Source organism: Oncorhynchus masou, chromosome 31, assembly GCF_036934945.1.
Source record: "Oncorhynchus masou masou isolate Uvic2021 chromosome 31, UVic_Omas_1.1, whole genome shotgun sequence".
Taxonomy (NCBI): domain Eukaryota; kingdom Metazoa; phylum Chordata; class Actinopteri; order Salmoniformes; family Salmonidae; genus Oncorhynchus; species Oncorhynchus masou.
In genome coordinates this window covers 81,152,720-81,296,898 of record NC_088242.1, presented here as the reverse complement: position 1 = coordinate 81,296,898, position 144,179 = coordinate 81,152,720, and the positions used below count along the sequence as shown (strand labels likewise).

Below are 144,179 nucleotides of genomic sequence, written 5' to 3'. Positions count from 1 at the left end.
TCAAACAGAAAAGCGTTTACCCTTCATACAATGTACTTTTACATTGAATGAACCAACCCCCAATCAGTTTCTTATTGACTGAAGTTGTATGTGCACCATTGTTTTGCCCTTTGAATTAAGAAACAAACTACATTTTGCTATATGTTTTTTGGAGAACTGACTTGGGTGCTGGATTTAAGTCAAAGGTTACTACATTCCTCTTTGTAACGACAGAGGTAAAGATCCAGTAGTTAACCTGCTAGACAGATTCTAACAGCCTTTTCTCATTCGATCATACATAATCAGCAAGTTTCAGTGATTTGGTTTTTTAATTTTTAAGGATTTTTTTTATTCTAAGTGAATTCAATGTTTTTGTACAATTCACAGTAGACAAGTGAAATATATAGATTTGCAGATCATGTAAAACCCTGAACAAAACATGAACTGATGAGAAAATAAAGATGTTTAGGTGCTACCACTGTAATACAAAATGGCTGTTATGTGGTGGGCCGTAGCAAGCTATATCTGGTTTAGTTTTTGAGATGATTGAGAGCTCTGAGGAGGCACTTCTGAACACACTTTTTTTCAAATGCCGCCGAGTACTAAACTGTAATCCAATCAAAACTCATGTACTATCACCTCTATTTTCTAGCTCACAAATGACATTCCTTTGCTGTGATTTATTTATTTGATTAATTGTCTGTCAATTGTCTCACATGATCAATTAGCTCTCCTGTGTCCTACTCCCAGAGAAAATGAATAATAGAATACACAAGGTGCAATTTCAGAATGGTTGTGGGTATGCAGACCCACCAGCCACTGTCCCCTCATGATGAGTTCCATTTTTTTGTGGCTCATGAAGTTGCCCATCCCTGGCATAGATGGTAAAGCTTTCATTTCTGGACTGTAAGATTGTGCCCTCAATAGCACTTGATTGGTAGGTTATACTATATTTACAGTGGCTTGAGAAAGTATTCACTCCCTTGGCATTTTTCCTATTTTGTTTGCCTTACAACCTGGAATTACAATATATTTTGGGGGTTTTGTATCATTTGATTTACACAACATGCCTACCATTTTGAAGATGCAAAATTAATTTTTGTGAAACAAACAAATAATACCAAAAAAAAACAACTTAAGCGTGCATAACTCTTCACCCCCCGAAGTCAATACTTTGTAGAGCCACCTTTTGCAGCAATTACAGCTGCACGTCTTTTGGAGTATGTCTCTAAGCTTGGCACATCTAGTCACTGGGATTTTTGCCCATTCTTCAAGGCAAAACTGCTCCAGCTCCTTCAAGTTGGTTGGGTTCTGCTGGTGTACAGAAATCTTTAAGTCCTACTACAGATTTTCAATTTGATTGAGGTCTGGGATTTGACTAGGCCATTCCAAGACGTTTAAATGTTTCCCCTTAAACCACTCAAGTGTTGCTTTAGCAGTATGCTTATGGTCATTGTCCTGCTGGAAAGTGAACCTCCATCGAAGTCTCAAATCTCTGGAAGACTGAAAAAGGTTTCCCTCAAGAATTTCCCTGTATTTTGCTCCATCCATCATTCCTTCAATTATGACCAGCTTCCCAGTCCCTGCCGATGGTGTTCTTGGGGTGATGGGAGGTGCTGGGTTTGCACCATACATAATGTTTTTCTTGATGGCCAAAAAGCTTAATTTTAGTCTCATCTGACCAGAGTGACTTCTTCCATATGTTTGGGGAGTCTCCCACATGCCTTTTGGCAAACTTTTTTTTTTCTCTTATTTTCTGGCCACTCTTCCGTAAGCCCAACTCTCTAAGGAGTGTACGGCTTAAAGTAGTCCTATAGACAAATACTCTAATCTCCGCTTTGCAGCTCCTTCAGGGTTATCTTTGGTCTCTGTTGCCTCTCTGATTAATGCCCTCCTTGCCTGGTCTATGAGTTTTGGTGGGTGGTCCTCTCTTGGCAGGTTTGTTGTGGTGCCATATTCTTTCCATTTTTTTTTTAATTAATAGATTTAATGGTGCTCTGTGGGAAGTGTCTGATATTTTTTTATAACCCCACCCTGATCTGTACGTCTCCACAACTTTGTTCCTGACCTGTTTGGAAAGCTCATTGGTCTTCATGATGCTGCTTGCTTAGTGGTGTTGCAGACTTTGGGGCCTTTTAGAACAGGTGTGTATATATACTGAGATCATACGACACTTAGATTGCACACAGGTGGACTTTATTTAACTAACTATGTGACGTCTGAAGGTAATTGGTTGCACCAGATCTTATTTAGGGGCTTCATAGCAAAGGGGGTGAATACACATGCAAGCACCACTTTTCCGTTTTTTATTTTTTTAGACTTTCTTGAAACAAGTTATTTTTTTTGTATTTCACTTCACCAATTTGGACTATTTTTGTGTTACATGAAATCCAAATAAAAATCCATTTAAATTTCAGTTTGTAATGCAACAAAATAGGAAAAATGCCAAGGGGGAGGAATACTTTTGCAAGGCACTATAGTGTTAGGAAAGTTTCTGTGATTTTATTTTCAATTTTGTCATTTTAGTAGAGCGACTTGCTGTGATGAGTGGATGTTTTTTTTTCCTCCTTCCTCCTGTACTGGTCCCCTGTGGGAATCAAACCCACAACCTTGGAGTTGCAAATGCCATGCTCTACCAACTGAGGCACAGGGGATGGATCCTTTTTGGATGTCTAAGCCTTGACATTACCCCATTTGAAGTTGGCATTTCAAATATGATTAGGTATGGTTTAGGATAGGGACGTCCCAACGATTCTGGATTGCACTAAGCTTTTACTTATGGATGTTATTCTCATACAATGGCAGACAACCATGTTGTTTCCTCTTTTTGTGGGCATGCGATGTTCCTTGATTATGGAAGCTGTAGAGGAAAGCTGGTGAATTATTGGCAATGCCCCTATATACTACATTGCATTGGAGAAAGTAACAGCTTGAGATTGTTTTTGTTGATGTTATGATCAAAATACAATTGTGGCAAGAAATTAAGGATTTCTGATCCTCGGCGTTGGAAAAAGTACTCAATAGTTTAAGAGTAAAGATACCTTAATAAAAAAGTACTCCAGTGAAAGGGACCCAGTAAAGTACTACTTGAGTAAAAGTGAAAAGGTATTTGGTTTTAAATATACGTAAGTATCAAAAGTAAAAATATAAATCATTTCAACTTCCTTATATTAAGCAAACCAGACGGAACAAGATATATATATATATATTTTTTTTATGGATAGCCAGGGGCACACTCCAACATAATTTATTATTATAATTTATAAATGAAGCATTTGTGTTTAGTGAATCCGCCAAATCAGAGGCAGTAGGGATGACCAGGGATGTTCTCTTTAATAAGTGTGAATTGAACCATTTTCCTGTCAAAATGTAACGAGCACTTTTGGGTGTCAGGGGAAAAGTATGGAGTAAAAAGTAAATTATTTTCTTTAGGAATGTTGTGAAGTAAAAGTTGTCAAAAATATGAATACTAAAGTACAGATACCCCAAAAAACTACTTAAGTAGTACTTTAAAGTATTTTTACTTAATTACTTTACACCACTGCTGATCTTCTACTTACTCTTGCAAATGTACTGATCCTGTGTTTTATACCCAGCCCAATTATACAGACCTTTAAACATTAAAATAGATTAGCTGAAAATGATTTATGGAATTATGTGACCTCGTTCATTATTTTGTAAGTTGCAGCTCACAAAAAAAAACAAGTACCACCATTGGATTGATCAAAAGTAGGAATAGCTCGTGAAGCTTATCAATTACAAATCAATATGTCTATTTGACCCTAACATGCTGCAAGCTTTGGATTTGTAGTTGAATGTTTTTTCCAAGACATGCCCTTCGGTTGACCTCACAAGAAAAAATATATATAAAAAATAACTGCACAACAATTATTATCCCGTATTCAAACACCTTGCCAAATTCAGGTGTACAGTTTCCAGTGTTGTTGATCATTAATGAGTTCATTGTTTTTCCCTCTGGTGAGTTTACAATTTGTCCTCAGGGTAGCAAATTAGATGCCACTGTTCTAAATAGGATAGTATGGGAGACACAAGGATTGTCAATTACATTCCTTTAAAACAATAGTTAATACCATTATGCAACAAGGCTTTGTTTTATATTAGGTGACAACACTGCCTACAATTTGGAACTGTATTGAATGGTTGTCTCGTGGAGTAATATGTTTGTTTTTACATGCAAAAGTGATTGCTTTTGATAAGCCCTCATCTGCCTAGATTTGTATTATTATGGAAAATAGATGTTTCTGAACGAAACTGTTCTGCGCCTGAGAAAGGCAGTTAACCCACTGTTCCTCGGGCGCTGAAGACGTGGATGTCGATTAAGGCAGCCCCCCATACCTCTCTGATTCAGAGGCAGTGGCGGACTGACCGTCGGGAGCACCGGGACATTTCCAGGTGGCCTGAGGGTTGTTTTGGCCTGCGGTGAATAGTCAACTTGACCAGCGATAATATAGCAAGCAGGAATGAGTTGACGGAGAATCCACGCATCAGGCGTGACTCTCACTCTCGCTGCAGTGTCCCCGTGCCAAAAATGACATCAGCTCTCTCCGTGACGCACATAGCAACCGTCCACCTGCTTCTCTACTGATAACATTTTAGACAAGTCGCACGGCGAAATGGGCGGTCAGAATAGGAACGGTGGAGCAGAGAGGGAAAGAATAGAAAAGAGAAAGGCCCTTGCCACAGATGCAGCTAAATGCTGCAAAATAAGCGTCATCAGTAAGGGACCAGGTCAGTCAAAAACACTAGCTAAAACACACACACACACACACACTACACCCAGCATGGCTAATAATAGTGACACAACGGCCAATAGGCTAAACAGTTTGCACGCTTTAGGTCTTCGTGGAGGAATTCCATCATAGCAATGAGTGCAACATAGCGATCATAATATGACATTGAAGGCAACATCAATTAGTAAAAAGTAGTAAACCTAGACTGGACTTGCTTGCATGACTCATGCCATATAAACTGGGAAAATGCACATACATTGTACAGCAAAACAGGCATAACATAATACATCCATGAACGTAACACAGCAGCCTGTGTGACACAGCACAGGCAATGACAAAGATCATTAGTACCAGCATTACAAGTTACTACAATAAAATACAGCTCTGGGGGAAAATTAAGAGACCACTCTCAATTTTTTCCAGAGCTGTATTAATGTAGCCTACTGGTACACTAATAATAGTGATGTATGATAATATTATTTTCTTTGCAAAGGTGGAGAAGGAAGCAGCAGCAGTGCTAGAGCTTCAGGTGCTCCTGCAGAACTGGAGGTGGTGGTCAGTTCAGATTCAGACTCAGAGCAGGAACCTTCAGCTACAACGTAAGAGCACAAACCTAAACATGGAGGCTATGATTTTAGATTATAATGTGCTTTATTTATGAGATTATCAGTAGGACTGTAATTGGGGGGCATACAATCGATGACTGCACAAGTAATACAAGTTTAAGTTTAGGTTATTTACAATGCTAATGTCATTCTGCAGAGCAACCAGATCTGCAGAAATTGAGAGAGAGGTTCAGGGGCCAGTACAAGGAAAATAGAAAGGGACAGGGAAAGCACTGAAAACCCATTTGATTATTTTGCCCATCCTTAGGTCAAGGATTTTGACTTGTTTTTTCAGTACCACCCAAAACAAACCCTTCAAAAAGTAATTTCCAATGTATTCCACTCCAAAGATGGCACAAACAGAAAATGGCTGACATACAATGAAGTAACTCACTCCTTGTTCTGCTTAGTATGTCTTGCATTCGCAAAACCTTCAGCCAGTGATAGTGAATTTGTCAAAGGAGGCATACAGGCCTGGAAACATGCCCATCAGAGAGTATAGGAACATGAGAGCAGCAAGACCCATAAAGAAAGTGCAGAAGCCTTTTTCTTCAGAGCCAGCAAAGCAGACATCCATATGTAACCTCCTGAGTGATAAGTAAATGTCAGTTCCAAGAGACCAGGTCAGAAAGAGGAGGTAGGTCATGGAACGTGTGATTGATGTAGTTAAAGTTATTGGTAAAAGTGGACTTAGGTACAGAGGACACAGACACGAAGCTGCATATAACTTGGAAAACATGGCCATCAATCATGGCAAGTTTCTTGAGCTAAAATTGTTGCTAAGCAAATGTGATGTCTGCCTACAAGAGCATGTTAGTGATTGCATTGAGAAGAGCAAGAAGCAGATGGGAAGTAAAGGAAGAGGGTCCTTGGTAACTATGATGTCCAAAACATCAGCATATAAAGTAAGTGAAGTCATCAGAATGTTGATTCATCAGACAATTGCTGTTGAAGTGAGAAAGGCAGAGATGTTCTCAATACAAATGGGCACAACACAGGATTTAAGATCCAAAGACCAGTGTGCAGAGAGTTCTGCGATTATGTCACTGATGTTGTCCACGAGAGACTCATTGCGGTCATTGACTTTGAGTTATCGACTGGACAGTACTTTGTGGACCTTGTGAAACAGACCCTTGAGAAGATGGACATAGGTATCAAACAGTGTGTAGGTAATGCAACAGACGGAGCAGCTAATATGCAGGGACAATACAGGGGCAATACAGGGGCTTCTCTGCATCATTTATGTGACCATAAAACCTGCCATCCGAAGCAAGGCCCAAGGGTACAAGGATGCTCTCCTAAAGTATGAAACCATACTTACAGCTGAGGTTTTTCTCAGAATTTTTGAGTAGATGTCCCCTCTCTCTAAATACTTTCAAACAAGTGGCATGGATATTGTAACAGCACAGCATTTGGTGATGGGAACGGAGGATAACCTGAGAAAGTGTGCCCGAGACTTTGAGGGTGTGAAGAGGGCAGCAGATGACTTTGTTGAGTGGGCCAATGGCATTCTAGAGGAGCAGCAGGACTGTGATGCCGAAGCTCAGACAGCTCTCCCAGAGAAGAGAACAAAAAAAAGAAGAGAACCAGGTGAGTTGGCAGAAGACGACAATGTGGTACTGGACACTGTTGTTGAAAGTATTCACCGCTATTAATGCAGCAAATGCAGTGCTGTGTGCAATGTCTCCTGCCCAAAGACAGCCATGAAGGAGCTCAGCAAATGCTTACTGGAATTTGATGAACATTCCACTGTTGAGGCATTGCAGGCTGAACTGATCAGCCTTGCGCAACAGTGGGAAAGACTGAAACAGTCAACATTGGAGGAGTACAACACCAGGGCCGCCGCTGCCAGTGATGAATCGGGGGAAGGCTTTGAGGATCCTGATGAAAGTGGAGTTGGTGAGCAGAAGTTGTTCCACAAGTAAAAACTGCCCGACATGCTGCTATCTTCTCCTGTCTCAGTACAATCTGCTCACAGATGCGTATCACATCATTGGTTGGGCTACAAGTTCCTCCTCACCCTATCCATCACTCAGGTGGCTTGTGAGATGACCTTCTCCACCCTGAAATTTGAGAAGAACTGCCTAAGAACCTCCCTCAACTCAAGAGAACCTTGAAGCGTTTCTTTTGATGGCAACAGTGAATGAGATTCTTACGGGACTTGACAAAGATGACGTCATTGACAAGATGGCAGATACCTATGTGAGAATGCTGTTCATCGACTACAGCTCGGCATTCAACACCATAGTACCCTCCAAGCTCGTCATCAAGCTCGAGACCCTGGGTCTCGACCCCGCCCTGTGCAACTGGGTACTGGACTTCCTGACGGGCCGCCCCCAGGTGGTGAGGGTAGGTAACAACATCTCCTCCCCGCTGATCCTCAACACTGGGGCCCCACAAGGGTGCGTTCTGAGCCCTCTCCTGTACTCCCTGTTCACCCACGACTGCGTGGCCACGCACGCCTCCAACTCAATCATCAAGTTTGCGGACGACACAACAGTGGTAGGCTTGATTACCAACAATGACGAGACGGCCTACAGGGAGGAGGTGAGGGCCCTCGGAGTGTGGTGTCAGGAAAATAACCTCACACTCAACGTCAACAAAACTAAGGAGATGATTGTGGACTTCAGGAAACAGCAGAGGGAACACCCCCTATCCACATCGATGGAACAGTAGTGGAGAGAGTAGCAAGTTTTAAGTTCCTCGGCATACACATCACAGACAAACTGAATTGGTCCACTCACACAGACAGCATCGTGAAGAAGGCGCAGCAGCGCCTCTTCAACCTCAGGAGGCTGAAGAAATTCGGCTTGTCACCAAAAGCACTCACAAACTTCTACAGATGCACAATCGAGAGCATCCTGGCGGGCTGTATCACCGCCTGGTACGGCAACTGCTCCGCCCTCAACCGTAAGGCTCTCCAGAGGGTAGTGAGGTCTGCACAACGCATCACCGGGGGAAAACTACCTGCCCTCCAGGACACCTACACCACCCGATGTTACAGGAAGGCCATAAAGATCATCAAGGACATCAACCACCCGAGTCACTGCCTGTTCACCCCGCTATCATCCAGAAGGCGAGGTCAGTACAGGTGCATCAAAGCTGGGACCGAGAGACTGAAAAACAGCTTCTATCTCAAGGCCATCAGACTGTTAAACAGCCACCACTAACATTGAGTGGCTGCTGCCAACACACTGACACTGACTCAACTCCAGCCACTTTAATAATGGGAATTGATGGGAAATGATGTAAATATATCACTAGCCACTTTAAACAATGCTACCTTATATAATGTTACTTACCCTACATTATTAATCTCATATGCATACGTATATACTGTACTCTATATCATCGACTGCATCCTTATGTAATACATGTATCACTAGCCACTTTAACTATGCCACTTTGTTTACATACTCATCTCATATGTATATACTGTACTCGATACCATCTACTGTATATTGCCTATGCTGCTCTGTACCATCACTCATTCATATATCCTTATGTACATATTCTTTATCCCCTTACACTGTGTATAAGACAGTAGTTTAGGAATTGTTAGTTAGATTACTTGTTGGTTATTACTGCATTGTCGGAACTAGAAGCACAAGCATTTCGCTACACTCGCATTAACATCTGCTAACCATGTGTATGTGACAAATAAAATTTGATTTGAGAGAGCAGTGAGTTATTGCGCCCCCTACTGGTTTACTAGTGGTAATTACTTACTGGTTACTCTGGAGTAGCTATGCTATGACTCTTCCTTAACAGGCTGACAAGAGTGAAAGACAATTTGCTGTGAGTTAAAGCTTTTGTGCAAAGGCATGTTTTTTGGACTTTCGTATTATACTTGCAGTTATGTAGCCAATGTTCAATTTCATTGACTCCGTGTATAGATGTGTTTATTTTTGTGCTGTTTGCTTTATGGACACCAGTGAGTGAACGGTGTAATATACATTTTTTTAAGAGAAGTGTATTATACTTACTTACATTGTTGTAGCTTATGTTCAAGTTCAGTGAATGTGTGCGTGAAGTTTTTATACCTTTGATATGCTTGATGCTTGAATATAAGGATAATAATTTGAACATTTGAGCTATCTTTAAAAAAAATGTAGGCTAATTGTTTTGTGTCGAGCCTTGTACATTTGTATGTGCTATGATTGGTGTATTCCTAGTGAGTTGTTAAGCGTGCACCCAAAGCATACTCAGTGTTCAGATAGGCTACTTGTTTGTCAGTCCCAAATGTTTGTGTTTTGTAATGTGGATAACTTTCTTCTCAGATGAACATAGTTGCCAAATGTATAACTAGTTTGGTACCCGTTACATCAACACATAGGGTTAGCCAACAAAATTAGCGGTCTGTTGGTTTGGGTGGCCTGGGATGGAGTCAAATTTCCGGCTTGAATTATTGTTTCAGTTCGCCGGTGTTCAGAGGGCTTGGATTAATGCCGAAAACACAATTTCAGTTAAAGGAGTTCAGTTGTACAACTGACTAGGTATCTCCCTTTCTGCTTTTGCCTGTTCACGTCGAACTGAGTTTTTTTTTTTTTCGCACAGAGCGTGACTTGCAAGGACCTGCTAGTTCACGACGTGAGGAACAACAAGAGGACGACGACTAACTCGTCGATGGTGTAGCAAGGGAGTCGAGATAAGATCAAATATTTGAAAAATAGTGTAATTGACAGTATATCTGTGACAGACTAAAAAAAATGAAAGTGCTGTGGGGTTTAAGTGCCTTCCTATTGTGCTTGAACCAAGCCAATGCCCAGACAGGTAAGATATTTAACGTTAGCTAGGTAACGTTAACGTTACTGTATAGAGGGTGCGAACTGGCTAACGTTAGCGGTTTTCAATTGTTGATTTAACGTTAACAGTTCAACGCCATGTGTTTTCCAGACAGTCTACCTAAAACAAAATCAATCGCTATCACGTTAAATGTAGAAAAAAAGCAAAGTAGCTAACGTTAGGTACCTAGGAAGCATAAGAGTAAGAGGGGGTCACAACGTTCCAGGCACAGAACATGATTGATTGATCATTTTACTTGTTTTAGCCTGGCAACGTTAACTATGTAAATAAGATATAGTTCTAACAAATATGTGATGCTTTGCATCAATATTCATACTATATTAGTTGTACAAAGTAGCTAGTGAATATATACACATGTAACGTTAGTGATACCTAAAAACCAGTGACTTGTAGGTAACGCTAGCTAACTGAAATAGTTGGATAACGTTTCATTTTGCAAGTAGCTAACTGTTAAGTATTATTAGATGTCTATTTGTCTCGTTTGTCAGAACTAAAATCAGTGACGTGTAGGTCTCATTTTAAAAAGGCAAGTGTCAATATTTAGTTACTACTAGTATTTACCAGCTAGCGTGCACATTTTTGACTAGATCCCCCACCATGACCACCACCAGCCAATGGAGTTGCCTTTAAGTTTTTCATAAACCAGCCAATGTTTTGTTGAGTGTGTAAATGAGCAGACTAACCAGTTGTCTACCAAGGCTGTCATCTTTCATGTTTGAAGTCTCAGCTAGTTTTTTGCGAGTCAAAGTTCTGCCTGTGCTTCTGGATTGTTAGCTGCGATCTTTTAATTAAACTGTTGTAGACCAGTTTGCCAACTTGAGTCATTGGAGGTCAGCTGCTCTGTCATAGATGTCCAGTTTAGAGGATGGAAGAAAGTAAGATGATGTTTTACCTCCATATGTCAACCTTTCAATGGAGATAAATAACACATTTATTTAAATGTGGTACAACATAGTGGTGTAATAATGTTATGATGTACTGTTTTATATTTAGTTTTATATGTAATTTTTTTTAATGTGTTTGGACCCCAGGAAGATGGGGATCCCTAATAAATACAAATACCACATACCACATATCTCAATTAAATTCACAACAAATATTAGGTTTGTATGGTTACAATATCAATGTATTTACATGTATTATATAAAACGTTTCAATCAAGCAAGAACCCTTGTGTTTGCAAGCCTATTTTTAGCAAAGACTGCAAGAAAATTAAATTGCCTTAACACAATGAGTCCCACTGTAATGAGTCCCACTTTTTGGACTTCTTTAAACATTGTGTGTTTGCTACAGACTTTTGAGTTGTACCATTGTATTTGTCTAGTTCTTCTGCATCTGTAGAATACGGTAGATTAGTCTGTGTGATTCACAGGGGCTGGGCAAGAGCAACATTTGTGACAACGGGACGGAATAGTTTGAGCTACAAACTCTGTTCACAAGCTACAGAAGTTGTTAGAAGTTAACCCTCATTTAGCTATTTGAGTTTGGATTTTAAGATCCTTTCAGGTATAAAAATATATATATTTTTAAAAAACTATTTGATTGAACATTGAAATAGCCTTAATGCTAATAGCCTTATTGCTATTAGCCCATTGAAACACATTCAATAACAGATTCATACATGGAAAACAGTCCCCCCCCCCCCACAAAAAAAAAATTAAAAAAAATCTATAGGAAGTTTGTTTTGATGTGTTTCTCATATCTGAGAGATATAAGAAATCACAGAACTTTTTATTTTCTACACATTTTACCCAATTGTTTTGGCACTAATCTACTTACATATTTCCTTTTTTTTATTTTATTTTTTTTTAAACTTTTTTTTTACTGGTACCGGACTACCTTCAGGAGAGTTTTGTGGGCGTCGTAGAGCAAAACAACCAACGTACACATTTATTTGGACATTCCTTCAAATGACTGGATTTGGCTATTTCAGCCACACCTGTTGCTGACAGGTATATAAATTTGAGCACACAGCCATGCAATCAACATAAACAAACATTGATCGTGGAATGGCCTTACTTAAGAGCTCATTGGCTTTCAACGTGGCACCGTCATAGGATGCCACCTTTCTTTCATATTTCTGCCCTGCTAGAGCTACCCCGGCCAACTGTAAGTGCTGTTATTTTGAAGTAAAAATGTCTAGGAGCAACAATGGCTCAGCTGCAAAGTGGTACGCCACAAGCGCACACGACTGGACCGCCGAGTGCTGAAGTTTATAAAAATCGTATGTCCTCGGCTGCAACACTCACCACGGAGTTCCGAAATGCCTTTGAAAGCAACGTCAGCACAATAACTGTTTGTAGGGAACTTCATGAGTGGGTTTTCATAGCCGAGGAGCCGCACACAAGCCTAAGATCACCATGTGCAATGCCAAGCGTCGGATGGAGTGGTGTAAAGCTCACCACCATTGGACTCTGGAGCAGTGGAAACGCCTTCTCTGGGGTGATGAATCATACTTCACCATCTGGCTGTCCGATGGACGAATCTGGGTTTGGCGGATGCCAGAAGAGCACTACCTGCCCGAATGCATTGTGCCAACTGTAAAGTTTGTTGGAGGAGGAATAATGGTCTGGGGCTATTTTTCATGGTTCAGGCTAGACCCTTTAGTTCCAGTGAAGGGAAATCTTAACGCTACAGCATACAATGACATTCTAGATGAATTCTGTGCTTCCAACTTTGTGGCAACAGTTTGGGGAAGGACCTTTCCTGTTTCAGCATGACAATGCCCCCATGCACAAAGCGAGGTCCATACAGAAATGGTTTGTCGAGATCGTTGTGGAAGAACTTGATTGCACAGAGCCCTGACCTCAACTCCATCAAACACCTTTGGGATGAATTGGAACGCAGACTGTGAGCCGGGCCTAATCACCCAAAACATCAGTGCCCGACCTCACTAATGCTCTTGTGGCTGAATGGAAGCAAGTCCCCGCAGCAATGTTCCAACTTCTAGTGGAAAACCTTCCCAGAAGAGTGGAGGCTGTTATAGCAGCAAGGGGGGGGACCAACTCCATATTAATTCCCATGATTTTGGAATGAGATGTTCGACAAGCAGGTGTTCACATAACTTTTGGTAATGTAGTGTACGTGAGATACTCACCTTTCCGTAGGGGAGGTTATATTAGTGTTTAGCCCAAACTGTTCAGACGCTACATACAGAAATTGGCAGATCGGCGGTACCGAAGACAGACGAGTCGTGTGACGATGGTGGGGGACGTAGAGCAAAATCACCGACATGTTCGTGTGAGTCTCACGTTTCCATAGAGTGGACATATTTTGTTCGGACACTACAAACGTTTTCATAAGCAGACCGATTGCATTCTGGAGAGCTGAGCGCTTGCATTCTGGAGAGAGATGTGCCTACAGGTTATCTTCGCAACACATCCCTTCCCTTGTCTCTTTTTTAAAATTATACTCATTATCTTCACACATTATAGCTGCTTTTCCACAGGCAGCTGCAACTCAATAATCAGCTAGGCCTTTTTCCACACGCACTGCCTATGAAAGACTTCCTCATATGCCATTTCTCTCCTCTTCTATTGGTTTTCATATCAACTTTATTTCATTGTCCAGAAGCCAAAGGCACAACACTTCATATTAGCAACCCATCCTAGTTGTTGTCTTTAGTTTCCCCCTCTAAGTTTGTAACTGAGATTTTCCTCTCTGTCATATACCGTTCGCATCAGTTGCTCTGTTTAGAATGGTGTTTTCTTGCTAATTGCATTTTGGCAAGTGTTTGAAAATTACATTTTATTGACTTCTTCATTACAGGAGTTGCATGTTCTGTTAAAGCGGCATATGTAATATTTTGGGCAACCTGACCAAAATCACATAGAAATTTCAGTTATACACTTAACAAAAATATAAACTCAACATGTAAAGTGTTGGTCCCATATTTCATGTGCTGAAATAAAATATTCCAGAAGTGTTTCGAAGCACAAAAAGTTGCTCTCAATTTGTGCACCAGTTTGTTTGCATCAATTTGGCATGAAATCATTTGGTTAAAATGATGATGCTCAAACTCTTCCTTCTCTTATTCATGTGTCTTATTAACCTCTTCTTTCTTTCTGCCTTACTATCATCTCGTTGAATTGACTGATGTGCTCACACCATTCCCAACCTAATCCATCATTATAATACTCAAATCAATCCACCCCTCCCCCATAATGGCCTGTTCAGCCGGCTTTATCAAGTCGTCCCTGTTCTAGATGAAGCGGATAGAGGACAGTGCAGAGCTGCTCTGTGAGGTGACGGGGAACCCGATCCCCGAGGTGCAGTGGTGGTTCATAGAGGGCGAGGAGCACGAGACCATGACCTAGCTGTTTTATGGGGTGCGGGAGGACTGTGTCGGCCTCAACGCCACCTACATTCAGCTCCATTCACCTCTTAAACCTCACGCTCAATGACTGGCACGTAAGAGTGCCGCGCTAACAACGATCCTGACCGCAACGAGCTGAAGAAGGCACCAAAAGTCAAGTGGATACCCTCACAGGCTAACGTTGTAGTGTTTGAATGTGAGTGCTAGTGGTGGGAGGCCCTGTGTACAGCCAGGCAGCGTCTCCCTGTAGAGAGAACAGAGAGTGGTCCACCTCCTGTCCCACACCCTCTCCTGCCCTCTGCCCTGTCTCACCCCTACTCCCCTCACTGAGCTCCTGTCATGCATGGCCGAGCCGCTCTCCTTAGACGCGTCCTACCTGCCGTAGCACTACCCTCAATCTGATGCCTCTTTCCGAGGCCAATGTCAAAACTTAGGGAATTGTTTAAATTAATGAATTAGTAAAATATTTTTCATATGAATAATACTGATTAGAAGGTCTGAAACCTGCAAATGGCTGCATCATAAAAAAAAAACATTTTTTTTAAGGGGTCAGTTTATGGAGTGTTTAGATTCTTGTTGGCTTTCATTCTCTATTTTGCTGTTCTGTCCAAGGATTAGAATGTGTAATAATTTATACAAACATTGGTACTCTCCTGTGTTGTTTACACTCTTTAGACCTGTTTAGGCTCTTTAGAAGTACTAAATTATCTACAGAAGACCCCAACCCATCTTTGTAATGCTTCTCAGCCATAGGCCATCTTTCTGCCTTGTGGTCCAGTATTATTTGACACAAGTTGTTCATTTCACTACCCTAAACCAAACCAAAATATCCTCTTATTTGTTCCTCTTCTCTGTCAGTGGAACACCAACCTGCCATACCTCACCTTGCTGGTTGCTTCTTCTGCTTGTGTTGATTTACAAGCATGGTCTCCTAGATTAACTTCCCAGTCTAACTCCTCTTCTCTCCCATCTTGAACTCTTGGTTCAGACCGAGCTCTCCATTTAGGTGTCTTCCCATGTGTGATCTGCCCCCTTCTTGGAAAGCTCTGCGCTGCCATTTTATATTGTGTTGTTTTTGGCATGAAATGTGATAGTTGATGAAAGTAATACAATTTGATCAGCTAGGCTAGACCTTATCAGTTTTTTCTATGAAGTTCAGGGTAAAAGATAGTAAAGCAATGTCGAGCCCTGGACAGTGTCTCCTTGAGGTTTGTGGCTCCTCGACATGTTGGTATCAAGACAATCTCCAATAGATTGCCATTTGTCTAGTAAACCCTATAAATTCCGCTAGCCTAAATAACCACAGATGTATCTAGGTGCCTTTTTAGCAATGTCCTGTACTAGAAAAGACACAATAATTTGTTACACTTGGCCTTTCCTCATGGTACTATGGTAAACTATAATGGTCAGTGTATAGGCCTACTTGATGTGTTTATATCAAAGGATGGCTTTTTTAATATATTCAATTTATGTGCGTCTACAGATCCCTTAATTGAAGCTGAACCTATGGAGGTATACAACCAGACCTCTGCTGTCCTCTCATGCAAACTGACCGACCCCCCGTCCACAGTCAAAGGCCACTACTGGATGAGGAACGGCAAAGTGATCGAGTCATCCAAGCATAACTTGCCAACTCTCTACACCGAGCACACGTAAGTTCCAGGAAGGCAGGGTGTGTTGGCATGTTTAATCTATATTATATATATATTATATTTATCTTTATTTATACGCAGACGACACCATTCTGTATACTTCTGGCCCTTCTTTGGACACTGTGTTAACAACCCTCCAGGCAAGCTTCAATGCCATACAACTCTCCTTCCGTGGCCTCCAATTGCTCTAAAATACAAGTAAAACTAAATGCAAGCTCTTCAACCAATCGCAACCTGCACCTACCCGCCTGTCCAACATCACTACTCTGGACGGCTCTGACTTAGAATATCTGGACAACTACAAATACTTAGGTGTCTGGTTAGACTGTAAACTCTCCTTCCAGACCCATATCAAACATCTCCAATCCAAAGTTAAATCTAGAATTGGCTTCCTATTTCGCAACAAAGCATCCTTCACTCATGCTGCCAAACATACCCTTGTAAAACTGACCATCCTACCAATCCTCGACTTTGGCGATGTCATTTACAAAATAGCCTCCAATACCCTACTCAACAAATTGGATGCAGTCTATCACAGTGCAATCCGTTTTGTCACCAAAGCCCCATATACTACCCACCATTGCGACCTGTACGCTCTCGTTGGCTGGCCTTCGCTTCATACTCGTCGCCAAACCCACTGGCTCCATGTCATCTACTAGACCCTGCTCGGTAAAGTCCCCCCTTATCTCAGCTCGCTGGTCACCATAGCATCTCCCACCTGTAGCACATACTCCAGCAGGTATATCTCTCTAGTCACCCCCAAAACCAATTCTTTCTTTGGCTGCCTCTCCTTCCAGTTCTCTGCTGCCAATGACTGGAACGAACTACAAAAATCTCTGAAACTGGAAACACTTATCTCCCTCACTAACTTTAAGCACCAACTGTCAGAGCAGATTACTGCACCTGTACATAGCCCACCTATAATTTAGCCCAAACAACTACCTCTTTCCCTACTGTATTTAATTTATTTCTGTATTTTGCTCCTTTGCACCCCATTATTTTTTATTTCTACTTTGCACATTCTTCCATTGCAAATCTACCATTCCAGTGTTTTACTTGCTATATTGTATTTCCTTCGCCACCATGGCCTTTTTTTGCCTTTACCTCCCTTATCTCACCTCATTTGCTCACATCGTATATAGACTTGTTTATACTGTATTATTGACTGTATGTTTGTTTTACTCCATGTGTAACTCTGTGTCGTTGTATGTGTCGAACTGCTTTGCTTTATCTTGGCCAGGTCGCAATTGTAAATGAGAACTTGTTCTCAACTTGCCTACCTGGTTAAGTAAAGGTGAAATAAAAGAAATTAAAAAATAAAATCTGCATGTTTGATCCACCAGATGGACTTGACTCGATTTACCTGCCACTGAAGCTCAGCATGTTGGGGCAGCATCTTTTGCAAAGTGACTTCATGACTGTGATGTGTTAGAAGCCATTGTTTAAGCGAAGTATGTCTGTGTTTCTCATCTTTAGGGGTTACCTTTAGTTTTTGTTTTTTTCCATTAGCTTGGCTAAAATCGATTCCCATTCCGGTGGATTGTATGAGTGCGTCTTCCTTTCTGAGCCCGAGGTGAAAACAACCATTGAAGTCAAAAGTAAGTAATCCTTTTAAGTTTCTTCTACTGACATCCTCTGCCAGTTAATTTTAGCGCACTTTGAGTATCTGAAGGCTGCAATAGGCCTATATAACCAATTGGTTTAGAAAACTGCAGATGCTGGTGTTTTGGATAAATAGTGCATATCGGCTATCATCCCATAAATACCTGCCTCCCTGTGTTTGTCACTAGCTGCTCCACTTGTCTCTGCCTACAAACGCTCTGAGCATGGTAACGAGAAGGACAAGGGTGTGCTGGTGTGTATTAGTTATGGATACCCACTGCCCACTGACTGGAAGTGGTACAAACTGGAGGGAGAAGATAAGACGGTATGCTTTAGCAAACTTTACATCATTGATACACATTATGCTTTGCAAAATTGGTTTCACTGAGCTGGAATAAACCCTGCTGCTGGACTAAACTGAGTGATTGAACTCAGTTTCAACCATGCTGCAGTTATTTTCCAATTTTAGGAATCATTGACTTAAATCAGTATCTTGATTGAAGCCACAGTAATTCCACACGTAGTAGTACTTGCCAAAGGGGTCTGCCCTAGAAAATAGAAACATTTTGAAATTGGTGTTGAATGAGTTTACTCCCTGTCTGGCATTCTCAGGCCATCAACAACGGTACCGACAGGTATGAGATCAAAAGCACCCCCAACAGGACCACCCTGACCATTGACAACCTGGACATCGCCATGGACATAGGCGACTACATTTGCGATGGCACGAGCAAGTTCGGCTCGACCTCCGACAAGGTCCACCTGCATGTCCGCAGCCGGCTGGCCGCCCTCTGGCCCTTCCTGGGCATAGTGGCTGAGGTCATCATCCTGGTCAGCATCATCTTCATATATGAGAAGAGGAGAAAGCCTGATGAGATCAACGACGGTAAGTCGACACACCCGCAGAGAAAGGCAGAAAGGAAGTACTCTTGTTTTGCCATTCATCTATGTTTTCTGAAGGACTAAAGTAGCATACCTGGTCATGTCCATATGATTTGACTGTGAGTGTCTGCTGCCCCCGAGTGGCAGAACAGTCTCTCAGTTGCAGATGCACTGTCATTCAACAAATATTTCTGTGCATTCGTTACCTGCCATTTTAATGATATCTCCATAGTTACCATTTTCGTAATGGTTTGGATACAGGAGGTTTACTATTATGGATGTGGTCTTGATTTAGTTTACAAAAATGTTTTCCACTCTTGATTTTAGTAGTTCTATTCGATCTAAAGCAATCGGTTTTTTATTAGAACTATTTTTTGTTTGTTTTTTATTTCTCTGTTCGCTGCTGCTTTTACGTTTTGATAAGTGATCAAAACCGCATGTCAGATTGAAGTGATTGACCTGAGATGACAGTAACTGAGAAGCTATGGGAGTCAGAATCCACTGCTTTCATAGTCGCCACTTGTATAAGAATGTATCTAATAAGGAACTCTTTCACTGGCCTTGCTTTCCTACATTGGACCAACCTGGGCTAAATTTGAATGACATTTTCAGACTGCAAAAATGTTGCCCAATTTTTATGTCCACAAATCAATGTTTGTTTTATCATGCCAGCGCAATGGACAAATAAGTAATGTGAGGGAGGAATAAGGTCTAATGTCATGGTTTGATATGTTGGAAATGCCTCAGGAATTGGGGTTTTAATGGTACATACAGAAGTATGACATCATACACAGGGCAGCAACGTCCTGCTTACATACATCAACAACAAATATTGGTCAGGGAGCAGAAAGCAGCCGGGCTAGTTATGTCATATTGCTGTGTATACCTTTAATATTTGGTCTTGCATGCATCTTGATCTCCATGCATGATGAGTAATTTCAGCTATTTATAATAGGGATATCATGTTATCATTGATCTCATTCGTTGCCCGAGGGCACCTACTCTTTCCTGAGAGTACCGTTTGATCTGCAGTATGCCTGTATGCTTTTGTCTATAACCATTTTCAGCGTTAGGATACAGTGAAGGTAGATTTGTCATAACTCTTGCTATTTTATCTTTTTAAAATTTGATTGGGATTAAGTTTATTTGATTATTGTAGATCTATGGCAGTGGGCGCTTGTTTTTTTTCATTGAGTTGTTGCATTCACTTGAAAGGCCTACTTAAAGAAATGCTTAGAACTTTGTCACCCTTACTTTCATTGTCTGTCGAAAAGCATACATTTTTCACGCCTTGCTCTCATTGGGAGAATATTTCTCACACCAACTGTCTCAAACAAATTCAGCTATTCACTGCTCTTCATCTTTTCTCTTGTCCCTGTGTTGCTGTATGGATGATGACTCAGGATCTGCTCCCCTGTAAGTATACATTTCACACTGACATAAACAAATATATATTTAATTTCTCGCCCAAGAAAATTGTTATTTTCTTAATGTGCTATAATGTTCGGAGTGGAAAATGTCTTTCAGGAAGAGCAATGCTAACACAGACCACAAGAACAAGGACGTCAGGCAAAGGAACTCCAACTGAGAGAAGATGAGAGGTGCGTATGACAGCTTTTGAATCAATCCACTCAACAGAATGAGCCCATTTCAAATGAATTTATTCTGTTTGCAAAATCAAAGCAGTAAAACTCCTGTAGAGGTTAGCTTTCATCAATCTAATTGTTAATCCTATCTTTGTCTCCTGACAGATATCCTGATGATGACCTTCCAAGATCTATGAGGGGCATTGGGTTGTTGAATGTTACGTAATATGAATTTTAAAACAACTTTTCAGTATTAATGTCTTGAGAAATTGACTGATTTTCCTTTAGATTTTGTTCTATATTTCTCTCTGTATTGTGCTGCCAGGGAACATGTTTCAGTTTAAGACCATGGGATTAAAATGGCATGGTTTTTATTGCCGTTCTAGAAGTGAAATCCATTGTAAACGTTTACATGAGAATGATTGGTGTTTTTTTCTGTTTGTTCTTATGACTTTGTATGTATGTATGTGTGTGTGTGTGTGTGTGTGTGTGTACGTACATACATACATACATACATACATACATACATACATACATACATACATACATACATACATACATACATACATACATACATACATACATACATACATACATACATACATACATACATACATACATACACACACACACACACACACACACATACATACACACATATACACACATACCTATATGTATGTATTTGTTTGTGTGTGTGTAAATTATTGTCTAGGACACTGTCAACTGTACCAAATTGCAGAATCTTAATAAAGTTATTTGATTTTAAGAGATGTGGTCTATTGTGTTAACTGTCGAATAAGATTAAATGTTTCATATTTCCACAAGGCCACATAATGCTAAAGGCCATTCCACAAGTAAAGCTATAAAGATATTTTCCAAAGTGCCCTGCATGGTCTTAGGCAATTGGTTTGTACCACAGGAGGTTGGTTTCACCTTAATTGGGGAGGATGGGCTTGTGGTAATGGCTGGAGCATAATTAGTGGAATGGTATCAAACACTTGGTTTCCATGTGTTTGATGCAATTCCAATCACTCCGTTCCAGCCATTATTATGAGCTGTCCTCCCCTCAGTAGCCTCCGCTGATTTGTACATCAAGGTGTCAGTCCTCTTAGGTGAATGGCATGACTTGAAGCTAAGCAAAAGGGGGTATGTGTGATGGGGCTGCACTCAAAAAGATGTGGCATAAAGCTTGCTTCATTTTTTGGATTGTAACAAAATTATTTTCACTGCATCAGATATGGCATACACAGATGTTTCAGCTTTGCAGACTTCTTCAGTGTGGGACAACTTCAGGCCCACTGGCTAGAACCCTCAAACTCAACTCTGGACCTAGAAGCCAGTTCCACGGCATCATTGTTACCCTCTAATCAGTGACTAATTTAGACCTGGGACACCAGATGTGTGTGCAATTATCAGGTAAAACAGAAAAACAGCAGGCTCCGGATCTAAGGAACTTATCGTCTGCAGTAGAGGTAACTGGGTCTTTTCCTGTGGTGGTCCTCATGAGAGCCAGTTTCATCAGCGCGTTTTGCGACTGCACTTGAAGGAACTTTCAAAGTTCTTGAAATGTTCCACATTGACTGACCTTCATGTCTTAAAGTAATGGACTGTTGTTTCTCTTTGTTTATTTGAGTTGTTCTTGCCATAATATGGACTTGGTCTTTTACCAAATAGGGCTATTTTCTGTATACCACCCCGAACTTGTCACAACACAACTGATTGGCTCAAATACATTAAGAAGGAAAGAAATTCCACAAATGAACTTTTAACAAGGCACACCTGTTATTTGAAATGCATTCCAGGTGACTACCTCATGAAGCTGGTTGAGAGAATGCCAAGTATGTGTAAAGCTGTTATCGAGGGAAATGGTGGCTACTTTGTAGAATCTCAAATATAAAATATATTTAGATTTTTTTAACAGTTTTTGGTTACTACATGATTCCATGTGTTTTGATGTCTTCACTATTATTCTACCATAGAAAATGGTACAAATAAAGAAATACCCTGGAATGAGTAGGTGTCCAAACGTTTGACTGGTACTGTATATCATTGAGTTAATAACGCTGCATATAAACATGGTCTCTTTTTTTGTTTTCTTGAGTAAGGCAGCTCAAAAATGCAGCTGTTTCAGCTTAGCTCATTGCTTTCTGTGGTGGTGGGGCAAGCCAGCAGTAAATACGGAGCGTTGTGCCATGATTGGCTCAATGTTCTCTCACTCATGGGGACACTACGTCACCACCAAGTCTAAGGGTAGATGTAGATAATTCTAGCCCCTTGGGTGCTGCCATAGAGTTACATTAGAAGTCTCCATCCAAGAAGGCTCAAGGTAATTAATTGGCCACAGATAAAATGACGTCAAATCCTCATTTACAGTGCCTTGCGAAAGTATTCGGCCCCCTTGAACTTTGCGACCTTTTGCCACATTTCAGGCTTCAAACATAAAGATATGAAACTGTATTTTTTGTGAAGAATCAACAACAAAATCTGACTTTAGTAAGTTCAAGACAACTGGGAACTCTGGAAAAACGAGCTACGACTGGGAAAAAATATTTTGAACGGTCATCCAACTCGGAATTGTAAATCGGGAACTCAGGCCTCTTTCTAGAGCTACGACATGAAAATCACTGACGTCATCATGATTCAATTTTTTTTCTTCTTCGATTTCCCAGTTGTTTTGAAAGCACCATTAATCCAGAGAATGCCAGACTTTGATGACAAAGTTTGATGACAAAAGAAATTACCATTACAACACCTTCCTGTTCAAGTGAGAACAGCACAACATGGTGAGTCCAAAAATGTATTGTATGCCGCTGCATAAATGATGCAATATACCAGAGAGATATGCATACTGTAGCTAATAAAGAAATGCTAAGTATATGTTGTGTAGTAAGCTGTTCGTAGCGTGATATCAACCCAGAGCGTATCGGACTGCTTCTCTCTACCATATCACCGGATTCCTGCCGCTCAGGATCATTACACCGGATCATTACTCCGGATCATCGTGGCTACTGTTAACTAACGCCTCTGTCCCGAAGCAAGCACCAGCTAGCCTTGAGCTATGCCCATATACCAGCTAATTCTAGGGCTACAATACCTCCTTTGCCAATTGGCCTGGACCCTTTATTGTCGACACAGAGTCCAACCATCACGACTGGACTGCCGACGTGATCGCCCGATGTGGTCTCAACAGGCTATTCTGTTACGATGTCACCAAAGAACCAGCTACTAGCCCCGGCCCGCTAACTTTTCTGTACGCTGTGTCCCCTGCTCGCCTAGAGTAGTAGTGACTATCAAACGGCACCCTGACTCACCCATTGCTGCTCTATTACCCTATGATCACTCGGCTACACAGCTGATGCCCCCTGGACTGTTTCAATTACACGGTAAACATTTTGTTTACCTGTCGACCCCAGCCTCAAACTCAGGTCCTGTATGTACCTAACTGACCCGCTCTGCCCATTCATTGCCATTTACCCATTGTGTCTTAGCTCTCCTGATCAACAACTGTGATTGCTTTATGCCTCTCTCTAATGTCAATATGCCTCTCTGTCTTGGCTAGTACGTATTGTTTTATTTCACTATAGAGCCCTGAGTCCCGCTCAAAATGCCTTTGATAGCTCTTTTGTCCCACCCCACACACATGCGGAGACCTCACCTGGCTTAACTGGTGCTACCAGAGAGGAAACCTCTCTCATCGTCACTCAACACCTAGGTTTACCTCCACTGTACTCACATTCTACCATACCCTTCTCTCTACATTATGCCTTGAATCTATTATTCCACTCCTAGAAATCTGCTCCTTTTATTCTCTGTCCCCAATGCACTAGACGACCAGTTCTTATAGCCTTTAGCCGTACCCTTATCCTACTCCTCCTCTGTTCCTCTGGTGATATAAAGGTTAACCCAGGCCCTATAGCCCCCAGTTCTACTCCTATTCCCCAGGCGCTATCATTTGTCATTTGTTGACTTCTGAAAAGTGTAAATGTCTTGGTTTCATGCATGTTAACATCAGAAGCCTCTTCCTAAGTTTGTTTTATTCTCTGCTTTAGCACACTCCGCCAACCCTGATGTCCTAGCCGTGTCTGAATCCTAGCTTAGGAAGGCCACCAAAAAATCTGAAATTTCCATCCCCAACAACATGGTTAAATAAAGGTTAAATATATATATATATATATTTTTTTTTTTTAAGTAGCCCCTGTGCCTTACCCTAATAATTTAGTCTATTTTCCCCTCTTAATTTCCGCTACTGTTCTGACTTTGTGGTTCACATGTAGCCTATAACCTGTTAATGAGAAATGTAATCATTTGAATATTGTAATTTATTGCTTGCCTACATTGTACTCCCTCCTCGATTTTTAGCCTGCCAAAATCCCCACTTCTAATATCCTTAATTTTGTGTCTCCAGTCAAATACTTTCTATTGAACAAACTTCACTTCAGGATAGGCAACCGAAATTAATAATTAATGTATGTGTGTTATATTAAACAGAGGAGGGAGTAAAATGTAGAAAAGCAATAAACATTTCAGAACAACTACTATTCGAATAAGACATGGGAGAGATGACGAAGTTTGGCAAATATATTTATTTATAGACTAATACACTTGAAACAAATAGCCAAACCGAAAACTGCAGACATTACTAGTGCCCCCCGCGATCAAACCGATATAAAAAAAATGTAATGAAACGCAGCCTAACGAGATCAGAAATATCAATTAGCATGCAAATCGAAGCAATGAAGAATTGAGTGTGTGTGCGTTCACGCGAAGTGGGGAGGGGGGATTCTGGCAGGGGGGAAATTTTCGGCACAACACCGGCTCCTTTGGTGGTGGAGGTGATAGGAACCGTGGAAGTATGAAGATTAAGAAATTTACACCAGGAGGGGGAGCCGCGTTAACAAGAACTGCAAGAACTCGAATAACAATGAGCTGTGGCTCATGCAAGGCGAGGAGTCCGCACCTAGTGTTCCTACACGCGCCACAAACTGTGCTCTGTTATGCCAGGGAGATGCTGCTGGCGGTGGCGCCTCAGACTACAGGGATGAACAGGACTCAGCCACAGGAACAGCGCTAACAGGGTTGGCTACTGGTTGGACAGGTGAAGGCATTACCGGTATGATATGCAACAAAAGCGGAGATTGCAGAAGGGACCCCAACATTTTTGGGAGCCTGTCCTCCATAATATTTTAGGCAGGAGAAGCAGACAGCAGGAATAGTTGAACCCGACGACGGGAAAAGGCAGTCTAGATGTAATTCAAGAGTCGCCAGCATGGACGGTTCTATTACCTCAGCGGGGTCCTTAGCACAGGGGCAAGGGACCGAGGTGGCCAGGGCAACAACTACTGCCACTGTGAAAAAGGACCCCCGAGTTTCCTTCTCAAATGTCCCTAGTAGAAAAGCATCGTCCTCTGTGCAGAACCAACAGAAGATGAATTCTGTCTCATGTTTTAAATCTGAGGATATATCCCAGGTTGTGACAGATTATGGGGAACCAAATGACAATCGGACATACATGCAGCGGCAATTTAGTTCCATGCTTCAGCCTGGAGTTAATAAATTTTCACTGCGTATGTTTGGGAGCCAAAAAGCTGTTGAAAAGGAACAACAGCGCGTCAAATCGGCCGGTAATTGGATTATTCATCCATACAGCGATTTCAGGTAAGTGTAAAGTGGCACTGAGGTTGGGCGCAAATTGGTCATCCATGGGCTGAACAAGTATAATCATTTAACCAAGACACATAACTTTAATTTAAATCACAATTAACCAAATTGATATTACGCATTGGAAATAAACTATGGAGGAATGTTAAATGTGCAGATTTGTTGACATCCATCTTTTGCTGTCAGTGAGGTTTGCAGCTTTTCATCAGTAATGTATCGCCACTAAATGCAAATCTGAAATTATAGACCAAAAAATATTGTCAAAACACCAAATCTAAAACCCGAAAAAATCGTTTACACATTCTCCTCATCATTGCGCAGTTTTGATAGATTTGTGTCTCATGACCTTTTCCATGATGGAACAGAGTTGGTTTAGGGACGCGTGTTGTGTACTGCTCAAAACTTAGTAGTTAACATACAAAGGAAAGGCCTATTTATAGTAATGTCTCACGTTTGTAATGAATAGTCTGGGACTTGCAGTGATGCCTCCTGCATAAATCAGCTGACCAGAAATTACTTGTTGGTGGTGAAGTTACTTGGTAAACATAATATTACATTATTATTTAGGCAGGCTAGCCTAGTGGTTAGAGCGTTGGGCCAGTAACAGAAAGGTTGCTACATCGAATCCCCGAGCTAACAAGGTAAAATAAAATAAAAACTGTCATTCTGCCCAGTTAACCCACTGTTCCTAGGCGGTCATTGTAAATACAAATTGGTTCTTAACTGATTTGCCTAGTTAAATAAAATATTAAAGCTGCAATATGGAACTTTTTGGGGACTAGATCAAATTCACATAGAAAAGTGAGTTATAGATCTGTCATTCTCATTGAAAGCAAGATTAAGAAGCAGTAGATCTATTCCATGTGAGCTATTTCCATGCTTCCCGTTCTTAAGTTTCATTTTTTAGTCTTTTACTTTCGGTTTTGTACACCAGCTTCAAATAGCTGAAAATACAATATATTTCACAGCTGTTTAGATGGTACAATGATTATCTACACTATCCTTGCTTGTTTTATCACATAAACTGAAATTAGCAAGCAGGAAACGGAGGAACGATTTCTGCATAGTGTATCTTTAAATACATATGAAATAATTGTCTTATAGTTCCTTTATAAAAAATGCTTTATGGGCAATTTATTAAGCATGCTTTCAGTTTATTTTTATTTAATTTTTATTTAACCTTTATTTAACTAAGCAAGTCAGGCTTTTCTATTATAACACATTTTGTCAAATTCCCTTATCGTGCCTGATTGATTACAGCGTTGTACACAGATATCTGATATTTTTTTTGTTAAATAACTTGGTAAATTGAGTACAGTATGAACCATAATACCCATAAAACCTAGCTGTAAAACCCGTAAATGGTTTCAATCATTTTTTCACCATTCATTTTTCCGTAGGGTAATTTCAAACTACTTCATAAGGTTTGTGTTTTGTGTATGCTTATCCAGGCATTACGTTTTGATAACCACAGACAAGGTAACTTTTATCAGTATATTCTTCTGTAATAACTTTCCAAAAATAAAATGCTAATTAGCCGCTAATGTGGCTATCATACAGAACTACACATCCTGATGCAAGTTTTGACGTAACCACTCAAGGCGCAGGGTGGAAAGAACCTCCACATTTCTTCATGCAAACTCATCCACGAGTAACCTAGCAAGTAGATATTACAGCCTTTCTAGTTTCTCTTGTAAATAATTGATGTTTTGTATTTCTTGTGTGTATTCTTGTTTAGCATTTTTCAAATGACCTAGCTAGCTACCGGAGCATTTTTCATTACTCTCATTTTTTAAATTACCCTGGCCTTTTTAGCTAACTAGCTAACCTTAGGTCTCTCCGTCGATCAGAAGCAAGGATGGTTCTGTGCTCTACACCGGATTGTAACCAGTAACGTTACTTTGATAAGCACACGTGTATTTGATCGTTTTCCGTCCTCTGAGTGAGAGGCTTCGCTGGAGTTGTGTGATAAGGTAAGCCCTGTTTGCTAGCTGCTAACAAGCTATTTTGGTCAAAGAGCTGTGGTTAGCTAGATGCTTTTGAAAATTAGCTAGATAATCACCGACTAGTTACGTGTACAACACACTTTACTTTCCTTACAAGTAAAAAGAAAACCAACATAGGATAGCATAATGACTGTTTTGATCTTTTATTATTTACCTATTATTAAGTTCTTTGTGAGCTAGCCAGCTACATAACGTTAGCTCACAGTTTGCGTAGTCATACTTTTTCACTTGGTGACATGCTAGCTAACGTTAGCCTACCAGGGCAGATATACAGCTAGCTGAATATCGCCTGGTGAGCTAGGTAGTTAGGCACCTTGGTTGGCAAGTTATCTACATTAGCTAACGTTAGCTAGCTAACGTTGCACGATATCTCACCCTGGTGTAGTGGGACTTTACCAATAAGCGGTGACATGTTGAAACAAATCAAATTTGATTTGTCACATGCACCGAATACAACAGGTGTGTAGACCTTACCGTGAAATGCTTACTTACAAGCCCTTAACCAACAATGCAGTTTTAAGAAAATAGAGTTAACAAAATATTTACTAAATAAACAAAAGTAAAAAGTGAAAAATAAAAAGTAACACAATAAAATAACAATAATGAGGCTATATACAGGGGGTACAGAGTCAATGTGCAGGGGTACAGTTTAGTCGAGGTAATTTGTACATGTAGTTAGGGGTAAAGTGACTATGCATAGATAATAAACAGCGGGGGTAGAAGATGTTAAGAAGCCTTTTGGACCTAGACTTGGCGCTCCGGTACCGGTTGTCATGCGTTAGCAGAGAGAACAGTCTATGACTTGGGTGACTGGGATCTTTGACATTTTTTGGGGCCTTCTTCTGACACCACCGAGAATATAGGTCCTGGATGGCAGGAAGCTTGGCCCCAGTGATGTACACACTACCCCCTGTAGCGCCCAGGCTTGGGTAGGTCACTTTCTAAATGTAATCCATTACAGTTACTACTTACCTGTCCAAAATTGTAATCAGTAACGTAACTTTTGGATTACCCAAACTCAGTAATGTAATTTGATCACATTCAGTTACTTTTAGATTACTTTCCCCTTAAGAGGCATTAGAATAAGACAAAATTGTACAGTTTAAGTTGGAAGTTTACATACACCTTGTAAACTCAGTTTTTCACAACTACTGACATTTAATCCAAGTAAAAATTACCAATCTGAGGTCAGTTAGGATCACCACTTTATTTTAAGAATGTGAAATGTCAGAATAATAGTAGAGACAATTACATTTACATTTACATTTAAGTCATTTAGCAGACGCTCTTATCCAGAGCGACTTACAAATTGGTGAATTCACCTTCTGACAATGATTTATTTCAGTTTTTATTTCTATCATCACATTCCCAGTGGGTCAGAAGTTTACATGCACTATATTAGTATTTGTTGGCATTGCCTTTAAATTGTTTAACTAGAGTCAAACGTTTTGGGTAGCCTTCCACAACCTTCCCACAATAAGTTGGGTGAATTTTGGCCCATTCCTCCTGACAGCTGTTGTAACTGAGTCAGGTTTGTAGGCCTCCTTGCTCGCACACGCTTTTTCAATTCTGCCCACAAATTTTCTATGGGATTGAGTTCAGGGCTTTGTGATGGCCACTCCAATACCTTGACTTTGTTGTCCTTAAGCAATTTTGCCACAACTTTGGAAGTATGCTTGGGGTCATTGTCCATTTGGAAGACCCATTTGCGACCAAGCTTTAACTTCTTGACTGATGTCTTGAAATGTTGCTTCAATATATCCACGTAATTTTCCTACCTCATGATGCCATCTATTTTGTGAAGTGCACTAGTCCCTCCTGCAGCAAAGCACCCCCACGACATGATGCTTCCACCCCCGTGCTTCACGGTTCTTTGGCTTGCAAGCCTCCCCCTTTTTCCTCCAAACATAACGATGGTCATTATGGCCAAACATTTCTATTTTTGTTTCATCAGACCAGAGAACATTTCTCCAAAAAGTACGATCTTTGTCCCCATGTGCAGTTTCAAACCATAGTCTGGCTTCTTCCTTGCTGAGCGGCCTTTCAGGTTATGTCGATATAGGACTCGTTTTCCTGTTGATATAGATACTTTTGTACCTGTTTCCTCCAGTATCTTCACAAGGTTCTTAACTGTTCTGGGATTGATTTGCACTTTTCGCACCACAGTACGTTCATCTCTAGGAGACAGAACGCGTCTCCTTCCTGCGCGGTATGACAGCTGCATGGTCCCATGGTGTTTATACTTGCGTACTATTGTTTGTACAGATGAGCGTGGTACCTTCGGGCATTTGGAAATTTCTCCCAAGGATGAACCAAACTTGTGGAGGTCTTGGCTGATTTCTTTTGATTTCCCCATGTTGTCAAGCAAAGAGGCACTGAGTTTGAAGGTAGGCCTTGAAATACATCCACAGGTACACCTCCAATTGACTCAAATTATGTCAATTAGCCTATCAGAATCTTCTAAAGCCATGACATCATTTCCCTGGTATTTTCCAAGCTGTTTAAAGGCACAGTCAACTTAGAGCATGTAAACCTCTGACCCACTGGAATTGTGAAACAGTGAATTGTAAGTGAAATAATCTGTCTGTAACCAATTGTTGGATAAATTAACTGTGTTATGCACGAAGTAGATGTCAGCAAGACATTTGTGGAGTGGTTGAAAACGAGTTTTAATGACTCCAACCTAAGTGTATGTAAACTTCCGACTTCAACTGTATGTTACCAATTGAACGATATCTATTGCAGGATAAATCAATGTTAAAGTTTACATAGCTGGCCATATATAGATGTTAAATGGTTTTTTTTGTGTTGGTAATGTAGGCTTCTTCTAACCCATTGCTTTCTACTACATATAATAGTATTATTAAATTATATCTTTACATTAAAAACCAAAGTCTTATCAGAGTTCCAGTCATTTCAATAAATGTTATACCCCTTGATCTTCAAGAATATTACTTGGAAATATGGAAGTATAGATTAGCCAAATAGTTTTTACCTGAGCATAACCCCAAAACTAAGAACTTATTAGCCAGCCCTACTCAGTTGTTTATGATTTTGTTGTCATAGAGACCTGATTGGGGCTCATTGATTTGAGTTGAAAAATAAATGCTGCGCTCATGGAATGGCATGCTTTGAGCGCTACTAAAAAGTGCTATTTACATGTGAAAAATGTATGTCATATGCTGCATTTGCTATAGGCCTATTGTTTACATTTTTGTTGGTGACACTTTGATATCTTGATAATATGTAGCTATTTAAAGGGAAAATCAACAGATGAAAAAATAACAAAATTGTTGGACCTCTGTTTTGGTAAAAAGCTGAGGGATAGGCCTGGAGAAATGTAACCACTCAGATTAATAGACAGAGCTATGAATTTAAAGACTGACCATCCATGATAGCAACATGATTGTTTTAACCATGTTACATTTACATTTAAGTCATTTAGCAGACGCTCTTATCCAGAGCGACTTACAAATTATGAGGGTATACAGTGTGTGTTTACATTTACAATGTTTACAAACATTGGAGAAAAACAAGTTTATATTTTGGGTTCTCATGGAGTGTGACAGTTATGTTATATTCTTCAAGAATTAAAATATATAGAGTACCAGTCAAAGGTTTGAACACCTACTCATTCAAGGGTTTTTCTTTATTTTTGACTATTTTCTATATTTCTTCATAATAGTGAAGACATCAAAACTATGAAATAACACATATGATATCATGTAGTAAACAAAAAAGTGTTAAACAAATCAAAATATATTTTATATTTGAAATTCTTCAAAGTAGCCACCCTTTGCCTTGTTGACAGCTTTGTACACTCTTGGCATTCTCTCAGCCAGCTTCTCCTGCAATGCTTTTCCAACAGTTTTGAAGGAGTTTCCACATATGCTGAGCACTTGTTGGCTGCTTTTCCATCACTCTGCGGTCCAACTTATCCCAAACCATCTCAATTGGGTTTAGGTCAGGTGATTGTGGAGGCCAGGTCATCTGATGCAGCACTCCATAACTTTCCTCCTTGGTCAAATAACACTTACACAGCCTGCAGGTGTATTGGGTCATTGTCCTGTTGAAAAACAAATGATAGTCCCCCTAAGCGCAATCTAGATGGGATGGTGTATTGCTGCAGAATGCTGTGGTAGCCATGCTGGTTAAGTTTGCCTTGAATTCTAAATAAATCACAGACAGTGTCACCAGCAAAGCACCCCCACACAATCCCACCTCCTCCTCCATTCTCCATGGTGGGAACCACACATGCGGAGATCATCCTTTCACCTACTCGTCAATTCACAACGACGGTTAGAACCAAAAATCTAGAATTTGTACTCATCAAACAGATTTCCACAGGGTTAATGTCTATTGATCGTGTGTCTTGGCCCAAGCAAGTCTCTTATTCTTATTGGTGTCCATTAGTAGTAGTTTCTTTGTTCCTTGTTTGTCAACAGTTGATGTTGAGATGTGTCTGTTACTTGAACTCTGTGAAGCATTTATTTGGGCTGCAATCTGAGGTGCAGTTATTCTAATTAATTTATCAACTGTCTCTGCTAGGTAAAGCCCTGCCTTATCTCAGCTCACTGGTCACCTTAGCAGTACCCACCCGTAGCACGCGCTCCAGCAGGTTTATCTCACTAGTCACCCCCAAAGCCAATTCCTCCTTTGACCACCTTTCCTTCCAGTTCTCTGCTGCCAATGAACTGCAAAAATCACTGAAGCTGGAGACTCATATCTCCCTCACTAGCTTTAAGCACCAGCTGTCAGAGCAGCTCACAGATCACTGCACCATTATATAGCCCATCTGTAAATAGCCCATCCAATCTACCTCATCCCCCTACTGTATTTATTTATCTTGCTCCTTTACACCCCAGTATCTATACTTGCACATTCATCTTTTCATTAATCACCCCAGTGTTTAATTGGTATATTGTAATTACTTTGTCACCATGGCCTATTTGTTGCCTTACCTCCCTTATCTTACCTCATTTGCACACACTGTATATAGATTTCTTTTCTACTGTAAATATTGACTGTATGTTTGTTTATTCCATGTGTAACTCTGTGTTGTTGTATGTGTCAAACTGCTTTGCTTTATTCTTGGCCAGGTCGCAGTTGTAAATGAGAACTTGCTCTCAACTAGCCTACCTGGTTAAATAAAGGTGAAATAAATAAAAGAATATGCAGCAGATGTAACTCTGGGTCTTCCTTTCCTGTGGCGGTCCTCATGAGAGCCAGTTTCATCATGGTGCTTGATGGTTTTTGCGACTGCACTTGAAGAAACTTTCAAAGTTCTTGACATTTTCCACATTGACTGACCTTCATGTCTTAAAGTAATGATAGACTGTCATTTATTAACTACAGGTTACCCCTTTAAGTCTATCAAATGTGTGCGAGTTTGAGCATGTGTCCATTAGGCCTATAGATTTGTTTTATCAGCGTATATTACATTGGCTGGGATCCGCACTATGCAGCTGTTGCAAGAGCGCATTTTTCACTGGCTGTCCACTGGTTTCAAAAACAATGATTGATAAGCAGCTTAAACTTCTTGAATTCAACCATTATTGGGTTCAAATACACATTTAGATTTGTGAACCACCATCCACAATGACCACAATCCGTAAATCGCAAATAGCTAAACGAGGGAGCAGCAATGTGATTCACATACATGCGCTATGTAGAAATCAATAAGTGATATCTGTATCGCCGTAGACTACATCACTGCTGTCATCCTTACCTCCAAGTGTTTATGGAAGTTGGATAATCTTTGGATGCCGACAGCAGTCTCACCATTGGAAGACATACCTTGGACCAAAGCCTATTGCTGTGCTTTTCCCACGATCGATCAAACACATTTGGTGTGTCATCATAGTGGTCTCTATCTTGTGGTCAGACTCGCTCAGGTGGAACAAACTTAAACTTGCGCAATTTTTCAATGCTGATTAGAATGTCATTGAGAAAACAGGAAAGTGTGAAATATGTTTTTCCCGAAACATCCTTTCTGAATTTAAAAGTAATCCTTGAAGTAATCATCCAGTATTTCCAAAGTATCTGTAATCTGATTATATAATTTTTTCTTGGTAACGTAATGGATTACAGTTACCATTTGTTTTTGTAATCCCTTAAATGTAACATGTAATCCTTTACTCCCTAGCACTGTTAGCGTCTTACGGTCAGATGCTGAGCAGTTGCCATACCAGGCGGTGATGCAACTGACCAGGATGCTCTTGATGGTGCAGCTGTATAACTTTTTGAGGATCTAGGGACCCATGCCAAATCTTTTCAGTCTCCTGAGGGGGAAAAGGCCATCTTCAGTACTTTCTTGGTGTGTTTGGACCATGATAGTTTGGACACCAAGGTACTTGAAAATCTCGACCCGCTCCACTTCAGCTCCATCGACGTGAATGGGTGCTTGTTCGGTCCTCCTTTTCCTGTAGTCCACGATCATCTCCTTTGTCTTGTTCATGTTAAGGGAGAGGTTGTTTTCCTGGCACCACACAGTCCCCGGCCACTAGGATCGTCACTTCTGAATGAGCATTTTCTTGTTTGCTTACGGCTTTATACAGCTCGTTGAGTAAGGTCTTAGTGCCAGCTTCGGTTTGTGGTGGTAAATAGACAGCTACGAAAAATATAGATGAAATCTCTCTTGGTAGATAGTGTGGTCTACAGGTTATCATGAGGTACTATACCTCGAGACTACCATTAACTACTCACCGACAAATTCTCACAAGGCACCCAGATATCCACCCCCTGTATTTACTTATTTTCTTCACGTGAATGACAGGGATTTGGGCCTTGTCTGGGAGCAACATTACTTATATCCTTTGCGTCGGACTCATTAAAGAAAAAAATCTTCATCCAGTTTGAGGTGAGTAATCGCTGTTCTGATATCCGGAAGCTCTTTTCGGTCATAAGAGATGGTAGCATCAACATTATGTACAAAATAAGTTACAAACAGTGTGAAAAAACACACAAAATAGCACAATGGGTTAAGAGCCCGTAAAACGGCAGACATCCCCTCCGGCGCCATTCTTCTGAATTAGCAAATGTGCCTAACGTTAGTGATTAGCGCTAACTAGCTAACATTATTTAACATTAATTAACATGTCACCACAGGGAAAAGTGTGACTACATGAACGGTAACCTAATGTTAACTAGCTGGCTATCAAAGGACTTGTGGGTTCAATGTTTTCCCATACAAAACACAAAACGGTTTTGTTCCACTAGTGAATAGTTACACGACTAATCAAATGACCTGTGAAGTCAGTTATACACGTCAACAGGGATGGAAATTAAACTAGCCCGAGGATAGTACTTTTCAGACTGGGCAAGTAGACAATGTGCCAAACTAGCCTGACATAACAGTGAAATGGCTAGTAGAAAATGTGCCAAAATTTACAAACATCGCATGCCACAGATTTAGGACCCGGGCTAGTAGAAAATTGTGGTCTGCTGGCCAATGCCCAAAATCCTTATGTTCCATCCCTGCATGTCAGTCCCTTTCAGATGATCCCCCTATCACTGTTTGTCCTCCTCAATGACCTCACCGCTGAGGGTTTTAACTTCCCCCTTGAGAATTAGAATCAGAAGTACAGTCGTATAGCTCATCACAATACTAAACCTCTTCGGCAAATAGTACCCTAGACAGTCCTGATCATCTAGTTGAGCATTCCAGATAATTCCATCCCAGCAGAAATGTCCCATTCACATTGTAGGATTTTAGATGTGCAGATAGATGAAAGCCCAGTCCATTTTACAGTTACTTTAGTCAAGTGTAGGTCTGTGGGTTATGGAATTTTAATATAGATTTGACCATTTTAGTAATCAACTTAGCTAGCTAGTAAAAGTAACATTTTTTTTCTTTCAGATTGGTGGACTGGAAACCCAGTGGCAACAATCAGGTCTGTATCTGTCATTTTCCGGTGGGAAAGAGAAATGGCCCTGTATTTACCAGAGAAAGATCCAGACTGTTGATTGGGGAAAAAAAACGAACAATGAGGCATGAGGATTGGGTGGTGAGGGACCATTTGTCACATTGTCCAAGGTGGGTTTGTGTTATGATAAACAATGCATTTTCTGTCCAGATAAAGATGTTGATAGGGCATTGAGAAAGACCCATCACTGACCTAATGTCTCTTTGTTTTCCAGTCCAAAAGGAGTGCATCCTTTGTGCCATCTGGTGCACGGACATCCTTTGCCAGTGTGATCCGAGTGCAAGTGTCAAGTTGTAGAGACTACAACAGATCGAGCCTGTGGACGGACAGGTCAGTAACTCATCACATATGATACAATATTGTGTAAAACATAGAATTCATAAATGCATCCACATTTTTACTTTATGTCCCCTTTTCCCCATGTTTTAGACATGAGGAGTGACATGCGAAACACCTGACTCACCCCACGAGAAGCAGTGCATAATCAACGCCATCCTCAGCAAGGAGATCTGCTGGAAATGATGTACTCTAACTCTGGGGGTAAGACGTAATTTAATCGTCACAGCTATAAATTCCCTCTGTGCCCATTATAAAATGCAATATGAATTGTGTCGTACTAGTGAATGAAACTGGGAGGAGATGCACTCAGACCAGCCTTTGTGATTGAACTTACATTAACTACATTACTTTAGTTGGCTGCTTTGAGCAACACTTGAATGTAATATAACCTATTCTAGGAGCCTATTGTTTGTGTATGATCTTTATTCATTGTTCACTTGATTTTCAACAATTTCAGGTATAGGCAGGGATGACTGGGACCATCAGCTAGTAAGACACAGGGAGCAAGAAATTATTTGAACATCACAGATAGAAATTCCCACTGTGCCCATGATCAAATTAACTACATTACTTTAGTTGGCTGCTTTGAACAAAACTTGTATGTAATATAACTATCACTTTTCAGGTATGAGCCAGATGCAGATAGTGTCGAAGAATCAAAAGTTTATTTCTAGTACAGGGGCAGGCAAACAGCAAGTCAAAGGGAGGCAGAGGTCAGTAATCCAGAGAGGGTGCAAAAGGTCCAGAACGCAGGCAGTCTCAGGGTCCGGGCAGGCAGGGGTCAATAGTCCAGTGAGGTGGGGCAAGGTATAGAACGGCAGGCAGGCTCAGTGTCCGGGCAGGCAGGGGTCAATAGTCCAGTGAGGTGGGGCAAGGTATAGAACGGCAGGCAGGCTCAGTGTCAGGGCAGGCAGAATGTTCAACACCGTGAAGGACTAGAAAACAGGAGCAAGAACAAACAGGAGCAGGGGAACAAACACTGGTAGGTTTCACAAAACAAAATGAACTGGCAACAGACAAACAGAGAACACAGTGATAAATACACAGGGGATAATGGGGAAGATGGGTGATACCCGGAGGTTGGTGGAGACAAGCACAAAGACAGCTGAAACAGATCAGGGTGTGACAATAACCTATTCTGGGAGCCTAGTGTGTCTGTATGAACTATGTGGAATAATTTTGGACCATTGGCTTCCCTGAAAACAGTTGCTGACAAGCGGAGCAATAGGAGTCTGTCAGACGTTGTCACGCTGGATGGGGATGGTGATGGAGGCTTTGGTGGTTCACACAACGAAGAAGCAGATATCCCTTCCAGTGATGTGAAGTTGACGTTGGACGTGGTACCAGGAAGGATTGTCTTCACAGAGGCAGTAAAACCCTCCCTCCTTCATATAGGAATCCTTCAACTTCACTGTCTCTTCAATAGTAACGTCCCTTGCACCATAGGGACACTTGACCTCCAACACAGCTGTGGTGCCCACCCAGAATCCCAGACCCCGTGAACAAAAGCCCTCCTGCACATCCATCCCTGTAGCCATTTTAAAAGCCTTGATGCCCTCCTCTTTGTTACCTGTGCCCCACTTTACAGACACCCATCCAACGGCTGTGATCTGGGGACCCTTTTTTAGCAGTGAAGGAGTAACACGCTTGGCCCGAACCACTGCTCCATAATTTATGGCTGTCAACCTCCATCTTCTCATGGTGTGTCAGTTGGGGTTGGTGCACTGTCGAACTGTTGCCTGCCATATAGCTGTCGGCTGCTCCACCAACAGCGCCATGCCAACCAGGATGCCGGCTTGCCCAAGGTGCCTTTTTTAAATTTATTTTTTTACAATTTCCAGTACAGACAGGGATGACAGGGAGGGTAGCAGTTGTTCTGGCTCAGGTTCAGGGAGACATGCCATTCCACTGAACCTGAGCCAGAGATGGTTCCTTAGCTACTGAAGATCCTCCTCTGTCGGCTCTCAGGACAGAGGGTTGTAGTCTTCGGCCAGGTACAGGTCCTCCACTGACTGCACCTAGTTGGGCACGGCTGGCTTCCTCCACTAGCATTCCACATCCGTACGGCTGATATTGTGACCCACCAAAATAGGCTGCATGGCTACCTGTATGAGCTCCACGGAGGCATAGAGGGAATCACCTGGTCACCTACAGAGACCTGCCAAGATGGAAGATGTTAAGTGCAACATGCCTTTCAATACATTAATTTGAACACCTTGAAATACATTTGTTGTAAAAAATGTGCTGTATAAATAAAGTTTGATTTGAATGATGACATAATCTGCTTAATGATAATTGATTAAGTGTATCTTTCTTTGTAGAATGTTGACAGCTGTATAGAACACATTGTATTGCTAAGATTCTCAAACTTAACTTGATAGCTACACTCCGATACAGGATAAACTTTATCTCTCATATTGGCCCTGACCAAACCAATAAGTTGCCCCTCACTATAGCTGTACTTCTCCACATGGTATCAAGGTATCAACTGTCCCAGATGCAGACAGTTTTGAAGTAACAAAAGTTTATAACAAAAACGGGGGCATGCAAACGACAGGTCAATGGCAGGCAGTGGTCAACAATCCAGATCAGAGTCCGAAACAGGAGACAAAGGGCTGTGAGACATAGTTTTAATCCTAGACACGGAGACAAGGCAGCGAAGAGTGGTCTCAAGGTCTTGATTGGCTTGCTCTGACTGGCCGTTGGACTGAGGGTGGAACCTGGAGGACAGGCTGGCCGACGACCCAATGAGTGTGCAGAACGCCTTTCAGAACCGGGACTAGAACTGAGGACCCCGGTTGGAGACCATGTCCACCGGGAGTCCATGGATCCGGAAGACGTGCTGCACCATGAGCTGGGCCGTCTCTTTGGCAGACGGTAGCTTGGGGAGAGGAATGAAATGGGAGTCTTTGGAAAACAGGTCCTCTACTGTCAGGATTGCAGTGTTGCCATTAGACGGCGGGAGACCTGTGGATAAGTCCAGGGATATGTGAGACCAGGGATGGTGAGGGACAGGCAATGGTTGAATGAGACCAGCTGGAGCTTGCCAAGGAGTCTTGTTCTGCGCACAGATTGTGCAGGCAGCGATGAATGCGGAGATGTCCGGAACCATGGTAGGTCACCAAAAGCGTTGCCGCACAAAGGCTAGGGTCTGATGGGAGCCCAGGTGGCAGTCTAGCCTGGAGGATAGGTCCCACTCCAGCAGCGAGGGGTGGACAGCATCAGGATCAAACATCTGGTTATCTGGGCCCCCCAGGGTTTTGCTGGGAACATTGCACCTCATGGACCTGCTTCTCTATTCCCCAGCTGATTAACGTCGCCAGGCACGAGGAGGGAAGGATGGTCTTGGGGTCCGAGTGTGTAGCCGCAGGGCTATAGTGGCATGGCAGCGCATCCGGCTTGATATTCTTGGATCCCTGTTGGTAGGAGAGGGAGAAGTTAATCCAGATGAAAAGCAGGGCCCACCTAGCTTGCCTGGAATTGAGACACTTGGCGGTGTGGAGGTTCTTGTGATCAGTCCACACAATGAACGGATGTTCCGCCCCCTCCAACCAGTGTTTCCACCCCTACAACGCCATCTTCACTGCGAAAAACTCACGATTCCCCATATCGTAATTCCTCTCTGTGGCGTTGAGGTGATGGGAGAAGAAGGCGCAGGGGTGTAACTTGAGGTCCAGGGCAGAACGCTGGGACAGGACAGCCCCACTCCGACATCCGAAGCATCGGCCTCCACCACGAACTGACGGGACGGGTCAGGAGGAACCAATATGGGAGCTGTGGTGAAGCAGTGCTTGAGGTCCCGTAATGCCCGGTCAGCAGCTGGGGACCACGTGAACGGAACCTTGGGCGAGGTGAGTGCATACAGCGGGGAAGCCAGGGTGCTGTAGCCCCGGATAAAGTGGCTATAAAAGTTGGCAAAATTCCAGGAGACGTTACACACTGCACTCTGGACGTAGGCTGGTGCCAATCCACTACTGCTCTCACCTTCCCGGGATCAATTTGTTAATTTCCTGCAGCGATGATGTAACAAAAGAAGGGGATGGAATTCACATTTCTCCTCTTTCACAAAAAGCTGGTTCTCCTGGAGGCGCTGGAAGACCTGTCGGACGTGGAGCACGTGTTCTTGGGCTGAGTGGGAGAAAATGAGGATGTCGTCAGGGTAGACAAAAACGAACCGGTTCAACATGTCGTGGAGAACATCCTTCCAGGGCCTGGAACACAGCTGGAGCATTGGTAAGGTCGAATTGCATGACCAGATATTCGTAGTGACCGCTGGCTATATTGAAGGCAGTCTTCCACTCGTCCCTTCCCTGAATCCGCACCAGATGGTAGGCGTTCCGCAGGTCAACTTGGAGAAAACGGTGGCCCCCTGGAGTGGCTCAAAGGCCGAGGTGATGAGTGGTAGCGGGTAGCGGTTATTCACTGTGATGTCATTGAGGCCCCGGTAGTCGATGCACGGGTACAGGGTTTTGTCCTACTTCTCCACAAAGTATAACCCTGTGCCGGCGGGGGAGGCAGAAGGACAGATACACCCTGCAGCTACAGAGTCCTCAATGTAGTTTTCCATAGCCTTGGTCTCCGGACCCAACAGAGAGTACAGTCGTCCCCGGGGCGGGGTGGTGCCAGGGAGAAGGTCGATCCCACGGTCATAGGGTCGATGCGGAGGAAGTGAAGTGGCCCGGGCCTTACTGAAAACCTCCTGTATATCCTGGTATTCCGTGGGAATGGCAGAGAGGTCCGGGGCAACTACCGAGCCCACAGGAAGACTTCCCAGGGCAGGCTGCGCTGACTTCAAGCAATGGGTGTGGCAGAACAGGCTCCAGCCCATGATGGCTCCAGCAGTCCAGTTAATGAGGGGATTCTGTCGCTGGAGCCAAGATGATCCCAATACCACAGGAACCTGAAGAGCCTTAATTAGCATGAATTGGACTGCCTCACTCTGTTTCCCTGACACTCGTAGGTTGATGGGAGTGGTATTGGGGTGACCCGGCCTATAGAGCGCCCGTCCAGTGCTCTAAGATGCATGGGAATGGAGAGGGGCTCAGTGGGGATGCCCAGTTCGGACACCATGATAGCTTACATAAAACTCCCATCGGCCCCAGAGTTGATGAGTACGCAGAGAGATTTCGACTGGTTACCCCACAGCAACATGGCATGGAAAGGGGTGCGAGTAAGGGGAGAGGAAAAGTTCTCCTTATGGCCCACCAGAGTACTCGTCTCTACTGGTGAACCTGATCTCTTAGTGGACAGCAGGACACATAATCACCAGTAGTCCCGTAATACAGGCAACTCTTTGTGTGAAGCCGGTGTAGGCATTCGGCTGGGGACAGCCTAGCTCTGCCTAGTTGCATCGGCTCGGGAAGAGGTGAATTGGCAGACTTTGGAGACTCTCTGGTAGCCTCAGGTCCTCTCGGCCATGGATGACGTCGGGGTCTTCCAGGATACCTCGGAAGCGAGGTGAAATCTTTGGGAGGGCGTGTGACCTCCTCCTTCCTACATTACCGTAGCCTCCCATCGATCCGGATGGTCAAGGCAATGAGCGAGTAGAGATCCGTCGGTAGTTCTCGGGATGCTAGCTCGTCCTTAACTTCCTCCGATAATCTGTGCAGGAACGTGTCGAACAGCGATTCCAGGTTCCAGGCACTGTAAGTTGCCAGAGTCCAGAAATCCCCCGCATAGTCTGCCACACTGAGGGAGTCTTGCCAAAGCTGCAGTAACTTCTGGGCAGCCTCTCTCCCAGACAATGGAGAATCTAAAACCTTCTTCACCTCCACCACAAACTCCTCCAGACTGAAGCATTTGGCCGACTGTTGTTCCCACACGGCCGTAGCCCAGGCGAGAGCCCTCCCGGACATCAGCCTGATAAGGTACGTTATCTTCGAACGATCCGAGGGGAAGGAGGAGGGCTGCAGTTCGATGATGAGAGAAACGCAGGACAGGTTCCCGACTCTCCAGCGAAGCATTCTGGGAGAGGTAAGCAGAGTTCTCGGGAAACCGGGGGTGGCCGGGGCGGCCGTGCTGCTAACACCCGGGTTACTGAGGGGCTGGGAGGTTACCATCGTGGTAGGCGGCCAGACAGACAACCTGCGGAATTCCTCCAGCAATTTGTTCAACATGAGGTCATGGCGTTCGGCCAAGGTTTGGAACCCTTCCATAAGACCACGAAGCAACTCCTCATGCCTTCCAATGGTGGCTCCTTGGGAGGAGAGGGCATTGCGGAATTGGTCCGAGTCTGCTGCCCGTCATGGCCAGACCCAGATGCAGACAGTTTCGAAGTAAGAAAAGTTTATTACAAAAACAGTGGGGCAGGCAAACAACAGGCCAAGGGCAGGCAGAGGTCAGCAATCCAGAGCAGAGTCCGAAAGGTACAAAACGGCAGGCAGGCTCAGGGTCAGGGCAGGCAGAGGTCAGTAATCCAGGGTGGTGTGACAAGGTACAGAATAGCAGGCAGGGTCAATGGTCAAAACCGGGAACACTATAAGACAAGAGCTAGAGAAAGACAGGAGCACGGGAAATACACTGGTAGGCTTGACGAAACAAAACGAACTGGCAACAGACAAACAGAGAACACAGGTATATATACACTGGGGATAAATGGGTAAGATGGGCGACACCTGTAGAGGGCAGGAGACAAGCACAAAGACAGGTGAAACAGATCAGGGTGTGACACATGGCCAGACTTATAGTGGTATTTTCCCCTTTTAAATGCTCTAATGTGCATCATTGAAAAATGCCATAAGGTCTGAAATAGACACCAAAGTTGACATACTGTACAAACAATTATCTAGTAATTATCTAAGTAATACAAAATAAGTTTTTGATCTGCTGGAGTTTAGTCAGTGACTAGCTAAGACAAAGGGGACAGAAGAAGTTCAACACTTTATTCAATTCATTTCAATACAGCACATAGATTCATCATGTATTGTGCACAGGTATCTGATCGTACTAGTGAACTGTAGCTGACAGTGTTGGCTAGAGATGACGTGCAGGAGATTCCTGCATACATTTGTAGTCTTGCTGAGGTCTTCTCTGTTGCTAATTAGCATTTTACATTTTTGATAGTAAATTGAAGCAAATATGTTGATGAAACTGACCTTACATTTACATTTAAGTCATTTGGCAGACGCTCTTATCCAGAGCGACTTACAAATTGGTGAATTCACCTTATGACATCCAGTGGAACAGCCACTTTACAATAGTGCATCTAAATCATTTAAGGGGGGTGAGAAGGATTACTTTATCCTATCCTAGGTATTCCTTAAAGAGGTGGGGTTTCAGGTGTCTCCGGAAGGTGGTGATTGACTCCGCTGTCCTGGCGTCGTGAGGGAGTTTGTTCCACCATTGGGGGGCCAGAGCAGCGAACAGTTTTGACTGGGCTGAGCGGGCTGAGCGGGAACTGTACTTCCTCAGTGGTAGGGAGGCGAGCAGGCCAGAGGTGGATGAACGCAGTGCCCTTGTTTGGGTGTAGGGCCTTGTCCGAGAGGTCAGTTTCATGTTATCAAAACATCACGCCAAGGTAAGCCTACACGAAACACATACTTTATTTGAAGTGTTTGTAAAATTCACAATGTGTAAAATTAATGATGAAAAGATCATTGGAACCATTCCGTGTTTGACTGCTAAGTTTTATGGGTCATACGTTTCAAAAAAAAAAAATTAATAAAATTATTTTACCTTTATTTAAAGTCAGTTAAGAACAAATTCTTATTTTCAATGATGGCCTAGGAATAGTGGGTTAACTGCCTGTTCATGGACAGAATGACTGATTTGTACCTTGTCAGCTCAGGGATTTGAACTTGCAACCATCTGGTTACTAGTCCAACACTTTAACCACTAGGCTACCCTGCCGCCCCATTATGTTACATGAACGGAACCATGCGTGCAATGATATTATTGTCCTGCAAATATTGGATGCCATATTATACATTTTCTGATGCACCAATTTAGTTCGGTCTTTGGGATTTTGTTTGGGTTGCATATCCGTGTTTGAAGTGTTATTTGAAGTGTTTGTAAAATTCATAATGTGTAAAATAAATGGTGGAAGGATCATTGGAACCATTTCCGTGTTTGACCGCTAGGTTTTATGGGTCATATTTTTTAATATTTTTTATTCCCCATTACATATTCATAAAATTATGTTACATGAACAGAACCATGCTTGCAATGATATTATTGTCCTGCAAATATCAGATGCCATATTATAAATATTCTAATGCACCAATTTAGTTTGAACTTTGGGATTTTGTTTGGGTGCATATCAGTGTCTAATACTCTTTAATTCAAATCAGAAGAATTTCTCTCATGAATGCAAAATCATCAGCAGAGGAAGCTGTAACATTCAGGAAGATGTGGACAGACTGTAAAGTCTCACTTGGATGTCTTGACCGTGTGAGCACTCGAGTGAATGTTGAACTGGATGCCGAATTGGAATGAGCTGGACGGATGGATGAGCTACCTGGATGTCTTGGGGACAGCATAAGCTCAGCTGAGTTACATCCAGCATCCAGATCAGAATTACATCCAGCATCCAGCTCAGTTACATCCAGCAAGTGATTATTTGTAAATATTTTATTTATTTATTATTAACTTTTCAAATTGTACAACTATAAATGGCAGTTGGATTATACATAAAAAAATCCAAATACATACCAAACACAAGTTTGAGAAAAATAACTAAATAATACAAAAAGAAAAAACTAAAAGAATTTTTCAAATGTCACAAGTATTCAGACCTCTTGACTTTTTCGTTACAGCCTAATTCTAAAATTGATTAAATAAAAAAAAATTCTCAGCTATCTACACACAATACCTAATAATGACAAAGTGAAAACAGGTTTTCAGAAAACAGAAATGCCTTATTTACATAGGGTTGAAGTTGGAAGTTTACATACACTTAGGTTGGAGTCATTAAAACTAGTTTTTCAACCACTCCACAAATTTCTTGTTAACAAACTATAGTTTTGGCAAGTCATTTTTCCAACAATTGTTTACAGACAGATTATTTCACGTATAATTCACTGTATCACAATTCCAGTGGGTCAGAAGTTTACATACACTAAGTTGACTGTGCTTTTAAACAGCTTGGAAAATTCCAGAAAATTATGTCATGGCTTTAGAAGCTTCTGATAGGCTAATTGACATGATTTGAGTCAATTTGAGGTGTTGCTGTGGATGTATTTCAAGGCCTACCTTCAAACTCAGTGCCTCTTTACTTGACATCATGGGAAAATCAAAAGAAATCAGCCAAGACCTCAGAAAAACAATTGTAGACCTCCACAAGTCTGGTTCATCCTTGGGAACAATTTACAAACGCCTGAAGGTACCACGTTCATCGGTACAAACAATAGTATGCAAGTATAAACACCATGGGACCACACATACCGCTCAGGAAGGAGACATGTTCTGTCTCCTAGAGATTAACGTACTTTGGTGTGAAAGGTGCAACTCAATCCCAGAACAACAGCAAATGACCTTGTGAAGATGCTGGAGGAAACAGGTACAAAAGTATCTATATCCACAGTAAAACGAGGCCTATGTCGACATAACCTTAAAGGCCGCTCAGCAAGGAAGAAGCCACTGCTCCAAAACCGCCATAAAAACACAGACTACAGTTTGCAACTGCACATGGGAACAAAGATCGTGAAATGTCCTCTGGTCTAATGAAACAAAAATAGAACTGTTTGTCCGTAATGACATTGTTATGTTTGGAGGTCAAAGGGGAGGCTTGCAAGCCAAAGAACACCATCCCAACCATGAATCACGGGGATGGCAGCATCATGTTGTGAGGGTGCTTTGCTGCAGGAGGGACTGGTGCACTTCACAAAATAGATGGCATCATGAGGCAGGAAAATTATGTGGATATACAGTGCCTTGCAAAAGTATTCGGCCCCCTTGAACTTTGCGACCTTTTGCCACATTTCAGGCTTCAAACATAAAGATATAAAACTGTATTTTTTTTGTGAAGAATCAACAACAAGTGGGACACAATCATGAAGTGGAACAACATTTATTGGATATTTCAAACCTTTTTAACAAATCAAAAACTGAAAAATTGGGCGTGCAAAACTATTCAGTCCCCTTAAGTTAATACTTTGTAGTGCGGTTGGATGGAGAGCATTTGTGAACAGCAGTTTTCAGTTCTTTCCACAGATTCTCAATTGGATTCAGGTCTGGACTTTGACTTGGCCATTCTAACACCTGGATATGTTTATTTTTTAACCATTCCATTGTAGATTTTGCTTTATGTTATGGATCATTGTCTTTTTGGAAGACAAATCTCCGTCCCAGTCTCAGGTCTTTTGCAGACTCCATCAGGTTTTCTTCCAGAATGGTCCTGTATTTGGCTCCATCCATCTTCCCATCAATTTTAACCATCTTCCCTGTCCCTGCTGAAGAAAAGCAGGCCCAAACCATGATGCTGCCACCACCATGTTTGACAGTGGGTATGGTGTGTTCAGGGTGATGAGCTGTGTTGCTTTTACGCCAAACATAACGTTTTGCATTGTTGCCAAAAAGTTCCATTTTGGTTTCATCTGACCAGAGCACCTTCTTCCACATGTTTGGTGTGTCTCCCAGGTGGCTTGTGGCAAACTTTCACCACTACACTTGAGCCCTACAAGCCTTGCCCCCTCAGTCTGCGGTCCACAGATAGACCCTACTTGCCTAGTTATCTGTTTTCCATTTGTCTAAGTAGCCAGTTGGCTCTTTGCTATACTAAATGTGTTGTTGTTTTATAACAAATGTCTCTAATTCATGAATGTTGGGGCAGTTACCCACTCATTTAGGGTAGCATGTATTTTTCTCATAGTAGGGTATGAGGGAACTTTACAGTGATCACAACTGTAGTTACCATGTTGATCATTTTGAATTTGTATAGCTACTGTTACCGACTTTTATGTAGACCCACAACTTTTGTTTAGTCTGGACAATATTGCAAAACATGTTGATGCTTTCAGTAGCACTGAAGGTGTTGACTCATACTGCTTTTTCTATTCCTTTGCATGGGTGAACGGGATGGATGCCACACACCAATAACTCAAGCTGAACTGGAAGAGGTGGCTGCAGCTATGGTCCATGTTGTATCTACAATTGTCTCCCTACTGACAGGACAATACATACACTGTTTTGAAGGATCCTGCCCAACCCAAATGCTTCAAGTGGCACAATTAAGTAAGAGGCTTGAACAAACACTTGTAGCAGAACACATTGCTAATACCGTGCCAGAAACATTGCCATTCCCATGCTGTTTCATTCTGTGTATCTCAAATACATGTTAGTGTGTGATACGTTGTGGTATTTCTTTCCCTGTGTTGACAGTTGCAATGGTTAAAATAACAAGCATTACAAATGTATTTTCATTTTCTTTCTTTGATTTTGGTCCAGGTGCCAGTTCCCACATCTTAAGTTGTGTACTCTGTAGGGTTTTCTCTCTATATAATATTACTTGTTGATGAAACTAACTCATACGCTGTAAAATATGAAGTACAAGTCAAACGTTTGGACACACCTACTCATTCCAGAGTTTTTATTTGGGATGGTGTGGGTGTGCTTTGCTGGTGACACTGTCAGTGATTTATTTAGAATTCAATACACATTTAACCAGTATGGCTACCACAGCATTCTGCAGTGATACGCCATCCCATCTGGTTTGTGCTTAGTGGGACTATCATTTGTTTTTCAACAGGACAATGACCCAACACACCTCCAGGCTGTGTAAGTGCTATTTAACGAAGGAGAGTGATGGAGTGCTGCATCAGACGACCTGGCCTCCACAATTACCCGACATCAACTCAATTTAGATAGTTTGGGATGAGTTGGACCGCAGAGTGATGGAATATTTGACTATTGACTATTATGTAGAAAATAGTCAAAAATAAAGAAAAACCCTTGAATGAGTAGTTGTCCAAACTTTTGACTGGTACTGTTTATACAGTGAGCTCCAAAAGTATTGGGACAGTGGCATTTATTTGTAATTTTTTTGCCTCTGTACTCCACCACTTTGGATTTGAAAGTGCAGACTGGCAGCTTTAATTTGAGGGTATTTTCATCCATATCGGGTGAACCGTTTAGAAATGACTTTTTGTACATAGTTCCCCCATTTTAGAGGACCAAAAGTATTGGGAAAAATTCATTTATATGTGTATTAAAGTAGTCAAAAGTTTAGTATTTTGTCCCATATTCCTAGCACGAAGTGATTACATCAAGGTTGTGACTCTACAAAAGTGTTGGAGACATTTGCTGTGGTTTTGTTTCAGATTATTTTGTGCCTAATATAAATTAATGGTAAATAATGTATTTTGTCATTTTGGAATCACTTTTATTGTAGATATGTTTCTAAAAACTTCTACATTAATGTGGATGCTACCATGATTATGTATAGTCCTGAATGAATCGTGAATAATGATGAGTGAGAAACCTCACCTGTTATTGTAATAGTTAGAGGTTAGCATGTCTTGGGAGTATGGTATTTGTGCATCTCTAACTTTCTCACTAAACTGACAGTCTGAACTTCAACCTCATAGTCATTTGATAATTTCAAATCCAAAGTGCTGAAGTACAGAGCCAAAGCAACAACAAATGTGTCACTGTCCCAATACTTTTGGAGATTACTGTATACAGTGGGGCAAAAAAGTATTTAGTCAGCCAATTGTGCAAGTTCTCCCACTTAAAAAGATGAGAGGCCTGTCATTTTCATCATAGGTACACTTCCACTATGACAGACAAAATGAGAAAAAAAGTCCAGAAAATCACATTGTAGGATTTTTAATTTATTTATTTGCAAATTAAGGTGGAAAATAAGTATTTGGTCAATAACAAACAAGCAAGATTTCTGGCTCTCACAGACCTGTAACTTCTTTATCCGGGAGTGTAATCCATAACGCAACTTTTTCTATTCATGAAAATCGCAAATGAAATAAAATAAATATATTCAAACACAAGCTTAGCCTTTTGTTAACAACACTGTCATCTCAGATTTTCAAAATATGCGTTACAGCCAACGCTAGACAAGCATTTGTGTAAGTTTATCATGGCATAATGCTATGCTAGGCTCTGCTGGCAGCAGGCAACATTTTCACGAAAATAAGAAAAGCAACCAAATTAAATAATTTACCTTTGAAGAACTTCAGATGCTTTCACTCAGGAGACTCCCAGTTAGATAGCAAATGTTCCTTTTTTCCAAAAATATAATTTTCTTGATTTGATTTTTATCTGGGTTTCGCCTGTAACATCAGTTCTGTGGCACTCACAGACAATATCTTTGCAGTTTTGGAAACGTCAGAGTGTTTTCTTTCCAAAGCTGTCAATTATATGCATAGTCGAGCATCTTTTCGTGACAAAATATCTTGTTTAAAACGGGAACGTTTTTCATCCAAAAATTAAAATAGCGCCCCCTATATCGAAGAGGTTAAGAGGCTCCTCTGTCCTCCACTCGTTACCTGTAATAATGGCACCTGTTTGAACTTGTTATCAGTATAAAAGACACCTGTCCACAACCTCAAACAGTCATACTCCAAACTCCACTATGGCCAAGACCAAAGAGCTGTCAAAGGACACCATAAACAAAATTGTAGACCTGCACCAGGCTGGGAAGACTGAATCTGCAATAGGTAAGCAGCTTGGTTTGAAGAAATCAACTGTGGGAGCAATTGTTAGGAAATGGAAGACATACAAGACCACTGATAATCTCTCTCGATCTGGGGCTCCATGCAAGATCTCACCCCGTGGGGTCAAAATGATCACAAGAACGGTGAGCAAAAATCCCAGAACCACACGTGGGGACCTAGTGAATGACCTGCAGAGAGCTGGGACCGAAGTAACAAAGCCTACCATCAGTAACACACTATGCCGCCAGGGACTCAAATCCTGCAGTGCCAGACGTGTCCCCCTGCTTAAGCCAGTACATGTCCAGGCCTGTCTGAAGTTTGCTAGAGAACATTTGGATGATCCAGAAGAAGATTGGGAGAATGTCATATGGTCAGATGAAACCAAAATATAACTTTTTGGTAAAAACTCAACTCGTTGTGTTTGGAGGACAAAGAATGATGATTTGCATCCAAAGAACACGGTACCTACTGTGAAGCATGGGGGTGGAAACATCATGCTTTGGGGCTGTTTTTCTGCAAAGGGACCAGGACGACTGATCTGTGTAAAGGAAAGAATGAATGGGGCCATGTATCGTGCAATTTTGAGTGAAAATCTCCTTCCATCAGCAAGGGCATTGAAGATGAAAAGTGGCTGGGTCTTTCAGCATGACAATGATCCCAAACACACTGCCCGGGCAACGAAGGAGTGGCTTCGTAAGAAGCATTTCAAGGCCTAGCCAGTCTCCAGATCTCAACCACATAGAAAATCTTTGGAGGGAGTTGAAAGTCTGTGTTGCTCAGCAACAGCCCCAAAACATCACTGCTCTAGAGGAGATCTGCATGGAGGAATGGGCCAAAATACCAGCGAAGTGAACTGATTTGAAGACAACGAGCAATGACTACCTTGCGCACCAATCATTTTAGCGAAGCTTCATTGATGGACTGTATTTCAGCCCAATGACCACCGATCTTCTTGAAATCTAGCTGGGTAGATAGCCAATGAGCTGAGGCAAATGCCAGTATGTAATGGTTTTGGGTTGGAGCACCATTCCTTGTTTGATATCGCATGCGTAACGAACTCCATTCTCGCCTTGACGATCAGTGGAGTTGCTGTGAGGCTTGTTACGCGCAGCTGTATTTCGGAAAGTTGTATTTTCAATGATTTCATTGAAGATATCATGGCAAATAAATCAGGAAAAGCGAAATCAAAGTCTAAAGTGAAAGTGAAAATGTGAAAGTGAGACAGATTTTTTGTTTGGGGAATCTTTGAGTGTTATGATTCAAACAGGAACTGAGAAGCTGTTTCTGCAAGGACAGGACGTACTTCTGGACGGATTTGGCAACAAAAAGATTTCCCAAGCTTTAAACATCCCAAGGAGCACTGTGCAAGCGATAATATTGAAATGGAAGGACCACTGCAAATCTACCAAGACCTGGCCGTCCCTCTAAACTTTCAGCTCATACAAGGAGAAGACAGATCAGAGATGCAGCCAAGAGGCCCATGATCACTCTGGATGAACTGCAGAGATCTACAGCTGAGGTGGGGGACTCTGTCCATAGGACAACAATCAGTCGTATATTGCACAAATCTGGCCTTTATGGAAGAGTGGCAAGAAGAAAGCCATTTCTTAAAGATATCCATAAAAAGTGTCATTTAAAGTTTGCCACAAGCCACCTGGGAGACACACCAAACACGTGGAAGAAGGTGCTCTGGTCAGATGAAACCAAAATTGAACTTTTTGGCAACAATGCAAAACGTTATGTTTGGCGTAAAAGCAACACAGCTCATCACCCTGCGCACCATCCCCACTGTCAAACATGGTGGTGGCAGCATCATGGTTCGGGCCTGCTTTTCTTCAGCAGGGACAGGGAAGATGTTTAAAATTGATGGAAGATGGATGGAGCCAAATACAGGACCATTCTGGAAGAAAACCTGATGGAGTCTGCAAAAGACCTGAGACTGGGATGGAGATTTGTCTTCCAAAAAGACAATGATCCAAAACATAAAGCAAAATCTACAATGGAATGGTTCAAAAATAAACATATCCAGGTGTTAGAATGGCCAAATCAAAGTCCAGACCTGAATCCAATCGAGAATCTGTGGAAAGAACTGAAAACTGCTGTTCACAAATGCTCTCCATCCAACCTCACTGAGCTCGAGCTGTTTTGCAAGGAGGAATGGGAGAAAATGTCAGTCTCTCAATGTACAAAACTGATAGAGACATACCCCAAGCGACTTACAGCTGTAATCGCAGCAAAAGGTGGCGCTACAAAGTATTAACTTAAGGGGGCTGAATAATTTTGCACGCCCAATTTTTCAGTTTTTGATTTGTTAAAAAAGTTTGAAATATCCAATAAATGTCGTTCCACTTCATGATTGTGTCCCACTTGTTGTTGATTCTTCACAAAAAAATACAGTTTTATATCTTTATGTTTGAAGCCTGAAATGTGGCAAAAGGTCGCAAAGTTCAAGGGGGCCGAATACTTTCGCAAGGCACTGTATATATATATATATATATATATATGTATATACACACAAACACAAACAAACCACACATTTCATTGCAAATTTAAAAAAAAAAAAAATATATATATATATATATATATATATATTTTTTTATATTTATATATTTTAAATTTGCAACGAAATGTGTGGTTTGTTTGTGTTTGTGTGTTGGTTTGTTTGGGTGTGTGTGTGTATATATATATATATATATTCAATGTCAGATGTATATATTTTCCATGTCAGATTATATTTTCCATTGTTTTATTCAAATGGAATGGAATGGAATAGAACAGCAAAGGGTAGTCTAGTGGATAAAGTGTTGGACAAGTAATTGAAAGGTTGCAAGTTCAAATCCCCGAGCTGGCAAGGTACAAATCTGTCGTTCTGCCCCTGAACCCACTGTTCCAAATAAGATTTTGTTCGTAACTGACTTGCCTAGTTAAATAAAGGTAAAAAAATGAATGCAATACATATCTGTTTTTTTTATGTGATGATAAAAGGCTCATACAATACAAATATATTTTTATGTTTTCTTTCACAGTGATAGCGACTCCGACTGGGAGCCCCCACTGCCAAGCTTCCCGCTCTACCTCTGCCCCCAGTGGTGTTCATATGCCACAGTTCATTACTGCAGGCATGACTGTGCCTCAGGGCCAAAAGGGCACATCATGGAGGCGTCGTTGTGTTCTCTGTTGCATGAACGGCACCACTTGTTCAGTTTGCCTCTGCTTTACATCACAAAGAGACTGCTATGGGACCTGGCACAGGTAGCAAAATATTGTGTCGAGGACTTCCAATGGGTGAACTGTTTTTTTAAATATTTATTTTCTAATATATATATGTATTTGTGTGTGTGTGTGTTACAATTGCTTTTTGATATGTTGTATATAGTTATTTGCACTGTTGTATATAGTTATAGGTAATTTCACCAATTTGGCCACTTGGGTACATTTGGGCAACTTGTGTGGGACACCTGGGTGACTTCATGCTAAATGTCATGTAGCTCACCCATTCCTGAAGTTATCAGTCTGAAACTTTGAACACCCACAGTTGCCCTCTTTTGTTATCCATCAAAGTGATCTCCAGCATCCTATCTGACTGTGTGGCTATTCTAGTACATGTGAAAGATGATACTACAACAATAAAAAACAGAACACGTATGCTCTTTCTTTCTCTTTTCTTCCACCAGATCTACTGTGTTATATTATCCTACATTCAATTAACATTTCCACAACCTTCAGAATGTTTCCATTCAAATTATACCAAGAAAATGCATATCGTTGCCTCTGGGGCTGAGCTACATGCAGTTAGATTAGGGTATGTTCTTCAGGTGGAAATTGAGAACAAAGGGATGCAGCCATAACAGGTTTAACAATTAATTTATGACATTCCATCCTGGGGTTTTACTATTGAAATGAAATAAAATATAAATTAAAAAACTTTCATGAGAAATCGTGGGACTCTTATTTTGAGATTGGAAATGCAGGACTTATTTTGGCATGACAAATCAAGGGAGTCTTATTTTGAAATCAGAAACTACAGGACTTTTATTTTAGCATGACAAATCAAGGAACTCTTATTTTGAAATCAGAAATTGCAGGACTTGTATTTTGGCAAAACAAATCGAGGGACTCTTATTTCGAAATCGGTATTACAGGCCTCTTATTTTGAAGTCTGTTATGCTGGATGTAACTCTGAGCAGGATGCTAGATGTAACTCTGTGCTGGATACTGGATGCTGGATGTAACTCTGAGCTGGATGCTGGATTTTGTTAACTCTGCACGGATGCTATACTGGATGTAACATCCAGCATCCAGCTCAGTGTCACAGCCCCCACTGATCATCAGCTTGAGCTACACTGAGTGTACAAAACATTAAGGGCCTCTTATTTTGAAGTGTGTTACATCCAGCTCAGAGCTGGATGCTGGATTCTGGGTGTAACTAAGCTGAGCCGGATGCTTGATGTAACTCTGTTCTGGATTCTGGATGTAACGAAGCTGAGTCGGATGCTGGATGTAACTCTGTGCTGGATTCTGGATGTAACTAAGCCGAGCCAGATGCTTGATGTAACTCAGCTGAGCTGGATTCTGGATGTAACTCTGAGCTGGATGCTGGATGTAATTCAATATTAGGAAGGTGTTCTTTATGTTTTGTACACAGTGTATATCCCCTCACCTGCTTTGTCCTTATCCTTCACTATTCTCATAACATTTTCACAGATCCCAAACAGGGGCGGATTGGGACATGAATTCGACCCTGGCATTTTATCCAGCCCACACCACTGCATGTGTCACCAACTTAACTCAGAATTCTAAAAGTTAGGCATTAACTCTGACTGTTTAAGTTTAAAGATTAAGGTTTGGGATAGGTTTAAAATAAAAATCTGAAAAACTACTTTCTAATGCTGGATTCAGACATGGATGGACCTCGAATACGGACTTGTATCACGGGTGACCTGGCTGAGAAAACCGGGCTGGCCCATTTTGATAGGCGGGAAGGCCGGCCATTTCCCATTGATCAGCCAAAGGCTCATTATAGATTTGATTAACAGAAATTGCACTCAAATATTTTGTCTTTAAAATATGCCCATATCATCCTTTTCATTGTTTTATTTTTATATAAAAATATGTATATTTGTGAGCGTCAATTTCGACCAGTCCACCCCCAAAAATGTTTTGTCTAGCCCATCTGGCATTTGACAGAATTGCCAGAAGGCCCGTCTGCCCCTGCTCCCAAATCAGTGGCTTCTGTCTAAGACAGCCTCTCCCTCCTATGGTGACAGCTATTTTTAAGCCAACTGATAATCAATGCCATTATGCACAGTGCCATTCTAAGAAGCTCCAGGATTTTTTATTTAGTCGATTCCAGGTCTTGATTTGCCAAGAACGAGTTAAGATATTATCTATTCTAGAGTTAATGTAGGAGTGGTTTTTAAGGTGAAGGATGAATTATGCTATTAAACAGCGCACCCTCCACTCTTTCCCTCTTTCCTAATCATGAACTCATCTTGTAGAGAAATAAAAATGACCAAAAGGGACTTACAATGACCAATAAGACTTCTTGGTGATGTAAATGTAAAGCATTACTGTTATGTCATGTTTGTAAGGTAGCGTACAGTTTTCAGGCTAGGTTGACATAGGAAGAAATATTTAGGATACGTTCTCATGAGGTCATTGGTGAGAAAATGGGGAGAAAAAAGGGTTTTACTCTAATATTACAGGCAGCTTTGATGAAACTGCTTTAAAACTATGTGTTGACATGTCAGTGGTGAGTTTGACTTTCTTGTATACTTGACAGAGACACTTTATAGCCAAAGGAGGTTACTCGGAACTGCTACGACTGCGAACAAGCCATATGTTTGAGTTTGATTGTGGCCTGTTATGAAGTTATTACTTTTCCATTGACAGACAAAACTGCCAACATGACATACCATACTGACACATAGCCTACTGTGCACCGGGCTTGGTGTTTAGACCGAGGGTGGTTCTCCCATATGGTCAAGCCATTTGAAAACTTTTCTGCAAAATGTATGGCATTTTTGTCATGTAGCCAACTGCAGAAACTTCTCGTTATAATTATGATAGGCCTACATCTCATCACTCACACAGTCGAGTCATGGATGTTAGATTCCAATCTAGCAGGATCAGTCAGTCAAGACATTACTCAACACCACACACCTATTAGTTACGCTCTTCACAAGCATTAGACTCCCATTACCTTGAGTTGATTAGACAGCAATATTGATATCCACTGATATTATACTTGGTGCAATATTCAATATGTTCTTTCAGTTGTGCTCTTCAATATTAATCCATGTTATTGTCAAATGTAATATTCCATATTCCATACAGGCCTACTTGTCATTTAAAGTGTGACTATCTCAAGGGGGGCGAATACTTTCGCAAGGCACTGTATTTGTGTGATTGTTTTGCTTTGTTGTGATAACCAGTTGAGAGAGGGAAGGTGGATATTTTGTGAAATCTTCCATCTCCCCTGATCCAACAGTTGATGAAGAATGCCATTGTGGGAGTCAACTGTTTATACCTAACCTTACCTGGAGTTGAAGTTCAGGTTTCCTGAGTTCCTCCACCTTAACTGTCTCTCTGTCCCCTAACCTGCTTCTCCACTTTGCTCTCTAGGTTCTACTGGGATTTCACCATGTTGATGTTCATGGTGGGCAACCTCATCATCATCCCAGTGGGGATCACCTTCTTCAAGGACGAGACTACCGCGCCCTGGATCATCTTCAACGTGGTCTCTGATACCTTCTTCCTCATGGACCTGGTCCTCAACTTCCGCACAGGCATCGTTTTAGAGGACAACACTGAGATCATCCTGGACCCCAAGAAAATCAAGAGGACGTACCTGAAGACCTGGTTTGTGGTGGACTTTATCTCCTCCATCCCGGTTGATTATATCTTCTTGATCGTGGAGAAGGGGATCGACTCTGAGGTGTATAAAACAGCCAGAGCCCTGAGGATCGTGCGCTTTACCAAGATCCTCAGTCTGCTGAGGCTGCTCAGGCTGTCCAGGCTAATTCGCTATGTCCACCAATGGGAAGAGGTAAGCTGGGCTCTAGAACTTACTTTGTCCAATAGCAGGAGGATATGGGATTTGCAATACTTTTCTATAATTTACACAGGCCAATAGACGCGTGGGTTGTTATTAAGCAACAAAATCATTGTTATTAAGCAACAAAATTGTTGTGTGTGCAAATTCAGGGCAAAACAGCTGTGAACTCAAAATAATTAATGACAACATGTAACAACATGCACAAGCATTATTTTCGTGACGTTGTCAGGCAGCCCGTCTATGAGAGGCTACACACTATGGGTCAAGTACTTGCATTGACCAATGGAAAGAGGGGGTAGGATGGACAAGGCATAGGCCAGAATCCCTTTTATAATACAATTTCAAGGCAGCAGTAGCAAGAATAAAACACAAGTGAGTCAGATTGAACATCATCAACCCATCATATTTCTGGGAAGTGTTTTTCCAATAATAGACAAGTCTCACTATCGCAGGCCTTCAACACTGTTGTCTCTGTACCTGAAGTGATGTATATCAGCAGGATGCTGAGATTCACAGCTTTGCTTTCTCAGCAGTCAGCGGTCATCATCACAGCATTGGGCCATGGAGTGCAGCCAGTCACATATAGCGACAACATGAAAGACAGCAGTTCATGTTCAAAGGAAAAGAACATGAAAACAGCATACCCACAACAAAGACGGTTTTGAATGAATTCCTGTGATCAGCAGCTGTCCAGACAAGCAGTATGGCTTATTAATCACACAGTCTCGCTGTCTTCATGTATATTTCCTGTCTTAGATCAAAACCAAACATCCCATTTGATCAGCATGTGTGTTTATTGACTGTCTTGAATCTGAGGTGTGAATGTTAATGAGATGTGATTAAGTGGACTGCCTAATACAGCACAGGGGAACTTCTAATAGTGCCTTCATAGACAAACAGCTCTATTACACATCTCTGACAGGAATAAGTGAAGTTTCCATTCTACACTGGATAATCTATTTATTTTAAGGATACAGTGCATTCGAAAAGTATTCAGACCCCTTCACTTTTTTCCACATTGTGTTACGTTACAGCCTTATTCTAAAATTGCTTAAATATTTTTTTATCCTCATCAATCTGCACACAATCTGCATACAATACCCCAATAATGACAAAGCGAAAATAGGTTTTAAGAAATGTTTGTACATGATTGATTGTACGTGATTTGGAAAGGCACAAACATGTCTATATAATGTCCCACAGTTGACAGTGCATTTCAGAGCATAAAACCAAGCCATGAGGTTAAAGTAATTGTCCATGGAGCTCCGAGACAGGATTGTGTCGAGGCACAGATCTGGGGAAGTGTACCAAAACATCTCTGCAGCATTGAAGGTCCCCAAGAACACAGTGGCCTCCATCATTCTTAAATGGAATAAGTTTGGAACCACCAAGACTCTTCCTAGATCCAGCCAGCCGGCCAAACTAAGCAATCGGGGGAGAAGGGTCTTGGTCAGGGAGGTGACCAAGAACCCGATGGTCCCTCTGACAGAGATCCAGAGTTCCTCTGTGGAGATGGGAGAACCTTCCAGAAGGACAACCATCTCTGCAGCACTCCACCAATCAGGCCTTTATGGGAGAGTGGCCAGACGGAAGCCATTCCCCAGTAAAAGGCACATGACCGCCCTCTTGGAGTTTGCCAAAAGGCACCTAAAGGACTATCAGACCATGAGAAACAAGATTCAATGGTCTGATGGAACCAAGACTAAACTCTTTAGCCTGAACGCCAAGCATCACATCTGGGAGAAACCTGGCACCAACACTACAGTGAAACATGGTGGTGGCAGCATCATGCTGTGGGGATGTTTTTCAGCGGCAGGGACTGGGAGGTCTAGTCAGGATCGAGGGAAAGATGAACGCAGCAAAGTACAGAGAGATCCATGATGAAAACTTGCTCCAGAGTGCTCAGGACCTCAGACTGGAGTGAAGGTTCACCTTCCAACAGAACAACGACCCTAAGCACACATCCAAGACAGCGCAGGAGTGGCCAGACGGAAGCCATTCCTCAGTAAAAGGCACATGACAGCCCTCTTGGAGTTTGCCTAAAGGCACCTAAAGGACTCTCAGACCATGAGAAACAAGATTCTCTGGTCTGATGGAACCAAGACTAAACTCTTTGGCTTGAACGCCAAACATCACGTCTGGGGGAAACCTGGCACCAACACTACGGTGAAACATGGTGGTGGCAGCATCATGCTGTGGTGATGTATTTCAGCTGCAGGGACTGGAAGACTAGTCAGGGTCGAGGCAAAGGTGAATGGAGCAAAGTACAGAGAGATCCTTGATGAAAACTTGCTTCAGAGTGCTCAGGACCTCAGACTAGGGCAAATGTTCACCTTCCAACAGGATAACAGCAGTGCTTCTTCTCCGATTGATTTTGAGATTCAAGGGGCTATCATCGTTAAATAATATAACTGATTTTATTGAACCTTTATTTAATTGGCAAGTCAGTTAAGAACAAATTCTTATTTACAATGACATCCTACCAAAAGCCAAAGGGCTCCGATGGGGAAGGAGCTCAGATAAAAAAAGAAAGAAATATAGGACAAAACACACATCACGACAAGAGAGACAACACAACAGTACGTAAAGAAAAACCTAAGACAACAACATAGCATGGTAGCAACACATGACAACACAGCATGGGAGCAACACAACATGACAACAACATGGTAGCAACACAACATTGCAGCAGCACAACATGGTAGCAGCACAAAACAGGCTGCAAACATTATTGGACACAGACAGCAGCACAAAGGGCAAGAAGGTAGAGACAACAATACATCACGCAAAGCAGCTACAACTGTCAGTAAGAGTGTCCATGACTGAGTCTTTGAATGAAGAGATTGAGATAAAACTGTTCAGTTTGAGTGTTTGTTGCAGCTCGTTCCAGTCGCTAGCTGCAGCGAACTGAAAAGACAAGCGACCGAAGGATGTGTGTGCTTTGGGGACCTTTAACAGAATGTGACTGGCAGAATGGGTGTTGTTTGTGAAGGATGACGGCTGCAGTAGATATCTCAGATAGGGGCCTAAGAGGGTTTTATAAATAAGCATCAACCAGTTGGTCTTGCTACGGATGTACAGAGATGACCAGTTTACAGAGGAGTATAGAGTGCAGTGATGTGTCCTATAAAGAGCATTGGTGGCAAATCTGATGGCAAAATAGTAAAGAACATCTAGCTGCTCGAGAGCACCCTTACCTGCTGATCTATACATGTTGTCTCCGTAATCAAGCATGGGTAGGATTGTCATCTGAATCTGGGTTAGTTTGGCAGCTGGTGTGGAAGAGGAGAGATAGAGGAAACTGTCACGCCTTGGTCATTGTATTTTGTGTTTTCGTTATATATTTGTTCAGGCCAGGGTGTGACATGGGTTTATGTTATTGTGTTGTCGTATTGGGGTTTTTGTAGGCATTGGGATTGTGGTTGATTAGGGGTGTGTTTAGTTTAGGTTTGGCTGCCTGAAGCGGTTCTTAGAGTCTGGTGATTCTTGTTGTCTCTGATGGGGAACCGTATTTAGGTAGCCTGGGTTTCACTGTGTATTTCGTGGGTGATTGTTCCTGTCTGTGTAGTTTCACCAGATAGGCTGTAATTAGGTTTCACGTTCCGTTTTGTTGTTATTTATTTATATCAGTTATTTCATGTACTGCGATTCATTCATTAAAAAACATGAGTAACCAACACGCTGCATTTCGGTCCGACTCTCTTTCGACAAACGATGAACGCCGTTACAGAAACCAAGTCTAGATATAACTTTAGCCTGCAGATTTGATATGTGTTGAGAGAAGGACAGTGTACCATCTTGCCATACTCCCATGTACTTGTATGAGGTGACTACCTCAAGCTCTAAACCTTCAGAGGTAGTAATCACACCTGTGGGGAGAGTGACATTCTTCTTACCAAACCACATGACCATAGCCTAGTGGTTAGAGCATTGGGCCAGTAACCAAAAGGTTGATGGATTGAATCCCTGAGCTGACAAGGTAAACATCTGTCATTCTGCCCTTGAGCAAGGCAGTTAACCAACTGTTCGATTAAGGCATCCCCCCGCACCTCTCTGATTCAGAGGGCTTGGGTTAAATGCGGAAGACACATTTCAATTGAAGGTATTCAGTTGTACAACTGACTAGGTATCTCCCGTTCCTTTGTTTTGTAGGTGTTCAGAACAAGGTTAAGGGCTTAATCTTAACTTCTTCGATATAGGGGGCGCTCTTTTAATTTTTTGATAAAAAAACGTTCCAGTTTTAAACAAGATATTTTGTCACAAAAAGATGTTCGACTATGCATATAATTGACAGCTTTGGAAAGAAAACACTCTGACGTTTCCAAAACTGCAAAGATATTGTCTGTGAGTGCCCCAGAACTAATGCTACAGGCGAAACCAAGATGAAATTTCATACAGGAAATGCCCCAGATTTTGAATGCGCTGTGTTCCAATGTCTCCTTATATGGCTGTGAATGCGCCAGGAATGAGCCTACACTTTCTGTCGTTTCCCCAAGGTGTCTGCAGCATTGTGACGTATTTGTAGGCATATCATTGGAAGATTGACCATAAGAGACTACATTTACCAGGTGTCCGCTTGGTGTCCTCCGTCGAAATTATTGCGCAATCTCCAGCTGCGTCCACTTTTCCATTAGTTTCAGAGGAGAAAGGCAACTGCCACGAATGATTTATCATCGAATAGATATGTGAAAAACACCTTGAGGATTGATTCTAAACAACGTTTGTCATGTTTCTGTCGATATTTTGGAGTTAATTTGGAAATAAGTTTGGCGTTGTAATGACTGAATTTTCAGGGTTTTTTCTTAGCCAAACGTGATGAACAAAACGGAGCGATTTCTCCTACACAAATAATATTTTTGGAAAATCTGAACATTTGCTATCTAACTGAGAGTCTCCTCATTGAAAACATCCGAAGTTCTACAAAGGTAAATGATTTTATTTGAATGCTTTTCTTGTTTTTGTGAAAATGTTGCCTGATGAATGCTAGGCTTAATGCTATGCTAGCTATCAATACTCTTACACAAATGCTTGTGTAGCTATATTTGAAAATCTGAGATGACAGTGTTGTTAACAAAAGGCTGAGCTTGTGAGCCAATATATTTATTTCATTTCATTTGCGATTTTCATGAATAATTAACATTGCGTTATGCTAATGAGCTTGAGGCTAAGATTACGCTCCCGGATACGGGATTGCTTGACGCTTGAGGTTAAGCTTTGTTGTAGAGCGTTTCACACAAAATCCGGGGAGGGGCCAGCTGAGTATAAGACTGTATCATCTGCATATAAATGGATGCGAGAGCTTCCTACTGCCTGAGCTATGTTTTTTTTTACCTTAATTTTACTAGGCAAGTCAGTTAAGAACAAATTCTTATTTTCAATGACGGCCTAGGAACAGTGGGTTAACTGCCTGTTCAGGGGCAGAACGACAGATTTTGTACCTTGTCAGCTCGGGGATTTGAACTTGCAACTTGCAAGAACATCGCACCAATGTAAACTGAGTTTTTTTGGGGGGATATAAATATGAACTTGATCGAACAAAACATACATGTATTGTGTAACATTGAGTCCTGGGAGTGTCATCTGATGAAGATCGTCAAGGGTTAGTGATTAATTTTATCTATATTTCTGCTTTTTGTGACACTCTCTTTGGTTGGAAAATGGCTGAATGCTTTCTGTGACTAGTTGCTGACCTAACATAATGATATGTTCTGCTTTCCCCTGAAAAGCTTTTTTGAAATCGGACACTGTGGTTGGATTAACGAGAAGTGTATATTTAAAATGGTGTAAAATACTTGTATGGTTGAGGAATTTTAATTATGAGATTTCTGTTGTTTTGAATTTGGCGCCCTGCAATTTCACTGGCTGTTGGCGAGGTGGGATGCTAGCATCCCGAACGATCCCAGAGGGGTTAACTTCTTATGGCTGAGATCCCGTTAAAGGGATCGATATGACAACAGCCAGTGAAAGTGCAGGGCGCCAAATTCAAACAACAGAAATCTCATAATTAAAATTCCTGAAACATACAAGTATTTTACACCATTTTAAAGATAAACTTGTTGTTAATCCCACCACAGTGTCCGATTTCAAAAAGTCTTTACGACGAAAGCACACCATCTTATTATGTTAGGTCAGTACCTCGTCACAGAAAAACACAGCCATTTTCCCAGCCAAAGCGAGGAGTCCCAAAAAGCAGAAATATAGATCAAATTAATCACTAACATTTTGACGATCTTCATCAGATGACAGTTATAGGACTTCATGTTACACAATACATGTATGTTTTGTTCGATAAAGTTCATATTTATATCCAAAAATCTCAGTTTACATTGGCGCGTTACATTCAGTAATGTTTTGCTCCCAAAACATCCAGTGATTTTGCAGAGAGCCACATCAATTTAAAGAAATACTCATAATAAACACTGATAAAAGATACAAGTGTTATGCATGGAACTTTAGATAAACTTCTCCTTAATGCAACCTCTGTGTCAGATTTCAAAAAAGCTTTACCGAAAAAGCACACCATAATCTGAGAACAGCGCTCAGAGACCAAAACAAGCCATACAGATATCCGCCATCTTGTGGAGTCAACAGAAGTCATAAATAGCATTATAAATATTCACTTACCTTTGATGATCTTCATCGGAATGCACTCTCAGGAATCCCAGTTCCACAATAAATGTTTGATTTGTCCGATAAAGTCCATCATTTATGTCCAAATACCTCCTTTATGTTCGCACCTTTAGTCACAAATCCAAATTCACGACGCGCAGGCCAGACGAAAAGTAAAAAAATTATATTACAGTTCGTAGAAACATGTCAAACGATGTATAGAATCAATCTTTAGAATGTTTTTAACATAAATCTTCAATAATGTTTCAACCGGAGAATTCCTTTGTCTTTAGAAATGCAATGGAACGCAGCTACCTCTGACGGGAGCGCGCCTGACTGAGCTCATGACCTTCTGGCAGACCCCTTACTCAACCAGCTCTTATTCTCTCCTCATTCACAGTAGAAGCCTGAAACAAGGTTCTAAAGACTGTTGACATCTAGTGGAAGCCTTAGGAAGTGCAATCGGACCAAATTTACACTGTATCTTGGATAGGCAAAGAGTTGAAAAACTACAAACCTCAGATTTACCACTTCCTGGTTGGATTTTTTTCTCAGGTTTTTTGCCTGCCATATGAGTTCTGTTATACTCACAGACATCATTCAAACAGTTTTATAAACTTCAGAGTGTTTCCTAGCTATAACTACTAATAATATGCATATGTTAGCCTCTGGGCCTGAGTAGCAGGCAGTTTACTCTGGGCACCTTATTCATCCAAGCTACTCAATACTGCCCCCAAGCCATAAGAGGCTTTAATGGCTAGCTCAGAATATGAGGTTTTAATGGCTAGCTCAGAATATGAGCTTTCCAAAAGTTGTTTATATATTGGAGTCATCATGCCAGACTACCTGGCCTGATGACTCCTTGCTGTCCCCAGTCCACCTGGCCGTACTGGTGCTCCAGTTTCAACTGTTCTGCCTGCGGCTATGGAACCCTGACCATTTCACCAGATGTACTACCTGTCCCAGACCAGCTGTTTTCAACTCTCTAGAGACAGCAGGAGCGATAGAGATTGGCTATGAAAAGCCAACTGACATTTACTCCTGAGGTGCTGACCTGTTGCACCCTTGACAACCACTGTGATTATTATTATTATTATTTGACCCTGCTGGTCATCTATGAACATTTGCACATCTTGGCCATGTTCTGTTATAATCTCCACCCAGTACAGCCAGAAGAGGACCGGCCACCCCTCATAGCCTGGTTCCTCTCTAGGTTTCTTCCAAGGTTCTGGCCTTTCTAGGGAGTTTTTCCTAGCCACTGTGCTTCTACACCTGCATTGCTTGCGGTTTGTGGTTTTAAGCTGGGTTTCTGTACAGCACTTTGTGACATCAGCTGATGTAAGAAGGGCTTTATAAATACATTTGATTGATTGATTAATATTATAGAGCTCATTAATTTCGGGAGCCCAGATAATTTGTTTATGAATCCCATCATTGGATTGTTCGGTAGTTGGGTTTCCCAAGGGACTCCATAGGCCAGCATAGCTTACCTAAACTACATGACCAAAGTATGTGGATTAATATGAAGTAGGTCCCTCCTTTGCATCTTTAAAAGCTTACATTATAGGGAAGGCTTTCCACTAGATGTTGGAACAGTGCTGCAGGGACTTGCTTCCAATCAGCCACAAGAGCATTACTGAGGTCAGGCAGTGATGCTGGGCGATTAGGTCTGGCTCACAGTTGGTGTTCCAACTCATCCCAGAGGTGTTCAATGGGGTTGAGATCAGGGCTCTATGCAGACCAGTCAAGTTCTTCCACACAGAACTCGACAAACCATTTCTGTATGGACCTCGCTTTGTGCACAGGGACATTGTCATGCTGAAACAGGAAATTACCTTCCCCAAACTGTTGCCACAAAGTTGGATGCACAGAATCGTCTAGAAAGTCATTGTATGTTGTAGCATTAAGATTTCCCCTCACTGGAACTAAGGGGCCTAGCCTGAACCATGAAAAACAGCCCCAGACCACCAATTCCTCCACCAAACTTTACAGTTTGCACTATGCATTCGGGCAGACAGCGTTCTCAGATTTGTCCGTTGGACTGCCAGATAGGCAGTGGAGATTGCATGGCTGTGTGCTTGATTTTATACACCTGTCAGCAACAGGTGTGGCTGAAATAGCCCAATCCACAAATTTGAGGGGGTGTCAAACATCCTTTTGTATATATAGTGTATGTTGTAAATATAGAAAAAAAGAGTTGCCTGGTAATGTGCATATATCTTTCAAATCTTGGGATGTTCTCAAACCATTACTGTCCATGATATTGGCATGGGTATGGATTGCACATTTAGACCGTTGTGGGGATGCAAAAGGCCACCCTCTAGATTGCAAAGCATTATTGTGTAATATTTCATTATGGGCATGCCATTTTGATTCCCAGTTACATTGTTTTTTAATTTTGTGCCAAATATAAATTGTGTGAGTAGTAATAGGACCACAGCTTAGATTACATTGTTTAAGGAATATACAGTATGGCTGAGGGTTTTGCAAAAAGTATTTTAATCATATTAATGAAATTGGAGCCAATACCCATATGTTCCAAGACAGACCAAGAGGTATGACCATTCTAGTCTATCGAAAGCTTTTTCTGCATCAAGAGATACAGCCCAAGGAGCTGTTGTTTCTGATGAAGAATCTAAGATATGTAATAGTCGACAGAGGTTATCCGAGTATAAACACTTTATAACAAACCCGCTTGGTCTGTGTGGCCTAATTTGGGTAAGTCTCGAGACGACAACATTTTGGAAAACAGTTTTTTATCTGTATTTGTCTAAGATAGGGGGCGATAGTGAGAACACTGGGTGGTATCCTTACCTTTTTTCATAAAAGTGAAATTAGTGCTCTATTCACATCTCTCCCAAATGAAGCTTTGTGAACTGCTATATTAATCATTTTGAGCAATAGTGGACTTAATTGATTCCAACATTTTAAATAGACCCCAGGAAGAAATACCGTCCCATCCAGGTGATTTTCATTTATTCATGCTATTCAATCCCCTTTTTAATTCATTGAGAGAGATTTAGGCTCCCAGCAAGGTGGCTTCCTCTGTTGAGAGAAGAAGAGTTCGTAATTATTTTAGAAAGTACCTAGTCTGGCTTGGTGTGGATTTACAATCAGAGGTGTACAGTTCTTTATAGAAGCTTGAGAATCTTTGCTGATGAATTTGGGTTCTGACAGTAATTCCCCTGTTCCAGATTTAATAGATTCAATCAGTTAATTAATCATTACTGCATAGCGTGTTGGCCAGTAAACAACTGGGACAATTACCATGGAAGTAATGGTTGAGTCTAACTTGATGGATGGCAAATTCTGCTCTCTGCCTGATCAATAAATATGTTCTGTCTTGACTTTGGAAAGAGTAATAGCTACCTGGTCTGAAAAGAGTTTGTTGAGAACGCTCTAACGCCGTTAACAACATTTGCATTATTGTTAATAAAACCTTTGGCAGCATCCCATAGTATCCAGGGGTCATCGACTTAATTTTTATTGATCATTATGAATTAATTTAGTCACATTTCAAATCGATCAAAGAATGTTTGATTCTGTAGTAATGAAATGTTGAAATGCCATCTTATGGCTCTTTTAGGAGATTCCAAAGTGTGAAGTTGTCAATAGTAAGCGTAGTGGTCAGACAAGCTCATATGTTGAAGATAGAAATAGAGGTGTAGATAATACTATGCAATCGATTCGTGAGAAAGATTTATGGCTGTTTGAGTATTAAGTGCACTCTTTTGATTCAGGATTATGTGCTCACCAGGCATCAATAAGGTTGTAATCAGAGAGTATATACTGGAGAGCCTTGGTTGTAGTTGGTCTTATTAAATTTGTTTTGAATGTCCAAAATGGCATTCATGCCTTTCTCAATAACCAGATGGAATTCAGTTAATTCTAACAATATGCTGTTCAGAGAATCAAAAATCATAGGATCATACGAATTTGGAGTATACTCATTAATAAAGGCAATTTTCTTTCCATTATGGATACATTTAAGGAAATCGATTCTGCCTTCTTTGTCTTCGCCTCTACCCAAGAAAGTTTATTAGAATCATTATGATTACAGCTTCAGTTTTGTTTGGGGCTGATGAAAAAGCAGCAGCTTGTAGAAATGACTATATACACTGTAAGTGTTTTTGGAGCAGGTGTGTTTCTTGGAGCATTGATTGATTTATAAATATTGTTTCTCTTCAAACTGGAAACCACATATCCTGAGGCCGCATTTATTGTAGGTGGGGATTTTAACAAAGCAAATTTGAGGAAAACACTACCGAAGTTCTATCAACACATTGACTGTAGTAGCCGTGCTGGAAAAACACTCAACCACTAATATTCTCTATTCCGGGATGCCGACAATACCCTCCCCTGCCCTTCCTTCGGCAAATCAGATCACAGCTCCATTTTGCTCCTCCCTTCCTATAGGCAGAAACTCAAACAGGAAGTACCCGTGCTAAGGTCTATTCAATGCTGGTCTGACCAATCGGAATCCATGCTTCAAGATTGTTTTGATCATACGGACTGGGATATGTTCTGGGTAGCCTCGGATAATAACATTGATGTATACACAAACATGGTGACTGAGTTCATCAGGAAGTGTATAAGGGATGTTGTTCCAACTGTGACTATTAAAACCTACCCAAATCAGAAACCATGGATAGATGGCAGCATTCGTGCTAAACTGAAAGCGCAAACCACCGCATTTAACCATGGCAAGGAGACTGGGAATATGGTCAAATACAAAGTGTGTAGTTATTCCCTCCATAAGGCAATCAAACAGGCAAACGCCAGTACAGAGACAAAGTGGAGTCGCAATGCAACGGCTCAGACACGAGACGTATGTGGCAGGGTCTACAGACAATCACGGATTACAAAGGGAAAACCAGCGGAAACCGACGTCTTGCTCCAAGTCAAGCTAAACACCTTCTTCGCTGCTTTGAGGATAGCACAGTGCCATCAATGTGGACCTCTACCACGGACTGTGGGCTCGCCTTCAATGTGTCCGACGTGAGTAAGACATTTAAACGTGTTAACCATCGCATGGCTGCTGTCCCATATGACATCCCTAGCCGCATCCTCAGAGCATGCGCAGACCAGCTGGCTGGAGTGTTTACGGACATATTCAGTCTCTCCTTATCCCAGTCTGCTGGGATAAGGAAACACTGAACTAACTTACTATCGCCCTGTAACACTCACTTCTGTCATCATGAAGTGCGTTGAGAGGCTAGTTAAGGATCAAATCACCTCTACCTTACCTGACACCCTAGACCCACTTCAATTTGCTTACCGCCCCAATAGATCAACAGACAATGTAATCGCTATTGCACTGCACACTGCCCTACCCCATCTGGACAAAATAAATACCTATGTAAGAATGCTGTTAATTGACTATAGTTCAGCCTTCAACACTATAGTACCCTCCAAGCTCATCATCGAGCTCTGGGCCCTGGGTCTGAACCCCGCCCTGTGCAACTGCCCTGTGCAACCAGGACTTTCTGAAGGGCCGCCCCCAAGTGGTGAAGGTAGGAAACAACACCTCCCCTTCACTGATCCTCAATACTGGGGCCCCACAAGGGTGCATACTCAGCCCCTTCCTGTACTCCCTGTTCACCCATGACTGTGTGGCCACACATGTCTCCAATTCAATTATCAAGTTTTCAGATGACACAACCATAGTAGGCCTGATTCCCAACAACGAAGAGACATCCTACAGAGAGGAAGTGAGGGCCCTGGCGGAGTGGTGCCAGGAAAATAACCTCTCCCTCAACGTCAACAAAATTAAGGAGATGATTGTGGACTTCAGGAAAAAGCAGAGGGAGCACGTCTCTATCCACATTGGAAAGGTGGAAAGCTTTAATTTCCTCAGTGTACACATCACTGACCATCTGAAATGGTCCACCCACACAGACAGTTTAGCGAAGAAGGCCAAACAACCTCAGGAGGCTGAAGAAATTTGGCTTGGCCCCTAAGACCCTTTTACAGATGCACAATTGAAAGCATCCTGTCGGGCTGCCTGGTACGGCAACTGCACCGCATGCAACCAAAGGGTGGTGTGCTCTGCCCATCGCATCAACGGGGGCAGACTGCCTGCCCTCCAGGACACCCACAGCACCCGATGTCACAGGAAGGCCAAAAAGATCATCAAGGCACGGCCTGTTCACCCCACTATCATCCAGAAGGCGAGGTCAGTACAGGTGTATTAAAGCTGGTACCGAGACTGAAAAACAGCTTCTATCTCAAGGCCATCATACTGTTAAATAGCCATCACTAGCCGGCTACCACCCAGTTACTCAACCCTGCACCTTAGAGGTTGCTGCCCTATATACATAGATGTGGAATCACTGGTCACTTTAATGATGGAACACTAGTCACTTTAATAATGGTTACATACTGCCTTTTTCATTTCATATGTATATACTGTATTCTATTCTACTGTATATATTTCTTAATTCCATTATTTTACTTTTAGATTTGTGTGTATTGTTGTGAATTGTTAGATATTACTGCACTTTTGGAGCTAGGAACACAAGCATCTCACTACACCCACAATAACATTGCTAGATATGTGTATGTGACCAATAAAAGTTTATTTGATTTTATGCCACATTTCTGTTGATTTTGAAGAATAATGTGATAAATACCTTACAAATCTTTGAACTGTCCTACTTTATCAATATAAAATGGAAAAGACCTGTTAATGTTTTGTGGTCATTTGATAATTAGAAAATAAATGATCAAGCATTTTAACCTTCAATCATGACTTAAAAAAGTATTTAGTACACAATTATTATCATGGAAAAAATGTTTTATTTTTACTTTTGCAAAACAATATATTTTTGTGTACCTTGCTTGAGCATAGTACTTTGACATTTTGGAATTACCAATGAGGAGTTTGTAAATGCACCATATAAGAGCAGAGAATATACAATAACAGGAGGGAACAACACCGAAAGAGAAGGGATCTAATTCTGCAGTACACAGGACTTGAAACATCATAAGTGTTTTTAAACTTTTTCCAGCCTTTGGCAAGGTGTTGCACATCTCTTGATTATGTGGTGTGTGGTACCATTTCATGTTCCAGAACACCTCAGGGTGAATGTTTCAGTACACCTTAAATCTGTCTCAATACCCTCACAACCATGTGTTTCAATCCTCCAGCAAAGTTAAGGTGCTGTCTCCTTTAAGGTATTGGCAGCTCAGTTACCACTAGTTTTAGTGTTACAAAACACTACATTTTAACAGTGACAAGCCACTGCATTTATTTAGATATGTGTGCACTGCGGGTAAATTATACACAAGCAGAAACAGCTGTGCAGGCACCTTGAAAAACACTCACATACAGTACCACCCAAACACAGGAAACACAGGTGCCTCGGTAACACAGGGAGTTTGTTTTAATTGTCGGGCGTTTGAGACAAAGCTGGAAAGAGGTGATACAAAAGGATGCTTGCTTGGCCTTTTTCACCACAGATATTCCAATACAGTCACTTGGAGAAACAGCAAAGGGATTACATTCCAGCCTTCTGTTGTATATCAGAGCAGGTTCTAATTTTGCATTCAGTTAAGCTTTAAACCCACGGGTTGGCGTGAGTGAGGTCTTGTAAGATGACTGAATCGCCTGGCTCACACTCTGTTGGAGCTCTACATTGTAAACAACAGTCGGGAGCATCTCTTCTCTCCCCTGTCTTCGTAGAGGGGTGTTAATGGCCTAGTTACTATATAGGGCAACTTCTCCTGTCTCAGGTGTGGTAGCCTTTTGGTCTTATGTTTTTGGGGGCTTAATTGGTTCTCCTGCAGGGCTTTTCTGGAACACACATGCATGCACACTTGCACGATAGAGAGACACACAGCCAAAGGGCCACAGCTGAGAAGTGTTTACAAGGCTGTGACCACAATACCAGTGCATCACTCAGGGCTGGGTGTTCTAAACAAACACTCACCATAATAGGACAAGCCTTGGTCTTGGAGAGGGAAGGAAAGGGGAGGGAGGGAGAATGAGGGAGGATAGCTGTCTTATGTCTGATTGATTGACATTTTTGACATTCCACACTTACTGTATCTCTCTTGATCATTTTCATCTCAACAGAGCTATTAGTGCCTGATGAGTGCAGGAAATTAGTGTCATCATCACAGAAGTTATTTGGTGTGCTTCATTTCACAAGGTAACTTACGAAAATGCAACAGCTGTGTGTTCAGAAAAGCAACTGTGCATAATCGGTATCGGCAAACTTACTTACTGAATTTCGATAACTAATCCAATCATGAATCCAAATCCTGTCCATATCCTGTTGTAACCAGATAATGCAAATAATGTAATCTGTCTCCATCTTTTTAATTTTTTTATCATGTGTTCATTGTCTTTGTTAACATAAGCTAAATCCATGTGAAATGGTGAATGAATAAGGTGTTACACACCACTGACTGTCCTCTCTTTCTGTCCCTCTCGTGACAGATCTTCCATATGACCTATGACCTGGCCAGTGCAGTGATGCGTATCTTCAACCTGATTGGTATGATGTTGCTGCTGTGTCACTGGGATGGCTGTTTGCAGTTCCTGGTTCCCATGCTGCAGGATTTCCCCCAGGACTGCTGGGTCTCCCTTAACAAGATGGTGGTAAGTGCTGCTAATGCCATGTTCAAAACAACTGGGAACTCTGAAAAATATTAGGTCAAATCATGATGTCAGTGATCTTCAGGTCAGAAAGTGGCGCTCGCGAAAGAGGCCCAAGTTCTCGAGTTGGAATTCAGAGTTGGAATACCGCTCAAATCGAGTTCTCAGTTGTTTTGAATGCACTGAAGTTAGATATCAACGATTTCCGAGTTCCCCTTTCCCAGTTGTTTTGAACGCGGCATTAATAGACACTCTAGAGCGGGAGTGTCAAACAAATTTCCCCCGAGGGTCGCATTCTGTCTTCAATGAGGTCCGGAGGGCTGCACTGAAAATAGGTTACATTTCCTCGCGGTCCAATTTTGCTAAACATAGTCCTGTATCAATCGTTTTTTGAATTTTCGCTCCCTGACTATCTAGCTTTCATTTCTGTGATTATTGTGAGCTGGACACAGTCAAGAGACTGTATGAATTTAAGTCCACTATAATTTCTACAGTTTCGATTTGGTTTTAGTCATTTAAAAGTATACTGGGTTTTGTTATCCCCGCGGGCTGTATGTTTGACAACCCTGCTCTAGATTTTAGATCCATTCCATACTCTAGGGGCCTGTTCCTATACCAGACTATACCAGACTGTACTCACTGGACATACGTTTGGTATTTTACGTTAATGTTTGCATCTACGAAAGTATGATGTGTTACATTTTCTCTGGCTACTGAAGACAGAAGGTTACGTAGGAGCTGCGACAATTTTAGCATATAAATATTGGTGGGGCAAAAAAATATATATTGGGGTGTGCATGCCAGCAAAATCACTACACAACACAACACTAAACAATACATGAATCACACTATAACGGTGACAAACGGTACCCACAAACTGTTAGGACCAACATAAAGCTGTCCCAACAGCAGTACCAACAGCAGTCAAAAAACCTTACCACTGCTACACCTGGCTATCAGCGGAGCCTTGTCCGCTTGCCCTGCGGTAGCAGAGAGAACAGTACAGCTTGCTGAATAGTGCCACTTGCCACACGGCAAGCAGAGAGAACAGTCTATGACTAGGTTGGCTGGAGTCTTTGACAATTTTTAGCGCCTTCCTCTGACACCGCCTGGTATAGAGGTCCTGGATGGCAGGAAGCTTGGCCCCAGTGATGTACTGGGCTGTTCGCACTACCCTCTGTAGTGCCTTGCAGTCAGAGGCCGAGTAGTTGCCATACCAGGCAGTGATGCAACGAGTCAGGATGCTCTCGATGGTTCAGCTGTAGAACCTTTTGAGGATCTGAGGACCCATGCCAAATCTTTACAGTCTCCTGAGGGGGAATAGGTTTTGTCGTGCCCTCTTCACAACTGTCTTGGTGTGCTCGGACCATGTTAGTTTGTTGGTGATGTGGACACCAAGGAACTTGAAGTTCTCAACCTGCTCCACTGCAGCCCTGTCGATGAGAATGGGGGCATGCTCGGTCCTCTTTTTCCTGTAGTCCAGAATCATCTCCTTTGTCTTGATCACGTAGAGGGAGAGGTTGTTGTCCTGGTACCACACAGGCAGGTCTCTAACCTCCTCCCTATAGGATGTCTCATTATTGTCAGTGATCAGGCCTACCACTGTTGTGTCATTGGCAAAACTTGATGATGGTGTTGGAGTTGTCCCTGGCCGTGCAGTCATTAGTGAACAGGGAGTACAGGAGTCGACTGAGCACGCCCCCTTGAGGGGCCCCTGTGTTGAGGATCAGCGTGGCAGATGTGTTGTTACCTACCTTTACCACCTGGGGGCGGCCCTGTTTGTGGGTGAGTCCCAGAAAGAGGGCCAATTATTGACAATTTCTACCTATTGGGAGGGGCAGAAAACAGTTTTCAGCCAGCGTTTGAGTTGTGAGACTCTGCTGTAGAGCTCATCACTCCCCCTAACTGGTAGGGGGCTATAGATAATTACTCGATGACGACACATCTTTCTGGCTGATTTACACGCTGAAGCTATGTTGCGCTTGGTGACCTCTGACTGTTTCATCCCAACATCTTTGGTGCCGACGTGGATAACAATATCCCTATAGTCTCTACACTCGCCAGTTTTAGCTTTAGCCAGCACCATCTTCAGATTAGCCTTAACGTCGGTAGCCCTGCCCCCTGGTAAACAATGTATGATCGCTGGATGATTTGTTTTAAGTCTAATACTGCGGGTAATGGGTTTTCAATTTGTCAGAGCTAATGGTGGGAGGCTTCGGCGTCCCAGACCCCGTAATGGGAGGAGTAGAAACCAGAGAAGGCTCGGCCTCTGACTCTGACTCTCTGCTTAATGGGGAGAACCGGTTGAAAGTTTCTGTCGGCTGAATGAGCACCGGTTGAGCATTCTTACAGCATTTCCTTCCATAAGCTATGAGAAAGTTATCCGGCTGCAGGGACTGTGCGAGGGGATTTATCTATCTGTACTTACTGGTGGCACAGACAGACTCTGTTTCATCCTTTCCTACACTTGAACATAGCCTTATTTTTATTACAGCATATTGGATGACTATCATTCATATCCCACTAGCCCAACTCAATGTAACATTGATAGGTTTAGGCTACTACATGATACTAAAATTTTCCCAGTACCCATCAAGAGATTGCTACTCCCTAGCCTATGAATGAAAGTTTGCAACGTGGGTGCACAGGTCATGATCATTTTTTGTAATCAAGGTGACAGACAGTGACACATTCAATACCGGATTGCACACTCTTGTCTGCATCAAGGTTATAATCATTAGTCCAACAGTTGCAAATGAGAGTTTCTATTGGACAAATTCAGGTATGTTTATCTCCGTTTGGATTGCTTCCGTTAAGAAATGTTTTTCAACGATGAATACACCCCTGATCACATGCAAACACAGATCACTTTCATAGCAGCCACTTACAAACAGCTTGTTGTATATATAATTCCTTCTCACATCTATCTATGTTCTCTCCTCCTTTCACCTTTTCCCTTCACTTGTGGACCAGACGTGTTTAGATAATTTACATAAAAACACATCAGCTGTCTGTGACCAGGCAAAAAAAACATTTGCAACCTGCATATCATGACTGCTAACCACTGCATACAGCCTACATCATTGTCACGTCATAGTCAACATAGCTAGTAGAAGTAAACCAGCTACAATCATGCAGCACAGTGTACATTCAGCTGCAAGCAATTTAGCGGTTAAACTGGTGGAAGAGTTCTAGTGTTGGATTGCCATAGTCAGCTAGCTAACATAGCATCCCTTTCTGTTTGATCCAGGTGTTTGAGTAAGCTAAACTAGCTTGCTGCATTCGATGCTAGCTAAGAAGGTCAAATCAAATCAAATTGTATTTGTCACATACACATGGTTAGCAGATGTTAATGCGAGTGTAGCGAAATGCTTGTGCTTCTAGTTCCGACAATGCAGTAATAACCAACAAGTAATCTAACTAACAATTCCTAAACTACTGTCTTATACACAGTGTAAGGGGATAAAGAATATGTACATAAGGATATATGAATGAGTGATGGTACAGAGCAGCATAGGCAAGATACAGTAGATGGTATCGAGTACAGTATATACATATGAGATGAGTATGTAAACAAAGTGGCATAGTTAAAGTGGCTAGTGATACATGTATTACATAAGGATGCAGTCGATGATATAGAGTACAGTATATACGTATGCATATGAGATGAATAATGTAGGGTAAGTAACATTATATAAGGTAGCATTGTTTAAAGTGGCTAGTGATATATTTACATCATTTCCCATCAATTCCCATTATTAAAGTGGCTGGAGTTGAGTCAGTGTCAGTGTGTTGGCAGCAGCCACTCAATGTTAGTGGTTGCTGTTTAACAGTCTGATGGCCTTGAGATAGAAGCTGTTTTTCAGTCTCTCGGTCCCAGCTTTGATGCACCTGTACTGACCTCGCCTTCTGGATGATAGCGGGGTGAACAGGCAGTGGCTCGGGTGGTTGATGTCCTTGATGATCTTTATGGCCTTCCTGTAACATCGGGTGGTGTAGGTGTCCTGGAGGGCAGGTAGTTTGCCCCCGGTGATGCGTTGTGCAGACCTCACTACCCTCTGGAGAGCCTTACGGTTGAGGGCGGAGCAGTTGCCGTACCAGGCGGTGATACAGCCCGCCAGGATGCTCTCGATTGTGCATCTGTAGAAGTTTGTGAGTGCTTTTGGTGACAAGCCGAATTTCTTCAGCCTCCTGAGGTTGAAGAGGCGCTGCTGCGCCTTCTTCACGATGCTGTCTGTGTGAGTGGACCAATTCAGTTTGTCTGTGATGTGTATGCCGAGGAACTTAAAACTTGCTACTCTCTCCACTACTGTTCCATCGATGTGGATAGGGGGGTGTTCCCTCTGCTTTTTCCTGAGGTCCACAATCATCTCCTTGGTTTTGTTGAGGTTGAGTGTGAGGTTATTTTCCTGACACCACACTCCGAGGGCCCTCCGAGGTGAAAGTGAAGTGAAGAAAATCTATACTATGAAATATAGCTAGCTCTCTCTCTCGCTTCTCCTTAATTTTGGAAGAAATTAATTTGTTCAAAACTGTTGTCTTTCTCCCTATTTGAGTCAACTACTCATCACATTTTATGAACTGCAGCGCTAGCAAGATGTAGCTTATGCTTTCAGTACTAGATAAATTCTCTGAAGCTTTGATTGGGTGGACAACATGTCAGTTCATGCTGCAAGAGCTCTGAGAGGTTGGAGGACGTCCTCCGGAAGTTGTCATAATTACTGTGTAAGTCTATGGAAGAGGGTGAGAACCATGAGCCTCCTATGTTTTGTATTGAAGTCAATGTACCCAGAGGAGGATAGAAGTTAGTTGCCCTCGGGCTACACCATGGTGCTACCCTACAGAATGCTGCTGAGGATACTGTAGACCTTCATTGCAAAACAGTGTGTTTTATTTGGTGATGTGAATATATTTAGTATAGTTTTTATCTAAAAATAAAAATATTTTAATGTTTCACTATTACATTTTTATGAAATTCATTGAGGAGGATGGTCGTCCCCTTCCTCCACTGAGAAGCCTCCAAATGTCCTCCAAGACGTATGATAAGTTACATCATCCAAATCGTATGCTATTGTACGACTGAGGTAAGACTTATGATACTATACGTCCTCTAATTAGTATGATATTGCACGACCACTATTCCATTCATAATGTAACGTAAGGTACTAAATGTAATGTAATGTATCGTACTAAATGGAAGGGAACAGATTTACATACGGAATCTCATGAATTGCCCTGAGGCCAGGTTGAGACACAGATGAAGCCTATTCCTAAAAACACTTTCAGATTGAGATTCTCCACTAAAGATGCTTTATAGTCCAGGAGTAGATTTAATCTGGGTCTGGAAAATCTACCAATCTACCTCAAAAGAAGTCTGAAGTAACTCATCCATAGCTCACTACACTTTAGTAAGGGGATGGGTTCAGTACACATCACTGCAGTCTGTATCAGAAAGCAGGCTGGTCCTCTTTGAAGTTGTAGATCGATGCTTTGCACTCTTTATGTTTATAAACCCTGCTGCATAAACTTCTGCCTACCTTACTTCATTGTTAACTTACAGACGTGCAAGAAACCTGACCCAGTCTCAGGAATAGCTAACCTGGGAGATTCTGTAAATCTGCTTTTAGTTTTTTCGCACCTTCCTTGTTGAATAATCTCCAAGGCTCTCTAAAATGTGACGAATTGGTGACTCTAAGGCAATTGAAACGGCTGATTGAGGACCTTTTTACTGACGAATGTGTTTTTTTTCTATGATTGTGTTTAGATTTTCGTGTATTGATGTGAAGATTAATGTCTATATTAATGTGTGTTGATGTGAATAGGAATATTGATGTGTATCGTGTATTGATGTGTGTACAGGAATCTGTAAAAGGGACCTTGGCCTCAGCATGACACCCTGCCAAAATGAAGGTTAAATAAAAAAATACATAAAAAACACAAACACAAACACACGCATCTCGTTCCCTTTACGTTGCTCAGAGCTGGGCTCTCTCTCTGTGTGTGTACTCCGCGCCAGTTTCCCTGAGAACATTTGTCCCGGTGATCAGTCGCAGCCTGAGAGCAGGCATCTCCCAGCAATCAAGGTCATCATCTCTCCAGAGGCGAATGGCTTCAAATGAAAGACGCAGCGTTAAATGATCCATCTCCATGTCACTCGAGACTTGTTCACTTTGAGTGGCTGCCTGACTACTCACTGCATCCCGCTCCCCTACACGGCAAACTCTGCAACCTCCATGCTGCTCAGAGAACAGAGAGAAATACACACACATTTTTGTTTTATGCCTTCCCCAAGCCATAGCCCTAACTATAACCACTTGGACCTAAACTTAACCCTTTGAGTTCTTGTTGTAGACTCAGGTGTGAGAGGCTTTCTGCCGACTAGCTTTAGGCCCTGTGGGAGAGAATTGCCAGAAGGTCTCTCCATCAAACAGTCAGTCATCATGTTAGTATGCGTTACCTGACCCTCCCTGATCTGACCATTGACACAGACTGTTCTGCTATAAGCCAGGATTTAAGTTTACAGCAGGCTGATCAAATTAAATCAAATAAAAAATGTCCCCTCTGTTATGTAAGTCAGGGCCAGGTGCTTTCATTTGATGTACCGTATACTGTATAGGTCTTAGATCAATGGAATTATAATAAATCCCTGGATCTGGGTAGAGTAATCCGAATCCCTTGCCAGGGATCATCCGGTTAGAGGACGCAGAACAGCCATGGGAAATACAATTACTCATATGAATTACATATGCACTTACACACGCGTGCGCACGTGTGCATGCACACACACACACAAAGTATACTTGACTGATGTGTGTGTTATATCACTGTCTCTTTATCTTTAACCCCTGCAGCATCAGACAAGAACACACACACACACACCACACACACACACAGTAGCTGATCATTAATATTTCAAGCATCCTACCATGCCTACACCTGGCCCTTACGGTTGGCAAAAATGCCCATACCAGTTAAGGCAGCTAATATGGTAAATGTAGCTGAAGAGGTTACACGTAAACTCCGAGCCACAGCAACCATTACACACACACACACACACACACACACACACACACACACACACACACACACACACACACACACACACACACACACACACACACACACACACACACACACAAACACACACACACACACACACACACACACACATCCACGACCACCTGCATGCACACAACCACGCAGGCATGCACCCACACACCCACGCACACCATGATCCCCCTTCTCCTTCTACCTCGCACCTCCCTCCAGGATCTTGGAACAAATCATCAGAGATAATTTCATACATAGAGCACCACCCACATTCCACAGTCTTCCTCAGAGCCAGTGCCTTATGAGAATCAGAGTCTATACAGAATATATAGATAGACTCACCTGTTCTAGTCTAAACACCATGCAGGCTGTCTGTTGATTTTATTGCTATGGGGATTGGGACTTGGTGGCCCAGTGTTCTCCCCCATGTTTTCTTATTTGATCACAGTGGGGCTCCACTCCCATACCTGCAGAGATGGATGCTTGTTCTCTGTTAATAGATCAGAATTACTGTCAGCTGCCTGGCTCTGTGGCTGCAGTACTGGCGTGGTGCCACACGCACACACACACACACACACACACACACACACACACACACACACACACACACACACACACACACACACACACACACACACACACACACACACACACACACACACACACACACACACACACACACACACACACACACACACACACACACACACACACAGCATGGTGGGTAAAATATGGTATTGTCCTACCGAGACACATAGGAAATGAATGTGTCAGTGTAGTGGAGGTTGTTTGGTCATCTGCACCAGGGACTGGGTTTATAGATCACAGTACCGTTACCTCTGGCTCTGGCACAGTTATTAGCTACCTCAACTCATATGTCAAATAGGCCTGGTGATTGTGAGTATACATCATACTGATAGATTTTTTATTTATTGGGGCTTCATCTTCCATTAGATGGATGTGTGTGTTTCCTTGCACGTAGTGTATGTGTGTGCATGAATGTGCGTGTTTATTTCCATCTCAGAGCTTTGTGAGGGGCTGCTGCTGGTGTTTGCCTGGCAGGCACACTCTGTAGGCAGCATGCTGATAGACCAGAGAGAGAGAGTTAGAGAGAGAGAGCAACCTTGGGAAAATCCTCTGCATTATCATTAACAGCAGACTCGCACATTTCCTCAATGAAAACAATGTACTGAGCAAATGTCAAACTGGCTTTTTACCAAATTACCTTACAACAGGCCACTTATTCACCCTGCACACCCTAATTGACAAACAAACCAAAACAAAGCTCAAGTCTTCTCATGCTTTGTTGATTTCAAAAAAGCTTTTGACTCAATTTGGCTTGAGGTTCTGCTGTACAAATTGATGGAAAGTGGTGTTGGGGGAAAAGCATCCGACATTATAAAACCCACGTACACAAACATCAAGTATGCAGTTAAAATTGGTAAAAAAACACACACATTTCTTTCCACAGGGCCGTGGGGTGAGACAGGGATGCAGCTTAAACTTCACCCTCTTCAACATATATATCAATGAATTGGTGAGGACACTAGAACTGCAGCCCCCGTCCTCATCCTACTAGAATCTGAAGTCAAGTGTCTACTGTTTGCTGATGATCTGGTACTTCTGTCCCCAACCAAGGAGGGCCCACAGCAGCACCTGCAGCTTCTGCACAGATTCTGTCAGATCTGGGCCCTGACAGTAAGACAAAAATCGTGGTGTTCCAAAAAAGGAACAAATACCAATGCCATCTAGACACCATTGCCCTGGAGCACACAAAAACTATACATACCTTGGTCTAAACATCAGCGCCACACATATCCTCAAAAATATAAAAATATCCTCTGTATACAACGTAAAACACCAAATAATGCATGCAGAGCAGAATTAGGCCGATATCCGTTAATGATCAAAATCCAGAAAAGAGACGTTAAATTCTACAACCACCTAAAAGGAAGCAATTCCCAAACCTTCCATAACAAAGCCATCACCTACAGAAATATTAATCTGGATAAGAGTCCCCTAAGCAAGCTGGTCCTGTAGAATATAACACAATTAGACCCAGCCAAATCATGAGAAAACAAAAAGACCATTACTTGACACATTGGAAAGAATTAGGAAAAAAACTGACCAAACTGACCAAACTAGAATGGTATTATCAAACTAGAATGCTATTATCAAACTAGAATGGTATTATCAAACTAGAATGCTATTATCAAACTAGAATGGTATTATCCAACTAGAATGCTATTATCAAACTAGAATGCTATTATCAAACTAGAATGCTATTATCAAACTAGAATGCTATTATCAAACTAGAATGCTATTATCAAACTAGAATGGTATTATCCAACTAGAATGCTATTATCAAACTAGAATGCTATTATCAAACTAGAATGGTATTATCCAACTAGAATGCTATTATCAAACTAGAATGCTATTATCAAACTAGAATGCTATTAGAAAACAAACCCAATTGTTATAAACTCTCATATCTATTGAGTGAAATACCAGGGTGTGCCATCACAGCATCAAGATTTGTGACCTGTTGCCACAAGAAAAGTGCAACCAGTGAAGAACAACACCGTTGTAAATACAACCCATATTTATGTTGATTTATTTTCCCTTTTGTACTTGAACTATTTGCACATATGACATTTGTAATGTCTTTATTGTTTTGGAACTTTTGTGAGTGTAATGTTTACTGTTCATTTGTATTGTTTATTCCACTTTTGTTTATTGTTTAGTTCTCTTGCTTTGGCAATGTTAACATATGTTTCCCATGCCAATAAAGCCCTTAAATTGATTTGAGAGAGAGAGAGAGAGAGAGCTCTGCCTCTGTCACACACCCAAGGCGTTGTGACCAGGTCGGGGGCTGAAGCTGCCCTTAACACAGAGAGAGAGCTCTGCCTCTGTCACACAACCAAGGCGTTGGGACCAGGTCGGGGGCTGAAGCTGCCCCTAGTACAGAGAGAGAGAGAGAGAGAGCTCTGCCTCTGTCACACACCCAAGGCGTTGGGACCAGGTCGGGGGCTGAAGCTGCCCCTAGTACAGAGAGAGAGAGAGCTCTGCCTCTGTCACACACCCAAGGCGTTGGGACCAGGTCGGGGGCTGAATCTGCCCCTAGTACAGAGAGAGAGAGAGAGCTCTGCCTCTGTCACACACCCAAGGCGTTGGGACCAGGTCGGGGGCTGAAGCTGCCCCTAGTACAGAGAGAGAGAGAGCTCTGCCTCTGTCACACACCCAAGGCGTTGGGACCAGGTCGGGGGCTGAAGCTGCCCCTAGCACAGAGAGAGAGAGGAAGGGCCATATGAGCACACATGCATACACATCCGTTGGCAGTGCTGAGTGCCCCCAAGATGCTGATCTATCTATCACCGTCCCGTTATTTCCTTCCATCCACGTCCCTCTGTCACATTTTAAAACAATCTGATGCCTCCCTTTATTTCCCCCTGAACCATTTCCCAACAAAATATTATTGAATGGAATGCAAATGGGGTCGAGTGAAATTCAAAACGGATACAATCCAATCCAGGAGTCAATCATTTACATTACATTTAAGTCATTTAGCAGACGCTCTTATCCAGAGCGACTTACAAATTGGTGAATTCACCTTCTGACATCCAGTGGAACAGCCACTTTACAATAGTGCATCTAAATCATTAAGGGGGGGGTGGTGAGAAGGATTACTTATCCTATCCTAGGTATTCCTTGAAGAGGTGGGGTTTCAGGTGTCTCCGGAAGGTGGTGATTGACTCCGCTGTCCTGGCGTCGTGAGGGAGTTTGTTCCACCATTGGGGGCCAGAGCAGCGAACAGTTTTGACTGGGCTGAGCGGGAACTGTACTTCCTCAATGGTAGGGAGGCGAGCAGGCCAGAGGTGGATGAACGCAGTGCCCTTGCTTGGGTGTAGGGCCTGATCAGAGCCTGGAGGTACTGCGGTGCCGTTCCCCTCACAGCTCCGTAGGCAAGCACCATGGTCTTGTAGCGGATGCGAGCTTCAACTGGAAGCCAGTGGAGATGACAGTTGGGACTGCTCTCTTTGGCTCTGCCTTGTACAGCCAGGACAGTCTAACTCCGAACCAACAGTCCTACAATTAGCTGAGTAGAAGCAGTGACATCACTCTAAAGGATTAAACCTGTAGCCAGGCAGCGTTTTTTTAGTCAGTGTTGCTGTTAGCGGGCTGAGGAGAGAGTGTTTAACATTTCTCTAGTCTCACTGTATAGACAAATCAAAGGCAGAGTGGCTCCTCATTAGAGCCCAGTCTGAAGTGGCCTTCTACACCTGAACCAACAGCACTGTGCTGGAGTGATTAGGCCTTCAACAAGCAGCTAGCTAGCACAATGGAGTCATAATAATGTCTTAGCTACTACAGAAGTGGGATTGCAGCTTTCTTTCACACACTTTCTTTTATTGCCTCTCTCTCTATCTCCATATTTCTCTCTCTGTCTTTCCACTATCTTTTCATTTCTCACTGAAGCCTTAGAATTTGAGAGTTTTGGGTTGACCGTAGTCTTGTTTTGGCACAGTGATATTGAAAATGTGGTTTTATTGCAGTGTTACTCTTTCTCTAGACTGCACTCTTTTGTAATAGAAACCCTGCTCTTTCTCTCCCAACAGAATGACTCGTGGAGCGAGCTGTACTCCTTTGCCCTGTTCAAAGCCATGAGTCACATGCTGTGTATCGGTTATGGGCGCCAAGCCCCAGAGAGCATGTCTGATATCTGGTTGACCATGCTCAGTATGATAGTGGGAGCCACCTGCTACGCCATGTTTATCGGCCACGCCACCGCCCTTATCCAGTCCCTGGATTCATCCCGGCGCCAGTACCAGGAGAAGGTAGGTACACCTTCCAACATCCCAGGCCGTCAATGAGGTCTAAGCCATTTAACAAAAAAAGAAAATCATTTTTATTGAACCTTTATTTAGCAAGTCAGTTAATAAGAACAAATTCTTATTTACAATGGCGGCCTACCCCGGCCAAACCTGGAGGATGCTGGGCCAATTTACAATAACCAGGTGAAAATTCAGGGCCATAGACATAAGTTATAACTATGGCCTGGAGTTTTCCCTGGTTAAGTCACAAACTCAGGAAAATTCCTATCACTGCCAGTGTCACTCAGTCTCAGTGTCCTCACAGATCATCAAAGCACGTGGTCATGTCTCTTAAGAAGGAGAACATTTCTCTATAAGGATATTGCTTCTTAGATCCTCTGTGATCTGGCAGTGTTATTCAGTCCGTAGCAGCACGTCCCCCTGGGTTGCAGTAATTGGTCCGGCTTTGTTGTCTAATTGCAGCATCTGGCTAATGTTGAGAACAAAGGAGCACAGATGAGAACAGTACCTCCAACTCTGCTTCTGTCATCTACTGTTTGGCTCCTCTTGTCTCTTGTTCCTGGCCCTCTCAAATGTAGTTTTTAAAATGATCTTGGAGAGATAATCATCTTGTTTTCTGGGTCACAATACAGTATCAGGGAGCAACTAGGGGAAATGAGGAGTTTATACAGTATTCAGTATTTTTGGTTAAAGTTATGATTTGAAGATGTTATCGCAGGTGTAGAGGAATACTTGTGTTTCTAGCTCCTATAGTGCAGTAATACAGTGCCTTCAGAATGTATTTACACTTGAACTTTGCCACATTTTGTTATTACAAAGTGGGATTAAAATGTATTTAATTTGTTGTCAACGATATACACAAAATACTCTTATCAAAGTGGAAGAAAAATTCAAACATATGTAAAAAAATATATATATATAAAGATGAAAAATAAAGCACTAATATACACAACATGACCAAACGTATGTGGACACCTGCTCGTCGAACAGCTCATTCCCAAATCATGGGCATTAATATGGAGTTGGTCCCCCTTTGCTGCTATAACATCCTCAACTCTTCTGGAAGGCTTTCCACTCGATGTTGGACCATTGCTGCAGGGGACTTGCTTCCATTCAGCCACAATCATTAGTAAGGTCGGGCACTGATGTTGGGCGATTAGGTCTGGCTCGCAGTTGGCGTTCCAATTCATCCCAAAGGTGTTCGATGGGCTTGAAGTCAGGGCTCTGTGCAGGCCAGTCAAGTTCTTCCACACCGATCTCAACAAACTATTTCTGTGTGGACTTCGCTTTGTGCATGGGGGCATTGTCATGCTGAAACAGGAAAGGGCCTTCCCCAAAGTTGGAAGCACAGAATTGTTTAGAATGTAATTTTATGCTGTAGCATTAAGATTTCCCTTCACTGGAACTAAGGAGCCTAGCCCGAACCATAGAAAATTGCCCCAGACCATTAATCCTCCTCCACCAAACTTTACAGTTGGCACGATATATTTGAGCAGGTAGCATTCTCCTGGCCTATCCCAGACCCATTGGTCCGTTGAACAGCCAGAAGGTGAAGCGTGATTCATCACTCCAGAGTCCAATGGCGGCTAGCTTAACACCAGTCCAGCCAACGCTTGGCATTGCACATGGTGATCTTAGGCTTGTGTGCAGCTACTCGGCCATGGAAACCCCTTTCATGAAGTTCCCGAAGAAACAGTTCTTGTGCTGACCTTGCTTCCAGAGGCAGTTTGGAACTCAGTAGTGAGTGTTGTAACCAAGGACAGATTTTTATGCGCTTCAGCGCTCGGCGGTCCGTTCTGTGAGCTTGTGTGGCCTACCACTTCACGTCTGAGCCGTTGTTGCTCCTAGACGTTTCCACTTCACAATAACAGCACTTACTGTACAGTAGACCGGGGCAGCTCTAGCAGGGCAAAAATGCTTGTGCTTCTAGTTCCGACAATGCAGTAATAACTAACGAGCAATCTAACCTAACAATTCCACAACTACTACCTTTTACACACAAGTGTAAAAGGATAAAGAATATGTACATAAAGATATATGAATGAGTGATGGTACAGAACGGTATAGGCAAGATAGAGTTGATGGTATTGAGTACAGTATATACATATGAGTTGAGTAATATAGGGTATGTAAACAAAGTGGCATAGTTTAAGTGGCTAGTGATACATGTATTACATAAAGATGCAGTAGATGATATAGAGTACAGTATATAAATATACATATGAGATGAGTAATGTAGGGTATGTAAACATTATATTAAGTGGCATTGTTTAAAGTGGCTAGTGATATATTTGACATCAATTCCCATTATTAAATTGGCTGGAGTTGAGTCAGTGTGTTGGCAGCAGCCACTCAATGTTAGTGGTGGCTGTTTAACAGTCTGATGGCCTTGAGATAGAAGCTGTTTTTCAGGTCTCTCGGTCCCTGCTTTGATGCACCTGTACTGACCTCGCCTTCTGGATGATAGCGGGGTGAACAGGCAGTGGCTCGGGTGGTTGTTGTCCTTGATGATCTTTATGGCCTTCCTGTGACATCGGGTGGTGCAGGTGTCCAGGAGGGCAGGTAGTTTGCCCCCGGTGATGCATTGTACAGACCTCACTACCCTCTGGAGAGCCTTACGGTTGTGGGCGGAGCAGTTGCCGTACCAGGTGGTGATACAGCCCGACACGATGCTCTTGATTGTGCATCTGTAGAAGTTTGTGAGTGCTTTTGGTGACAAGCCAAATTTCTTCAGCCTCCTGAGGTTCAAGAGGCGCTGCTGCGCCTTCTTCATAACGCTGTCTATATGGGTGGACCAATTCAGTTTGTCCGTGATGTGTACGCCGAGGAACTTAAAACTTACTACCCTCTCCACTACTGTCCCGTTGATGTGGATAGGGGGGTGCTCCCTCTGCTGTTTCCTGAAGTCCACAATTATCTTGTTTATTTTGTTGACGTTGTGTGTGAGGTTATCCAATTTGTAAGTCGCTCTGGATAAGAGCGTCTGCTAAATGACTTAAATGTAAATGTAAATGTTATTTTCTTGACACCACACTCCGAGGGCCCTCACCTCCTCCCTGTTTGGCCGTCTCGTCGTTGTTGGTAATCAAGCCTACCACTGTGATGTCTTCCGCAAACTTGATGATTGAGTTGGAGGTCTGCATGGCCACGCAGTGTGGGTGAACAGGAAGTTAAGGAGAGGGCTCAGAATGCACCCTTGTGGGGCCCCAGTGTTGAGGATCAACGGGTGGAGATGTTTTTACCTACCCTCACCACCTGGGGGTGGCCCGTCAGGAAGTCCAGTACCAGTTGTACAGGGCGGGGTCGAGACCCAGGGTCTCGATCTTGATGATGAGTTTGGAGGGAGCTATGGTGTTAAATGCTGAGCTGTAGTCGATGAACAGCATTCCTCTTGTCCAGATGGGTTAGGGTAGTGTGCAGTGTGGTTGCGATTGCGTCGTCTGTGGACCTATTGGGGTCTAGGGTGTCAGCACTTCATGATGACGGAAGTGAGTGCTACGGGGCAGTAGTCGTTTAACTCAGTTACCTTAGCTTTCTTGGGAACAGGAACAATGGAACAACATGAATAAACAGGAACAATGGTGGCCCTCTTGAAGCATGTGGGAACGTAAACACACCAGCCAGCTGGTCTGCGCTTCCTCTGAGGACGCGGCTGGGGATGCCGTCTGGGCCTGCAGCCTTGCGAGGGTTAACACGTTTAAATGTTTTACTCACGTCGGCTGCAGTGAAGGAGAGTCCGCAGGTTTTGGTAGCGAGCCGTGTCAGTGGCACTGTATTGTCCTCAAAGCGAGCAAAAAGGTGATTTAGTCTGTCTGGGAGCAAGACATCCTGTTCCGCGACGGGGCTGGTTTTCTTTTTGTAATCCGTGATTGACTGTAGACCCTTCCACATACTCTTGTGCCTGAGCAGTTGAATTGCGGCTCTACTTTGTCTTTAAACTGACGCTTAGCTTGTTTGATTGCCTTGCGGAGGGAACAGCTACACTGTTTGTATTCGGTCATGTTTCCGGTCACCTTAACCTGGTTAAAAGCAGTGGTTCGCACTTTCAGTTTCGTGCGAATGCTGCCATCAATCCACGGTTTCTGGTTTGGGAATGTTTTAATCGCTGCTGTGGGTATAACATCGTCAATGCACTTTCTAATGAACTCGCTCACCGAATCAGCCTATTCGTCAATGTTGTTGTTGGACGCAATGCGGAACATATTCCAATCCACGTGATCGAAGCAGTCTTGAAGCGTGGAATCAGATTGGTCGGACCAGCGTTGAACAGACCTGAGTGCGGGAGTTTCTAGTCTTAGTCTCTGTCTGTAGGCTGGAAGCAACAAAATGGGGTCAGCTTTTCAGAAAGGAGGGTGGGGGAGGGCCTTATATGCGTCGCAGAAGTTAGAATAACAATGATCCAGGGTTTTACCAGCCCTGGTTGTGCAATCGATATGCTGATAGAATTTAGGGAGTCTTGTTTTCAGATTATTCTTGTTAAAATCCCCAGCTACAATGAATCAACGTCAGGATATGTGGTTTCCAGTTTACATAGAGTCAACTAAAGTTTGTTCAGGGCCATCGATGTGTCTGCTTGGGGGGAATATATGTCTGTGATTATAATAGAAGAGAATTCCCTTGGTAGATAATGCGGTCGACATTTGATTGTGAGGAAGTCAGGTGAACAGAAGGACTTGAGTTCCTGTATGTTGTTATGATCACACCACGTCTCGTTAATCATAAGGCATACCCCCCGCCCCTCTTCTCACCAGAAAGATGCTTGTTTCTGTCGTCGTAATGTGTGAAGAAACCAGCTGGCTGCACCGACTCCGATAGAGTCTCTCGAGTGAGCCATGTTTCTGTGAAGCAAAGAACGTTACAGTCTCTGATGTCTCTCTGGAATGCTACCCTTGCTCGGATTTCATCAACCTTGTTGTCAAGAGACTGGACATTGGCGAGTCGTATGCTAGGGAGTGGTGCGCGATGTGCCTGTCTCCGTAGCCTGACCAGAAGACTGCTTCATTTGTCCCTTTTATGATGTCGTTGTTTTGAGAGTGACAATAAAGACAGTGAGCTTGAAGAAAGTCAGGAAGAGTGGATCCCCGAATCCAGTTTGAGAGACAGTTAGGAGGTCAGGGGTCAGTTAGGGATCAGTCAGCAAAGTAATGTGTGTGTGCACGTGTGTGTGTGTTTGTTTGCATGCGTATCAGTGGATGAAGAAGAGTATATGACACATTCAAATGTGTGCTTCCTGCTTTCAAGGAGAATGCCTGTCTGTTGACAATGAGACTGAGTCTGAGGATGAAGATGTAGCAGAGATTGATGTTTGCATCCATGATTATCGAAAACTTCAACAAGCATTTCTCAGCGGCTGGCCATGCCTTCCACCTGGCTACTCCAACCTCGGCCAACAGCTCCGCCCCCCCCCGCGCAGCTACTCGCTCAAGCCTCTCCAGGTTCTCCATTACCCAAATCCAAATAGCAGATGTTCTGAAAGAGCTGCAAAACCTGCACCCGTACAAATCAGCTGGGCTTGACAATCTGGATATCTGTATACTTCCGGCCCGTCCTTGGACACTGTGCTATCTAACCTCCAAACGAGCTTCAATGCCATACAACACTCCTTCCGTGGCCTCCAACTGCTCTTAAACGCTAGTAAAACCAAATGCATGCTTTTCAACCGTTCGCTGCCTGCACCCGCACGCCCGACTAGCATCACCACCCTGGATGGTTCCGACCTTGAATATGTGGACATCTATAAGTACCTAGGTGTCTGGCTAGACTGTAAACTCTCCTTCCAGACTCATATCAAACATCTCCAATCGAAAATCAAATCTAGAGTCGGCTTTCTATTCCGCAACACAGCCTCCTTCACTCACGCCGCCAAACTTACCCTAGTAAAACTGACTATCCTACCGATCCTCGACTTTGGCGATGTCATCTACAAAATAGCTTCCAACACTCTACTCAGCAAACTGGATGCAGTTTATCACAGTGCCATCCGTTTTGTCACTAAAGCACCTTATACCACCCACCACTGTGACCTGTATGCTATAGTCGGCTGGCTCTCGCTACATATTTGTCGCCAGACCCACTGGCTCCAGGTCATTTACAAGTCCATGCTAGGTAAAGCTCCGCCTTATTTCAGTTCACTGGTCACGTTGGCAACACCCACCCGTAGCACGCGCTCCAGCAGGTGTATCTCACTGATCATCCCTAAAGCCAACACCTCATTTGGCCGCCTTTCGTTCCAGTTCTCTGCTGCCTGTGACTGGAACGAATTGCAAAAATCGCTGAAGTTGGAGACTTCTATCTCCCTCACCAACTTCAAACATCTGCTATCTGAGCAGCTAACCGATCGCTGCAGCTGTACATAGTCTATCGGTAAATAGCCCACCCATTTTTACCTACCTCATCCCCATACTGTTTTTATTTATTTACTTTTCTGCTCTTTTGCACACCTAGATTTCTACCTGTACTTGACCATCTGATAATTTATCACTCCAGTGTTAATCTGCAAAATTGTAATTATTCGCCTACCTCCTCATGCCTTTTGCACACAATGTATATAGACTCTTTTTTTCTCTCTTTTTTTTCTACTGCGTTATTGACTTGTTAATTGTTTACTCCATGTGTAACTCTGTGTTGTCTGTTCACACTGCTATGCTTTATCTTGGCCAGGTCGCAGTTGCAAATGAGAACTTGTTCTCAACTAGCCTACCTGGTTAAATAAAGGTGAACAAAAAAATCTGGGGTGCAAAATAGCAAGAGGGTAAGTAATAATTTGGGGATGAGGGAGTTGGGTGTGTTATTTATAGATGGGCTGGGTACAGGTACAGTGATCGGTAAGCTGCTCTGACAGCTGACGCTTAAAGTTAGAGAGGGAGATATAAGACTCCAGCTTCAGAGATTTTTGCAATTTGTTCCAGTCATTGGCAGCAGAGAACTGGAAGGAAAGGTGGCCAAAGGAAGTGTTGGCTTTGGGGATGACCAGTGCCATATACCTGCTGGAGCGCGTGCCATGGGTGGGTGTTGCTATGGTGACCAGTGAGCTGAGATAAGGCAGGGCTTTACCTAGCATGGACTTGTAGATGACCTGGAGCCAGTGGGTTTGGCGATGGATATGTAGTGAGGGCCAGCCAACGAGAGCATACAGGTCACAGTGGTGGGTAGTATATGGGGCTTTGGTGATAAAACAGATGGCACTGTGATAGACTACATCCAGTTTGCTGAGTAGTGTGTTGCTATTTTGTAAATGACATCGCCGAAGTCAAGGATCGGTAGGATGTTCAGTTTTACGAGGGTATGTTTGGCAGCATGAGTGAAGGAGGCTTTGTTGCCAAATAGGAAGCTGATTCTAGATTTAATTTTGGATTGGAGAATCTTAATGTGAGTCTGGAAGGAGAGTTTCAGTCTAACCAGACACCTAGGTATTGTCAAGCAAATAACTGTTGGTCTCACAGTAATTGACCGTTAATTAACATAAACACATTTAGCATCTCCTGGCTTCCAGCCACTGCAGACCTTTGGAACATCTACATTTTAAAAAGTCTAATAAATCCATGTAATATAGCCTAAACCTTCACAGTGAATCCATTATTTATTTTAGACAGGTCTAAAGAAAAATGATATGATGAAAATGTAGAACAGAATAGCATACTCTGAGTTGTCCTTAGGTTAAGTCCTGACCTGGCTTTGCCAAATGGCTGTGCGCTACACTAGTTCTTATAGGAGACAGGATTTCCTTAAAATTCTGTGGCATTATTTTATAGTATGACGAATACAATTGAACAAAGCTGAATAAAATAGAAAGGATATTTTCTCCAAATGATTTGAGGGAGTGCGCACATGGGCTATTCTGTGTTGAGCGGTCAACAAATAACAAATAAATAGGTACTCCTATTTCTTTGTCTATTTCTAGCAAGGCCCCCATTAACATCAGTGTGGCTGTAGTGGAGCGGTTCGAGAGTTTCAAGTTCCTTGGTGTCCACATGACCAACAAACTATCATGGTCCAAATACACCAAGACAATTGTTTGGGCCCTCCTCTGACACCGCCTAGTACATAGGTCCTGGATGGCAGGAAACTAGGCTGATGTACTGGGCTGTGCGCAGTACCCTCTGTAGCGCCTTATGGTCGGATGCCGAGCAGTTGCCATACCAGGTGGTGATGCAACCGGTCAGGATGCTCTCGATGGTGCAGCTGTAGAACGTTTTGAGGATCTGAGGACCCATGCCAAATCTTCTCAGTCTCCTGAGGGGGAAAAGGCATTGTCGTTCCCTCTTCACGGCTTTCTTGTTGTGTTTGGACCATGATAGTTTGTTGGTGATGTGGACACCAAGGACCTTGAAACTCTCGACCCGCTCCACCCATTGTGATTGGGGCCGTGTTCGACCTCCATTCCTTTTCCTGTAGTCCACGGTCATCTATTTTGTCTTACTGACGTTGAGGGAGATGCGAGTCTAATGATGATTTGAAAAAAGTTGCTTGAAAGGCACGAGCTCTGCTAAGTTTTTTAAAGGTTGTGCATAAGATTAGCAGTATGGTTATGGTTAAGCTAACGTGAGGTTTAAAATCACATTTCAAGATGATCAGTTGTAAAAATAGGCAGGGTTTATAACTTTGTGGCTGCAGAACTAGTGATGACCTTACACAACACATCCATCCCTACTACTCCCTATTCAGGGACCAAGATCTCCTTTACTAACTGGTGCTCCCGCACGTTGACTCTGTACCGGTACCCCCTGTATATAGCCTCGCTATTGTTATTTTACTGCTGCTCTTTAATTTTTTTTTTTACTTTGATTCCTTATTCTAATGTTTTTTTAAGGTATTTTTATTTTATTTTTTAAACTTTGTTGTTTGTTAGGGCTTGTAAGTAAGCATTTCACTGTAAGGTCTACACCTGTTGTATTTGGCGCTTGTGACAAATACAATTTTATTCAACTTGATTTGAGATAGATCGCTAGCTAAAGAGATGCACACATCTCCTGTCACTGGAAAAGCATGCAAAACCACGAAGGCCCCCATTCTTCCTGGAACTGCACTCTCTCTCATGCTCCACTTCTATACTGTCTAAACTATGTGACTATCGTGGTCCAGCTAAGACAGCTCATCACATCCAGATCTCCCTCAGGCCCACATACATTATGGCTTTTGAACTACAGTATACAGTGAAACACACTGAAGCAGCCATCAGATAACATAGTGATAATGGTACAATGAATCTGAACGTTTCTTTGTACAGGATAGTGTAAAAGCAGACGACAATGCATGGTAGTATTGACCCAGCTCAGTGTAAACAGTTGGCCATGGTTTCGGTGTTGAGACAGAATTGCCATAATACTTTTGGCACCCAGCAATCCTCTTTTCCAGATACTAGCGTCACAAATGAGAAAAAGCTATAGTCATTGTTTGCACGGTCCACACTGTTAGACATTGCGTAGGCTACTGATTTATCAGAATGCACACAGTGTGGTGTCTAGGCTTCAGTGCATTAGGCGGTCAGGGCTTTTTGTTTCTGATTAGACACACTAAAGGTACACTCTGTTCCTCTCAATCTACCTCTATCGGTCACACATTCCATGTAGACGAACACATGCTCACATGGACTCACATATGAACGCATCACACACAGACACACAGACTCACACAGACAAACTGAGATACACACAGACACACACTGAGATACACACAGACACCCACACATAAACACACATACACTGAGATACACACACATAAACACACATTGGCATGTCTCCTGGGTGGCTTCTCTAGTTTTCTCATATAGGATACACTGTCGTTAACCTGTCTGTCTGTCATATTGAGGACAGTGCAGGAAGTGTGCAGCAGCAGCATGTCCCTGTGTCCTCTCCTCTACTGTTGGAGGTGACAACCCCCATCCCTCTCTCATCTTGACGTCCTTGGGGTCCTTGACGTCTAGCTGGGTGAAACACAATTTGCCTGAGGACACAGCGTTCCCGCGGCCACCCCACCTTGAGCATTAGGCGTCATGTAACTGTTACTGTCCTCCTCCGGAGGGATGAAAGGATGGAGCAGCACTTCTAAATAGGTTCTGAGGAAAATATGACCCAAGCCGCCTTTCAGGGAAGTACAGTGCTCCACTCAACCATTTACTCAACGCAACCCCTAACGAGTCAATATTTCCATAGTGTGATGGGTATGTATTTGCCCGAACCTTTGCTACTTGTGAAAGCTCGTAGTAATAAGAGTCTAGAAAAATTGAGCAAGCTTTAAAGACCTATTCCTTCTGTCTGACTTCTAGTGAAGTGGAATATCTAATACAGTAACTGTCGTATGACGGACTCTCCATAGACTCACATAGGGGTCCTTCTCACACAAGATTTGTATGGGTCTTTGTCTTGTGCACTGTTTGCAGGCTCTATGTGTGTGTTTGATTGCTATGGGGGTCCCGTTATCATATACTTCCTGCTCAGTTTGATGTTGCTGTCAGAGCTGCTCATTGGCCTGCAGTTAAACAGTGAGTCAGAGCTGTAGAGATCAGAGCTACAGCCTAACATCCATCAGCTACCTGCACCCACCAACAGCCTGACAATTTAATAGTAGGGCTGGGTACAGTACACACTCTGGGTCAGGAAAACCGCAAACCCAGTGGGGGAACCCAAACATTTTCCTGGTCAGGTCAAAAGGTCAGGAAAAACTATTGGCCAGTGGTGTAGTGGAGGGTATATGCAGGCATACGTCGTAAATACCACTTACTTTTCAATGGACATTGTGTATACTCATTATTTAATCCCCACTATGCATACCAAAGTAGTCTAGTGGAGGTATAAGCTGTATAAATTAATTGGGCTGATGGAACAGATCAGAATGTTTAGCTTAAAATGTTGATAAGCTATTATTTCTTACATTTTTTGGGCGGAGCAATGAGCACGGTTGTAGAACGCTGTTCTAAAATGAGCACTGCACATGTGAGTGGTTTCATGGACAGAGATGGAAATGTCCATTCGAAATTTAGAAAGAGGGGAGATCGAAAGATGCAACAATTGTCATGGATTGCTTATATTGTATGACTAGGATAATGCCTTTGGCTACTAGACAATGAAAGTAAGTTGAAAGGAAACCAATAGAACAGGAGAACGCATATGAGGAAGTCTTTATAAAATAATTGCCTCCATGTTTCTATGGTGGGATTTTAGCTATAGGCAACTTTGAAGCAAGGTAAGACATGCCTCAATTTGAAGTAAAACATCCAGGTTTCTAACGATTAAGGAACAGGAAAAATATACCTAACCATCTTTTGGAAGATGGAAAAACTTTCCCAAAAACCATCTAAATTAAATGTTAACTACCATAAAACTTAAATCAAACTCAGTCACATTTCAGCAAAATAAATGCCTGTTTCAAATAAACGGCTGGTCTAAATTAATTGTTAATGAGGTTACCATGAATTGCTAATGAAATTTGTTTGATTTGTTCCATTAAATAATTCAATAATGACTCAAAATAATGACAAAAATCTATTTTTATCACTGGTAAGAAACTGCTAGCCATTGGCTGGGAACGGCTGAGAAGCAGCCAATGGACCCTCAGACGATCGTCCAAAAGTAAAAACTGTCGAAAACGCACAGTCAAAGAGGAGAATAAATGAGTTTGTCAAGGATAATACAGTTGAAGTCAGAAGTTTACATACATTTTGGTTGGAGTCATTAAAACTTGTTTTTCAACCACTCCACAAATTTCTTGTTAACAAACCATAGTTTTGGCAAGTCAGTTAGGACATCTACTTTGTGCATGACAAGTCATTTTTCCAACATTTGTTTACAGACAGATTATTTCATCAATAATTCACTGTATCACAATTCCAGTGGGTCAGAAGTTTACATGCACTAAGTTGACTGTGCCTTCAAACAGCTTGGAAAATTCCAGAAAATTATGTCATGGCTTTAGAAGCTTCTGATAGGCTAATTGACATCATTTGAGTCAATTGGGGGTGTACCTGTGGATGTATTACAAGGTCTACGGTCAAATTCAGTGCCTCTTTGCTTGACATCATGGGACAATCAAAAGAAATCAAAAGAAATCATTCAAAAGTGACCAAAACATCAGCCAGGAAGCATAGGAACTGAGAAGTGGTCTGTGGTTGCCACCTGCAGAATCACTCCATTATTGGGGGTGTCTTGCTAATTGCTTATAATTTCCACCCGTTGTCTATTCTATTTGCACAACAGCATGTGCAATTTATTGTCAATCAGTGTAACGGCGTTCTTCTTTTGTTGAAAGAGAGTCGGACCGAAATGCAGCGTGTAAGTTACTCATGTTTAATAGTGAAACAAACAAAACGAACTATACATGAATAACAAATAAATACAAAACAACAAACGGAACGAGAAACCTATTACAGCCTGACTGGTGAAACTGACACAGAGACAGGAACAATCACCCACGAAATGCAAAGCGAAAACCAGGCTACCTAAATACGGTTCCCAATCAGAGACAACGAGAATCACCTGACTCTGATTGAGAACCGCCTCAGGCAGCCAAACCTATTAACCACACACACCCCTAATCGGCTACAATCCCAACTACTACAAACCCCAATACGAAACTACAATACATAATAAACCCATGTCACACCCTGGTCTGACTAACTAATAAACTAAAACACAAAATACTAAGACCAAGGCGTGACAGAACCCCCCCCTAAGGTGCGGACTCCCGAACGCACCTCAAAACCATAGGGAGGGTCCGGGTGGGCGTCTGTCCATGGTGGCGGTTCCGGCTCCGGATGTGGACCCCACTTCATAAATGTCATTGTTCCTCCCCTTAGCGTCCTGGGATAATCCACCCTCACCGCCGACCATGGCCGAATAGTCCTCACCCAGAAACCTACATAACAGAGGAGCAGCTCGTGACTGAGGGGCAGCTCGGGACTGAGGCAGCTCGGGACTGAGGGGCAGCTCGGGACTGAGGGGCAACTCGGGACTGAGGGGCAGCTCGGGACTGAGGGGCAGCTCGGGACTGAGGGGTAGCTCGGGACTGAGAAGAAGCCCAGTACTGAGAAGAAGCCCAGCACTGAGAAAAAGCCCAGTACCGAGAAGAAGCCCAGCCAGGCAGTTGAATCCGGCAGATCCTGGCTGACTGGCGGATCCTGGCTGACTGGCAGATCCTGACCGACTGGCGGATCCTGGCTGACTGGCAGATCCTGGCCGACTGGCGGATCCTGGCTGACTAGCAGATCTGGAAGAGTCTGGTTGACTGGCAGATCTGGAAGAGTCTGGCTGTCTGGCGGATCTGGAAGAGTCTGGCTGACTGGCAGATCTGGAAGAGTCTGGTTGACTGGCAGATCTGGAAGAGTCTGGCTGACTGGCAGATCTGGAAGAGTCTGGTTGACTGGCGGCTCTGGCTGCTCCATACTGACTGGCGGCTCTGGCTGCTCCATGCAGATTGACAGCTCTGGCGGCTCCTTGCAGACTGGCAGCTCCTTGCAGACTGGCAGCTCTGGCTGCTCTATGCAAACTGACAGCTCTGGCTGCTCCATGTAGACTGGCAGCTCAGGCTGCTCTATACAAACTGACAGCTCTGGCTGCTCCATGTAGACTGGCAGCTCAGGCTGCTCTATACAGGCAGGAGGCTCCGGCAGTGCTGTAGAGGAGGAAGGCTCTAGAACCGCTGATAAGACGGGAGACTCCGACAGCGCAGGAGAGGGAGAAAGCGCTGGCTGCGCTGAACAGGCGAGGCGCACTGAAGGCCTGATACGTGGTGCTGGCACTGGTGGTATTTGGCTGAGGACACGCACAGGAAGCCTAGTGCGGGGAGCTGCTACTGGAGGGCTGGGGTGTGGAGGTGGTTCTGGATAGACCGGACCGTGCAGGCGCACTGGAGCTCTTGAGCACCGAGCCTGCCCAACCATACCTGGTTGAATACTATCGGTTGCCCTGCCAGTGCTGTGAGGAGAAATAGCCCGCACTGGGCTATGTAGGCGAACCGGAGACACAGAGCGCAAGGCTGGTGCCATGTAAGCCGGCCCAAGGAGACGCACTGGAGACCGGATGCGTAGAGCCGGCTTCATAGCATTAGGCTCGACGCTCAATCTAGCCCGGCCGATACGCGGAGCTGAAATATACCGCACCGGGCTATGCACCCGCACTGGGAACACCGTGCGCACCACTGCATAACACGGTGCCTGCCCGGTCTCTCTAGCCCCCGGTAAGCACAGGGAGTTTGCGCAGGTCTCCTACCTGACGCAGCCATACTCCCTGATAGCCCCCCCCCCAAGACATTTTTGGGGCTGCTTTTCGGGTTTCGCTCTGCGCCGCCGTGACTTTCTTTTCGACTCCATTCTTCTATAGCCCTCTTCGCACTGCTCCAGCGAATCCCAGGCGGGCTCCGGCACTCTCTCTGGGTCGGCCGCCCACCTGTCTATTTCTTCCCACGTCGTTGTATCCATACTGTATTCCATTGTGGGCTGCTCCTGTTTCCATCCACGTCGCCGTGCTGCCTCCTCATACCTGCGCCTCTCCGCTTTAGCCGCTTCTAATTCCTCCTTGGGGCGGCGATATTCACCAGGCTGAGCCCAGGGTCCTTTTCCGTCCAGTTCCTCCTCCCATGTCCAATTCTCCAAATGGTGTAGCCTCTCCCACTGAAGCTGCTTCTGTTGCCTCTTGTGTAGCTCCTCTTTGGGCTGCACCTGCCTGTTGACACGCTGCTCGGTCCGAGTGTGGTGGGTGATTCTGTAACGGCGTTCTTCTTTTGTTGAAAGAGAGTCGGACCGAAATGCAGCGTGTAAGTTACTCATGTTTAATAGTGAAACAAACAAAACGAACTATACATGAATAACAAATAAATACAAAACAACAAACGGAACGAGAAACTTATTACAGCCTGACTGGTGAAACTGACACAGAGACAGGAACAATCACCCACGAAATGCAAAGCGAAAACCAGGCTACCTAAATACGTTTCCCAATCAGAGACAACGAGAATCACCTGACTCTGATTGAGAACCGCCTCATGCAGCCAAACCTATTAACCACATACACCCCTAATCGGCTACAATCCCAACTACTACAAACCCCAATACGAAACTACAATACATAATAAACCCATGTCACACCCTGGTCTGACTAACTAATAAACTAAAACACAAAATACTAAGACCAAGGCGTGACAATCAGTGTTGCTTCCTAAGTGGACAGTTTGATTTCACAGAAGTGTGATTGACTTGGAGTTACATTGTGTTGTTTAAGTGTTCCCTTTATTTTTTTGAGCAGTGTATATACACGCAGCTGTGGCAAGAAGGTTTTCTGTGTCTGTCAGTGTAGTGTCCAGAGCATAGAGGCGCTACCAGGAGACAGGCCAGTACATCAGGAGACGTGGAGGAGGCGGTAGGAGGGAAACAACTCTGCAGCAGGAGCGCTACCTACGCCTTTGTGCAAGGAGGAGCAGGAGGAGCACTGCCAGAGCCCTGCAAAATGACCTCCAGCAGGCCACAAATGTGCATGTGTCTGCTCAAACGGTCAGAAACAGACTCCATGAGGGTGGTATGAGGGCCCGACGTCCACAGGTGGGGCTTGTGCTTACAGCCCAACACCGTGCAGGACGTTTGGCATTTGCCAGAGAACACCAAGATTGGCAAATTCGCCACTGGCGCCCTGTGCTCTTCACAGATGAAAGCAGGTTCACACTGAGCACATGTGACAGACGTGACAGAGTCTGGAGACGCCGTGGAGAACGTTCTGCTGCCTGCAACATCCTCCAGAATGACCGGTTTGGCGGTGGGTCAGTCATGGTGTGGGGTGGCATTTCTTTGGGGGGCCGCACAGCCCTCCATGTGCTCGCCAGAGGTTGCCTGACTGCCATTAGGTATCGAGATGAGATCCTCAGACCCCCTGTGAGACCATATGCTGGTGCGGTTGGCCCTGGGTTCCTCCTAATGCAAAACAATGCTATACCTCATGTGGCTGGAGTGTGTCAGCAGTTTCTGCAAGAGGAAGGCATTGATGCTATGGACTGGCCCGCCCGTTCCCCAGACCTGAATCCAATTGAGCACATCTGGGACATCATGTCTCGCTCCATCCACCAACGCCACGTTGCACCACAGACTGTCCAGGAGTTGGCAGATGCTTTAGTCCAGGTCCATCCGCCACCTCATCAGGAGCATGCCCAGGCGTTGTAGGGAGGTCATACAGGCACGTGGAGGCCACACACACTACTGAGCCTCATTTTGACTTGTTTTAAGGACATTACATCAAAGTTGGATCAGCCTGTAGTGTGGTTTTCCACTTTAATTTTGAGTGTGACTCCAAATCCAGACCTCCATGGGTTGACACATTTGATTTCCATTGATAATTTTTGTGTGATTTTGTTGCCAGCACATTCAACTATGTAAAGAAAAAAGTATTTAATATGAATATTTCATTCATTCAGATCTAGGATGTGTTATTTTAGTGTTCCCTTTATTTATATATATATATATATATATATGGTACCGTATATAGTACCATTCAAAAGTTTGGACACACCTACTAATTCAAGGGTTTTTCTTTATTTTTGCTATTTTCTACATAGTAGATTAATGGTGAAAAAATCAAGACTATGAAATAACACATATGGAATCATGTAGTAACCAAAAAAGTGTTAAACAATATTTTAGATTCTTCAAATTAGTCACCCTTTGCCTTGATGACAGCTTTGCAGGCTCTTGGAATTCTCTTGGCATTCTCTCAACCAGTTTCATGAGGTAGTCATCTGGAGTGCATTTCAATTAATTTATTTCATTCTTAATGCATTTTAGCCAATCAGTTGTGTTGTGACAAGGTAGGGGTGGTATACAGAAGATAGCCCTATAAGTCCACATTATGGCAAGAACAGCTCAAATAAGCAATGTTGAAATATTAAAAATATAGAAAAACCCATGAATGAGTAGGTGTGTCCAAACCTTTGACTGGTACCATGTTTAAAGAGGCATACTAATACCAAATAAACTTGATGCTGTGTGTAAATGATAACACAATAGTGCAGAAAATTAATAAATTTCTTAAAATGCTGCAAGTGAATGCTGAAATTTATCAATTAAATGCAAATCAGAAATAGCTGTGTGATTTAAGGAAATAGACGCCTGGCTCAAATAGAAGCCTGTCTCTAATAAGTGTCCATAGTGTTCAGTGATTTAAGAAAATAAACAGTCTGGCTATTCTTTGAAGTTTTGTGGTAGCTAAGTAGCCTATACCTACCTGGCAGAATGATTTCATGATTATTTGCATCAATCCAGTGGCCATCAATCCATCTGTAACGTTCTGGGTGTAGTGGGTGAAAAGTCAGGCGCAGGGAGCAGAGAGTTCAGGGTAGTGCTAATTTAATGCACAAAATGGCGAACATAAGCCAACCCCACCAAAACAAAGGGCGCACAACAAAACAAACGCTCCAAACACGGGGACTTAAACTGTCCAGCAAAACCCACAAAATGGGAAACACGTAACATGCACACAAGTTACACAAAACAATCCAGCACCAAGAGCAGGCGGGCAGGCTGGCTAATAAAGCCCAACTAATCAGCAAATACACAACAGGTGTAACCAATAAACAGACAAGGAGGGGGAGGAAAGAATCAGTGTCAGCTAGTAGGCCGGTGACGACGACCGCCGAACGGGAAGGGGAGCCACCTTCGGTAGGAGTCGTGACAGTACCCCCCCCCCCCCGCAGCGCGCCGACGCCGGCCTCGAGGTCGACCCGGAGGGCGAGGCGCAGGGCGATCCGGATGGAGGCGATGGAAATCCCTCATCATCGACGGATCCAAAATGTCCCCCACCGGTACCCAGCACCTGTCCTCCGGACCGTACCACTCCCAGTCCACGAGGTACTGCAGGCCCCTCACCCGGCATCTCGAGTCCAGAATGGCCCGCATCGTGTACGCCGGTGACCCCTCGATGTCCAGAGGGGGAGGAGGGACCTATGGCACCTCACCGTCCTGCAGGTGACCAGCTACCACCGGGCTTTTATTTTTTATTTTTTTACTAGGCAAGTCAGTTAAGAACAAATTCTTATTTTCAATGATGGCCTAGGAACAGTGGGTTAACTGCCTGTTCGCAGGCAGAGCGACAGATGTACCTTGTCAGCTTGGGGATTCAAACTTGCAACCTTTCGGTTACTAGTCCAACGCTTTAACCACTAGGCTACCCTGCCGCCCCAGGAGGAGAGACACATCAAACGAGGGGTTAATACGATAATAGGAAGGGAGTTGTCATCGATAACACACCTCGCTTTTTCTCCTCAGAAGTTTGAAGGGCCCTACACACTGCAGCCCCAGCTTCCGGCAGGGCAAGCGGAGGGGTAGGGTTCAGGTCAAGAGCCAGACCCTGTCCCCCGGTTCAAACACGGGGGCCTCACTGCGGTGGCGGTCAGCACTCCTCTTCTGCCGTCCACTGGCTTGTTGGAGAGATCCCTGGATGGTCCTCCAGGTCTCCTTGGAGCGCTGCACCCACTCCTCCACCGCAGGAGCCTCGGTCTGACTCGGATGCCATGGTGCCAGGACTGGCTGGTACCCCAACATGCACTGAAATGGGGACACGATAGTAGAGGAGTGGCGTAGTGAGTTCTGGGCCATCTCAGCCCAGGGGATGTATCTCGCCCACTCCCCTGGCCGGTCCTGGCAAGACGGCCGCAGAAACCTCACTCTCTCCACCTGCCCATTACTCTCGGGCTGATAACCGGAGGTCAGGCTGACGAGACCCCCAGACGTGAACTCCGATCAGAGACGATGTCCTCCGGCACCCCGTAGTGCCGGAAGACGTGGGTGAATAATTCCTCCTCAGTCTGTAGGGCTGTAGGGAGACCGGGCAACGGGAGGAGACGGCAGGACTTAGAGAACCTATCCACAATCACCAAAACCGTAGTATTCCCCTGAGACGGGGGAGATTGGTCAGGAAATCTACGGATAGGTGAGACCATGATCGTTGTGGAATGGGGAGGGGTTGTAAATTCCCTATAGGTAGGTGCCTAGGAGCCTTACTCAGGGCGCATACCGAACAGAAAGACACTGTTTCACATAGAATGTTTCACACAGGGCACCTTTCCTTCACCGGGTGGGCTGTTTGGGAAATGTTTGGCAAAATTAGAGTATACCCACTTTTCCAGGAACCACTACACCACTGCTCTTGGCCTTCATGGTAAATCTGCTGGGAGATCGCTCAAGTTTTAAGTCTAAGTTAGACGTCCCACCCTGGTCTCAAAAACGTCTAGAATTGCCTTCAAAACCAGCCACTAACTTTATTTCCTTCGAGTAGGCTGGCAGCTTTTTCTAGAATGCTGTGAACTGGGATAGTGAATACATTCCCCTGCATCAGTCCACCATTACCATCATTTCACTTCAGTTTAGAGTTGTGGCAGTTTATTTTTTAGGGGAAATTGTAAGATTAAAATGATGCCACTGACCTTCATTTTCTCCATTCTCTTTATTCCAAACTTCCAGTTTTCAAAGGATGGTAAAACTCATAGAGCTGGCAGTTGATAAAAGGCAACAACCTCCAAAACCTTGGAATAGAGATAGTGAGGCGAGTGTATAATTGTATTCATTATGGATCCCCATTAGCTACACTTCCTGGGGTCCAGCAAAACTAAGGCAGTTATAAAAAAAAGGTCAATATTACAATACATTTACAACATATTTCACAACATATTAAGTGTGTGCCCTCAGGCCCCTACTCTACTACCACGTATCTAAAACATCAAATCCTTGTGTACATGTGTATAGTGCTATCAGGGATCAAGGCAAGACCCAGGTGCAGACTGTCGAGGTAACAATGTTTATTGTCACAACAGGAGCAGGCAAAGACCGGTCAAGCAGGACGGCAGGGGGAAACAGGGTCAGGGACAGGCAGAGTTCAGTAATCCAGAGGTGGAGCAAAGGTACAGGATGGCAGGCGGACTCAAGGTCAGGGGACAGGCAGAGTTCAGTAATCCAGAGGTGGAGCGAAGGTACAAGTCGGCAGGGGGAAACAGGGTCAGGGACAAGCAGAGTTCAGTAATCCAGAGGTGGAGCAAAGGTACAGGACGGCAGGCAGAGAGGTCAGGCGGGCGGGTACAATATCAGGACAAGCAAATCAAATCAAATTTAATTGATCACATACACATGGTTAGCAGATGTTAATACGAGTGTAGCGAAATGCTTATGCTACTAGTTCGACTATGCAATAATATCTAACAAGTAATCAAAGAACACGGAGCAAGGCTAAAAACCAGGAGGACGAGGAAAGAGAGGCTGGGAAATGATAGGAGCTGACAGGAAACCGCTGGTTAGCTTGAACGAACAAGACGAACTGGCCACAAACAGGCAAAAAACACAGGTATAAATACACAGGGGATAATTGGGAAGAGGGGCGACACCTGGAGGGGGGTGGAGACAAGCACAAGGACAGGTGTAACAGATCAGGGCGTGACAAGTGCGTATGTTATTGTGTGTTTGTATGCATGTGTCTGTACCTATGTTTGTGTTGCTTCACAGTCTTCGCTGTTCCATAAGGGGTATTTTTATCAGTAAAAAAAAAATCTAATTCTACTGCTTGCATGAGTTACTTGACATGAAATAGAGTTCCATGAAGTCATGGCTCTATGTAGTACTGTGCGCCTCCTTCACTTTGAGCCAGGAGAGATTGACATGAACATTATTAATGTTAGCTCTCTGTGTACATCCAAGGGTCAGTGTCACATAGTCGATTTAGAGCCATCACTAATAAACCCAATGTGTCTTCAATGTTAGTGACATGCTGCAAATTTGTAAAGTTTAAGTGATACAGCTTTAGTTGTTCTTTACCTGTTGCTGTGGTTTCATAGCATTAGAAAAGTAGACACCCTTACATTGTCCTACCTACCTTGATATTGACTACTATGGAAGATGATTGTGAACTGAATACTGCTCTCTCCAGTCAAGCAGCCTTGTTTAACACTTTTGAATAACTTTATAAGCAGTCATAAATATTAATAAGCATTTTAAACTTTCAAGCATGACAAATTACAAGCATCATAGAGATGATTAAATAATCTATGAACATTGATTTTGCAAAATGTTTTATAGGAAGGTACAAGGAGTGAGAATGACATGCTTCCATGGATGTTTATGCCAGGACCGATTGCAATTAAGAATGAATTAGATTATGATTATGAGGAAAACAAAATAATAAGATTAAATGTGTCGAGGGGGATTTCCATACATAGTTAATTAGAGAGAATTTTATTAACAGCTACTTGTTCTTATAGGTATCCAGATGTGATTGTGTGTGTGTGTCCCTACCACAAGGACTGGAGCCCTACATAGGGTCACAACTGTGTTTCTGACATTACCCTCTGTAACCTTCCCATTGTGTTACACTGTCACTTGTCCAATGTGCTTGTAATACAATGAAGGTGCTTTAACTTCTTGCGTCGAGCAATCCCGTATCCGGGAGCGTAATCATAGCCTCAAGCTCATTACCATAACGCAACGTTAACTATTCATGAAAATCGCAAATGAAATGAAAGAAATATATTCACTCACAAGCTTAGCCTTTTGTTAACAACACTGTCATCTCAGATTTTCAAAATATACTTTTCAACCATAGCTACACAAGCATTTGTGTAAGAGTGTTGATAGCTAGCATAGCATTAGCCTAGCATTCAGCAGGCAACATTTTCACAAAAACAAGAAAAGCATTCAAATAAAATCATTTACCTTTGAAGAACTTCGGATGTGTCAGGATTTGGCCAGGGTTGTTCCGGGTTTTGGTCACTAGATGCCCCCATTGTGCTTTTTGACCTTATGTTTTTTCCCTTGTTCCCCATTATTATTTGCACCTGTGCCTCGTTTCCCCTGATTGTATTTAAACCCTTAGTTTCCCTCAGTTCTGTGCTCTGTGTTTGTATGTTAGCACCCAGCCCTAGTGTTCTGTGTATTCTTGTCGATTCCGGTGGATGCTCTTGTGGAATTCTGTTTTTTGTTTTTGAGTATCTCTTGAGGCTTTTTTGTGCTATTCCTACCACCTTTTGGATTTGCCATTTTTTGTATTGAAGGACTTCTCCTTTTTACTTTATTAAATACACCGTCTTAAGTACTGCTGTGTCTGCCTCATCTTCTGGCTTCTGGTGACTATTCGTGGCTCAGTTGGTTAAGTGACTGTTTCTCACTCCGGAGACCCAGGTTCGTAACCGGGTCCTGACAGGATGTTTTCAATGAGGGGACTCAGTTAGATAGCAAATGTTCAGTTTTTCCAAAAATATTATTTGTGTAGGAGAAATCGCTCCATTTTGTTCATCACGTTTGGCTAAGAAAAAAACTCGAAAATTCAGTCATTACAACGCCAAACTTTTTTCCAAATTAACTCCATAATATCGACAGAAACATGGCAAACGTTGTTTAGAATCAATCCTCAAGGTGTTTTTCACATATCTATTCAATGATAAATCATTCGTGGCAGTTGACTTTCTCCTCTGAAGCAAATGGTAAAATGCACGCAGCTGGAGATTACGCAATAATTTCGACGGAGGACACCAAGCGGGCACCTGGTAAATGTAGTCTCTTATGGTCAATCTTCCAATGATATGCCTACAAATACGTCACAATGCTGCAGACACCTTGGGGAAACGACAGAAAGTGTAGGCTCATTCCTGACGCATTCACAGCCATATAAGGAGACATTGGAACACAGCGCCTTCAAAATCTGGGCCATTTCCTGTTTGAAATTTCATCTTGGTTTCGCCTGTAGCATCAGTTCTGTGGCACTCACAGATAATATCTTTGCAGTTTTGGAAACGTCAGAGTGTTTTCTTTCCAAAGCTGTCAATTATATGCATAGTCGAGCATCTTTTCGTGACAAAATATCTTGTTTAAAACGGGAACGATTTTTTTATCCAAAAATTAAAAGAGCGCCCCCTATATCGAAGAAGTTAACAGAGGAGAGAGCATTATAGGCTACATCTACATGGCTTGTCAACCGTAAGACTACTCTAGCAGAGAGTCAACAGACCGAGAGCCAATCTGTGAGCTCAGGGTTAGCATGAACATGTAACTCTATCGTGTATCAGGACTTAGAAATATTGCAGGCAGAAATAAAGGAAAGCACATTCATACCCCAACGAAACTGACATCTCGCTGTACGGCACAAACGGGCCTAGACACAGGCCCGACTACCGTTCTGTTTTAGCTCAGCCTGCCCCGCGAGTTATTCACAACAACAAAACATGAAGAGAGGTAGAAGGGGAGGGGTAGAGATGAGAGAGAGACTAGAGAGAAAAAGGGATGATGGATAGAGGAAAGGTAGATCAAAGAGAGAGGAAATTGAGGTAGAAAGGAGAGAGAGTGAGAGAGATGACAGAGATATGGAAGAGAGGTAAAGAGAGGAGGGACCAGTACGGAGGTAACAGAGGTAGAGAATGGTAGAATGGAGAGAAGTGTGGAGAGCATATAAAGATAGAGGAGATAGAGGTATAAAGGAAAGAGAGATGACAGAGATATGGAAGAGAGGTAAAGAGAGGAGGGACCAATACGGAGGTAACAGAGGTAGAGAATGGTAGAATGGAGAGAAGTGTGGAGAGCATATAAAGATAGAGGAGATAGAGGTATAAAGGAGAGAGAGATGACAGAGATATGGAAGAGAGTAAAGAGAGGAGGGACCAGTACGGAGGTAACAGAGGTAGAGAATGGTAGAATGGAGAGAAGTGTGGAGAGCATATCAAGATAGAGGAGATAGAGGTATAAAGGAAAGATGGTTGGGGAGGACGGACTATGTGTTGTCCTGAAGAGAGTAATGATACCAGGCGATGGAAGCAGACAGGGTCACATCTCATCACATCAAACTGCCCATATGTCACTTACCTCCTCAGCAGTGGCAAAACAGGCGAGGTCATTGTTGCTTCCATCCTCCCATTCATATAAATCCTGCCATTGACATGCATGGAAAACATCAGTACTCTAAATGAATGCATGCATTACGTGTCTGACAATACTTTACTGAATTCCCCTCACTGCATAACCACACACATTTGGTGATGTGATGCATGTCTTATGTGATGCATGCTATATGTTGAAAGGATACATTCATGTTCGATACACATCTGTCAGTCTGAAAGAAACAAGGATTGTGTCTGAAATTACACCCTATTCCCTAGATGCCATGATTATACGATGGGAGTGACCATGTTACTCGTGTAGCCTTGAGAGAGAGAGAGAGCTTATGCAACAGCCTTCTACTTCAGATAGGGCTAGCATCACTACACTATTATCAGTCCATGTGGCTTGTCAATTAGTCACTTTGAATCAATAGGACCACAACTTCCTGTTGGTTCATTCATGTGTAGATTCATGAACACTTCCCCCTCCATGATGTCATGGTGGGTAGGGCCAAATGGGTGGTATGAAAAACAAGGCTGTTGATTTCAAACACAACATATTTCCCCATTGTTTGTGGCTGTTTCTGCATCAGTTTTTGTACAATATTTTATTCACATGTTTTATAACTAAATGGAAAGGGCAAAGGTTGTCCATGGTTGGAGGGGTGTTGTTCACTGTATTGCTCTAATACACAAGCTGTGTCACATGGTTAGGCTACTGTTTTCTTCTTTCACCACTAGCTTTGTTGTGTGACAGGAGTGTGCATTGTTTACTGAAACCCAATGATGCTCGAAACTGGGAGAAAACCCAATTATCTGCTCTTGTAAAACCTAGACAGCATTGTCAATGGATTAGCAAATACCCTGTTCATTCTTCTGTTCAGCAACAAAGACATTATACATTGACTGTACAAAACATTAGGAGCACCTTCCTAATATTGTGTTGCACTCCCTTTTGCCCACAGAACAACCTCAGTTCATCGGGGCATGGACTCTACAAGGTGTCGAAAGAATTCCACAGGGATCCTGGCCTATGTTAACTCCAATGCTTCCCACAGTTATGTCAAATTGGCTGGATTTCCATTGGGAGGTGGATCCCAGCAGCGTTGCAGTTCTTGACAAACTCAAACCAGTGCACCTAGCACCTACTACCACACCGCGGCACTTTAATATTTTGTCTTGCCCATTCACCCTCTGAATGGCACACATACACAATCCATGTCTCAATTGTCTCAAGGCTTAAAAATCATTCTGTAACCTTTCTCCTCCCCTTCATCTACACTGACTGAAGTGGATTTAACAAGTGACATCAATAAGGGATCATAGCTTCACCTGGATTCGCATGGTCAGTCTATGTCATGGAAAGAGCAGGTGTTCTTAATGTTTTGTACACTTAGTGAACATTAAAGGGCATCATAAGACAATACTGGAGCTACATAAAAGTAGGTGTAAAGTGTGTTTTAAGCGAGCACAATTGACACAATTTGATTGGCAGCTCCCTCAAAGAGAGAGAAGGAAACACTAAATTAAAATTAAATAGTGTAAATCATAAAAATTACATTTGAGCAGGGATCTTCTCTCTATGAATTAGCATAGAATATACTTAGCCAGCTGCCGCTTTACAAACATCAGTTCAGAACTGCAAGCTACCCCTGTGCATATACCCATCAATTCCGTTTAAAATAGTGTACATCTAAGCCTCTTAGAACTGTGTCCAAGTACAGAAATGCATGCTGCTCACATTAATAACTAACCCTGTCTTCCACTGAATAAAGTCATCATCATACCAAAGAGTGGTTCCATGTCCAATAATAGGACTACTGTAGGCAGCTAAACAGTTGTGGCAGGGTTATATTGGTTTGTGTTGACTGAGAGCAGGCCTGTGTTTGGATATACATTAAATATAGCAGGTACACTTCTCCACTGACAGAGTAGAGCATGAATAAATCTCTGTAGGTTTCTGGAGCTGTCACGTTTCCTCTGTTGGTCATCCCAACAGCTTTCTAGCATATATAGGTCAGGAAATGGCTGTGAACGTGTCCTCCCAGTCTTTCCTATATGTTCAATGTACACCATGAGGCATAGGAAACATATAGTATCACTGAAAGATGTTTAGCTCATGGTTTAGAGATATGCAATCTGTTTTTATGGTGAATTATATTGAATGAGAATGCATATATCGACCACAATGCATTGAATACTAGTATTAATGTCCGTATGACATTGAAAGAATAGTTTGGTTAAAATGTACATTTGTCAAACATCGTCTTATACAGTCTACAGATGCCATTGAATATTGACTTTCAGAAATGTTGGACTAGCTTATATAGACACACGTCTTTGTCCCCCAAACTTGAATTTGGGGAATAACTTTTTCCGTTAATAAGCAGGTGCTGTAGAGCATATTCCACATTCTCCATTCATATAAACAGAATGCTGTTTACTTTGACCTTTTTCTTCCCTCCCTCTGTCTCTCTCCCTCTGTCTCTCTCCCTCTGTCTCTCTCCCTCTGTCTCTCATTCTATAGTACAAACAAGTGGAGCAGTACATGTCTTTCCACAAACTGCCAGCTGACTTCCGACAGAAAATCCATGACTACTACGAGCACAGATACCAGGGCAAGATGTTTGATGAGGAGAGCATCCTGGAGGAGCTTAATGAACCACTGCGGGAGGTAAAACAACAAAACACACCATCAAAACTCTGACAATGTCTCACACTTAAAGAGTGGAACAAAGGAACCAAAAACACATTGATTTCTCTACAAAGCTTCATCGTTGTCTTTTGCAAATATGTCCCTTAACAACATTTGAAGTTCTGAGCCTCTTGTTCTACTAAGTCATTAAACCAAACAAATGAGTCCATACATTTTGTTTCCATTTCCCCACCTTTGCTATGTTAGATTTAGACCTAACAAAATTGCAATTCAGTAAAAGTCATGATATTTACCCTTAGGAAATTGTCAACTTCAACTGCCGTAAGCTGGTGGCGTCCATGCCCCTGTTTGCCAACACCGACCCCAACTTTGTGACGGCTATGTTGACTAAGCTCCGCTTTGAGGTCTTCCAGCCTGGAGATTACATCATCAGGGAGGGCACCATCGGCAAGAAGATGTACTTCACCCAACATGGTGTGACCAGTGTCCTGACCAAAGGAACCATGGGCATGAAGCTCTCAGATGGATCCTATTTTGGAGGTGTGGATGGTCAACAATATACAGTATTACTACTTTTCTAGGATTGAGTTTTCTACAACTTTCCTAAGATCTGCTGCTGCTGGAAAACCTGGGATCAATAGATTCTATATTATTCTATTCTATAATGGTGCTAATAACACACATCTACTATAGAACAGAAGTTGCATACATTACAGTACATTCATGTAGACTTAATTCATGTTCTTTGCTCAGTATAAATCCAATGGTTTACATTAAAACTGTAGCAGACAAGAGAATGAAAAGGAAAAGAAAAACACCCTGACATTTGAGTTTGGCTTCTTCTCGCTTGTCTTCTCGCCCCGCAGCCAGTTTTATCCCACTTCGCCATGCAGCCTGTCCTCCCCCCTGCCTGTTTAGGGACTCAGCGCTGTTGTTGATCCACAAAAAAACAGTCATTTTCTTAGGGTCTGGGGACATTCTTCACACCCGGCTCCTCTTCAGATGAGTTTCCACTAATTACCACAGCCACAAAGGCATTTGTAAATATGTATGAATCGAAAATGAGCTTTAATCACTTAGCAGTGTGGTTAAGGTTAGGCTAACGTTAGGTTTAAAATCAGATTTTAAGAAGATCAATTGTAGAAATAGGGTCCATGACTTTGTGGCTGTGGTAACTAGTGACGCCCCTTTAGAAGAGCAGAGTTCACTTCAGTGAGGCTGTGGGTTGGGCTGTGAGGTGACAGGAGCATGGGCAGGTGTTGAAGGAATGTCTGAGATCCACAGCAGCACAAATGCCCATTAATAACAGCTAATTAGTCCACAGAACACTGATGACAGAACCATTATATGCCACTAGGAAGCCAACCTTTTTTACATGGCATGGGTTAGGAGGAGAATACTTGATCAGAATATCTGTTAGATTTGTGGTGGTGTTTGTGGTTGATTCATCTGCTATTGCTGACAATTTATATTATTGCTGGAGAAAATAGGAAGAGGGAATATGGAAATATGGAAACAAGGTAATGGAGTGGCAGGTAGCCTAGTGGTTAGAGTGTTTGGCTAGTAACTGAAAGGTTGCTTGATTGAATCCCTGAGCTGACAAGGTAAAAATCTGTTGTTCTACCCCTGAACAAGGCAGTTAACCCACTGTTCCTAGGCAGTCATTGTGAATAAGAATTTGTTCTTAACCGACTTGCCTATTAAAATAATGTAATAGTTGATCAAAGATGTTATTTTATTTTACCTTTATTTAACTGGGCAAGTCAGTTAAGAATAAATTCTTATTTTCAATGATGAGGGATTAAATGTGGGCATTAGGGAAGTATATGTCATCTCTACACGACATAGCCCATATTTGTTTTTAAAGGGTGAGTAAGTGGGTGTAGTAGGGTCAGAAAAGTCACATCCCAGCATTGAGTTCTGCTGCTTGCCTCTGCATCGCTCAGCACAGCTGAGAAAACAGAGTATGATTAATCTTGTGAAGAACTGTAAATCCCCCACTAAATAGCGAAGAGACACATGGCTGCGCTGACACTCAAGGTCACACTTTAATACCCTCTGAATAAGGAGCCATTTTGAGAGTGGGGGAGCGGATCTGGGGTGGAGGAGGTCACTGAGGTTATTATGTAAATGTATAACTCATGTATAGAACATCACTTTGTTGCTATTTAATGGTGTGTGGGCGTCTATCCCGCGGGTGGAAGCTGACATTGACTGCGCTTGTTAATTCCTCTATTTCCATGGCCTTCAGGGGGTTTGCCTACCGCTGGAGAGGCTGATCTGTAGAGTGGAGCCAGTGCAGGGTTTCCACTTGTTACCAAAGCCACAAAGGCGATATTCTAAAAATGAGTAAAAGCAAGTAAATTACTGCATACAGTAAATGACATTCCAGTGGGGGGTTTTCTTCACTGAGAGCCAGAAGATACCTTTCACACGTAACAGGGGAGTGAGTCGGGAATGCCAGGGAGGCAGCGGAGTAAAAAGAGCACATGGTTGCCAAGACAACAGTCAGTCACAGGCCAGAGAAGGAAGGGTAACACCTGAATGAAATGAACCTTGGCTCCACCTCCTCTCCAGCTCTCCAGCTCCCTCCACAAGCTGTCACAGTTGGGTCTTTGTTTTAACGGCCTATCTCCTCAGTAAATGACCCATTTCCATATGTGATAAATTGATACTGTAGGATTGTGTGTGCTTTGTATTTGAATCCTACGAGTGTAACCGTGTTTTTTCTGAGGATAGAACAACAGGACTAAATGAGCGTGTCATGTCCAAGTGACTTTTGTCATGAGCATGACATTCAAATGGCTCATGTAACTTTGACATGTTTCTGTAGCTGAGATACAGTAATGATGGTCCCTCTGTCTGTGTAGTAATTGTGTCTGTCTCTGACACTCCGGTCTCTCTCTCCCTCCCACAGAGATCTGTCTGTTGACCCGAGGCAGACGGACGGCCAGTGTGCGGGCGGACACGTACTGCCGTCTCTACTCCCTGTCTGTGGATAACTTTAATGAGGTGCTGGAGGAGTACCCCATGATGAGACGAGCCTTCGAGACTGTGGCCATCGACCGACTGGACCGGATAGGTGAGACCAGCCTACCACCAATAAAAGAAGCCAATACATGATTAGCTATGGGCATAGTTGAGGCATTTTGTGTCATTCATAGAATCAGCAGAACAAAGACGAACATATCTATCGATGAAACCTATTGTAATTATGCAACTAATAATTTATCTTTGATTTCCCTTTTTTTAATGTCATAGTAACAGGTCATATTTATAGCTATCTAAAGGATATGACTTTTGCAAGATATGATTATTGTCTATGACTTGAGTGTGCCATACTCCCCTGGGTTTACACTAAATGTGCTCACATGATGAGTGATGCTCATTTGTAAAAGTGATTTATCAGCACACTGTCTAAACATCTGTCTATGCTCTCGTGTGTGGGAAGGAGGGAGACGTTTTCCCTCAGTTGCTGCTCTTACCGCCAGTGTTGCTACGCTGTCAGTCACTCAACTATCATCGGAGAGCACCTGGTTAGTGAATTCCGTGCCATGAGTGTAAACAAATCATATATTTTTGCTAAACGGAGCAGGCAAGCCCCCTGTCTCGCCCAGGTCAATGTGAGGATGACGTTATCCCTCGTTCACGTGACTTCACATGTTTACAAAAGGGGCCCTGCATCCCCCACCTGCCAGTGGTTGCCATGGCAGCTAGATTCCACATCACGTACGAGCTGTTCGTTTCACTCATTTGGAGGAGATTAAGGTGTCTTTGGTCATTGACAACAGGCTAACAGCTACCCTGAACAGAGCATAGTGGAACATAGGACTAGGAATATTCTGTTTAATTTGCCTGCTGTTTCCTAACAGCAGAAGTCTCTTGCATCAAAGGCTCAGTATTTCATGTGGCCTGACTAACAAGTATAGAAAGCTAATTAATTCCAAATCTAAACAGAAATTTAAAGGAGGATGACAATAATCTTTCAACCTCTGAGTTTTTTTGGAACACGGAGTCTTTTTCCGAGACCTTCAACTGATGCCCCAAAGAAATCATGTTTATATATTTAATATCTGCTGTCTCACAGTTTACATATTGTGTACTACAACGCTCTGGCTCCTTTAGAAGTCTATGGGAGAGACAGCCCAGCAAACTGGGAACATTTCCAGAACATTAGCTAAGATACCCATTACTTTCTAGTTAGGGTTTTATCAAACATTAGTATGAAAACATCCCAAAAACATTAAATTGATAACATATATTTTTTAAATCCATTGAGTGTTCGCATAACATTCACAAAAATGTTGTGCACAACCTCTTTAACAACTACAACAGAACATTCCCCAAAAGTTCTCATTAGGTTTCCAGGTAATGTAATAACCCAATTTACCAGAAGAAAATGGTTCTGTGAAAGTTCCCAGAACATTCGTTAGTTTGCTGAAAATGTTAACATGGTTAATTGTTAACTGTTAATTGCAGCAAATGTTAACATAAAATTGTCCAGTCGTGCTGATGATTATACAATGTTTGTATAAAATAATCACCTGATGTTACCAGAACATTCCCAGAACACATGTGGGGGCGTCACAAAAGACATGTTCTAAAACAGAAGAAACTGTCCAGTTGTGCAGATAATTATACAATGTAAATTGCCATTAAATCTGGAGAGAAACATAATGGAGATGTTTTGAAATCTGCTTAAGTTTTAAGGAGCTACAAACTTGTGTGCTGAAAATGTTGTGGTAAAACTGACATTTTCTGAGGACCTCCAAGACCAGGTAAAATGTATATTGCGTGAACATCAATGGAATATTATGTCAAACCTAAAACAAATATGTTATTTTAACCACATCAAATGGACTATTTTGGAAATTGTGGAACATTGTGGGAATTGTTCGATTTTTTTTATTTTATCCTTATTTTACCAGGTAAGTTGACTGAGAACATATTCTCCTTTTTATTTATTTCATTTTATATTTCACCTTTATTTAACCAGGTAGGCTAGTTTGAAACTAGTTTGAAACTGCGACCTGGCGAAGATAAAGCAAAGCAGTTCAACACCTACAACAACACAGAGGTACACATGGAGTAAACAAACATATAATCAACAATACAGTAGAAAAATCTATATACCGCATGTGCAAATGAAGTAGAATAAGTGAGGTAAAGGTAATAAATAGGCCATAGTGGTGAAGTAATTACAATATAGCAATTTAACACTGGAATGGTAGAATGTTGCAGAAGATGAATGCGCAAGTAGAGATACTGGGGTGCAAAAGAGCAAGATAAATAAATAAATACAGTATGGGGATGAGGTAGATTGGATGGACTATTTACAGATGAGCTATGTACAGGTACAGTGATCCGCTCTGACAGCTGGTGCTTAAAGCTAGTGAGGGAGGTAAGAGTCTCCAGCTTTAGTGATTTTTGCAGTTTATTCCAGTCATTGGCAGCAGAGAACTGGAAGGAGAGGCGGCCAAAGGAATAATTGGCTTTGGGGTGACCAGTGAGATATACCTGCTGGAGCGCGTGCTACGGATGGGTGCTGCTATGGTGACCAGTGAGGTGAGATAAGGTGGGGCTTTACCTAGCAGAGACTTGTAGATGACCTGGAGCCAGTGGATTTGGCGACGAGTATGAAGCGAAGGCCAGCCAACGAGAGTGTACAGGTCACAGTGGTGGGAAGTATTTATGGCTTTAGTGACAAAACGGATGGCACTGCGATAGACACTGTGATAATTTTAGAAAGAGAGGGTCCAGATTGTCTAGCCCTGCTGATTTGTAGGGGGGCAGATTTTGTATCACTTTCAGAACATCAGCTATCTGGATTTGGGTATAGGAGAAGTGGGGGAGGTTTGGGTGAGTTTGCTGTGAGGGGTGGAGGGCTGTTGATCGGGGTAGGGTTAGCCAGGTGGAAAGCTCGGCCAGCCGTAGAAAAATGTTTATTAAAATACTCAATTATAGTGGATTTATCGGTGATGACAGTGTTTCCTAGCCTAAGTCCAGTGGGCAGCTGGGAAGAGGTGCCCTTATTCTCCATGGACTTTACAGTGTCCCAGAACTTTTTGCATATTACGGGAGCTGTTCGATGCTAATGAAGAAGCCACAGGATGTTTTTGTGCTGGTCGAGGGCAGTCAGGTCTGGAGAGAACCAAGGGCTATATCTGTTCCTGGTTCTATTTTTTTTAATGGGACATGCGTATTTAAGATGGTGAGGAAGGCACTTTTAAAGAATAACCAGGCATCCTCTACTGACGGGATGAGGTCAGTATCCTTCCAGGATACCCCGGCCAGGTTGATTAGAATGGCCTGTGTTTTAGAGAGCTTTTGGCAGTGATGAGGGGTGGTCGTTTGACCGCAGACCCATTACGGATGCAAGCAATGAGGCAGTGATCGCTGAGATCTTGGTTGAAAACAGCAGAGGTGTATTTGAAGGGCAAGTTGGTTAGGATGATATATTTGAGGGTGCCCGTGTTTACGGATTTGGGGTTGTACCTGGTGGGTTCATTGATTATTTGTGTGAGATTGAGGGCATCAAGCTTAGATTGTAGGATGGCTGGGGTGTTAAGCATGTCACAGTTTAGGTCACCTAGCAGCACGAGCTTTGAAGATCGATGGGGGGAAATCAATTCACATATGGTGTCCAGGGCACAGCTGGGTGCAGAGGGTGGTCTATAGCAAGCGGCAACGGTGAGAGACTTGTTTCGGGAAAGATGGATTTTTTTAAAGTAGAAATTGGAATTGTTTGTGTACAGACCTGGATAGTAAGACAGAACTCTGCAGGCTAACACCGCCCCTTTGGCAGTTCTATCTTGTCGGAAAATGTTATAGTTAGGGATGGAAATTTCAGGGTTTTGGGGTGACTTCCTAAGCCAGGATTCAGACACGACTAGGACATCCGGGTTGGCAGAGTGTGCTAACGCAGTGAATAAAACAAACTTAGGGAGGAGGCTTCTAATGTTTACATGCATGAAACCAAGGCTTTTACGGTTACAGAAGTCAACAAATGAGAGCACCTGTGGAGTAGGAGTGGAGCAAGACACTGCATGGCCTGGATTAACCTCTACGTCACCAAAGGAACAGAGGAAGAGTAGGATGAGTACGGCTAAAGGCTATCAGGACTGGTCGTCTAGTTTGTTCAGAGCGGAGAGTAAAATGATCAGGTTTCTGAGCGTGAGAGAATAGATTCAAGGTATAATGTACAGACAGAGGTATGGTAGGATGTGAGTACCTAGACATTGAGTAATGATGAGAGATATTGTCTCTAGAGACGTTTAAACCAGGTGATGTCACTGCATATGTGGGAGGTGGAACTAAATGGTAGGTTAAGATATATTTACAGCAACAACCTGGGGAATAGTTACAGGGGAGAGGAGGGGGGATGAATTAGCCAATTTGAATGTTCTATGCAACCTACAGTACCAGTCAAAAGTTTGGACACACCTACTCATTCCAGAGGTTTTCTTTATAGTCACTATTTTCTACATTGTAGAATAATAGTGAAGACATCAAAACTATGAAATAACACATATGGAGTCATGTAGTAACCAAAAAATCAAAATAGATTTTAAATGTGAAATTCTTCAAAGTAGCACCCCTTTGCCTTGATGACAGCTTTGCATACGCTTGGCATTCTCTCAACCAGCTTCATGAGGTAGTCACCAGGAATGCATTAGTTGAAAATTAATTTGTGGAATTTCTTTCCTTCTTAATGCCTTTGAGCCAATCAGTTGTGTTGTGACATGATAGGGGTGGCATACAGAAGATAGCCCTATTTGGTAAAATACCATATTATGGCAGGAACAGCTCAAATAGGCAAAGAGAAACAACAGTCAATGTGGAAAATTTCAAGAACTTTCTTCAAGAAGTTTCTTCAAGTGCAGTTGCAAAAACCATCAAACACTATGATAAAACTGGCTCTCATGAGGACCGCCACAGGAAAAATGTCCCAGAACTACCTCTGTTGCAGAGGAAAGTTTCATTAGTGTTAACTGCTCCTCAGATTTCAGCCCAAATAAATAAAATAATAATAATTCAGATCAAGTAACAGACACATCTCAACATCAACTGTTCAAAGGTGACTTTGTGAATCAGAAAGAAAAACCCTTGAATGAGTAGGTGTGTCCAAACTTTTGACTGGTACTGTATGCAACATCCCAAACTCCCATAACTTCATTAAATGTTTTGGAAACCTTTAAAGAACTCATAAAGACTGTGCTGTCAACATTCCTGTAAAATCAAAGGAAGGTTTTGTGCACCCTGATACAATCACTATCTGGATGTCAGAGCACAACTGGACAGTTTCTGTGTTTTGGGAACCTATCTCTTGTCATATCCTTAGAATGTTCCCACAACTTAAAGAAACATTCGGAGGACCTTTAAATTGGAACTGACAGCATTTTAGCAACATGAAATCTTATGTGAAGGCCGAATTACAGAGGAGGAATTTCTTGATGCAATTAAAAGCCTTTAAGTCCGGGAAAACTCCAGGGCTGGATGGCATACCAGTGGAAGTATACAAAACTTTTTTTTGATATACTCAGAGGACCATTATTAGCATGTTTTAACCACTCCTATATAATCGTTAGATTTTTGGACACGAAACATGAAGGTCTGATTTCATTATTACTGAAACAGGATCCAAGTGATATATATAAAGATACAATACATTTAAAAAATGGAGACCTCTTAGACTTCAGTGTTGTGATGCAAAAATTCTAGCTAAATGCTTGGCGCATAGAATTAAAAACGTTTTGTCGGATATTATTCATCCTAATCAGACAGTTTTTTTACATGGAGATAAAATAAGACAAGTACTAGAAACAATAGAATACTATGAAATATCAGGGAAACCAGGCCTGGTTTTCATAGCTGCTTTTGACAAGGCTTTTGATAAAATATGACTGGAGTTTATATATAAATGCCTGGAATATTTCAATTTTGGAGAATCTCTAATAAAATGGGTTAAAGTTATGTATAGTAATCCGATGTGTAAAATAGTAAATAATGACTACATCTCAGAAAGTTTTAAAATGTCAAGAGGAGTAAAGAAAGGTTGTCCACTATTTATTATTGCCATCAAAATGTTAGCTGTTAAAATTAGATCCAACAATTATATTAAGGGATTAGAAATCCATGGCTTAAAAACAAAATACGCTGATGATTCATGTTTTCTTTTAAAACCACAATTAGAATCCCTCCACAGCCTCATAGAGGATATAGATACTTGTTCTAACCTCTCTCGATTAAAACCAAATTAGTGTTCTATATTACGTATTGGATCACAAAAAAATCTAACTTGTACATTACCATGTAGTTTACCAATATAATGGTCTTACGGGGATGTGGACATACTTGGTATAGAGATCCACAAAGAACGAAATTAGAAAGTTAGCAAAATAGATAGGTAGATAAGATCTTGCTACCATGGAAAGGAAAATACCTGTCTATTTGTGGAAAAACCACCCAGATTAACTCTTTAAACGTATCACAGTTCACCTGATTGGTTATGGTTTTGCCTACACCTCGTGACCTGCTTTTTAAATAATATGAACAAAAAAAATAATCAATTTTATTTGGAATGGCAAGCCAGACAAAATGAAAAGGGCATATTTATATAACAAATGTGAATTTGGAGGGCAGAAATGATTAAATATGAAAGCATTAGACCTCTCACTAAAGGCATCAGTCATACAAAAGTTATACTTAAATCCAAAATTGGAGGTGTACCTGTGGATGTATTTCAAGGCCTACCTTCAAACTCAGTGCCTCTTTGCTTGACACCATGGGAAAATCAAAAGAAATCAGCCAAGACCTCAGAAAGAAAATTGTTTGTAGCGGTATTTATTTGAGAGGGGTAAAGATAAAGATTTTGTTCAGGCGCCAGGCAGGTATTAACCGTGCCGAAAGGAAAAGAGTAGAATAGAGAGAGTACCACTACCAGACCCACACACATCAGCAGAAGAGACTGCCTAGAGTGTAGCCTGTTTACCAGATAGCCAGTGTAGAGAAAAGAGAATACACACCCTATAAAACCCACATCACAGCACAGGGGTAACCCCACCAAGAATACCTCATACAATAATAATAACAATAAATGGCAGAGCAATTGAATAGCAATTTCATACAAGAAAGAACCCAGTCATCAACAGAGGATTTGCAATAATCTGTATTATCTTCCAGTGGAGGAGTGCAGAGGGTATGAATGAAAAGAGAATACACACCCTTCATAGACACAAATGCCTTAAAAATGTCCACAATCTTCTCTGCCATGTCATTAGTACACCCCACCTCAATATGGTTCAAATAACAATACACAACTTACAAGCAACCTCACTTTTAACTCAAATGTCCATCCAAATACTTCTGGCAGGATAATAATAGTCCAGCTCTAATGAATTTCAATGGGAAGTGCATTTGAGAAATAGAAAGTCTGGTTGCATGGGAAAGCACTGGAACAATAGCGGGAAGAGAAAGAGAGAAAGAGAATAAGAGAGATCTTAGCTGTGGTCTTCAGGCGTGCCGGTGTACTGTCTGACCGTTTGATGATTTGTTGGTTTGTATGTCAAAGCTTCGCTACAATGATGCTACTAATCCATGCGATCCATAACCGGCGCGGTCCCAAACGATAACAACCACGACCTAGAACTGTCACACCGATGATTGAATTAAATACTTAATAAACTACACACACTGAAAATAAACCAAACTTCTGCAGCATAGCACACACAATCAAACTGTCGCGCCAACCAAGAGCTCCTCCCCTTCCTTACTGCTGATGCTCTCTTAAAAAGTGGCAGCGCACGGTGAAGGCTCCGTGCAGGATTTCGCCACACTCCTCCCCCCCATGAAAAAACAAAGCCTGTAGAAACAGAGGATGCAGGCTTTGACAGGTTCATGTTCCTGCTACACAAAACCAGGGAAGTCCTCATCATCAGAGTCCTCCAGGAAGAGGTCCTGCAGGTGTTGCTTTTGCCTGCGATCCAGCTCTTCTGACGTAGGGTAGCAGGACTTTAGGTCAACAACATGCACTGTCCTGACATCTTCCCCAGTGTCCTCCAAGCAGACCACGTAGTTCACTGGTCCCAACTGCTGCACTACAAGGTATGGACCTTTCCATCTCGAAGTTAGCTTGGCAGTGAACTTATTAGACGCCTTTGACAGATGATGTGACTGTACCCATACACGAGACTGGGGTGGAAAACACACGTCTCGTCTAGGTTTGTCATAGTTTCTCAGCTGTCGTTGTTTGGCTTTGGTTTTGCTGGCCTCCACTCTGGCTAGCAAGGTGTGGTGGTGTTGTACGGCATCAAACGCTGGGCAGTCAGGTGAAACATTCAAACTTTGCAAGACTCTGTCCATCGGACCTTTTAGTGGTCTTCCCAGGTGGAGTTCGGCGGGAGTGACCCCAGAAGTCTCCTGCACGGCAGAGTTCAGTGCAAAGCGAAATTCTGGAAGATGCTGATCCCACCTTGTGTGCTGATCCCCCACAAATGAAGCAAACATCCCCTTCAGGGTTCGGTTTACCCTCTCGGTCAGGTTGGTCTGAGGATGGTAGGCTGTGGTCAGCTTGGCAATTACACCCCAGTAGGTACAGAGCTCTTTGTAGATTCCTGATATGAACTGCGGACCTCGGTCAGAGAGGATTTGGTCTGGAATCCCGAATCTGGTGAAGACCTCCCTTCGCAGAATTAGAGCAACGGCTGATGCAGTGGCTTTGCGGAGGGGAAACAACTCCGCCCAGTGTGTGTAGTAGTCCACTACCACCAATAAAAATTCATTCCGGGTCCCCCGGCTGGGAGGAAAAGGTCCCATGAGGTCAATTCTCAAGATTTCATTTGGATGGTTCACCACGGTCTGCTGCATTTTCCCGGCAGGTCTGCCAATGTCTGGTTTGTATTTCTGGCAGACTTCACACTGCTGTACAAACATCCGGGTATTAACCCACATGCCTGGCCAGTAAACCACCTCTTGAAGTCTTCGATAAGTCTTAAAAACTCCAAGATGGCCACTCATGGGATTAGCATGATAAGCTTGTAGGCCTCCACAAGTCTGGTTCATCCTTGGGAGCAATTTCCAAGCACCTGAATGTACCACCTTCATCTGTACAAACAATAGTACGCAAATATTAACACCATGGGACCACGCAGCCGTCATACCATTCAGGAAGGAGACGCGTTCTGTCTCCTAGAGATGAACCTACTTTGGTGTGAAAAGTGCAAATCAATCCCAGAACAATAGCAAAGGACCTTGTGAAGATGCTGGAGGAAACAAGTACAAAAGTATTTGTATCCACAGTAAAATGAGTACTATATCGACCTGAAAGGCCGCTAAGCAAGGAAGATGCCACTGCTCCAAAACCTTCATAAAAAAGCCAGACTGCGGTTTGCAACTGCACATGGGGACAAAGATCGTACTTTTTGGAGAAATGTCCTCTGGTCTGATGAAATGAAAATAGAACTGTTTGGCCATAACGACCATTGTTATGTTTGGAGGAAAAAGGGGGAGGGTTGCAAGCCGAAGAACACTATCCCAACCGTTAAGCATGGGGGTGGCAGCATCATGTTGTGGGGGTGCTTTGCTGCAGGAGGGACTGGTGCACTTCACAACATAGATGGCATCATGAAGCAGGAAAATTATGTGGATATATTGAAGCAACATCTCAAGACATCAGTCTAAGTTAAAGCTTAGTCGGAAATGGGTCTTCCAAATGGACAATGACCCAAAGTTGTGGCAAAATTGCTTAAGGACAACAAAGTCTAGGTATTTGAGTGGCCATCACAAAGCCCTGACCTCATTCCCATTGCAAATTTGTGGGCAGAACTGAAAAAGCATGTGCGAGCAAGGAGGCCTACAAACCTGATTCAGTCACACCAGCTCTGTCAGGAGGAATGGGCCAAAATTCACCCAACGTATTCACCCAACGTGGGAAGCTTGTGGGGAGGCTACCCGAAACATTTGACCCAAGTTAAACAATTTAAAAGCAATGCTACCAAATACTAATTGAGTGTATGTTAACTTCTGGCCCACTGAGAAAGTGATGAATGAAATCAAATTTGATATACATCATTCTCTCTACTATTCTCTCTACTATTTTAAAATAAAGTGGTGATCGTAACTGACCTAAGACAGGGGATTTTTACTAGGATTAAATGTCAGGAATTGTGAAAAACTGTGTTTAAATGTATTTGGCTAAGGTGTATGTAAACTTCTGACTTCAACTGTATATGTATATAGGTAAGCGTATGTATGCATGTATATGGATATATAAATATATGGGTGATTGGAAATGATGCAGACAATTACATTGATGGAAGCAACAATCTATCGGCAACATTAAAGCTGATCCAGCCCCTAAAAACCCCCAACATAAAACCTTATACAAATCTGTTCATATACACCCTAAAGAAGAATATTACACTTTTTAAAAACATTTTCTGAGAAGCGAGTACTTAGATATGTTCATTTTCACATTTTAATATATTTTCTTGAATGTTTGGGAATTACAGAGACCTTTGTAAAAATTATATAGTAATATAGAGTGGGAAAGCAACCGTGCTTTTGGACAATTAATAGGACACTGCAGTATATAAAACCAAATAAAAATATCTTGTCCAGGACCAGAGTCTGTGCAGACCGGTGCACCATAGCCAACCAGAGCTACAGTAGACCTTCATGCAAACAAGCCATTTGTCACATAGGCCTGTCATCATTCACTTTGAACTGGACTGTGTGTTTACAGGCAGTTGCAACAGAGTGACTTTAGATCACTAGAACACATTCGCCAAAAGCCACCTGAATGGATTTTACAAATATGTTAATACCACAGGAGTCCTCTTACATTTGTGAACTTTACAGTAATCAAACCACTATGAACGTTGTCCTCTTAGGTCTCTCTTTATGTTGTGTTGTCCAAAATATCGAGTCATTGACACTGAAACAGTGCATGCCGAATGGAGGCAGCTAACCAGTTACCAAACCAGCTGTGATTTACAACCTCAAATCAAATCAAATGTATTTATATAGCCCTTCGTACATCAGCTGATATCTCAAAGTGCTGTACAGAAACCCAGCCTAAAACCCCAAACAGCAAGCAATGCAGGTGTAGAAGCACGGTGGCTAGGAAAAACTCCCTAGAAAGGCCAACACCTAGGAAGAAACCTAGAGAGGAACCAGGCTATGTGGGGTGGCCAGTCCTCTTCTGGCTGTGCCGGGTGGAGATTATAACAGAACATGGCCAAGATGTTCAAATGTTCATAAATGACCAGCATGGTCGAATAATAATAAGGCAGAACAGTTGAAACTGGAGCAGCTACACGGTCAGGTGGACTGGGGACAGCAGGGAGTCATCATGTCAGGTAGTCCTGGGGCTTGGTCCTAGGGCTCAGGTCCTCCGAGAGAGAGAAAGAAAGAGAGAATTAGAGAGAGCGTATGTGGGGTGGCCAGTCCTCTTCTGGCTGTGCTGGGGGGAGATTATAACAGAACATGGCCAAGATGTTCAAATGTTCATAAATGACCAGCATGGTCGAATACTAATAAGGCCAGAACAGTTGAAACTGGAGCAGCAGCACGGCCAGGTGGTCTGGGGACAGCAAGGAGTCATCATGTCAGGTAGTCCTGGGGCATGGTCCTAGGGCTCAGGTCCTCCGAGAGAGAGAAAGAAAGAGAGAAGGAGAGAATTAGAGAACGCACACTTAGATTCACACAGGACACCGAATAGGACAGGAGAAGTACTCCAGATATAACAAACTGACCCTAGCCCCATGACACAAACTACTGCAGCATAAATAAATACTGGAGGCTGTGACAGGAGGGGTCAGGAGACACTGTGGCCCCATCTGAGGACACCCCCAGACAGGGCCAAACAGGACCAAACAGAAAGGACAACCTGAGAGCAATATTTATTGGACTACCAACAAATGTACTGGTGAATTATATTAATCATGCATTGACCTGCATCTATCTATTCTGTCAACAAAGCCTTAGTGTACATCATCAAATGTTGAGTCAAACATAATTTATTTTTAAAACCTAAAGTTGGTTTTGTAGCATAAACTGGGAATTTTATATTTTTGACTGACATGATAATTGTCTGTATGGAAATGCTATCAGTTCCACTTTAAATAACAGATTAAATATGTACTAGGAACATTCTTGCAACATCAGCTGAATGCTTTTTGGACCCTAAAAGAAAGATTGCAGAATAATCCGCACAACTGGACAGTTGTGTTTTGTGTACAGTACTGTGCAAAAGTTTTAGGCAGGTGTGAAAAAATGTTGTAAAATAAGAATGCTTTCCAAAATAGACATGTTAATAGATTATATTTACCAATTAACTAAATGCAAAGTGAGTGAACAGAAGAAAAATCTAAATCAAATCCATATTTGGTGTGACTACCCTTTTCCTCCAAAATAGCATCAATTCTTCTAGGTACATTGTATTTGTATTTATTATTTATTTATTATGTATTTATTATGGATCCCTATTAGCTGCTGCCAAAGCAGTAGCTACCCGTTTATACAATTTTAAAAAGATTACAATACATTCACAGATTTCACAACACACTGTGTGCCTTCAAGCCCCTACTCCACCACTACCACATATCTGCAGTACTAAATCCATGTGTATGTATAGTGCACATGTTATCGTGTGTGTGTGTGTGTGCGCGTGTGTGTGTGTGTCTGTGTGTGTGTGCGTGTGTGTCTGTGTGTGTGTGCGCGTCTGTGCCAATGTTTGTGTTGCTTCACAGTCCCCGCTGTCCCATAAGATGTTTTTTAATCTGTTTTTTTTAAATCTTATTTTATTGCTTGCGTCAGTTACTTGATGTGGAATAGAGTTCCATGTAGTCATGGCTCTATGTAGTACTGTGTGCCTCCCATAGTCTGTTCTGGACTTGGGGACTGTGAAGAGACCTCTTGTGGCATGTCTTGTGGGGTATGCATGGGTGTCTGTGCTGTGTGCCAGGAGTTTAAACAGACAGATACCTCTCATAAATAGAAGTAGTGATGAAGTCAATCTCTCCTCCACTTTCAGCCAGGAAAGATTGATATGCGTATTATTAATATTAGCTCTCTATGTACATCCAAGGGCCAGCCGTGCTGCCCTGTTCTGAGCCAATTGCAATTTTCCTAAGTGTCACGGCTGGCTGAAGGACTGGACCAAGGTGCAGCATGATAAGCGTACATTTTCTCTTTATTAAAAATGGGCTATGTGCCCTGAACAAAGTCAAAGTTAACTTCCCACAAAACAGGTGGGGGAAAAGGGTACCTAAGTATGGTTCTCAATGAAAGACAACGATAGACAGCTGTCCCTGATTGAGAATCATACCAGGCCAAGACATAGAAATACAAAACATAGAAAAAAGGACATAGAATGCGCACCCTAGTTACACCCTGGCCTAATCAAAATAGAGAATAGGTGCGGACTAGGTGCGGACTCCGGTCTCAAAACCTGACTCCGGGTGGGCCTTCTTACGGTGGCGGCTCGGGTGCGGGACATGGACCCCGCTCCACCTCAGTCTTGGCCCACGTAGGTGGCGCCTCTGGAGCGGGCCCCGGTCTGAAGACCCTCGTAGACGGCGCCACTGGACTGAGGGACGCCTCTGGACTGAGGGGCGCCTCTGGACTGAGGGGCGACTCTGGACTGAGGGGCGACTCTGGACTGTGGGGCTGCGGCTCTGGCAGCTCTGGACAGGAGGGCTGCTCTGGCAGCTCCGGACAGGAGGGTGGCTCTGGCAGTTCCGGACAGGAGGGCGGCTCTGGCAGTTCCGGACAGGAGGGCGGCTCTGGCAGCTCCGGACAGGAGGGCGGCTCTGTCAGCTCCGGACAGGAGGGCAGCTCTGGCAGGTCCGGACAGGCGGGACACTCTGGAGGGAGGAGACGGAGAGACAACCTGGTGCGTGGGGCTGCCACCAGAGGCCTGGTGCGTAGTGGAGGCACTGGATACACAGGGCCGTGGAGGCGCACTGGCGGTCTCGAGCGCAGAGCTGGCCCCACCCGTTCTGGCTGGATGCCAGCTTCCCCCCGGCAAATGCGGGACGGTGGCACCGAGCATACAGGCCTGTGAATAATCCGCCTCTGTACCGTGCGCATCACCCCATAGCACGGGGCCTGACCAGTCCCATGCTCGCCACGGTAAGCACGGGGAGTTGGCTCAGGTCTGCTTCCTGACTCTGCCACACTCCCCGTGTGCTCTCCCCCCAAAAGTTTTTGGGGCTGCCTCTCAGGCTTCCTTGCCAGCCGTGTTCCCACATACCGCTGGTTCCTCTCTCCGGCTGCCTCTGCTCTCCTAGCTGCCTCACCTATTCCCATGGAAGGCAATCCCTTCCCATCAGGATCTCCTCCCACGTGTAGATTCCCTTGCCGTCCAGAACGTCCTCCCATGTCCAGGAGTCCACCTTACCATGCTGCTTGGTCCGTTGGTGGTGGGAAGTTCTGTCGGCGTCATTTTTAAATAAAGTTCAAATGTACGCTTACCATGCTGCATCTTGGTCCAGTACTTCAGCTAGCCGTGACACTAAGTCCTTTTTTGTGGCACCTGACCACACAACTGAACAGTAGTCAAGGTGTGACAAAACTAGGGCCTGTTGGACTTGTCTTGTTGATAGTGTTGTTAAAACCTCTTAGAGATTGGGCTACTTTTTTCAACATTCTGTTAAAAATCGTGCAACATTTCAACGTCCTGCTACTCATGCCAGGAATATAGTATATGCATATGATTAGTAGGTTTGCATAGAAAACACTCTGAAGTTTCTAGAACTGGTTCAATGGTGTCTGTGACTATAACAGAACGAGTTCCGTGGTCAAAATCGCCAGAAAATCTGGTCACTAAATCGACGGAGAAAAAATCAATCCGCCAGTGTATTTATTGTCTATTGGAAGGAAAAATACTTAAGGGTCAGAATACAGTTCCTATGGCTTCCACACGATGTCGCCAGTGTTGTGATTTCGATTCAACTAAATCCTTGGTCATCTGAGTAATAGCCACATCCGGTTGTCAAGTCCACAGCTGTAAACAATGGAGCCGGAAAAGTTAGTTACGTTTCCCAAACTCGTGCTTATTGAATACAGATCGCTCCGTGATCAATTTGATCGTTTATTAACGTTTAGTAATATCTAAAGTTGGATTACAGAAGTAGTTTGAAGTGTTTTGTCAAAGTTTATAGGCAACTTTTTTAATTTTAAAAAATAACGTCGCTTTTAAAAAACGTGTTTTTACTGGATCTGACGGTGTTCATAAATTGACATTTTGGGTACACAAGGACCGATTTAAATAAAAAAAAGACCCAATTGTCATGTTTATGGGACATATAGGAGTGCCAACAAAGAATCTCAAAGGTAATGAATGTTTTATATTTTATTTCTGCGTTTTGTGTAGCGCCGGCTACACTAATTCCTTTGTTTACGTCCCCTTCTGGTATTTCGGCGTGTTGCCTGCTATCAGATAATAGCTACTCATGCTTTCGCCGAAAAGCATTTTACAAATCTGACTTTTTGGCTTGATTCACAACGATTGTAGCTTGAATTGACTACCTTGCATGTGAATTTTAATGAACGTTTGAGTTTTAACGAGTGCTATTAGCATTTGGCGTAGCGCATTTGCATTTATTGTTGGCAGGGGGTGCGGTTGCGTCCCGGTTGGCCAGAGAGGTTAAGAAGGCAGAGCATTGCTTTATTATAAACAGACTTCTCCCCATCTTAGCTACTACTGCATCAATATGTATTGACCATAACAATTTACAATCTAGGGTTACTCCAAGCAGTTTACTCATCTCAATTTGCTCAATTTTCACATGATTTATTACAAGATTTAGTTGAGGTTTGGGGTTTAGCGAGTGTTTTGTTCTAAATACAATGCTTTAACTTCTAGAAATATTTAGGGCTAACTTATTCCTTGCCACCCAGTCTGAAACTAACTGCAGCTCTTTGTTGAGTGTTGCAGTCATTTCAGTCACCTTAGTAGCTGACGTGTATAGTGTTGAGTCATCCCCATACATAGACACTCTGGCTTTACTCAAAGGCAGTGGCATGTCGTTGGTAAAAACTGAAAAAAGCAAGGGGCCTAAACAGCTACCCTGGGGAATTCCAGATTCTAACTGGATTATATTTGAGAGGCTTCCATTAAAGAACACCATGCTCTGTTAGACAAGTAACTCTTTATCCACATTATAGCAAGGGATGTAAAGCCATAACGTATACGTTTTTCCAGCATCAGACTATGATCGATAATGTCAAAAGCTGCACTGAAGTCTAACAAGACAGCCCCCACAATCATTTTATCATCAATTTCTCTCAGACAATAATCAGTCATTTGTGTAAGTTCTGTGCTTGTTGAGTGTCCTTCCCTATAAGCATGCAGAAATTCTGTTGTAAATTGGTTTACTGTGAAATAGCATTGTATCTGGTCAAACACAATTTGATAACTGGCTGATTGGTCGGCTATTTGAGCCAGTAAAGGGGGCTTTACTATTCTTGGGTATCGGAATAACTTTTAGCTTCCCTCCAGGCCTGAGGGCACACACTCTCTTGAAGGCTTAAATTGAAGATGTGGCAAATAGGAGTGGCAATATTGTCTGCTATTATCCTCAGTAATTTTCCATCCTGATTGTCAGACCCCAGTGGCTTGTCATTGTCGATAGACAATATTTTTTTCACCTCTTCCACACTGACTTCACGGAATTCAAAAGTACAATTCTTGTCTTTCATAATTTGGTCCGATATACGATGTAGTGTCATCGTTTGTTGCTGGTATGTCATCCCTAAGTTTGCTTATCTTGCTTATCTTGCCAATGGAGCAGTCATTAAAGTAGTTTGCAAAATCAGTGGGCTTTGTGATGAATGAGCCATCTGATTCAATGAATGAAGGAGCCGAGTTGGCTTTTTCCCCCAACATTTTATTTAAGGTGCCCCAAAGCTTTTTACTATTATTCTTTATATAATGTATCTTTGTTTCATAGTGTAGTTAATTTTTTATTTAGTTTAGTCACATGATTTCTTAATTTGCAGTACGTTTGCCAATCTGTTTGGCTTCCAGACTTAATTGCCATACCTTTTGCCTCATCCCTCTCAACCATACAATTTTTAAATTCCTCATCAATCCACTGGGATTAAACAGTTATTACAGTAATTTTCTTAATGGGTGCGTGCTTATTAGTAACTGGAATAAGTAGTTTCATAAATGTGTCAAGTGCAGCGTCTGGTTGCACCTCATCACACACCACAGACCAGCAAATATTCTTTACATCATCAACATATGAATCACTACAAAACTTATTGTATGACCTCTTATACACTATTTTAGGCCCAGCCTTTGGAACTTTGGCTTTCTTAGATATGGCTATCACTACATCCTATGGATTTGGATACTGCTTTAAAGCAAATACCTGCAGCATTAGTAAAGATGTGATCAATACATGTTGATGATCTAATTCCTGTGCTGTTTGGTTGTAGGTTGACCAGGGTAGTTACCCTTACACAAAGTCAAGGATTTTGTAGGCATATAGTCAGGTGTATGATTAAACAATTATACCAAACAGGTACTAATAATCATCAATCCAATATGTAGGTTGAAACACAATCATTAACTGAAACAGAAATAGCTGCGTAGCTGGAATAAAACTGGGTGAGGAACAACCAAACAGCTAACAAGGTGAGGTTTCTGAAGACAGTTTACTGTCAAAACTCATACACCATGGCAAGACTGAGCACAGCAACAAAACCCAAGGTATTTATACTGCATCAGCAAGACATTTCAAGGCAGACAGGGGTTTCCATATTTGCTATCCAAGCTCTTTTGAAGAAGCACAAAGAAGCGGGCAATGTTGAGGACCGTAGACGCAGTGGTCAGCCATGGAAACTTACTGCAGCAGATGAAAGACACATCATGCTTACTTCCCATTGCTATCAGAAGATGTTCAGCAGTGCCATCAGCTCAGAATTGGCAGAAAACAGTGGGACTCTGGTACACCCATCAACTGTACGGGGAAGTCTGGTCAGAAGTGGCCTTCATGGAAGACTTTCTGCCAAAAAGCCATACCTCCGATGTAGAAACAAGGCCAAGCAACTCAACTATGCATGAAAACACAGGAACTGGGGTGGAAAAAAGGGAAGCAGGTGCTCTGGACTGAGGAGTCAAAAGCTGAAATATTTGGCTGTAGCAGAAGGCAGTTTGTTTGCCAAAGGGCTGGAGAGCGGTACATGAATGAGTGTCTGCAGACAACATTGAAGCATGGTGGAGGTTCCTTGCGAGTTTGGGACTGCATTTCTGCAAATGGAGTTGGAGATTTGGTTAGAATTAATGGTCTCCTCAATGCTGAGAAATACAGGGAGATACTTATCCATCATGCAAAACCATCTGATTGGCCCCAAATTTGATCTGCAGCATGACATCGACCCCAAACATACAGCGAAAGTCATTAAGAACTATCCTTCTGTAAATACACAGAAGAACTGTGGTTGGTTCTCCAAGATGTTTGGCCTAACCTACTTGCCGAATTCCTTCAAAAACTGTGTGCAAGTGTACCTAGAATAATTGATGCTGTTTTGAAGGCAAAGGGTTGTCACATCAAATATTGATTTGATGTACATTTTTCTTAATTTCACTCACTTTGCATTTTTTAATTGATAAATATAAACTATTAACATGTCTATTTTTGAAAGCATTCTTACTTGACAGCATTTATTTCACACCTGCCTAAAACTTTTGCACAGTACTGTATATCGTTTGTGATATCCCCACATTCCAATGAAAAATTCTGGAAAACCTTTAAAGATTAAATGGGTTCTAGGAAGGTTTTTGCAGCACCTGACAAATGTTTTATTCAAATATTCTACAATTATCAGGACGACTGGACACTTTTTGTGTTATGAGAACATTTGCCAGACCTAACAAACATTCTGGTAACTTTCACTGAACCAATTTTGGCTTGCTGGAAGTAGACTCACTGAACTCGGATTCACTGAACTCTATCCTGACCCTAAAGACTCATCATGCAATTAGCCTTTTTGACTTGACGCGTAGGCTACTGTACAGAGCATCCGCCCACTGCTGTGAACTATACTAGCTAGTTATGCAGCTTGAATAAGAGAGAGTTAATGTGCCTGTCAGACTGCACTGTGTTCTATCTCCTCCCAGTCCCTCAGACTATGTCATGTACCAGTTGGAGCCCAATTCTACTTGATGTTTTTATGTGGGTGTCGCGCTATTTGTTTTTAAGAGCCCAATAGAGACAGACAAGTTGAAAATCCCCTGCTGATGGGAAAAACAAAGCGTAAAGATGCAACTCAGAAACATGAGAGGGGAGCGGAAGTAATAACCAGAGGAGTTTTTATGTGTGTTCAATTAGAAATGGTTTGAAAGCTAGGGAGAGATGGATCTGGGATCTCACTGGCTGAATGTGTAAGCTCCGTGAAGGAAGCAATTTCAGCTGCAAATTGGTTTCTCCCCCTACACCACTACCAACCCAGCCCCCCCCCCACCCCACACACACACACACACACACAGAGAGAAATGCACGCACACGCACACAAACACACACTCATGCCATAGGCACGTGTTCCTCCTCCTCACGTCTTCTCTGGGTGACTCTGCAAAAATACTGGCCACCCATCCTCACCGCAAGAGATCTGTGTGTGTGACATAATTTGTGTTTACAATTCAGCTTGGGGGCATACACACAACACAAACAAGTAAAAACATCTACAGTGAACTCACTGACACACATACTGATGCTCCAGCGTCTCTTCCCTTGTCAGTGCAAAATTACCGTCTGTGAATTCAATTAAAGACTAACCTCCAGATAGGCAGGCTGAAACAGTGTATAAATACATGTCTGTCTTGCTTCCAACTGCCCCAGACTCTTTTCTGCTATGCCAGTGACTGCTCTAATACCAACCAATTAGGGGGGAGAACTGTAGGGCACTATCAGGAGTAGTCATTGGACCATTTGGCTATTACTTTGTATAATGTATTGATTATGCTGATTCTACAGAGGAACAGTGTCTGCTCAGTCTCATCTCCGGTCTTCTGTCTCGCCTCCGCAGGGAAGAAGAACTCGATCCTAATGCACAAGGTTCAGCATGACCTCAATTCGGGCGTCTTCAACAATCAAGAGAACGAGATGATCCAGGAGATTGTGAAATATGACCGTGAGATGGTGCAGCAGGTGGACCTGCATAGGCCACGTGCCATGTCCATGTCCAACCCACCCACACATGGTGGCATCTTCACCCCCCCTGGCCCTCCCCAGAGCTCAGCCATCGCCACCCTCCAGCAGGCTGTGGCCATGAGCTTCTGTCCCCCCATGGTAGGCCCTCTGGCAGGGGGTGGGGGCCTGCAGTCCCCCCGGATGGTGCGGAGGTTCAAGGTAATGCAGAGTGTATCCAGCCCAGTGCCAGCCTCCCCTCCCCCCCAGACCCAGCAGACCATGCATCCCCAGCTATACGCCAGTGGTGCATTCGTAGCGGCCCTCTCCAGCCCCCCCATCCAGAGCCCCTTAGCGGCTGGGGGACGGACATTCCAGTACGGGCCCTCTTCTGGCTCCCAGGTCTCCCTGGTTCAGCAAGTTGTGCCCAGCCCCACACACAGGCCCAACACCCATAACAGCACCCGGTCTCTGCACATGGGCAGTCTGGGTCAGAATGCCAGGGCACTGTCCGCCTCTCAGCCCTCCCTGCCCCAGGGAGGGGCTCAGCCCGTGGCTCCCTGCCCATCACAGTCCGCCCGTGTCTCCTCCACCTCCATCGGGCCCCCTCAGGCCTCCTTGGGCAATGCAGGGGTCAGGAGCACTATGACTCATAGGATGGTGCTTCCTCACCAGATGTCTGCGGGGGCGTTCCCTCTAGCCTCCCTCCCGGGGACTGTTACATCGCTGGGGATGGGCATGGGGATGGGCATGGGCATGGGAGTGGGCATGGGGGCAGGCTTGGCACCAGCCCTGCTGGACTCAGGATTACCCAAGAGTGATTTTATAGCCAGCCTCCCTGAGACAGACCGTGCCAGATCGAGGCTCTCTTCCAATTTGTGACCTTTATTAGATTCCTGCAGAGCCAGTGCTTTTTGGTTGTGGGAACTCTTGTCATTTCTTCCTTCTACCCTATAATTCTCCCTGTCAGGCCGGGCTAAATCTGACTTAAAATGTATGCTGTGTGATTGGTGATGACAGGGAGAGAGAGACAAGAGCTGATGGAAAATGTATGACTAACAATATAAAGTCTGTATACAGAGTTATTGTCAAAGGTGGGATGTTTCTACTCCATCCACAGACAGATACTGACCATACGTAATGGTAGCACCTTGTCCCCACATCTCTTCTCCTTTATTTTCTGTGTTTACTGTAACCATATTCAACATACATAACATCTGTCACCCACTATCTATATACTCCCAACAATAAAAACTGGCTGGGACAAGAAGAAAATCTGGGACCTTCTTCAGATGACAACGATGACATCCACACTTTGCAGAAGTGTTCTGAGATTTCCTCTTTTATCTGTGCCACCGTAATATTGTTTCAGAAAACAAGAAAATGCTAAATGTTATTTTTTTCCACACCACATCTTAAATTAATGCATTCAAAGGCTATAAAGGGAATTGTTTGACATTTGTATTTTTAATCAAGACTTGTACAAACACAATATGGCCTGGGATTAGTAATATATCACTGAAGAAAAGAAAACTATGATTGTAACATTTGAAGGCATGCCCTTCGTCCATAAGTGTGTGTATGGGTATAAGTATGACTGAGTTTCTTCATAGGGAATTCATATAATATATAACTCATCCCCCCCTCTCTCAAATGATCTTTGCAGAAGATGGTGGAGGTATGTTTGATTTTTTTGCTATGGAATCAACCATATCATACATGACATTCCATTCTGACTTTGCCTTTTCAAAACACTACAGCTTGGGATTAAGTGATACGGTTTCAATGAGGTCATCTGTCCCCATAGGATGATGCATATGCATGTTGATATGGGTTATGAGTCACATGAATATCAACATACTGTAAATCAACATACTGTATTTCAATAAACCCTGATGGAATTTCATATCAGGTTATTTGCATAGTTATGTTTAGAATAGGCAGTTCATAGTTTTCTTTGAAATATATCCAAGATAATAGTCTGGCTGAAGTTCTGAATGCACTTTGCAGAGTAATTGACGATGCTAATATCCAGACAGAGCATGTCCAGACAGAGCATGTCCAGACAGAGACTGATGCCTCGAGGTTAGATTGCATAAATAGTTCCATTTAATGAATACATTAAACATTTCATTGATACATATCATCTCATCTGTATTGTCCATCCATTATAATACTTTTTTTTTTAGATTAATAGAAATTCTAAACAAATCTATTTTTTCCCCACTTTCAAACCAAAGTCACACAGTAATATAACATCTCATTAAGGTAGACTGGGTGTTCAATGTGCATAATGCTTCTGCAATGTTCCCAGCTAAATGCTCCCATTCTATTCTAATCTGTAGCAAGGGCAGTGCAGACATTTTGGAGGGTGATGTGTTTCCTACCCCAAGTGTTGCCACTAAATGTGTTTATAGGCCTGAGCTGCCTCCGCTGATTAGTGTCCAAAAGCATTAGAGGAAGAGGATTCCCATGCCCCAATATCCAATTTATCTGCATCTCAATCACCCGCCCTTCCCCCGCCATTACTATGTAATGAGAGAGAAGATTGGACCCCCCCAGGCCCCATTTAGTTTTGACTGTTATTACTTTCCTTCAATTGTGTTTCGTCATGAATTTTACTGTATCATTCACCTTGAGGGTGGTGAAAGACAGTAGTACAAGGTTGTGGGTTTGGAAAGAATCCGTTGCTGGAAATTATGCCCAGTGAAACTTATTTGGAAACTTTCATGTGCTTTAAGGGGAAGTACAGTGCCTTCAGAAAGTATTCATACCCCTTGACTTATTCAAAAACAAATTGTGTTACAGCCTGAATTCAAAATGAATTAAATTGATTGATTTTCTCAGCCGTTTACACTCAATACCCCATAATGGCAGTTAATAATAAGTTAATAATTTACGTAAGTATTCACACCCCTGTGTCACAGTCAATACTTTGTAGAAGACCTTTGGCGGCGATTAAAGCTGTGAGTCTTTCTAGGTAAGTCTATGAGCTTTCCACACCTGGATTGTGCAACATTTGCCCATTATTATTTTCAAATTCTTTGAGGTCTGTCAAATTGGTTGTTGATCATTGCTAGACAACCATTTGCAGGTCTTGCCATAGATTTTCAAGTAGATTTAAGTCAAAACTGTAATTTGGTCTCTCAGGAACATTTCCTGTATTTTTAGTAAGCCCTGTCTTCTTACAGTGTATATTTGGCCTTGTGTTTTAGGTTATTGTCTTGCTGAAAGGTGAATTCCTCTCCCAGTGTCTGGTGGAAAGCAGACTGAACCAGGTTTTACTCTAGGATTTTGCCTGTGCTTAGCTCCATTCTGTTTCCTTTTTATCCTGAAAAACTCCCCAGTCCTTAACGATTACAAGCATACCCTTAACATGGTGCAGCCACCGCTATGTTTGAAAATATGGAGAGTGGTACTCAGTAATGTGCTACATTGGATTTGCCCCAAACATAACACTTGTATTCATGACAAAAACTTCATTACATTGCCACATTTTGTGCAGTATTACTTGAGTGCCTTGTTGCTAACAGGATACATGTTTTGGAAAATGTGTATTCAATACAGGTTGAATTTGTATTTAGTATTGTGGAGTAACTACAATGTTGCTGGTCAATCCTCAGTTTTCTCCTATCACAGCCATTAAACTCTAACTGTTTTAAAATTACTATTGGCCTCGTGGTGAAATCCCTGAGCAGTTTCCTTATTTTCCAGCAACAGTGTTAGGAAGGATGCCTGTATCTTTGTAGTGACTGGGTGTATTGATACACCATCCAAAGTGTAATTAATAACTTCATCATGCACAAAGGGATATTCAGTGTCAGCTTTTTTTTTACCCATCTACCAATAGGTGCCCTTTTTTACGAGGCAAAACTAATTTCACTTTGACATTATGGGGTTTTGTGTGTAGGCCAGTGAGACATTTTTTCATTTAATTAATTTTAAATTCAGGCTGTAACACAACAAAATGTGAAAAAAGTCAAGGGGGTGTTAATACTTTGACGGCCCTGTAGATGGATTTAATGGCTGAATTCTGGTCAGACTATTTGAAGAGCAATAAATGAGGAACCTTTACCAAAAAATCTATAAATACAATATCATAAAATGTTTTGGAATTTTGAACTGCCGATTAATGTTTGTTTTCAGAAGCCTTTCTTAAAAGAACATGGCAAATCCGTTCTGTTGCCCCTATATACATTTTTTTCAGGGTCTAATTTCTCAAATAACACGTATGCTCTCCAATAGCTAATATTGCTGTCATGTGTTTAGCCTTTTTCCAACATCTTTCTTGGGATGTTTGTTGTAACTTGTAATTTGAATAAATATATGAAGCAATAACAAGTGAAATAAGAAAAAGTTATTGATGTTTTGGTTTACATTTCCAGGGAGAGACTTTTAATTAACTTTAAGCCTTGAGGCTTAACTGTACATATGGATCATATTTTATAACAATTACTATATTTTTTGTTCTATTCAGAGGAACTGAAGTGATTAAACTTGTGGCACTGTGTTATTCAACTCTATACACAGCAGCAACTCTATCAAGAATTTGACAGATGTGCATATTTGCTAATTTATTTTTGAAAGCATCAAGTTATTTTTCCGGTGCAGTACAACAATTCGAACAGTCAGGGCATTGTTTTCTCTCAGCTTTCCAAATCTTCCTGAACACTTCCCCTGAAGTATCCTCAAACCAATTACCAAGTTAGCCCTTGACTCCTGACTCTGGTGTAGACATTTCCTCACTGTCAGACTTCAGAGAAACTTTAAAAAGGTCACCCCTATGCTAAGTTAGGTGTCTATGTTCTCCAAATAGTTTATTACCCCCTGTCCGAATTCAGTGTACTTTATAGGAACTGTGAAGGTTTGAAAAATGTGGTAACTTATGGAGATGCTGATGTACAGTGTATTCAGACCCCTTGACTTTGTAACGGCTTTCTTGAGGTGGGGGAGAGGAGGACCAAAACGCAGCGTGGTTACTATTCATGCTTTTTAATAAGACAACTAAACATGAACATAATACAAAAACAACAAACGTGGAAAACCTGAAACAGCCTATTCTGGTGCAAACGAACACAGAGACAGGAACAATCACACACAAACACACAGTGAAACCCAGGCTACCTAAGTATGATCCTCAATCAGAGACAACTAATGACACCTGCCTCTGATTGAGAACCATACTAGGCCGAAACATAGAAATACCCAAATCATAGAAAAACAACCAGACTGCCCACCCCAACTCACGCCCTGACCATACTAAATAATGACAAAACAAAAGAAAAAGGTCAGAACGTGACAGACTTTTTCCACATTTTGTTAGGTTACAGCCTTATTCTAAAATGGATGAAATTATATTTTTTCTCATCAATCTATACACAATACCGCATTATGACAAATGCAAAACACAGGTTTTCAGAAATGTTTGCAAATGTATGAATAAAAAACAGAAATACCATAGAAATACGGTAGAGTGGCCAGACAGAAGCCACTCCTCAGTAAAAGGAGTTTGGAGTTTGCCAAAAGGCATCTAAAGGACTCTCAGAGCATGAGAATTTTTTTTATCTTGTCTGATGAAACCAAGATTGAAGTCTTTGTCCTGAATGCCAAGTGTCACATCTGGAGGAAACCTGGAACCATCCCTACGGTGAAGCATGGTGGTGGCAGCATCATGCTGTGAGGATATTTTTCAGCGGCAGGAACTGGGAGACCAGTCAGGATTGAGGGAAAGATGAACGGAGCAAAGTACTGAGAGATCCAGAGAAGAGAAGCAGAGCAGAGAAGAATGGGAGAAACTCCCAAAATACTGGTGTGCCAAGCTTGTAGTGTCATACTCAAGAAGACTCAAGGCTGTAATCGCTGCCAAAGGTGCTTCAACAAAGTACTGAATAAACGGTCTGTACACTTATGCAAATGTCTTTTATTTTTTATATTTTTATTTACAGTTGATAAAAATTAAACTGTTTTTGCTTTGTCATTATGGAGCATTGTGTGGAGATTGATGAGGGGAATATTGATATTGAATCTGTTTTACAATAAGACTAACAACATTTGTAAAAGTTAAGGGGTCTGAATACTTTTCCAATGCACTGTATTACTGGCAGTTTCTTCTATGATGCTGAGTAAGTAATTGTGGAGAATGAGCATGTAAAGCTGGGAGATAAATCAAGGAAGAACGTGGATTAGAGAAGGATGACACAGAGATTTAATGCTCACAAATGAAATATTCATATAGTTGCTCCGGGGAAAGAGGTCATTTTGAAGAGTGGGCCAATCATGATGAAGAGAGAGTTTTTGGAGAAAGTGTTGCGTGAGTTGACATTTTCAGGCTTTGTAATCTACCTCAGACGCTCAATTCTAGAGGAGATATTAACTCACAATTAGACAGACATCCTGACTGGGGCCAGAACTACTACAAACACAGTAGGGCTTCATTTCAAATTTGAGATACAAACTTGAATTTTAAAATAAATCCCATTGACATTTCTGCTTGGTGGGGGCCCAGACCTGGGTAGAAATATAAGCTTATTTAAGTGTTTCTTATTTTCTGTGTGTTTTAGTATTTTAAAATAATTTGGCTGAATCAACTATTTCTATTTGAAGTATTTGAAGGTATTATCAAAAAAAAAAATCATATAAATACGATTTGAAATGATTTTCAAATAATTATTTCCAAATACATTTCAAATACCCATAGGACCAAGCAGACCTGGGTTCAAATGCATGCATTTGCATACTTATATTTGAAATTACACTTGTCTGTGTATTTGAGAAATTTAAAATACATGCCAATATTTTCCAAGTGTATTTCCAAATACATTTCCAAATATTCAACTACTTTTAGTGGCTTGCGAAAGTATTCACCCCCTGGCATTTTTCCTAATTTGTTACCTTACAACCTGGAATTAAAACTGATTTCTGGGGGGTTTATATCATTTGATTTACACAACATGTCTACCACTTTGAAGATGCAACATTCTTTTTGTGTTAAACGAACAAGAAATAAGAAGAAAAAAAGAACTTGAGCATGCATAACTATTCACCCGCCCAAAGTCAATACTTTGTAGAGCCACCTATTGCAGCAATTACAGCTGCACATCTTTTGGAGTATGTCTCTAAGCTTGGCACATCAAGCCACTGGGATTTTTGCAATCTTTAAGTCATACAACAGATTTTCAATTTGATTGAGGTCTGGGCTTTGACTAGGCCATTCCAAGACATTTAAATGTTTCCCCTTAAACCACTCGAGTGTTACTTTAGCAGTATGCTTAGGGTCATTGTCCTGCTGGAAGGTGAATCTCTGTCCCAGTCTCAAATCTCTGGAAGACTGAAAAAGGTTTCCCTCAAGAATATCCCTGTATTTAGCGCCATCCGTCATCCCTTAAAATTCTGAAAGGTTTCCCAGTTCCTGCCGATGAAAAACATCCCCACAGCATGATGCTGCCACCACCATGCCTCCCTGGGGGATGGTTTTCTTGGGGTGATGGGAGGTGTTGTGTTTGCGCCAGACAAAGCATTTTCCTTGATGGCCAAAAAGCTACATTTTATCTGACCAGAGTACCTTCTTCCATATGTTTGGGGAGTCTCCCACATGCCTTTTGGTGAACACCAAATGTGTTTGCTTATTCTTTTCTTTATGCAATGGATTTTTTTCTGTCCACTCTTACGTAAAGCCTAGCTCTGTGGACTGTACAGCTTATAGTGGTCCTATGAAAATATACTCCAATCTCCGATGTGGAGCTTTGCAGCTCCTTCAGAGTTATCTTTGGTCTCTTTGTTGCCTCTCTGATTAATGCACTCCTTGCCTGGTCTGTGGGTTTTGGTGGGCGGCCCTCTCTTGGCAGGTTTGTTGTGGTGCCATATTCTTTCAATTTTAATAATGGATTTAATGGTGCTCCGTGGAATGTTCAAAGTTTCTGATATTTTTTTATAACCCAACCCTGATCTGTACTTCTCCACAACTGTGTCACTGACCTGTTTGGAGAGGTCCATGGTTTTCATGGTGCCGCTTGCTTGGTGGTGCCCCTTGCTTAGTGGTGTTGACTGGAGCTTTCAGAACAGGTGTATATATACTGAGATCATGTGACAGATCATGTGACACTTAGATTGCACACAGGTGTGTCACATTCTGACCTTAGTTCCTTTGTTTTGTCTTTGTTTTAGTATGGTCAGGGCGTGAATTGGGGTGGGCAGTCTATGTTCCTTTTTCTATGATTTGGGATTTCTGTGTTTGGCCTGGTATGGTTCTCAATCAGAGGCAGCTGTCAATCGTTGTCCCTGATTGAGAACCATACTTAGGTAGCCTGGTTTCACCTTTGAGTTATTTTTGATTATTTTTCCGTTTCAGTGTTTGCACCATTCGGGACTGTTTCGGTTTTCATTTTGATTTTCTTGTTCGTTTGTATTTTGTATTCATTTTTCAATTAAATTGCATTATGGATACATACCACGCTACATTTTGGTCCTCCAATCCTTCCTACTACTCCTCCTCAGAGGAGGAAGAAGAAACCCGTAACAAGGTGGACTTTATTTAACTAATTATGTCACTTCTGAAGGTAATTGGTTGCACCAGATCTTATTTAGGGGCTTCATAGCTAAGGGGGTGAATACATATGCACTCACCACTTTTCTGTTTTTTTGTTTTGTTGTTTTTTAAACATGTTATTTTTTCATTTCACTTCACCAATTTGGAATATTTTGTGTATGTCCATTACCTGAAAAATAAAAATCAATTTAAATTACAGGTTGTCATGCAACAAAATATGAAAAACACCAAGGGGGATGAATACTTTTGCAAGGCACTGTATACTTTCTTTGAAATTACATATAAACATTTACTTTGAGATGTATGTGAAAGTAATGAAATAACCTGCCGGTGGAATAATCACTCCACCAAATCAAATACATTATCAGTTATTCATTTCAGTTGAACTTTGTGTTCAAGTGATGTCATATTACACAAATATTTGAGACATTTATTTGGACAAAATCCGGTTTTCTTGGTTTATTACCGATATTCTAAACTTTAAGCAACAAGATAGATGGTATTCATGAATGTTATTCTGAAAGGGCTGTATGTTTAAGTAGCATGTAGGAAATAATCTCTCTTTTCTGATCAGTTCACATGTTCAGCCACAGATTTGTGTGTAATGTTGTTTCTCATAATCATAACCTGCATATCTTACTCTCATCCAGTAGTTATCTCTGGAAAATACTCTGTATAGAACTAACAGTTTACTTTTCTGTTTGTTTGGTGCTGTCCATTATGACATCTCTATTGGTGAACACTGTTGTGACTGATGTGATTACATGAATGCAACATGTACAGTATGCTGCTTTCTTACTGTTATTTTCTATGCTGAACACATGTAACCTGTCCCTTTTAGCTGTGTCACAGACTATTGATAACATTTGAGTGAGTGTTTGAGTGTATATGGACAATGAGAGAGATTGGGGGGAGGAGACTCCAGACAAATTATGCTTTGAGCACAAAGTGGCAGCATAAACTGTTATTGCCAAACCTTGGCCCTAAACTACAGCACTCAATTAATTTAACAGCTGATGGCCTCTTTTAAAAGCTTTTTGGAAACCCAGGCTTGCCATGAAACAAATAGGCTACTTACAGCTAGTCAGAGGATATTACAGACTATGACAGAAACAATAAAGGTACAAATGCTCATGGGAATAAGGTCCTAGTTATTTTATAGAACATTAAATGTGTCATATTTCTTTAAAAGTCATCCCCAATAACATGCACTGTATATACCTAGTGCCTAGCTTACCTAGTTCCCATATACTGTACATTTAGACTATTTTCTCTGTGAGTGGCTGTAAAATGGAAGGTCTGCAAATACAAACCAACCCAGTTGTGATTTATATCTGATTGCACTACATGTAATGAGGAAAGTTAATAAATACCATTTAAATGACAATGTTTGTTGTTTTCTGACCAGATTATAACAATGCACACATTGCACTACTAATAGATGTGTAAAGGGATATTTATATTGTCAAATAATAATAATCAACTGGTGTTTCCCTGTTCTCCGCACCCCTACTTTTGATGGACATATTTCAAATACACCATTTATTGTGTAATAAAGCATTGACTCATAAGATCGCATTGCTTTTTCCTCCATTAATGACAATTTAACTGCATCAACATGACTAAGTGGTCATGACCCTTGACATGAATTGTCAATGTCTATATTGATGGAACATCCTCTTGACTGTTCTTGGTTGAATTATAATTGTACACAGCGAAATATTGGCAAGGTTTTGAATACATTCTTCCAATGTCAATTTACTCAATGCAATGATGTCCCAGCCCAATAATATTACGGATTCACACACACAGGCACACTCAAGCTGTTTCATCACTCCTCCAACTCTGTGGCTTGTATTGAGCAGTCAGTGAAAGTAGCTAGGTTCGCTGCATCAGTGATGAGGTGTGTGTGACAGTCAGTGAGCCACGCCACCCATCATTGTGCGTCAGAGCCCAAGGTCAGACCAAGTACACTCCTCCCCAGACTCTACCCTCCAGACACAGCACTCTACCTCTCTGCACCCTTGCCCACTGCCCCCTTACCCGCCTCTGGGGCTGCCAGTCCCAGCGCCCCCCAGCCGGTCCTGCTAAGAGGTGGACACACATCACGCCACGGGGCAGCAGATACGCAGTGATACTGGAGGAGCCTGGCAGACG

At 42.5% G+C, this 144,179-nt stretch overlaps 3 protein-coding genes across 4 annotated transcripts in view; all 3 read left to right on the top strand.

Annotated features, from left to right (window-relative positions):
- The window catches only part of LOC135524543 (E3 ubiquitin-protein ligase RNF126-like), an 8,676-nt gene extending 6,281 nt beyond the window's left edge, over window positions 1–2,395 (top strand). Inside the window, exon 10 of the mRNA XM_064952162.1 lies at window positions 1–2,395. This exon is cut by the window's left edge and continues 730 nt beyond it. The gene's annotated coding sequence lies outside the window, so the exon portion shown is untranslated.
- Window positions 2,396–9,059: 6,664 nt separating this feature from the next.
- On the top strand, window positions 9,060–20,951 carry LOC135524542 (basigin-like). 2 transcript variants are annotated; one of them, XM_064952160.1, is made up of 9 exons: window positions 9,072–9,133; window positions 9,893–10,108; window positions 15,940–16,108; window positions 17,618–17,706; window positions 17,899–18,035; window positions 18,323–18,596; window positions 19,996–20,008; window positions 20,120–20,193; window positions 20,344–20,951. In XM_064952160.1, exons 2-8 carry the CDS (start codon window positions 10,045–10,047, stop codon window positions 20,178–20,180), a joined length of 807 nt encoding a protein of 268 aa, XP_064808232.1. In that variant the 5' UTR covers window positions 9,072–9,133; window positions 9,893–10,044; the 3' UTR covers window positions 20,181–20,193; window positions 20,344–20,951. The 2 variants fall into 2 exon arrangements, with proteins under 2 accessions (XP_064808233.1, XP_064808232.1); XM_064952161.1 differs by lacking the exon at window positions 9,893–10,108 and having other exon boundaries at window positions 9,060–9,133.
- Window positions 20,952–25,227: 4,276 nt separating this feature from the next.
- On the top strand, window positions 25,228–134,619 carry LOC135524540 (potassium/sodium hyperpolarization-activated cyclic nucleotide-gated channel 2-like). Its single transcript, XM_064952159.1, has 8 exons — window positions 25,228–25,836; window positions 56,338–56,761; window positions 71,823–71,984; window positions 83,648–83,866; window positions 110,208–110,354; window positions 110,636–110,876; window positions 113,254–113,418; window positions 133,377–134,619. Exons 1-8 carry the CDS (start codon window positions 25,448–25,450, stop codon window positions 134,357–134,359), a joined length of 2,730 nt encoding a protein of 909 aa, XP_064808231.1. The 5' UTR covers window positions 25,228–25,447; the 3' UTR covers window positions 134,360–134,619.
- Window positions 134,620–144,179: the final 9,560 nt, after the last annotated feature.

Bases quoted from the DNA above. Each gene is read 5' to 3' on its own strand.
- LOC135524542 (XM_064952160.1), top strand. From the start codon at position 10,045: ATGAAAGTGCTGTGGGGTTTAAGTGCCTTCCTATTGTGCTTGAACCAA. The intron at 16,109-17,617 runs GTAAGTTCCAGG...TTTTTCCATTAG, and splicing joins ACTCTCTACACCGAGCACAC to CTTGGCTAAAATCGATTCCC. The intron at 17,707-17,898 runs GTAAGTAATCCT...GTTTGTCACTAG, and splicing joins AACAACCATTGAAGTCAAAA to CTGCTCCACTTGTCTCTGCC.
- LOC135524540 (XM_064952159.1), top strand. From the start codon at position 25,448: ATGGACGGTTCTATTACCTCAGCGGGGTCCTTAGCACAGGGGCAAGGG. The intron at 25,837-56,337 runs GTAAGTGTAAAG...TTTGCTCTCTAG, and splicing joins CATCCATACAGCGATTTCAG to GTTCTACTGGGATTTCACCA. The intron at 110,877-113,253 runs GTGTGGATGGTC...TCCCTCCCACAG, and splicing joins AGATGGATCCTATTTTGGAG to AGATCTGTCTGTTGACCCGA.